At 35.1% G+C, this 144179-nt stretch overlaps 1 pseudogene; it reads left to right on the top strand.

Moving 5' to 3' along the window:
• Positions 1 to 53587: 53587 nt before the first annotated feature.
• Positions 53588 to 54236, top strand: LOC109446487 (dolichyl-diphosphooligosaccharide--protein glycosyltransferase subunit MAGT1 pseudogene; annotated as a pseudogene).
• The last annotated feature ends 89943 nt before the right edge of the window (positions 54237 to 144179 follow it).

Here is a 144179-nt window from a genome sequence, read left to right on the forward strand (position 1 = left end):
ATGGATATTGTGTTTGTTTGATCTCTCATGATTCACAAAATACATAAGTTTCCACCCTCTCATTCCCTGCATTCTCAGCCATCACCTTCATCTGTTACCTAAGAGAGTTATTTTTGTCTCCACACTGTCTAGCCCATAAATATATTGACAACAAACAGTGGCAAATGATAACAGACAGAAACAGCTGTGATTTGCTTGTGGTTACTTCCTGGGATATGCCCCAACCACATCCTAGGGCTCAAAATATATACTCCTTGTATATACTACTATTTTCAAATTTTATGATAAATATTTTAAAACAATTTAGGAATTAGCCACCAAACCCATTCTCTTCAATAAAGCAGAAAAAACATTGGTTGCATTTTAAAAGAATAAATTCTTCCAAAACATCATGCTATTTGTGATGATTTTTGTTTATTCCAAAGACTGATAGCTACTTCAACTGAAAATTGCAGGTTGAAATACTAATTATTCTTCAATCATCTTTGGTATCTAAAACCTAGAAATTGAATTATGTGAGCTTGCATTATGAGATTAAATTTCTTAGGCATGCTTCTGAAAATATGTGATGGATTTTGACTTACCTTTTGGAATCCATGCTCTTGATCCAAAAAGCCACTTGTTTGGTAAGAACACTGTTTAAAAAAATAAACACACAAGTTCATCACCTCTTGGGACTTCAAGTCACTCTGCACATATCCCATAATTCTGCAATGAAGTCATTTATTTCTTCTCAATTGAATAGCTTTAATCAGATCAAAATGTTCCCTTTAAAGAATTGTGTTTTTTTTCAACTCAAGGAAAGAATTCAAATATTCTGTTAAAAACCATTTACAATATACTACATTGTAATTTACTTTGCATCAACAAAGTATAAATAACAGAAATACTCAAATTTTATTTTGACAGTCTGCACACAATTGAACTAATTCAGAATCTATCTAGGAATATAGATAGATAGATAGATAGATAGATAGATAGATAGATAGATAGATAGATAGATAGTTAGTTTTACTATAATAAAGCCAGCAATATGTTTTAAACAGTCCACTATGTGATACGTGTTTCAAGACTATCAGATTACACAACTATCTAATCTTGGAATAAATACTCCTTTTTATTCAGTTGATTTGTGTTTTTCCATGCTTTGAAAGCAAGAACCTTGACTAAGACATGAATTTGTGCATTGGTCATAAAATGTATTCTCCCATTTGTGGCATAATAGATACGAAAGGGGGTGAAAGAAGGCTCCCCATAATTTCTCAGGACTTGAGGCACAAGCCAGGATTTTCCTGACCACACTGGGATCTATGGATGTCCTATTCATAAAGGCATTTTTACAGAAGCATTGATAAATACTCCAAACATTGCACTTTTTCTCCAACTGTTAAAAGCTTGAGCAGTCCCCTCCCCCAACAACTCATTTAATTGTCTCTCTCTTATAAATATTCTTCTTTTAAAAGGTTTAAAATATGTTTTTCTAAAGGCATAATGTTATCTTTTGGTTTATTTGTTAAACTTAGTTTGACCCGCCTGGAATCACTTACATTAAAGCCCATGATAACTAGCAGTAAGATTCAATGTGATTTTCCTTTTCCTTTTGGGCCAATGAAAACTATTTCCAGTTTAAATAGTCTACATATGGGAATTAATGGGAGGAAATATCACTCCCTGACCAGACCATACACATTCAACATGATTATGTTAAATTACTGTTCCAACAAGCTAAACAATTGTTATGTTCCACATTTTGAAAATTGTTAGCGAATACCCAGTGCATAACATTGGAACCTACTTTTTCCAAAGCACCAAAGGAAATAAACTGAAATAAAATATCCAGCCCTAACCTCAATATAATTATAATTTTCTTCAAGTTCAAGGCATGTTTACAACAACAACAACAATAAAAATAGGAGGCAACAAATGACAACATAGATAACACCAGAAAGGGCTTTACTGTGGGTTGTGCTAGTCATGGACCTGATGACCTGAAGTTGGTCTTAAAGAATTACAAGACTTAAAATAGAGAATTTATAAAAACATGGTTTAAGGTCAAAAGCATATATTTTTGTGTTTCAGGAAAACGTGGTCTTAAATGTACCTAGGTAGGTTTTTTGAATCTTTTGGTTTGATCTCCCATAAAGCAGAGAACTTGCCTTGCAGCAAGGCAAATGTACTTGACTGTTGCCCTGGAAAGAGTCCTTCTCCAAGGCTTGAGGAAAAGCTTAGATTCTCTCATCTGCATTCCATCCCTCTCCACTCCCTAAAGATTGACAACCAGGGATTTGTGAAGTGGGCATTCATCCATTGCTAAGAACAGTTCTGGGATGACTTGTTCAATTCAGGCAAAGTATAAAGAAACCATCTGTGGGTGACTACTTTTGCATGAAATTTTGAATAAACTTGAACTTGAAATAATGTCCTAGAGGCAAGATTCTCTTGTCACAAGTAATCCAGAGACAAATGGGCCCCCAGCTGGAACTGACTCACTTGAAATGTACAAACATCTCCAAACCTCTCCGATATCTGTCTCTACATATGCATCACTCCCCTTCAGCTTGTTAAAAAAGAAAACCTGCATTAGGTATTTTCTCCTCTGTCTGCCATATTAGGGACCCCTTTAAGATAATCATCATTAGCTCTCAATGCTGATTCTTAAATTGTATGTGGAACTAAATTTAGATGGGCAATTCTGGATGAAGGTTAACTGGGCAAGTATTACAAACAAAAGGTGTTTTTAAACAAAACTGGGTACCTGTCTTCAAGTTATCTGCCCATCTTCCAAGGATTTTGATTAGTACAAGGGTTTGCAATTAGAGAGTGATTCAACAAAGTGAGTGAGCGTAGTTTGGCAGCAGCACTCCTTGTATTCCTGTTTTACATATAAATTGATATAATCTTAACAGTGAGATTTAGCAATATAGAATTTAGCAACACATTTAGAAACTTAAACATATTTATACTACTTGATTCTATAATTCTCAACTCTAAAGAATGTTATCAATATGAACAGAAATACCTTCAGAAGGAAAATTTTAAAAACAAATAAAAATACTTATCTTTGGATGGTGGAATTCTCAGTGATTTTTCAAAATGTTATCCTCTAAAGCTTGCTAATCAAGGAATCTGGAAAATGGAACTGATGTTTACCATTATTATTTTCACTATTGTGTAAAAATTTTTTCACAGCAAGTGTGTACAGACACACACACACACAGACAAGAACCTTTTAACCATTCTAGAGTATTTCCTTTTCACAAAAAGAAGTGATTTATAAGGAGTGTGATTGAACCTAAGTTTATGGGTCATACCTCACAGCCTGGTTTAACTTAGAACATTTCTTTCTTCCCATTAAAATACAAATATTCAGTGTTTGCTATGAATCAATGAACCAGTGGGTGGTAGGATTACATTTATTATGAGCAAAAGTTCGTAGTCATTTCTATTTATAAGCATGCAAAATTATTTCCTATTTTCATCTGCAACTGCACTTGCTTTGGTATTACTAGATATGAAGGAAAGAACATGTACCTATTAACACAATTGTACCCTACTGATGAAATACAACTATAGAAATAGTTCATTAATATCAAAAGTTACTTTTTTATTTATAATATAATATAGCTCTATAGTATGTTATTGACTAATATACTTAATATTTATTAAATATGATTGTATTATTATTGCAATAAAATATTTTATTTAAGAGTGTTTTAACACATTACAACATAATAATCTTATTGTATAATAACATTTTATTATATTGATAATAAAATATTATTTTATTAAATAGTATATTAATGGTATTTTAGTAAAGTCAGCAAATCAGTTTATAGCACTTCCTCTAGTTTCCAATTTGATCAAACTATAAATATTTAGTTTTTACTCATAGCTTCTGCTAAAAGTTAAAGACCTGTTGCCTGGGATTTCTGATAGGCAGTGATAACAAAATCAGTATGATGGTGACAAACATTGAGGTAAATTAGTTTAATGGCAAATTTTCAGGAAAAGCAAGTTACATAAGAAATAATTTGTATAACATTTTGTCTTCAGTAATTACTAGAATATAAATGCTTTCTAAATTTTTATAAATTAAAGTTTATTGGGGTGACAATTAGTAAAGTTACATAGGTTTCAGGTGTACAATTCTGTAATGTATCTTCTATAGCATATAAAACTGAAAACAACAAAGGAACAAGACAAACAAATGAAGAAACAAAAACTCATGGACACGGATAATAGTTTAGTGGTTACCAGAGGTTATGGGGGGAGGGGTGGTAGATGACAGTAAAAGGGATCAAATACTTTCTAACTTTTTAAACTCCTGATATACAGACTAAAATATATTGAATGAACCCCAAAATATACATAAACTGCATATCCGAATCACATATTCTATACCAGAATGTTAGCTCTATAAATAGCATAAAAAATTCCTGCTCTAGAAATTTCTTTTTATAAATAAGGAAAGATAATCACATACCTAATATTAGGTAAGAGAGTAGAATCCAGGACTGCAGAACTCCAGTCCAGGGAATATTCTAAATGTACAGGACTTAATATGCTAAACTCTGGGTAGTGCTTAAACTAGAAGCGATGCCATGTAATCTCAAAACTAACAAAAAAACGCAGATCCTGTTTTAATTTTGTGCCCAGAATGTGCCATGTACTTGATGCTACAATCTGTTGCAAAATATATGAAAGTCAAAGAGAAATAAATGATGAAAGATATTCTAAGCTCCACGTTCTATAGAAGGTTCTTAAATATGAAGCCCATTTACTTATTACAACAACCTAGAATGATACATTACAATTCCTGTGCTACTAATGAAAATATTGAGATTTGTAGATCTAAGACACAATCTTAATGTAGTAAAATCAGAATTTTAACCAAGTTGTGCCTGATAATAAAAGTCCAAGTTCTCGCTACTGAATCAGAGGTATCCGTAAGACTTGTTAGGTCCTGAGAATGATCCAAGATGGTGGAGTAGATAAACATGTGACTGCATCCTTCCATGAACCATTAAAATTATAACTAAATTATCGAACAATCAACCTGGAGAACCACATGAACTCTAGCTGAATAGAAGTGTTATAAACAGAAGTTTATAACAAAGAATATAAATAAAAATCCATGTTGAGACTGATAGAAGGGATGGAGATGCGAAATGGGCTGGTCCCAAATCGGTGTGTGGTGCATGAAAACTGAGAGGGATATATCAGCCATGGAGGTTCCCCATAGAGGTACAAAGTACCCCAGCCCCACACCAGCCTCCCCAGCCTAGAGTACTGGTGCCAGGAAGTGGAACCCCGACAACATCTGGCTGTGAAAAACAGTGGGGATTCCAAGCATCTGAGTGGGATGGAAGGCAGCAAGAAACCCAGCCAACATTGTAAAGAGCCTGAGCACAGATTCACTCCCTCGCAGATACTCACCCTGGGCTCCAGTGAAGGGACTGTTACTTGGGGAGCATTGGAGACATATGTGGGGCAGACTGAGATGTGTGGCTTCGGGGTGTGAGCTGGAAGATAATCACCATTTTTCCTGTGTGAAATTTTCCTCCCAAGCAGCCAGTAGATGGGCACATCTTTCCTGGTAGGCCTGCCTCCTCCAGCCAAATCTGAATCTGATTGGCTTGATGAGCTGCTCTTCTACCCTGCTGACTCACTGGGACTTCATCACAACTAACTCCAAACCACAGGAGGCTTTATTGGCAGTTGAACCTTATTGGAACTGGCAACTAGCAGCAGGTGGCAGCAGGCCACAGTGTGTCCTATTTTTTTGCAGATCTATTCCAGGCCCAGTACTAGTGGCAGACGTCCTCAGTTCACAATTTGGCCTCTCCCACAAGCCTCCAGGTGCAGCATAGGCATTGGCCAACTGTGGATCATTTTGTAGCTGCTACCAGGCAGTCCCTGGCCGGTCACAAACAGTGGATGACCTGGGCCTCCACCAGAGCACTGCCCAAGAAGCCCCAGAACCAAAATACTTGAAAGTTGGCTTCAGACCACAGCAGAGCACCACCCAATTAGCCCCAAAATTTGCACACCCAAAGGGTGGTCTGAACTGGCACCAGAGCCCTCTGGGGTGAATCCCATTCTGTGTAATAAGCCCTCCAGCACAGCAGCCTTGGACATGGCCAAATCACACAGTAAATCAGCCTGAGGGTCAGTCCTATACATTGACCTGCCATTAACAATCAAGGATTAATTACAAAAGGAGGGTACACACAACCCACACAAGGGACACTCCTGGAACACCTGGATCAGGTGACCAGCGAGACTGTGCCAGGGCCCCACAGGGTACCTACTACATAAGTCCACCCAGCAGAAGATGTAGCAGATCTACCTAATACATAGAAACAAACACTGAGAGGCAGCCAAAATGAGGAAACAAAGAAATACAAGTGGAAGAATAGGGGAAATCTCCAAATAAAGAACTAAACAAAATAAAGCATACAACCTACCAGAAACAGCGTTCAAAACACTGGTTATAAGGATGCTCAAGGAATTTAGTGCAACCTTCAACAAAGACATAGTAAGCATACAAAAGGACCTGTCAGACGTAAAGAATACATTAACTGATATGAAGAATGCACTAGAAGGATACACCAGCAGACTAGATGAAGCAGAGGATCAAATCAGTATTTTGTACAACAAGGTAACAGAAAACACCCAATCAGGACAGCAAAAGGAAAAAAGAATTAAAAAAAAAAAAAAATGAGGATAGTTTAAGAAACCTCTGGTGGGAAAATATGAAGTGTAACGACATTTGCATCATAGAGATACCAGAAGGAGAAGAGAGAAAGCAAGGGATTGAGAACCTATTTGAAAAAATAATGAATGAAAACTTTTCTAACCAGGCAAAGAAATAGACATACAAGCCCAAGAAATGCAGTCACAAACAAGATGAACCCAAACAGTCCCACTCCAAGACCCATTATAATTAGAATGGCAAAGGTTAATGACAAAGAGAGAATCCTGAAAGCAGCAAGAAAAAGGCAACTAGTAACTTATAAGGGAGATCCCATAAGATTGTCAGCTGATTTCTCAACAGAAACTTTGCAGGCCACAAGGGATTGGCAGGAAATATTCAAAGTGATGACAAGCAAGGACCTACAATGAAGACTAGTCTACCCAGCAAGGTCATCACTTAAAGTTGAAGGACAGATAAATAACTTCCCAGGCAAGAAAAACCTAAAGGAGTTTATCACCACCAAACCAGTATTACAAGGAATGTTAGAGGGACTTATTTAAGATATTAAAAGAAAAAAAAAAAGACTAATAAAATGGCAATGGTTACATGTCTATCAACAATTATTTACAATGTAAATGGATTATATGCCTCTATCAAAAACACAGGGTGGCTGAATGGATAAGAAAACAAAACCCTTACATATGCTGCCTGAAAGACACACACAGACTGAAAATAAAGGGATGGAAAAAGATATTTCATGAAAATGGAAATAAAAAAAAGAAAAAGCTGTGATAGCAATACTGATACCAGACAAAATAGACCTTAAAACAAAGACTATAACAAGAGACAAAGAAAGACCCTGTAATCCCACTTCTGGACATTTATCTGAAGAAACCCAAAATTCTACTTCAAGGAAATCTGTGCATCCATATATCAATTGCAGCATTGTTTTCAATGGCCAAGATGTGGAAGTAGTCTTGGTGTCCACTGATGGAAGAATGGGTAAAGAGGAGGTGGTATGTACATACAATGGAATATTTGCAGCCATGAATGGGAATGGGTTCATGCAATCTGCGGTAGCATGGATGGACCTGGAGGGTGTTGTGCTGAGTGGAGTGTCAGACAGAGAAAGACACAGATACAGTATGATTTTACTTATATGTGGACGCTAAACAACAAAATAAACAAACAAAACAGAAACACACTCATAGATACAAAGAACATTACGATGGTTGCCAAATGGGAGGGGGGTTGGGGAATAGAGTGAAAAGGTGAAGGGATTAAGAAGTACAAATAGATAGTTACAGAATAGTCATGGGGATGTAAAGTAAAGCATTAAGAATATAGTCAATAACATGGTAATAACTATCTATAGTGCCAAGTGAGTACAATACCAGTCAGGGGGATCACTTCTTAAATTATACAAATGTCTAACCACTGTCCTATATACCTGTAATTAATACAAAACAATATTGAATGTTAACTCTAATTGAAAAAAAAAAATTAAAAGTGGGGAGAAGGGGAAGGGGAATAAAAGATTCAAATTTCCAAGTATAAAACAAATAAGTCGTGGGCATTTAATGTAGAGCATGGGGAATATAGTCAATAATATTTTGATAGCATAGTATGGTGTCAGACAGTTGCTGGGCTTACGTTGATCACTTCTTTAGGTATATAATTGTTGAATAACTATGGTGTACACCTGAAACTGATATGATATTGTATGTTAGCTATATTTTCTAACAAAATTTTTAAAAAAATACTTTTAGTAACGTATTTAGCTTAAGATTCAATACATTATTTTTTATTTTTATTTTTATTTTATTTTTTATCTTTAGGGGAAAAGATTAATGTCATCCTGAAGAAAGATGTCTATTGGTCAGGTAAAGGACTCATATTTGTTCTTATTCAACATGATTGAGATGGGAAATAAATGACACTCTCAAAACAGGATCACTTTAAGAAATTTTTTTGACAACAATATTAAACAAAAACATTGACTATGTATAGAGAAATCACAAAGGAAGATAAGCTAGCACACTTAACAAGCTTAGACTCAAAGGCAGGGCAGGTTCCCAGAAACTGGAAGAAGGATGACAGAGAACAAGTCACTTTGAGAGGGGTAAAGGACCTATGCCTATAGGCAACCTCATAGGAAGGCAGCCAAGGGGTTTAATACACTAACTCCACTGTCTTCCTCCCCCTGATGGTCATTGAGGACTCCTTAGGCATTTACTTGAACTCAAAATCAATGCAACAAATTAGGTGATGGATTGCCAGTAAAGCAATGCCAACTCAGGCTTTTTAGTAGAATGATAGCATTCAGAGCAATGAGAGTGTTGGTACACACTATTCTGCATTGGTCATGGAGCACATTTTTGCTCATTTCTGGAAAATTCATTTTAAGAAAAAAACATTGAAAAATGCACCACTTTGAAAGAAAGAATGCCCATATGATAAACAGTCCAAAGAAGGTTTGACATTGAATGGAAAAACAATTAAAACAGAGAGGAAAGAAAAGGAAAAGTGTGATATCGACGAAGCATATTAACAAGTCATTCATGGTTAATGAGGGAACAGAAGTACCACTTAGATTATTTTAAGCAAAAAAAGGAGATCTTGGCTCACTTAACTAAAAAGACCAAGGAGAGTCCTTTGTTTATGTGTCAACCCGTAGAATTGTGGTTATACTGGGGTCACAATGTATAGTTGTGGTCACCCCAACCACATGCCACCAAGATAGTCTCACCAAGGCTACAAGGAGGAAAGAAGCAGAGAAAGCTCAAAAGGTGGTGTGGGCAGAGAAGAACAATACATTGACTACAGGTTATGAGTATTGTCCTTAAAAGATTCTAATGAGAAAAGAACATTAGATTGGTCTATATAGGTCCATGGAACTTAATCTGGGAGTCAGATATTGACTAAATTATTTAAATCTGTCTATAAATGAAATTGGTAGTGAGACACTTATCACTACACGTATATCAGTAAAGAGTAAGAAGCTTTTCTTAGTCTTTCTCTGTACTAGAACTCTTTCTAGTTCTATGGATCTCTGCATGGTCTATTACAAAGTAGAGTTTGGAAACATACTATATATATATATATATATATATATATATATATACACACACACACACACATATGTATATATATACATACATATATGTATATGTATGTATATATATATATATATATATATATATATATATATATATATGAGCATTTAAAATTCATTTTCTTTTTTCACCATTATCCCTTAAAGTTCAACATGTGGGAGAAGAGCCTCTCGCTTCGGGCACAATGATATTGCGATGAACAAGAGAGTGATTTATTAGAAAGCACAAAATATGCGTAAAATGACTTAGTGTATAGACTGTATGCTTTCTTTTTATGTCAATAAAAACTCATCACTGTGTCCTTTGCTGAAAAAAATGTAGAGAAAGCAGTTATCAGCACTGTATAATATTATGCAGTTCTGAGGAAGAAAATAGCATTGGTAAAACATTAAAAAAGATTACTTCTCATCTCAGTTCTTCTTCTAATAAGCACTGTAGCTGTCCAAAAGATCTTGTGCTCTGTTCCATTTAAAAACAGGCAGAGACAGTTCAGTATTTTGTAAAAAAAATTAGATAATATTAAATAAGAGTGGGATAGTCTCATGAAAAAATAATTGAGTATTTGTTCATAAAATCATGTTATATCGGAGATTAAAATTAAAGATGCACTTGAAAGTAGTATGAGGACCAGAGATTTGATGTACTTTTCTAAGATAAAGTTTATTAAAAATTGAGAAGAGTTAATGTTAGATAAGTGTGCATAATTATACACTATTGTTTCTCATACAATGGTTCTTTTATTGATTATTTCTGATCTTTAAACGTTAGTTAATCTCCAGCGATAACAGTATAAATGTATTGTTCACTCTTGGGACTTTTTAAAGTTATAAAATTGACTTAAAATTTTATTATATGCATTTATAAATTAATATGAATGTAACAAACAGAAAACACGTTTAGTTTTCTACCAAAGTTCCCTGTGATGATACTTAACTGCTCATGTCCTTTATTTGTGAAGTAGTAATGATAAAACATTTTTCTACTTCATAGGGATCTTAGAGGACTAACTTAGGTTCTACTGATGAAAATTCAATGACCTTCTCAGAATAAATCCTTATAAATAGTTCTAACGTATTCTTATTATTATGAAACCACTATTAACTGGACTTCTCTAGGAATAGGATGTTCTAGTTAATTTAATTTAATTTTCTGTTGAACTAAGTATTAATAGATAGAACCATTTTATTTTGTCTACATTGTTAAAATGATTTATAAAACCACCTGGGGAAGCATTATTTTTCTTGCCTAAACACAGTCCAGTCAACATTAAATAACTCACTATATGATATTATTTACACAGTATCTGTAATGTATAAAAAATTGAACTAAGCTTGTATTGACACCAGTTGAGGAGGTTGCTGATTTACCATTCCTGAAATAAAATTGTCTTTGTCAATGTTCCCTCTCTATGTATTTAAAGATTGTAGTCATTTAGATTTTAACTTGATTGTTGTCTATTACCCTTAAAAGCAAGCTCATTGAAATGTTTTAGAGAGAAACTACTATAAATTTGAAGGAATTCCATGAAATATTAAGAAAAATAGTAAATGTAATCAATCAATATTACAATTAAAAATTTAAAAAGTGTGTGTGAGACATATATCTCATGATGATCAATCTTTATTCTACCAATACTTTCAACAGATAGATAAATGCATTTGGGTTGAACCTCTTCTTTTTCTTCATTTACTGGCTGATATTAAGCAACTATGCTCCTGTACTTGAGTAGGCAGCTAATCATCTACTTTTACTGAATATTCAAACGTGATTGCAAACCTGATTGTTACTAATGTCTGACGTTTCTAATAGTATTTAACTTATTTAAATTGAAGCATTATTAGCAGAAAGCTAGTAAGTGCTAGTTCATTTCCCTAGTTCATTGTAGCTACATATTAATTCATTCATCATTAGATCATGTAGCTGGAGCCAGAACAAAAGAAGACTTCTGCTTCTGCCTAGGATGTAGAAAGCTGGAAGGAACATTGCTCTCATTACAATAAAGAGAGATAAAATCAGATCAACTGTAAACTCATAGTTTTTGTTTCTGTTTTTCTGTTGTTGTTTTTTTTTTGTTGTTGTTGTTGTTTTTAATTCATCTGAAAGAGCTGAGGTTACAATTCAACAAAAGATTTGGAATTCCAAAGAGAAACATGCACCTACAACAAGAGATATGACTCAAGAAGGATCTCACCTGGCTCAAAGCATTGAGAGAAGAAGAGGCTGCATACCAGCTGCTATAAAATTAAATAAGAATAACTCGAGAGAATCTGGAGACAGGGCTAGAGACCAATAAGAACTCCTGTTGATGCAAACTTGCAAAACATGATTTTTAGCTGCTGGAGGGAAAAGTCATGCTATCTGCTTCCCTTAGATATTTCTTTCCTATGAAACAAAAACCTAAAGCTCCAGGAGAAGTAGTAACAGTCTTTTACTGTAAGGATAAAGCAAAGATCCATTGTCACTGGGGAAAGGGCAGAAGAAAAATCCCTCTACTCCTGTGTGAGGGGAAGAAAACCATCATGGACTCAGAATCCTATATCTCTGCCCAGTTAGAAGTGTGCTTCCAATGGGGTGGTAAAGACTGACACAGATCAAAGGCATATTTTGGCTGACATGGGGAAAAATGTTGAGAAAGTCTCCCCATCTTCTTCCCCATGAGGCTCAGCACATCCAAAATGGCTAAGCTGACCTTGGAACTGGACAACAGTAAACCTTCGCCAGCCACCACCACTAATCCAGAATCCAACAACAGCAAAATCAGTTAATCACCAGGGAAGGGTAATAGCGTGGAGTAAGATTCTCTCGGCAGCACAGGTGTGCAGAGATGATGAAAGCTGAGGATGTATTACAAACATTGAGAAAAAGACAAAACACAGAAAATGAAAATTGTCTGGCACTCCAACTAGCACTTCGAGCACAAAGCAGCAGTCCTGCTAAGCGTATGTGAAGATTGCGATAAATTGTAGAAGAAATAGCAACAGCAAAACCAAAACTCTTTTCAACTGTAAAATGTTCAATTAACCCAGAAGAAGGCAGGAAAGGGGAATGAGAAGAATTAAAAGCAAAGGGATGAAAAAGCAAACAAATAGTAAAGTGGTAGGCATAATTCCAAATATCAAGAATTATATTAAACAAATCAATTAAAATTAAAATCAAGAGATTGCTAGAATAGGTAAAAAAAATAATCCAAGTATATTCTGGATATTATATCCAACTAATATATATATATATATATATATATATATATATATATATATATATATATGTTAAAAGTACAAGAATAGGATAAGATATATCATAGAAACACAAGTCAAAAAAACTTGAAGTGTCTAAATGATTAGACAAAGTAAAATTCAAAGCAGAGAAGTTAATCAGGAACAAAGAGATATTATATAACAATAAAACATTCACCATAAGATATAAAAACGCTAATTGTGTATGTACCTAAAAATAGAACTTCAAACTACATAAAGCCAAAACTGATACAATTGAAAAGACAAATACACATATCCAGGATTACAGTTGTAGACATCAAGACTCCTCTGTCAGTAACCGATAGAAATGTTTATTAGCTTATGTTTTTACACTATCATGTGTGTATGGAATTATCAAAATACCAGGGGTGCCAAAAAAATGTATACACATTTTAAGAGATGTTATCTATGCTCAAGCAGTAATCAGAAGTGTCTGGACGCTGATGGTAACCACTTTGAACACCTTTTGTAATTGCAGAAGTCAAACGTGATGTGTATTCATCTTTTGTTATTAGTATGCATTGAGTATTACAATTAATACAGTTTTTTCCTTTCTTAAAATGTGTATACGTTTTTTTGGCACCCTCTGTATATATTGGTTCTATCTTGTTGAATTCGACAATAAAATCAATGACAAGTGCACATGCATACCCCTCCCCAACACATACTCCCCATCCCACTACCTCCTCAACAAATCTTTAGAAGCTAACAATATTTGGTGCTTCTGTATAAGATACACTAGGATACAAAACGATGAGATAGTTCACTGCATTGGTTTTAATGTTTACTCTCTGTTCTAAACATTAATCACTTTACATTTAAAACTAGAGAACAGTATAAGACAAATTCAATGAAATGTAAGAATGAGCTTGGGAAAAGTCTAAAGTTTGATTACCTGACTTTGCCAGGGGTTGTCAGTAAATTTAAATTATAATAACTAAAGCTCTAGGGACAGAATCTGATGGAGGTCTATTGTGTTCCAATCTGACCATTAATTTGGCACTTGTCTAACAAATCTTCTCAAACTATTCATGCAACTCTTATCTGGAGGAGATGCTGAGTGCTGTGTTGCTGAAATCTGAGGAAGAAGAAAATGCCCTGTTGGCTACTCTCAGACTCCTCTACTGAGTTCCTGCTATGAGCTTGTAAGAGGTGTGATAAAAACGTACGGTGAATGCGGCTGCCAGATGCTATCCAATGGAAAGGAAGGATCTTTAATATGGGAAGTGGCTCGTGGAACCTTAGTAACAGTGTGCGATAAGTTTCTACTTGTTGGGTACAGTCAGTCTTGTGTGAGCTACGGTTGAGAGAAGGTGTGTTTCACAGTGTGCCGTAAATCATCCTCCATCATGACAGGGCTCCATGTCACACATCGCTTCTGGTATATGGCAATTTCTGTCAAATAAAAACATTACAGTGTGTCCTCATCCATCTTATTCACCGGATCTGGCACCGTGCAACTTCTGGCTCTTCCCTAAAGTCAAAATGATTCCGACATTGAGGCAGCCACAACAGTGCAACTAAAGACGCTCGCAAAAGAGGACTTCCAGAACTGCTTCAGAAAGTGGCACGAACAATGGGATAAGTGTGTTGGAAGCGAGGGGGAGCATTTTGCGGGGGATTAATGGCAATGTGGCTTTTACTATAACAAAATTTTTTTATATTTAAACATTCATCATATTTTTTGATCATACCTGATATTCCCCTCTAAGCAAAAACAAATCCAGACCTACGTTTCTAAGAAGGTCCTTTGCATAGTTTCTGTCTTTGCCTACTCATGCCTGTCTTGCCAACCAAAAGGAATATCCCTCTTGAGAAAAATTCTGAAAAGTACAGTTGTCTTTACCTCATTAGAGTTCAAATATGTCCCAGCATAACAGGTGAAAATCAGTTGATTTCCTTTTCCAAAATGGGGCAACTTCCTATCCTGTATAATCTAAAGAGTGCATGTGTCTTATTTCTACAGAGGCTTCCCCACTGCTCTCCCACCTCACCCTGCCAGTAGAGGGGTCTTTCAGGAGACAAGTGAGTAGCAGAAAAGAGCCTTTATCTTCTTTTGTAGGGAACGCTGCAAGGATAGGTTTGAAGGATCTTACAGCATGTGGATTCGAATAGCTGAGTGGTGTGTTTGCAACAGTCACCCAAGTATTCAGTTTGCTATTATCTTCCTTCACATCTATGAGTGCCCCTATGAAGATAGCTTTACGGTGGTCCTTAAGGAAAAAAACAAAAACAAAAACAAAAAGAGAGCAACAACAACAACAACAAAAATTACCTGTGTTACCAAGACATACTCTCATAAACTTGATTTTACAAAAGGAAAAAAAGAATCCATGTTTTTCTGTCCTCTCTCAAGATTTTATCCTTGTCCACTTGCTTAACTAAACTAATTCCTCTGTTTGATAGGAAAAGGAAGAGAGCATCATACTTTTTTTGTTAATATAAGGCCATACAAAAACGTAGGAGCATTTTGTACTAATTATGCCACTTTTGCTATTATGCCAGCTGGCTGAGTTTTTGTTGCTGGTGGCAATTTTATAGCAACTTTATAAAAAAGATTCCAATCCAAAGCTAGCTCTGTTGAAGAATGAGAGAAGTGAGAAAATGCTGAGACTAGTAAAAAGAAAACCAGGAGCTTTGACAGCTAAACATTTAGTAAAGGGAAAAAAGATTTCAGTGGCCAGAGAAAAAAATAAATAGTAGAAGCACAACCCCCCCCCCATAACTATATACTAGCATAAAAATGCCTGTTTATTATTTCTGAATTATGAACTGTGTTTTTTTTCTTTAATCGGGTTCCTTGTCCTCTACTAAGTTGTAAATTTGACTCATTTATGTAATATCTTCTTGTTGAATTTCATGGCATGTGTCCAATTGATGAAGGGCTTAAACATGCTGATACCAAGGATAGTGAGATGCAATGACTCGGAAGACAAAATCTTTATTATAAATTTTGAAAATATTGCATCTAAAGGAGAGAAATTCCACCATCTGTTGGTTACATTGAGAATCAGAATTATATAACTATTCTACATTTCCTAAATTATTTCAACATTATTATAACACAGATAAGAAAAAGCTAAGCTCCAGAGTTGTTTACACAAAAGGTTGGGGATGGGGTGGTGACTAGAACCCAGGAGTTCTGATTCCTTGACTAGTAGTTCTGTGCTGACTATAAATTGAAGTAAGGACCTGGATATTTCCTAGAGCAAGAGATACTAGTTGAAATTAATTATTTAAGCATAGTAGAGAGAATGGTGAAAACTCAGTGGAAACATCATGAAACATCTTTTCCTGTTTCATTTTGCACAGTGTATAATAAATGGGTGTGTGAACTTTCCATTCCATTTCTCCTCTACCACTGGCTAATTTTGGGATCTGAATTTTAATACTTTTCAGCCAGGGTTTCTCTTTAGGAAAATAGGATCATTGTGCATGAAAAAGAGACTTGCGTTGACACTTATGTATAATTCATAAGCAAGTGAAGAAGAAACACTAAGAAAAATTTGGAAATGACATGAACAAAAATGTACTTCTACATATTCGTGATAAAACAATGCACACTTGTTCTACAAATACACTAAATTTGGAAATCTGTGTTAACCATTTGAAACCACTAACTAGTTTATGAAATCTCTTATTTTGAATAAATTATTTTCAGTAACATGCTGCTTAATAAAAATCATACTTGCTACCTCTAATTTTTAGTAATTTTAGTGCATATGAATGGTAAGGGAAGTTAAAAGTACTGGATTCATGAAAGATAGCTCAGAAGTTGTATATATCTTGATTCCAACTAAAGAATAAAACATACTGATTTTTACCACACAGCTTTTATGCAGTTTTTGACAAAATCCTAAACTCAGCAAGTTGAATGAAGGATTATAATCAAAATTCTCCTGTGGAAAAATGCCAGGGGCTTACGGTACCACTGGGGAACAGAGTCAGAGTTGGAAGAATTACTGGAGGACAGAAGAACAGCAACAAAAAATTAAGAGGAAAGGGTGTGTTGTAACTTAAACTAGAGTGAAGCAAAACCTTACTCCTTTTCCTAAGTAAATAGGGCCAAACACTATTTCATATTCCTTGCTTTCCACCCTGGGCTCCAACTTCCTCTGCCATGGCAGGACTGCATGTCCTATGCCTGGAGTTCACACAGAACTGTTCTTTTGCTTCTAATTAAAACAGTCAGGGACATTGCTGATTAAAAGTAGGGAAGCAGAGAACTGTTTTCATTTTATTCCAAATTAGATTGAGCTCACCCAAGATCAAAGGAAATCCAGACCTGAGAAAACAGAGGACAAACAAGTAATTTGTTGACTTGATATTATTTCCTGAAAGTAAAATGACTGTGGCCCTTTGAAAGCCTGGGTGTCAGCAATCATGACACCACACCAGCAAGGGATCTTATAGGAAGAGAGTGTCACAGGGTTCCCTTTTTCTGAAAATACATTTTGAAAAGTAGGTTTTAATACCATAAAGTCCATTTAGGACCTTCTTAAATGTCCAAACACAAGCGGATTCATATTGAAACTTACGTGCATGCACATGCCCACACACACACTTTGCTTGTGTGCAACCATTTGCTCGCCTGGTGTGTGTGGGTTGTGTGCATCTCATCAGGACATCACTTTGCTACTAACAGCTCAGCTACTTCATAGGATGTACTCATAAAACGACCTTCTTTCAGGTTTATAATATGTCTGCTTTCTTACTGTATTTAAAACAGCAGGCTGTTTTTTCCAGAACTAATTATTTTTATGATGTTTTCTTTTCTTTCTATTTTTTTTCTCAGAGTGGTGATAAAAATCTACTCATCTAAAATCCTAAAACTGTCAGCTGCTTTTCCTTAAACCCAGATGTTGGCTACAAAGTACAAGACTGAGGACTGAAAAGAGCATAAAAGTGAACATTTGGGTTTGGTGTTATTGTGAAAATCTGGACTAAAGTAAGAATGGCCCAAAGCAAATACATACACTACAATATAAATACATTACTCCCTGATCCTAAATAAAGCCTTATATCTCACAACGTAAGTCCTATTTCTCACGAAGTACACAGTGATTTCCAACTGAATATTTATTGGATAAAATATATGACTTTAAAAAATACAATTGACATTTATACTTTGGTGTTAAATTTAAAGGTGAGTGTGAAGTCAACACATTCACACCAGTTGTTTAATAAGCATAGTGAGCAGAATTGTATTCTTTTATTTCCTCTAATGGGAAAAGCCACGTCCATTCCTTTACAAATATTAAAATGAGTTCAAGTATCAAAGTTCTGGGGCCAGACTTTGGAAAAGTAATAGACCCAACAGATATGATAGAGATTTTTAGGTATTGCATAAAATGTTTAAATTGCTTAGTGATCTCTTGAATCCTCTTTGTTTGATAGTGTTTGGAACATAGTTTGTGTCCCAGAGAATTTTTTTAACTGAAGCTAAAGAGAAGAAATAAATGTGCTTTCAATAAATGTTTCAAGCTATATATTTTGTATCTGCTCCTGTATTCAGGATAAATGAAGAGGGAAAATGAAAGAGAAAGAGGACATTAAAAGAGTTTCTGGATTAAACCCCAATTTAAGAGTGGTTTTAAAGAAACTTATCTTGGTTTAACTGTGACTTTTTAAAAATCTTTCATATATTATACAAGAAAAGGAATATAACATTAAACTTATATCACCTTTAATTTATTTAAAATTGATGCTTCTTTTGTCTATTTTTTTTTTCCTGCTTTTTAAGGAAAGCATAAAAAATAACATATGTATACAAGTTGTTTTTCCTCCTTTTTCCAAATTTCTGAGTTAAATAATGGATATGTAATTGGCCCTTTAGCACTAAGCAATTTAATACTTGGACAAACAGACCCAAATTAAGTGGAACATCAAAGAATTGTCATATTTTCTTAAAAACCTTTACACATTCTTCTCAACAATGTTGTATAAAATTTCTCATTGATACAAATATTAGGAAGCTTAGCAAGTTTGAAATGAACTCAGAAAGAGAAGGTGTCATGGTGTTATATTAATTTTCTATTGCTACCCTAACAAATCACAATAGACTTAATGGCAATACAAATTAATTACACAAATTAATTGTTGTTACTGGACTGAAAGGGGGTTCATTTGCCTGGGCTCATCAAAGCCAAATGAGACACAAACGGATTTGCAGCAAAGAAAGTCAAGGTTTATTATTTAGGGAAATGGTACCCAGTACACAGGTGAGCCAGTGCTCCAAGGCCTGGCTCCCAATGGCCTCTAGGGCATGGGTTAGATAAGAGAATGATCCTTACTCCTGGGAGCAAAGGGAGTTGGGGTCATGGGCTCTATTCATGGGTCAGAGCTACTGTAGGAGGCAGCTGATCACTGAATCCTGAATTGGGTCCTGAGGTCAGTCGTGGCATTGTTCTGTCCAGTTTTGAGGGGATGTGGTGGGTAGGGTCACTCTGCCTCCATGGGTTGGGAGTTCAAACACAACTGAGCTCAACATGTTATCTTTAGTTTGCCCAAAGCTCTGTTTCTGTCATCAACATACCTGAGGCTTTGTTCTGAAGACCTTTGATGCTGACCAGAATCTGAGGTCCTAAGGGCTCAAGGATTAAAGTAGTCATGCAGTATGTGTAAAGGTGGACGATAAGGAAAGAAAAGAAGCAAGTGAATCATGGTGCTGTTAAATTAGACAAGGCCAGTTTGAATCAAGGAGAAAGAAAAGAGAAAAAGTCATATTAAAGAAGTAAAGTTTTGCACAGTTACATTATGACAAGTCTGACACAGTTTTCACCGGGCTGAAGTCACGGCATTGGCCGGTTGTATTCCTCCCTGAAGACTCTAGGAGAGGATCATTTTCTTCATCTGTTTCCTCATTCAAGTTATTGGCAGAATTCAATTCCTTAATAAATGTTGTAGGACAGAGGTTCCCATTTCCTTGTTAGCTTTCAGATGAGGCCATTTCTGGCTTCCAGAGGGAACCCATATTCCTCTGTTTCTGTTTGCCTTCTTCCATCTTCAAACCAGCAACATCAGGTCTTGTCCTTCTCACTCTTAAAATCTTTTCCCCTTCTTATTCTGTCCCCTCTCTCTTTGACCCAGCCAGGAGAGATTCTCTGCTTGTAAGAATATGCCACCCCAAAACATGCCCATTTAGCATAAAGGTTATTTTTAGCTGATTACTTTGAGAAAGAGTAGACACAGGGGAAGATTTGAAAACAGAGTAGAAGTTACCTTTTCATATGGGAAACTTACATTTATAAAATAAATCTTTGTCTGCGAAGGGTGTCTCCTTATCTGTACCAGGAAGAGAAGGATGACTAAATCACAAGAACCTTTAATCAATGAAGAAGGTTTAAACTGTATAACAAGACTCACTTTTCTTTATGGTACTTTTCTTGGTCATATCCCCATAGCTGGCCTCCTTCACTCTTTTTGTCTTTAGCTGAAGATGGTATTTAACCCTCAATTCTAAGCCACCTCTAAGTGTTACTCAATTTCTCTGGGAATCTCCCATGCATACATGAGGTATTCATGCTAATAAACTTTGCTGACAAAAGAACATTCAGCCTAAGAAAAGTCTGACAAGATTATATTTGAGTCAAACCAATGGCAATTGTTGGAAAGCAAAGTCTCAACAGATTGAGAAAATGCTCCGGAGAATGGCAATTTTTAGCAGCTTATTTTATTTATATACATCAGAATCAAAGGAGGAGACATAAGGAAGGTTACATGAAATCCACTGATGGTAGTTTTAGAGGGCAAGAGAAAGCAAAGCAGGGGGATCTCTGGGATTGGATAAAAAGTAAAATGGAGAGACACATTTATTTTACATTGGTGGGTACAGGATAGTTAATAATTAACATTTATAGCACATAGAGATGGTATTTGGAGAACAAGATAACAATGAAGGGTTCTGTGGTCTCGTGTCTGATGCTGGCAGTTATGACTTGAGGGGTCTAGAAAAGAAAATTACTCTGACATTTCAAAGGTATGTTATCCTAGGTGCACAAAGATAACAGATAGGCTCACATACAGTGAAGACTGACCTTTGTCAAGGAAGCCGCAAGCCTGGGACATGACTACCCACCATGACCTGCTTTTAGTTAGGAATTTTTATGTTCTGAGTATTCTGTGTGATTACTTTCAGTCTCTAAGGCCCTTCATGTGGCCTCCCCTGAGCTCCTCCCCATGGCCCTTTTCATTCACAATTTCTATTTGTTTTTCTGTTAATCTGTCTTTTGCTTGCAGGGCTCCTAGCTGTGAACTTAAAAGGATAGAGGAGAAATTATTTTTTTTCTTCCCTATAATGCAATTATATTATTTCCATCCAGGTAATCAAGAATAATCTTCCCACATCAAGGATTTAATTACCTCAGCAAAGTTCTGTTTTCCATGTAAGGTAATACATTTACAGGTTCCAGTGTTTAAGGTATGGATATCTTTAGGGGAACATTATTCTCTCTAACATAGGCTGTCAATGGTGTTAAATTTCTAAGAGAAAATACTTTTGGTTTTAGGCTATCATTATAATAGAATATCACTGATGTATTAGTGTCACACAAGAGGAAACATTAATTTTTCTAGCAATAAATAATCTGTATAAAGGTTATTTGTCAAGAATAATGGGTACCAAGCAGTATTTAGGAAAGAAGTAATTTGTAGCATCCACAATTAAAATATGATGAGAAGATTCTTTCATTGTTTTTCTTTTATCGTCTTACTTTTTTTTATTTTTTGGCTACGTCCACTAATTAGCTACTCTAGACTCTGAGTTTACAGAGAAAAACAATGTCCAACAATAAACAGATGTCATTACAGCTAATAAGTGCATTTACAAGTGAATTACTGACTCTCAGTCCCAAAGGAATTGCTTTTTTTTAAACACATATCTGCATGTACTTATGATGAACTATGTCATTTGATGATTAAATTTACAAGAAGTACTTTTTAACTTACTTCTCCATAGCACAGAGTAGATATGAAAGTAATATTGTTACCAAATAAGGAGGTGGATTACTTCCCATTTACAAAACACATTCTTGAAAATTTTGGGCCACAAAAATATTTTATAAGGAAAAAAATTCCTTTCAAATCTCATTAATTTATTGGTGAGATATATTGTGAACATATACAGTGTGGCATGCACTTTGCTGAATTCTAAGGATATAATTATAAACAAGGTAAAAACAAGCATGTGTTATATATTGATTTATTTTATGCCTTATTCCAAAAGGAAATTTTTAAGATAACTTATGACTTTCAACTTTTTAGACTTTAGTGAAGATTACTAATATAATATAATATAAATGCTGCCAAGATTTCCAACTGGGACACTGTAGATGGTAACATTAAATAATGGATTAACTATTATAGAACATAAATATTATAGTGACATATAATCACATATCTTTGGAAACACAATAAATGGAGCAACTAATCAGCCTGATGGAGTTGTGCAAAGGCTTCCCAAAGGATGTGCACTTCAGCCATTTTTAATGTGGAAATTAAAAAATGCTTTCTTCCCACCTACTAAGTTCTTCTAACTGGGCTACTAATCAAATTGACAGACAGATTAACAGGAAAATATGTACAAGTGTATTAAGGAAGTAAATGCCAGAGGTGTCATAAGATATGAGACTCAAAATGCATTGAATAATTGATATTTATGTGCCATGAAAGACAAAGGAGAAAGGGGATAGGCACCTGAGATTTCAAAGGAAATAAGCAATTTACAGGTAGCTGAGGAAGTGTGGCAGGCAAATTCTGGCTAGGCAACCCAGAAATAGTTGGGACGTAGTGGGGTATCTATATAATTAACAGACCTTTGCTTAGAGACTTTCTATCTACCACACTAAGGTGAATAGTTAAGATTCCCCTCCTGGTGTAAGCCTTGCCACCTGAATCTCTTTGGCAGGAAAAGGGGAGGGTCAAAGGTTTTTTCTGAGTCTTTTTATTTGTTTAATAACCAGCTTAAAATCAATACCCTAAATGGCACAGTTTTGAGATGGCAAAACTTTGGTCCCTTTCATTAATAACTTCAGAGAGAGAGGGGATCATAACAAATCCATGGAACAAGTAGTGGATACTAAAAACATTATAGAACAAAAGAATCTGCATGGTAGAAATAAAACACTCAGTAGAAAGATTGGAGGATAAAGTTGAGGAAATCTCAAATACTGTATAAACTTGAGGGTTTGAGTATCAAAAGGGAAAAATTAGAATGCCAGAGAGCCAATCAATCCATAAGATCCAATATCCAAATAATTGAATTTTCAGAAAAAGTGGAGAAATTAATGAGAGAAAATCATCATCACAAAACTATTAATGCTTTGTATAAAATGCTGACAAATTAAACTCTTCACACTAATGTACAAACTATGCTTCACACTGATGTACAAACCCATAGGAAACTAGGTTGCCGATGAAAGTACAAAGAGAAACAAGCCAGATTGTCTAACTTGGACCACAGCAGATCAACTTCTACATTATCTATAACAGTCATGGGTAACTGGCAATAAATATTTGTGATAAAATGAGAAGATACATTAGCTAACTAATATTAAATTCTACATGAGGGGAAGTAGATTTTTCCACAGCAAAATATGACTTTGGGGATATTGATTATTTTATGCTGGTTATTTTTAAGAAACAAAAGTCTTAGAAAGAAACTTTGACCTTCCTCCTAACTGCCTAAAAGAATTTAGATAGAAACGCTGCCCCAGGAAGGAAGTTATTATCATACATCATTTAGTGTAATTCAAACTAAGTATAACAGACAGGGAGGAAACTCGAAAGACCCATTTGATCAATGTCCTCTCTGTGTCCCATTGTTAAAGATGGCCCAGCCAACATTTTTCTATCTCCATGTGAATTGCCTTCCTGTTTCTTGAAATCCCAAACTACAACTCTCACCCCTGTTCCCTTCTCCTTAGCTCAAGATAACACATAAGCCTTAATGTCGGATCCATCCTGGGTACTCATATCCTGGGGTCTCATATTCTTATGGAAACCCCATATGTACATTGTAATAAATTTGGTCATTTTCTCCTGTTAATCTGCCTCCTGTTAATTTAATTATTAGTCCAGCCAGAAGAATTTGGAAGGGTAGATGGAAAATTATTTTTTCCACCCCCACATATATAAGACTTAATTGTAAGGAACTCTTTCTGGTGCTAATATGCTTTAAAACAAACAAACAAACAAAAACACTAAGTTAGCTACATGATTTGTTTATCAGAAAAATCACCAAGATATCCATTGACAGTAATTAATAAATAAGATATTTGTTATTATTTCTGTAGTGTCCATGTTTACAGTATGCCATTCATTGAACCTGTCACATGTTAATTCATGTAGTTCTCTCAATAATTAATTTATCCCCATTTTAGGAAGGAAGAAAGTAAAGCACTAACAGCTTAAATAATTTGCTCAATACCACACAAATAGTAAGTGGTAGAAAGATTATTCAAACCTAAGTAGTCTGGGTTAAGTTAGTTTTCCACATTCTTAAGAAAAAGTAAAATGAAGTATTAATATAGTCATATAATCATAGTGTTTTGAAATGACTTGAAAATAATTGATTCTATTACTTATCCAAATTTTGAATAACTTTATTAAATTATTTTTTAAGTATTATTCTGCCTCTTTTGAACACTTCCAGTGATGAGAAATTTATTACCAAGACAATCCATATCATGTTTCTCTTCCTTAGGTCCCTCTGGTATTTAAATTTATGTTAATAACTTCAGTCCATTTATCTTAGATTAGCAGGATGGCCTGAGGCTATAGAGTGCACATATAATATCTTTTTATATGATACTTTTTATGTTTGGAGATATTTGGCTTCACCCAAGGCTTTTATCTAATATAAAATCTGAAGTTCTTTGAGCTGCACTTTATCACTTGGCATCAAATTTCCTTTAACCACCCTGTCCTCTCTTCTTAAGATGATTCAGAAAGCCTATACCTCCTTTGAGATGCTGTGCCTGGAAATATTTCTAACGTCATAGGAGGAGAGAGATGAGTGAGCCATCTAATTTCCATTACATTCTAATAGTTTTTTTTTTTCCTAAATGTCACACCACAGTGTTCATATATTCAAATTGCTGTCAAGTATAACTTCTGAATCTTTTTCATCTATCCTATTACTCATTTATATTATCCCTTTCTAGTGCCTTTGAGATTGGTTTTGGAGATCCAGATGCCTCTATGTACTTTCCTCTTGTCAGGATCATTGTGTGGCTCTAGTCTGCCAAGACATTGTTACATCCCAACTTGGTCATCCAATTGATGTGCATTCCCTTATGATTTGAGGTCTTCCATACACTTGATAAACATGTACGGAGAGTGGGGGGTCTTCATCTAAGTCAATGACAAGAAATCCTGAGGAGTATAAGGCTGAATCCTTTGGAATATCCTTCTATATACTTTGACCACTCTTACATATTTATCAAATAATTTTCATGCAATGATTACAAGTTGAGTATAGCATTAGTCACATGGACTATGTCTGAACAACATGGACCTTGTCCTTCCCAACAGGAAGTTACAGCTTAGCTTCCATATCCTGCATGAAATCCTCTTCCAGATTCAAATAAATTCACTAATAAGTAAAGTTTGAATACAATCATTGAACTGGGTACTAATTTATTTATTTGTACTATAATTCATCCTGAATTCTGCATTCTGAAGCTGAAAATGTAACACATTGTAATTTACTTAAGTTCCAAAACAAGATCTATTCCACATTTTTCCTAACCTAAATAACCTATAAAAAGAAAATACATTTAATCTTATTTGGTTCTACTCATTCTGCTTCTGCTTTTTACTAAACCATTTTCACTTCTCAAGCAACATTTGCATTTGTTCTGTTGCCAGGTAATATTTTATCCAAGCAACTCCAGTAACTTATCACCTTTGGGCTGGAACATAATTCAAAAATGTTTTTATTTAATTGTAACACTGTTTTTTAAAATTGTTTATTTGTTTGATAAGCCCTTTGTTGATTTCAGCCTTATAACTTCCTTTACACTTAAAGATTCATGCTGTACCTCACAACATTCATTTGAATTTTGAGGAACATAAAGCCGACTTCTAAAGGCAGAGTAATTTCTTTGGAACACTTCTTAACTTTATATGAAAAAAGAAAGAAACAGAGAAAAATTAACCTGCATATAATGTACCAGGAAATTTTAATTTAGCTTATTCAACATTAGGATATAGCCTATTATGGCTATTCAAGGTAAATAAATCATTCATTAGACACTAGAGAAGAGAAACAAAAGAGAAACAAGGAGGAAAAGTCAGATAAGATCCTTATTGTCCTTAAGCAATATGTTATATTTAAAGACAATGGAGAAATGTCTAAAAGTTCAAAAAGAAAAGGAGTGTAACCCAATAATTTTATAGCCAGCTAAGGTATCCTTCGAGTATAAATAGAGCATGGAGACAATTGCAAACGTGAAAGGACCAAAGAATTTATGGAGTACGAGATTCAAATATAATAAAGAACTCAAGTACAGAAAGACTTATAAATCACCATTGATGAAAATCTATTCCCCTTACAAACAGAACTAAACATCCTTGAAGAACATAATAAAAAAAAAAATAAACATAAATAGTGTAACTGTAATATATATCTTACAAATGTTGGAATATAGAGAGATGAATGATTGAAATATGTGGCATGATATCATTTTTTCTCTTTTATATCAGGAAGTTAATAGATTTATTAAATGAAAACCTATTGTTAAAACTATTGTTAATATCTTTTAATCTTATGAATAAAATATGTCCTTAACACCCCATTTTAAAAAAAATATGTGATAACTTCAGGGTAAAAAAAAAACATTTATTTGAATTCCAATAATGTATGTGTTTTATTTTCAGTGTTTTCTATTAAAAATTAAAATAAACTTTGATTTAAGAATTTTACAAAAATGCTTTAATAGTATGGTCTTATTTTCTTTTTAAAAAGATATCTGTTTTCCATTTTTTCTATATATCTGTATATATGCTTAGAGAAATAAATGGAATGAGGTTCATTCATGGTTAATGATGCTTCAGTGTAAAAAGATTTAGACTGATTGTTGTATCTTATTTTTTAGCAACTGCATTTTTTTTGAAATTTCAATATTAACATGCATTGTATATAATAGAGTGATACTAGTGTAAAAAAAAAACAAAAAACAAAACAAAACTGGAAACTGGAAGCAAATATCACCAGATGTTAATTCTTTGAGGTTAATACTTTATGGCAGAAATATAAATGTGTTGAGTTTCATATTTTCCTATCTAACCCCAATCTATTCTTTGTCTTTTCATGTTTGTCATTCTCCACTGGGAGCCCGGGCCCTTGGACTGTGTTACCACTGTGTGTTCACTGTCTGGCTTCAGATTGCTGCATTCAGTCATTGGGAAGCATGGGCTCAGGAATCACAGTGCAAGAAGGAAGCTTGGGGTATTTGTTCTCCATTCCCTATCATGTTTGGTGGCATTTTCTGTGCCTTCTGTGCCTCCAGCTCTTATTAGGGAATGTCCTATCTCCCCTCAGCTCCAATCATGCTATTATCTGCCTTTTCACTTCAGGCTAAGGGGTGGTAATAGCTTCCCCTTGTTGCTAATTTATGGGTGCTTCAACATCCATTGTCCATGTCTTTACCCTGGTAAAGTTTCTTGAACTATGTGAGTTGGATTCTGTTTACTGTAGCACTGACAGAATAAATAATAAATTATATTTAAAAAAATATTTTATTATTAATTAAAAATGCATATATTTTTACATAATTTATTGTGACAGGCTGTAGGTTTCTACATTGTACATTTTAACATTGGAGTTGTGTAAACATGACTCCATTATAGCACATAAAATGAACATTTTTACAGGAAACAGCAAAAAATATATTATGCCCATATAGAGAGCATTTGATAAAACATTTTATTTAAGTATTTTATTCCCCAAATGGACAGAAAATATTTACGGATTAATTTCATCTTGAAGTGCTACTACTACCTACTATTTTTTTTATCATGTTATAGATGAGATAAAGTAGGATCAAATTTTACTTGACCAATTAGATATTCTCAGGTGTACAATATCTGGTTGCCTAATCATAGTTTCACATGGATGTTTCTCCTAAAAGATTTTCACCCCTAATATTGGTGCCTTTCATGAATGCTAAAGTGAATTTATGTGTGTTGAAATATTTCAGATAAATTGGCCATGAATAACACTGAGTGGAACATATTAGATCTCGCTCCCCACCCTCCCCCTATTACCATCAAGCCTTTCCTCCTCGTTACCTCTTAAAGTCTTTGAATTCAGCTGGGATTTTAGGTAACTGCTGGGAAGTATTAAAACTCATTATTTGGTTGACCAGAATATTTGTCCTCTCTTAGTTTCCAATAATGCTCTCTGAATGGTTTCCTTAATACTTTTAAAAGATGTGTGGCACTGTAGCAGAGTACAACGTATGACAGGAATTATAGTTATCGTTTCAGATGAGGTGTGTTGAAAGAGTTCAGGGTGACGCAGTTGGCAGCAATCAGGACTTGCCTCCTTATTATTACCATCTGTGTCAACTTGGAGCCTCCATTACAGAGAGGACAAAAAAAAAATGAAACTGTGGTTGTGTTTTGAGGAGATTTTTTTTGTGTGTGTCATTATCATTGACCCTGGAATACACATGAAGTAGGTCAACAAAACTGAAAAATTGTACCAAGCTTTTGCGGGATATCACTTGTAACTATCTGCATATGCAATTATTTAAAAACTTTTCCCCTCTATACAATTTTTGTGCATCCATTTCTTTTGAGAAATAGTAATAGTGATGATAAAAAATATAACACTTTCATGGTGGAACCTGGTGAAATGCAATATAACCTTGATAGCAAACATATTATTACTGGGGAAAAAATGTGGTTCATTTTTACAACAAAGCACATTGGCGGTTCAGCTGAGCAAAGAACAAGTATTGTGCAGCCTATATGAAGTGCTTGGAATGCTAAACTATTTTGAAGGAACCTGACTCATTTCAGGGAATTTATGTAGGTCAGAATCAACCACAAAATGAAGAAAGCAAAGAAAACGCTGAGAGTCAACTTTTAGGTTTCTCATGTTGGATTTATAAGCAAATGACATCATTTAAATACTATTGTCAGGCACACTGAAAAACATCAACTGCATATATAAGTCATAGGAATAAAAAAAGTTAAACTGAGCAGTTTGTTCTCAACAGTACACACTAAATCATTTTCATTCAGTAAGATTGGAACAAAATTTTTTTTGGCACCAGATGATAGGAAGTACCTTTTCATATATGAGAAAGGTATGGAATTTAATACCAGAAACACGCTACAGAATCTGGTTTATTCAGATATATTTACACTTAGTTTAAATAGTCAATAAAATGGTACATTTCTTATTACAACATATGGGTCCAGTCATCAATTAACATTTTCATTGCTAATAAATGTTTCTGAATGAAAAAAATGTTAAATATTAACTACGTAAAAAGGTTCACCTAAATAAGAGGTAATGTTAAAATTTATAAACATGCAAATATTGATTGATCTTTCTCATGGCATCATGTAAAATAGTTAACAAAGAGCCCTGTTTCATTGTGGGGACAGAGCCCCAGAAAGTAGTTTCCAGGCTCTCGGCCTCACATAGACAGGTGCTGGCTCAGGTAGTAAATGGCCATCAACTGTGATTGGATGGCCATCAGCTGTGGCTAGTTGGCCGTCAGCTGTAACCAGTGAGCCATTGGCCACTAATATAACTGCTGTGGCTACACTAGCAGAGAGAGAGGGAGAGAAGAGAGAAGAAAATGGGGGCTAGCAAGAAGATGGTGGCTGGGCTGGCAAGGGCGGATTGCAGTTAGGATGGCTGGTTGCGGACAGTGTGGATCCAGCCTCCAGTGAGAGTATAGTGCCGCCGGAGAGAATATACTAGTATGACTCCCCTACCTATGGCTCCGTGGGTGTTCCTTTTTGGCCTCACCATATCCTGCGTTCTTGTATGGGGAGCGGGAGCAGAGACCCCACAGGCCGCCCCGCACGACAAATGGCCCGGCGAGCAGGGTCCCCCGCACAACATTCATATATGAGGAAATTCAGCATTGAGACCAAAAAGACACTTGAAAGATCCTTAAGGTATTGATAAGATATCTCTCCATAGTGAATTCCACTATCGATTTTATAAAGTTTCATGGCTCTCAAGCTAATTAAAATGTCAAGTAGCCATGCCTCAAAATTCATTCACATAAATAATATTAAAAAAAAAATAATTGTCCATTTTTTTCATGAGAATATGAATTCTACAAGCACAGAAATAAATACTGGTGGCAATAGTAGTTTAGTTAAAGCTGAGGTTCAGGTGACCTATCATAGGAAGGATGAAATCAGATAACATATCCTTTCTAAAATATCAGTAGATTTATTCACACCCATGAGAGGTGTGAATTGTATTCAAAACTGAGGTTCCTTCTGCAATGCACTGACTGACTGTTAGATGAAAATAAAGGAATGGGTCCAATGAAAGGCAGCCTGGAGGGGGAAAAGAATAAGCAATTCCCCAAGGGAAAAAAAAAAAAAGGGAATGAATCTGGAAATAAAGAGTTACGAAAAAGCCTTACATGTAGGAAGGAAACAGTAGTTTGGAGCTAGATATAGTGAGAGTCTGTACTTAAGCCCACTTTCAATTATATGCCCCTAGAAACCTATATGATTCCTGTGAAATATAAGCTCCCTATTGGAATACGACTCTATGAAAACAACGGCATGTCTTTAAACTTTACGTTTCTTGGTACTGAAAAATAGTTTATTACATAATATTTATTTATATCATTTGCAAACTTTTGATGATACGAGGAAGAAACAGAGAAAGAGAAAAGGAAAAAATAATATACCCCCATATTCATAGTCCCTGAATGAAATAAAGAAGGCCTTCTCATTAACTAAAAGTAAAGGAATAGTCATAAAGAAATTATCAAAAATATCAATTTATTTACTATTACATTTTAAACATTTCTTTGGAGGTGTTAATGTAACATAATGAAATGATGGAAATAATGAAAACTTTTTTTCTCAATGAAATCGCATTATGAACGTCACATATGAAAAAGATTAAAAAAAAAGGTTAATTAGGACTGACAACGTAGAGGCCTTCTCTCTTAGTTTTCTTCATCCACAATTTTAATCCCAGTGCTCTGATAATATAGAGAATCTACATTATATGCATGGGGAGTAATATGATATAAACTTATTAACAAGTGCAGACTACATTTATGTATGTATATATAGTACAAATCCATTCAACAGTCAATTATGAATGTCAAATTTTGATACACTGAAGTTTGAAGTAGATGAGGATGGCCTCCTTGCATGCTAATAATTCTTCCAAAGTCATCTCAGAGTTATTCTGTCTTTGCTCCATGTGGTTGTGTAGTCAAGTCCTCAGGAATGCAGGAAATACAATGTTAACTGTGGTCATAAGGTACCCTTCTGATGACCTGCACACCTGAACTCACAACTGAAAGAAAGCACAGAGAATCTGCAGGTTTGAAGGTCTGCCAGAAGTAACAACCAAATACTGCTAGGATAAAAACATAATATTTTGCTTTTTTCTTTCCACAATGGACAGAGAGTTAAATTTGCCTCATTGACTTTACTTCTATGGATCACTGCTTAATGAATTCTTAACTTTATATTCAACTAATTATTTCTTTCTGTGTTGGCTGATAACCATCTCTGTGAATTTATTTCTAATTGGTTTCATCTGAATCTTTCTGGGTTTTTACTTCTTAGTCTCTTATACTTACTTTGTTTTTGGTTCAAATCTCCCTTTATTACTTTTTTCTTAGGGCTCTGATATAATCCATTTCTACCATTCTGTTACATTCAATTTGACTTGCTTTTCTTGTATTACCCTTGTTTAAATCTCTTGACCTCTGGTTGAAAGATAAAAAAATATTGGTCAAATTCCCTTTATATGGACTGAAATCTGCTTATTTCATAAGATAATTTGTTCTCTCCTTGCTTCCAAGAAGCCTAAGTAATACCCTTTAATTACTGAAGACTCTGTGGAGAAAAAGATGTATTCACATAAATCAAAAAGATAATACCCTGTCGACACTGCAAACCACAATGGTCATTGCTAAGTAGAGAGAATTCCTAGCAAGACTTTCTGTTTTGCTGAATTTGATGAAAGGTAGATATACAATTGGGAACAGTATATGAGACTTAATCATAGGATGTTGCAATGGGGTCAACTGACCCCCAACAATCAGGATGAGAAAAAGGATCGAGAAGATGGTTGAAAGATTTGGGAGAAAGCGTAGATGTGGCTACTGTCATAAGAAATTAACACTTGGGAAAGAGGAAAATGTTAAGGGGATTTAGAGGAAGTGCTTTAGTGTAAAGTAATCCCTTCTTCAATCTTTTCATAAAACCATGAGAATAGCTAGTATGTCCATTAATGCCTAAAGAGTTGAATGTGTGTATGCCCACATGTGTGCATGTGTGTGTTATGTAACAAGTTTTAAGAGAGCCGGTTAGGTGGGAGCTGAGTGAAAGCAGAGCCACGCTCAATATCTCTCAGGTCTTTTTACTACTGGCACATAGTCTCCCCATGTAACAAGCATAACATCAACATTCATTTAGTTAACACATATTAACTGAGTGTCCACTACAGTCCAGATCCTTGTCTAGGTGTTTGGATTACATCACTGAGCAGAACCAACAAAACACATTGTCCTTGGGCAGTTCCAGCTGGGGAAGAAAGACAATAGAACACAGGAATAATACAATAGGCATTAAGTAAATTAGATAACAGCCCAAGTGGCTATGATTAGCTTAGAAAAAGAAGGAGTGCAGAGGGAGCAGGATAAGGGGTTGTGAGGGGAGGAGATGGAGTTTTCCATAGATCCTCAGGATTGGCCTCACTGAGGCAACAGTGAAAAACACGAAAGCCTCATTATAGTTCAGTGGAATAAAACAGGAGGGTCAGCAAACTTTTTCTTAAAGGGCTAGATGATAAATATTTTAGGCTTTGCAGGCCTAAAGGCGAAGTTGAGGATATGAAAGGAATATTTATAATAGCACCTAAAATGCAATCGCTTAAGCCGTGCAGAAGCAGGTCCTGCAGATATCTCAGAGAAGAGATTTCCACGTGAGGGAATGGTCAGTGCAAAGCGTCTGAGGTAGGACATAACTGGTGTGTGTGAGTGTGAGGGCAGAGCCCCAGAAAGTAGTTTCCAGGCTCTCGGCCTCACATAGACAGGTGCTGGCTCAGGTAGTAAATGGCCATCAATTGTGATTGCATGGCCATCAGCTGTGGGTGGCTAGTTGGCCGTCAGCTGTAACCAGTGAGCCATTGGCCACTAATATAACTGCTGTGGCTAGGCTAGCAGAAAGAGGGAGGAGAAAGAATGACGCTAGCAAGAAGATGGCGGCTGGGCTGGCAAGCGTGGATGGCGGTTTGCGGACAGTGTGGATCCAGCCTCCAGTGAGAGTATAGTGCCGCCAGCGAGAATATAGTGGTATGACTCCCCCATCTATGGCTCTGTGGGTGTTCCTTTTTGGCCTCACCATATCCTGCGTTCTCTTGTGGGGAGCGGGAGCAGAGACCCCGCAGGCCTCCCCGCACGACAAATGGCGCAGCGAGCAGGGTCTCCCGCATGACAGTGAGAAAAGCATGGAGAACAGTGTGGCCAGAGTAGAGTTAGAAAGGGGAGAGTAATATGAGAGGAAGTTAGAGAAATAAAAGGGAGCCAGGAAGCCAGGTTACACAGGGCTCCACAGGGCACTTCAAGGGCTTTGGTTTTTGCCTGAGAGAAACAGTGAGCCATCGCGGGTATTTGAATAGACCGACATGACCCGGATTATGTTTTTGAAGGATCTACATTAACTACATCACTATGAGGTGTTAAAATGATCCATGGGTCCCACAGCACTTTGTTAAATTTTAAAACGGCAATGTGAACATACAAAATCCGATCAAAGCCAATATAACGATGTGCTCCAGTTTATACGTGCTCAGCTTATTATTTCAGTACACTCTAGAAATCCAGGTGACCTGAGTTCTAGTCCTGATGAATAGCTCTTGAATTGGTCCAACCTCTTTACCTTTGCAGGGCTTGGGACTTTAAATTTCAAAGGTGGGATGTGGGGCCAGGTCATCTCCCAGGAATGTCTCATTTTCATACCACACTTAAGGTAGAATATAAACAAGCTCCATGAGGTGTTTGGTTTTGTCATGCTCTTTGTTGCACTTCTAAAAAGGAAACTCATCGCTTACCACATTGCAAGTACCCAATAATCTTCATCAAGTGAATTCTAGGTTTGGTTATTTAATCAACATTTATGCATCAATGATTATGTGTTGTTGAGCATATTTTCCTTAATTATATTTTCATAGTTGTTATGATTAGTATCTACCACAAAGTATAATTTCTTTAATATATAAAGTTAATATGATCTAATTATTAGCACCTTGAAATGAGTTATATGAATCTTTTTTCACCAGTGCCCCAAATTTTGAAGTACACACAATTAATGAACTATATTAGGAGGCATATTTAATCACTGCATTGAACTGTAGAAAATATAGATGGTTTTTATTTTCTTAATTTTATGCTGGTTATTGTCCCAAGCATGTGCACCCATGAAGAAAAGTTGCCCTCGGGTGCAAGTGGTAATAGTGAGTACAGAAAATTCTCAGGGTCCCTTTGAAATCCCAAGTGCATTCCTGCGTTCAAGTTTAACTGCTTGATAACTAAATATTAATATAATTTTAGAAAGCAAAAATCATCCGGTATACAAACCAGATAGCATTCATTTTTATTATTTCAATGAATTAAGCTTAAAGGCATGTGATAAGTTTGTGAGATAAACTCACACAGCCAATAAAGTTTGCATCTGATCTGTGTACTCTTTTCAGATGTGTGTGATATATACAGTAAAACATTGATAGGAAAAACAAAACAAGGCCAAAACACTAACACTTTGATTCTTAGCAAAGGCATGAAACAACAGCGGTTCTGTGGCTCCTGTAAACTGTGAATAAATGTAAAACTGCACTAGTGGAGAGGTGTCATCTACCATGAACCTGATTATTATTTAAATGTCTTTAAGGCATTGATATTAGATATATGCATGGCTTCTATTTTATAGTTAAAAAACCTCTTTCACATCTATTATTGGTTTTGGTCCATAACAATAGCAATGGATAGTTTATTAAACAATACCTGCCTTACTTGCCTCTAGAGACTATAGTAGAATGCCATGATAAGCCTACAAGAATATGTTACGAGGCTCAGAGAGAAGCAGCAGCCATTATGCTAGATAGCTCATAAGTCAAAGAGCAGGGTTTCTTTCCATTATACCACAATTACTAACTTACAGTGAGAAAATGGAGAATCGGGCGATTAGAAATGATTTACGCAAAGACCAAACCTATTAAGGTTGGAGTCATTACGTGAACCATTATTTCCTCATTTCAATTCCAAGGCTTTGCCTACACCTGCAAGACACAATCTGAGGTGCTAGAAAGATATAAAGATGTTTAATATATAGCTTTGAAATGTAATAAGAAAATTTAAATGATCTAGAAACAACGTATTTTGACAATTCAAATAGCAATAATAATAACAGCAGTAAAAATTGGAGAAAGCATTAAATGTTAATTACCATAAAATAAACAAGGTAAAAATGGTGACAAGCATATAGAGTGAAAACATCATTAAATTATAGTTCAATGGAATAAATCAGGGGGGGTCAAAAACTTTTTCTTAAAGGGCCAGATAATAAACATTTTAGGGTTTTCAGTCCAAGAGGCAAAATTGAGGATATATATTTATAACATCTCTTGAAATGTAATCACTTAAAAATATGAAAAGTATTCTTAGTTTTGGGACATACAAATACAGGCAATGAGCCAGATTTTGGCCTATGGGTTTATAGTTTCTGACTCGTGGAAATTGTATGTGAGGCAGTGTTCATCTGAAAGCTGGCAGTATTTCCATTCCTCTAGCTGAGGTTTTGATCCTTGCTTTTGAAGTCAGAAAATCAGAGGTCTGCACGGACCGTATTATTTCAGTGTATGGTATATCTCTGATAGCTCTGCTCTCTGCTTTAATGTATTGGCTTTGGCTTACTTTGATCTCCACTGCGGAAAAGGGGACTGCCTTCTAGAACTGTCTGTTTCTAGAGTATGGTAAATCCTTGGGAGATAAGCTATTTTTATTAGTAGTCACTATATTAGTTAATGTCTATGTATGGAAACCTCTGTGAGAAGTTCTTTTTTTATCCATAAGCATGAGAAAGAGCTTTGCTTTGTAGTGGTAATGATGAGCCGAGGGCCAGCTGGTTTCCTGGGCATGCGATCTGCGCAGTAGCGCAGGGTCCCACACTCACAAGGGCTCTGCTCTTGGTTAGATGTTTTGCTATTGCTGTCTTAAAATTCCAAATAAATTTTGAACAAATGGGTCCCCATTTTTATTTTGCCTTGGGTCTGGCAAATCATGTAGCCACTTCTGGATGGACAATGTACTTCTTATAGATGAACATTTTTTTCCACTTTTGTGTTGATTACCATGAAACTCAGAGTGAAATTTGCACCACAAGATCAATAACAATTTAAGAATCTATGAGCCATACACATAAAAACAAATGTTCCTCCTGGATACCATTTTCTTTTCAATGTATATTTTTCTCAACTCTGATTAATATCATTTTTTAAAAAAAATTTCACTTTTATTGCATGTATTTTGGAATATACTGACAATTACATTTTGGAGTAAGGTAGACTATAAATCTAAATGTATTAATAAATTAAATATAAATTTAACATTGATGAATAAATAATGGAGTTAATACAGCAGCCATTTGGGTGGATCTACTTAAATAGCTGAACTAAGTGGGTGGCTCTTAAGAATTTAATTCTTGTGTTCATTTGCTTGAAAGACAGGACCTCATCATTTTTGACTTGTGTTTAAAGCTGGATGACAGAAGGCTCATGCTGTATATGCCTATGGTATAATGATACTGCCATTTCCACTTTCTTCTATATTGTTTAGTATAATATATTTAAGAAACTATAAAGCTTAAAACTGTATTTCCCAAATCTTCTGATGGTTAGCTACATTGTTTAATTCAAATTAGGCCTGCTAATATATCAACGTACATCACATTTGTACACTAGAGTGAAGTGGAGGCCATTTCCCACTATGGCTGGTGTTTGGAGAGAGACGTAAATTTTTCATGATTGACTCTGTTCCAGTGTCCAGTAATAGTTGCAACGGCAGTGTCAGCAACTACCACTTCTTTTCCTCTGGATCAGTTTTCCTCTGGAGCAGTTATCAGTTCTGACCATGAGATCTATCCTTCATTGGTTGTCTCCTGACTTCCCCTTTAGCTCTTTAAATAAATGTGTAGACAGTGATTTACATTTATTGAATTATTTTCTGCTTAAAATACCCCAAATTGTTTCCCTTTTATTCATTCGACCCACAATGAATCAAGGATATAGGAAAAAATGTAAAAAGCTCTTTCATTAAAAAAATCTTTACAAGACAATGTGATGTAAGTAGACTCTATGGACAACCATAGAACCTTACAAAGTGAAACAGAACAATAGCAATACAGTCCTTCCTCATTTCAGCACAACAGTTGATCTCAATGTTTAGGCACTATGGCTAAGACTGGCCAGGTGGTCAACAATGCCAGTTCTTCATTAGGGACACATAAAAATACTACATCTATCACTTTCCTTTGCAATTAAAATGAAGCCATTCATTGCGTTCTGGTAAGTACAAGGAGAGTAGAAATGATGTATGCTGTGGCATGTTGGTACGCCAGCTTACTAGCAAAGAAAAAAATAAAAGACTTTGTTTGTAATGTTTGCCAGCTTTCCTGGTATAAATTCATTATGGTTGATAGCAAGCTATCAATGTGACATCAGTAAACTTGGACTTGGGAAGAGATATGCAAAATTACTCTTGCAAACCATTTTGACCTGGCTGCAACACACCATTAAATTTATGTGACTCCAGAATTAGTCATTAAACCCCATGCACAACCACCCATGCTCTCTTTCCCTTCCATGGAGTCCATCAAGGATACATCATGACTTGGAAATGAGCCAGAATCTCAAGTCCTGCACCAGAGTGTGATGTGAATGACAAATAGATCTTGTTGTATTTAGCCACTGAAATTTTGAGGATGTTTGTTATTGCAGTGTAGCCTAGCCTTGCCTGATTCTATCCTAAATAATGCTGCTGCTATGAGGCATTGACACATATTGATGATGATATGCAACAGATGGTGGTCTTTAGCAGAATCTGTAACATTTGAAAGGAAATAGAGCAGCAACCAATCCTCAAGGGAGACTCTGCTGTTCTATGGGAGAGCAGCAGAGGCCAGCAGAGCAGCATACATTTGTGGTTAAAATTTTAAAAATTGCCATGACTGATGGAAGAGTAGAAGCCTTCAACTGCAATAAACGTATGTATGAGAACATGTTAAATATCCTCTAAAGGACTCTCAGAATACATCAGTGTTGCGCTCCACAGAAACTTACAGTCTATGCAGGTTGGGTCATGAGTCAGTATTTCCTTTCTATAAATGTAATATGATTATTTATACTTACAAGATGGTAAGAATGAAAATCACATTTGTTATTTTTTTTGTTTGTTTTCATCATAATAAAAGCATGATTTTTAAAATGTTTCTATTAATGACGTCACCATTTCAATCTACAGGCGTTTATATTAGTTCCACAGATGTGTTATGGGGGAACCCTTGTTCTCTTTTGTTTTTCCTTTTAAGTGGAGAGACCACCACAAGCATAGGATCTCTGCCTCTTCACTCACTGTGTCTTTGCAGAGGTGGAATAACTTAACTGCTGGATGAGTGCGGAAGGAGAAATTGAGCATTAAGTTCCCAGCTTATTCCTTCTTCTTTCTTTGAATCTGGCTCCTGAGGAGAAGAGAACCTTTCCTTTTCTTCTTCATGTTATACAACTTAGAAAGCCTGCTTGATACCAATGTTTGTCCAATGCCAAGGTTCACCTTAGAAAGCACTTGCCCAGAGACATAAGCAATATTTACAATATAAGCTTGATCAGTAATGAAGGTAATATCCAGGGCCCCAATGAGCCTAACCCCTTTGTTTATTTCTCAAATATTTCTAATTTTAAGCAAGGAGAAGAGGTGCTGTTATTTGGGTCTCATTCCAAAAACAAAATGTCAAGTTGAGAATTTGGTTTTTAGTTTTTAATGTAATATATTTGCAAGAAAAGTATCCTCCCTTAAGTTGCGTTCTAATGACCTACAAGCTACCAAATAATGACATTGAGGAGAGCAAAACAACTGCAATAAATATCAAGAGACATAGAGGAGTGTGTAAGAAGGAATTCTTCTATAGTAAACAATGGAAGTCTCTCATACACGAATTTTGTTGGGAATGTGTATTTAAAAATCTTTAAAATAAAGCTCTTGCAACCACATGGAAGTGTCATCTTGCTAAAATGCTTAGAGGAAGGAAACAAAAGAGCTTAGAGAGGGATAATAAAGAGCTCTGCTGTGTTGGATTTGAAATTGTGAGCAGGAAATGTGCTAGGAGATAGCTTCTTTGTTGTGGGTCAATGTAACCGATAAGGAGCAAGAGTTGAAGTGGATCTTTTCGTTCAAAAATATGCTGAAAATGTATCTTACTATACTCTACCAACATTGTTATAAAATAAAATAATTTCTATAAATCACATTCTCTAGTATGAATTAGAAGAGTTATCTGATCAAAATATTTCAAAGACAAATATATTTGTAAAGCGTAGAATCTCTATTAAGATGATCACTGAGTTATAGTTAGAATATTGATTATGGGTATTTTGAAAGCTAACCCACATCGCCTTGTCTGCCTATTTTTATTTTTTATGACAGATCAATTAATCTGTAATTTTTGAGAGGAATATGAGTTGAGTTATGGCTTTTTAAAATCTGTTGATTAGTAAATAAGGAAACACTTTTGACTTGCTGTGACATTCCAAGCATTGTACTAGGTGCGGGGGATAACATGATGAACAGTAGTCTCTCAGGAGACTACTAGAGCAGGGTGCTAAAATCAGGAAATATACCTGTAAGTACAGAGTATATAAGTAGAAATCTAGATAGTGTGAGAAGTGCTCTGATAGTGTATGGAAACACAAGGAAAATACCTGTAACATAGATACGGTGATGAAGAAGGAGACTCCCCAAGCACAGAATGATCCTCAGGAGTCTTCCCAGGCCTGCTTTTGGATGTGTTTATGGCCAGCCTTCACAAGCACGTCAGAAGCTTACCCATCCCCATTGGGTGCAAATGAGGTGTCCTCACTCTTCAGAGAACGCACCTTATCCTCATACTCTGAGAGACGAGCACGTTGTATTTTTCCCCATTGTTAATGCTGCATTGGCATCTGCTTGGGATGATTGATTAAGAGAAATCACCCTTGACTTCATATAAACCTCCAGTCCATAGTCTAGCCCTAAAATCCCCAAAAGGCACAATATGATAACATCAGTGAACTTTCCAGTGGATGGCCTTTTCAGTTTTAAATTGTACCGCATGAATCACTTTAAGATCCAGTTTAGACTAAGCTATATCAAGCTTAAAGTAAACCCATTTGGCCTTTTCTTGTTGAGGATTCAACATTTTAGATATAGTCTTTCCCAGTGTCTACATAATACACATTTTAAGAAAGGAAAACACTGTATTAAAATTGTAATACTCAATATATACCAATAACAAAAGATGAATACAAGTTGCATTTACTTCTGCAAATTACATGAGGTACCATCAGGGTAATTTTAATACATTTTTTTTCTTTCTTAAAATGTGTACACTTGGTGACACCCTCTGTATGTATGTGTATACATATTATATGTGTATACACACACACACAGAGGAGTTGTATGTATTCTATTTCTGTTTCTTTTGAAAACTCTAACACAAGGAGTCATTAATAGAATTCATCTGAGATTTGTGTTTATACTAATCAATCCTATTTTTTTGTTTATATAGCATAATGTTTTCAGGATTCATTCATGTTGAAGCATTAGTCAGTACTTTACTCCTATACATTGCCAAATAATATTGGTTTGATTTATTTATTGTTACTATGTCTAAAAATTCTCTTCACCAAAACACTCTCAACGCAGACACCCATTAAGCAATTACTTTTATTTCCCCCTCCTTACAGACTCTAATAAACTCTAATTTACATTCCGTCTCTATGAATTTGTCTATCCTAGGAAATTCATAAGTAAAATCATACAATATTTGCCCATTTGTGTCAGATTCATTTCATTAGCATAATGTTTCAAGGTTCAACCATGTTGTAATGTATATCAGAACTTTATCACCTTTTGTCACTGAATATTATCTCATTGTATGTATATAACATATTTTGTTTATCCATTCATTCGTCACTGGACTTTTGAGTTCCACGTTTTGACTATTGTGAATAATGAACATTGGCATACAAGTTTGAGCCTCTCCTTTCAATTTGGTTATACACTGAAGAGAGAAAGGAACTGCTGGGTCACAGGGTAATTCTACATTTAATTTTTTGAGGAATTGTTAAACTACTCCTACATTAGCTGCACCATTTTACATGCTGTTCAGCAGTATCTGTGGGTTCGGATTCTCCACATCCTTATCAATATTTATTATTTTCTTATTATTCTAATTATAGTCATTCTGGTAGGTGTGAAGGAGTATCTCATTATGGTTTGGACTTGCATTTCCCTAATGACTAATGCAGTAAATGTGTTTCAATGTGCTTATTGGCCATTTGTTTATCTTCTTTGGAAGAATGTCTATTCAAATTTTTTGCCATTTTTGTGTGTGCAGATTTTAAATTGGTTTGTTTGTTTTTGCTTTGCAGATATTCTTCAGATATTCTGAATATTAAACCCCTGATAGATATATGATTTGTGTGTACTTTCTCCTATTTTGTAAGTTGTTCTTACTTCAGTCATGTCAATGGCCTTCGATGCACACAAATAGTAATAATAATAATAATAATAATAATTTTGAAGAAATCCAATGTGTATATTTTCTTCTGTTGCTCATGCTTTTGGCATAATATCAAACAATCTGATGTCAAATCCAAGATCAAGAAAACAATCTATGTTTTATGGTTTTGATCTTATATTTAATATTGATCCATTTTGAATTAATTTTTCATATGATATGAGGAAGGGATCCAACTTCATTCTTTCGTAGGTGAAAATCTAGTTTTCCTTGAGTGATTTGTTGAAGAAACTATTCTTTTCCCATTGAATATATTTGGAATCCTTGTTGAAAATCAGTTGTCCAGATATGTGTGGGCTTGTTTATGGTCTATAATTGTTATTTCTAGATTCTCAGTTATTTACTTTGAGTAGTACTGGAATCCTAACAGTATTAAAACTTCTAATCTTTCCATTTACTTAGTTCTTTTCTAACTTCTTTCAGCAATATTTTGTAGTTTTTTAGTGTACAATTCTTTCAACTCCTTGGTTAAATTTACATAGATATTTTGTTATCTTAGATAATGTAATAAATGGAACTGCAATATTATTCACAAGGAGTATTGTCTTTAATTTTCTTTTCTTATGAGGCCTCTATCTAGCTTTAGTAGTAGTGTAATGCTGTCTAATGCTATCTCATATAATGACTTAGAAAGTGCTTCCTTCTCTTCTATTTTTTTGAAGAATTTGGGGAAGATTAGTGTTAAGTCCTTTTTAAATGTTTGGCGGAATTTACCAGTGAGGCCATCTGATCCTTGTCTTTTCTTTGTTGGGAGGTTTTTGATGATGATTCGTCTCTTTAGTTGTTATAGGTAGGTTGAGATATTCTATTTTTTCTCGAGTCACATTAGGTAATTTATATATTGCTAAGCATTTGCTCACTTTGTCTAGGTAATCTACTTTTTGGTACACAATTGATCAGAGTATATTCTTATAATTCTTTCTGTCGTTAGAGACAAGTTTTAATGAATAAAGAGAATTGTGGGATTTTCCTATTTCCACAACTGACAAGAAAAAAGATCTTTTAGCTTTTTATTTTTATTATGTTCTTTCTCTCAATCTTAACATTATCCTTTCGTGGTGGTTTTGGTGCGTGACTGTCAAATTTTGGAATCTGACTTAGGAAGTATGACAAGATTCTGTATCGTGTAAGGTACAGAGGAACTTATTGACAAAATTCTGTCTTGTGTAAGGAATCTTCATCTTTTACACTAGTGCAATTAGTATTCATAAGGAGATGGTTTGCGATAAATCTCTCTTATAACCTTATCACTTAATTATGCATCACAACCATATACACATTTTTATACACACACACACACACACACACACACACACACACACACACTTTCACCTAACCAAAGAATAGAATCGTAACACAATAAAAGTTGTCCTGCTTTTGAATGTCATTAACAAGTTCCAATGTAGAAAATTTCAACATATGGGAACATTTGCCCTGGATCATCTGGATGAATAATTCTGTGATAAGGGGTGTTAGTATTCAGATGTGTTAATCTTTGAAATTGTTTCTGTGCTGAATGCTGCCACATATAGAGCATCCCTTCATGTACCTAAGTTGTTCAAATCCAAGGTGAGCACTACATTTTCCTCTAGGGGAAAAACACTGAGTGAATGATGACACAGATTTTCTTCCACTCTTAAGTTTCTCTCATTTAAAATAAGTCTGTGGTGTCTAGGGTTATGAGATCAAATTGTGTTTCTTTGTTACTGGAAATCCCCACTTCAAACCCTAAGAACAGGCCATTCAAAAGCTTATACTGAGGCAACTCACTTAATAGAAAAGCATGACTTCATTTTGGCATGATTCGTCTTCAAATCAGGTCAGTGATTTAGATGTGAATGAGCGGATTGTTCATGGGCACCAGATCAAATTAGACTTTCATTTATTTTTAGAAATTCATTAGACCAATTATGACAACCACAAAGGGATGTCTTATGACTGAGAAGTGCCAATTATAAGAACAGTAATATTCATTGTTAAGTGTGAGTTGAGAATTTCTGTGTCGCTTGCTCATTAAAACCTACTTCCTCTTACAAAAATGTCTTTTATATAATGTAGATTACAGGTAAAAGGCACTGTACCAAAACTTAATTGCTGAGTAACATGCTGGTAAATTTGAATTGTTTGAAAAATTAATTCAGGTCAGAATTTATAAAGGAAACTGAAAATACCACATTTCTCTTTTACCATTATGCTTTCAGTTATGGCAATGCACTAATTGTTTTTCTAATATGTGGAAACAGGAACTAAAATTATTATATACTTGGGACCCTTATACCCATATGTAAGCAATTTAGGTTAAAAATACTTAATACATACCCACGTCTAGGAGAAAGAGTATGGGCTTTGTAGTCTGACTCATTTATGTCTGATTCTACTACTTTTTGACTTTAGGCAATGCCCTGAAATTCCTCAACTTTAATTTACTCACAGGTAAAATAGGGACACAAGCCTTTATTTTTTAAGAATAAAACATCAAGTGAAAAAACAGTGTGTGTAATGTACCTGGCATATAATTGATTCTATGTAAACATTAGCTAATTTAATATAACATCATACAGTTATGTGCATAGCTATAGATGAAAAAATATTAACATTCATTTTACACTTTTCTTTATAAACTTTAGAAACATAACAAAGCAAAGGTAACTATTTACAAAATGACATTTTATTTGCTATAGTTAACCATTTCCTAATCACATAACTCTTTCCCTTCACAAATAGTGAAGAATGTATAGGGATTTCTAAAAACAAACAATATTGGCAAAGCTACCAAGTGAGATTGTCTTGGTTTCTCATAAATACAATTCTGGGCCCTAGTTCTGTTCATTGAAAAACTGTTTTAGATTAATATTAATGTTATATATATATATATATATATATACACATACATACATATATGTTTAGATAGATAGATAGATAGATAGATATTATGTCATAGGCTTTAGAGTCAGATCAACATGGTCTCAAATCAGGGGTTCAAAGGATTCAATTACTATCAGCTTTCATTTTCTGAAACTGAATAAACTTATGGTTTTATTGAGAATGATGATGATCATGATAAAATTGTCTAACAGGTCACAGACTAAAACATAAATAGAAATAAAGAGACTATCTGTGCTCTTTTCACAGCTTTTGATGACTGCTCAACTTCCTTTTTCTTAGTGTGTTGTTTCTGAGTGAGTCAATTATAAACATCACTAAGATTTCCAAGACCTTTACAATGAACAAAGAAGCTGTGGTTTCCATTGATCATACCCTTGGGTAATCCTGTAAAAATGGAAATTTATCTTTTTTAAATGTATGAGTAGCCAGGACAGTAACCAGAAAGCACATTTGCATGCAGATTTCTCAATTGAATTAACTTGTCAAGCCTGTACCAAAAACCAAGTTACATTCTAATGAGGTCTTTTTTTTTTATAGGAGTAGAATGATATCTCTAAAGCAAGCTGACTCAGTGTCTGTGTTGTACATTAGTTCCTTGTCTGATTACTGGTAGTAAAACAAAGGAAAGTGTGAAAGACCAGAATATCAAAATCACTCTACACCCTGAAGAACAGAAAGTGCTGTAGGGCCAGACACTGACATTTTGAAAATCAAAGTAGGCAATGCCAAAGTTTAACAACATTTGCATTTCAGAGAAACAGTCAGAAAACTCTAAGATAGAAAGTAGAATACCCTAGGAAGGAGGTGTTGGCTGTGAATCCAAGGCCACCAATAGAAAGCAAGACCCTTCATGAATGTGAATTGTCAATTGAGATGGAAAAGTAAGGACTGCATGTTCAGCACTTTACCAAAACAAGACCTCAGCCATAAGGCATAAGACTGAAAGGTCAAAGGAAAATTTACAAAAGTCATATACTGCCTTTTATGTCTTTGCTGATGAGAGAGGATCTCATAGTTTCTGTAATTTAGACAATGGGTCAGCAAACTATCTCTGTAAAGGCCAAGATAATAAATATTTTAGTCTTTGTGGTCCATACTGTCTTGAACATAACAGATGATTTGTAAACAAGTGGTCTTTCCTGTGTTCCAGTAACACTTTACAAAAACAGGAGGGTAAGCCAGATTTTGACAGTGGGCTATAGTTTGTAGAGCCTGATTTAGATGCTAGAACAAAAACAATACCTGTCTTATGGTGATTTAGGACAGTGCTGGTTAGGATAATATGGTTAGCATAATTCTATGCTGGATTTTGGAACCAGAGAAAGTGAGTGCCTGAGGTAGTGTTATCACACTCTATTTCTTCCCTGTCCTCAGCTCCTACTGTTCAAACCCTTGTTTGCTCCATTCGGCCACACTTATGTTCCTGTTATTCAAACAGTCAGGAGAGCTACAACCTCAGATTCTTTGATCTTGCTGTTACCTTGGTCGAAAACTTTCTTTTCCTAGGTACTTTCTCTTAAATATTTGTTGAAATATACCTATATATTTCAGAGGTGTGTCAGGGAATGGATTTTATCTCATATGTTCTAATGAGGAAGATTTAGTAGATACTCTACTTATATAGCTGTGGGGAAGATTAAAGGAATAGGCAAAGAATGACCCCCAGAATCTAACAAGAGCAGAGAGGATGAATCAAAGGGAGAACCCCAGTACTGTGGGCTGCAAGAGCAACAGAAGAGTCACAGTACTTGAGTGAGAATCAAGAGTGGAGTTGACATGATCTGTATTGAATTGATTTCCCCGAAATTGGGAAAATACCATGTAAATAAATGCATGGTATTGGGTAGAAAGTGTGTGAACTGTTATCTTGCCATTCAGAGGACACCCACTGAACAATAGCCCCTAAACAACTGGATGGATAGGATGACTTGTTCAGCAAATGTCAGCCAGATCTCTCCTTGGCCAACTTCATGCATGCACAATGGGATCATGATGGAGGTAGCCATGGTGAGTGCTGGCAAGCCCGACAGTGTGGGCTTCCTCTCACAAAGGATAATATAGCTACAGCTGCTATACAATATCCCTCCTGTCCATCACCAGAGACTAATGTTGGGGCCTCAATTTCACACTCTCTTTGTGGAGGCTGACCAACCATTTAGTTGCAAGTCGATTATTTTAGATTCTTTCCAAAAACATCTGCAGTTGGTCTTGAGAAGTACTCATGTCAAAGTTTGCTTTTCCTGCTCAGAGTGCCTAGGATAGCACCACTCTCTGTGGGTTCACAGATATGCTGACATAAGATTCTGTATTATATCACCTCAGGCAAAGGAACAGATTTTATGGTGAAAGAGATGTAATAATAGACACAAGCCATTGCATGCTAAATACCACATCACTCAAAAAGGTATGGCCTGAGAAAATATTGTAGCAGCCTTTTAAAAGTAAAGCTATACACAAACTTGAAAATAATATTCATGCGGTTGGGGTACCATCCTTCACTCAATAGTAATTTAACCAATAATAATATACGAGTGTGGGACCAAAGGGTAAAATTAGGAGTGTCGCTATTTCCATTACTTTCTGTGGCCCAGAGCTTAATTTTCAGGAGCTGGTCAAGGGCCAGCTCTTGAATGAAAACAGGCATTTCTTGGGAATGCGAAGGGTTTAAGCAACCCACACCTATTGAGTTAACCCTTTTTTATACAGTTATTTAGCAATATGGAGGTAAATACTATGTGAAAAAACAAACAAACAAAAACCTGGAAAATTAAGTGTTTGCTTTTGTGTTGTAGACATGGGGAAATATGTGAATGAAAACAGTCTACGTAGTAAAACTGATCAATTCACAGGGGCGACATGGAAGGCCTGACAAGCTCAGTGACCAAGAGTAAGCAAACGGGATGGTCTAATCATGAATTCCTAACTGAGCAGGCCATGGTGGGTAGTAGTCAGGCCATAGGCTTATAGTTTCCTCAGCAAAGGTCAGTCTTTACCGTAAGCAAGTCCTGTCTTCTGTTCTTATGCATCTAGGATAACATACCTTTGAAATGTCAGAGTAGTTTTCTTTTCTGTACCCCTCAAAAATGCACCCACAGGCACGAGAACACGAGACCACTGGAGCACTAGACCACAGAACCCCTCATGGGGATCTTATTTCCCACATACCATCTCTACGTATTATAAATGTTAATTATTAACTATCCTGTACCCATCCATGTAAAAAAGTATGTGTTCCTAATTTTGCTTTTTATCTAGTCCTAGAGATTTCCCCGCTTTACTTCCATCTCCTTAATCTACCACCAATGGATTTCATGTAACCTGCCTTATGGCTTCTACTTTGATTCTAATGTATAGAAACAACTGCAAAACTGCCATTCTCCAGAGCATTTCCTCAATCTGTTGAGATCTTGCTTCTGGGAATCTTATCAAAAATTTGTTTCAAACACTTATAAAACTTTTCTGTAGGTTTGGACTTTCTTTCATCAGCAGATATAAAGAGTGAAGCATCATGCTCCTAGTTTGCCTAATAACTCTTAGGAGTGGCAAGGTCAGAAGGCATCATGGTTTTAGCCATAGGTCTATACAGTTATGTATTGCTCTGAGATATACTCTAAATTAGGCTATTATCGCTTGTATATTCATGATTGGAGTTGATATCTTCCTTAAATGCCTTTCTGATCACAAAGTAAGAAATAGTAATTTGCATGTTCAATTATTTCAATATATTTAACACACTGTCGGTTTTCTAGATATTTATAATCTCTTCTTTGCTTCAACTTCTATTGGTGCACAATGTTGTCTGAAAAATATCAACTAAGTGTTTTGTCACCAAAAAGGACTTATTCAGGAGAAAGAAAGGGTTGCAACAAAGTGCATGCAGGCATGGCAAGCCCCGAGTACACTCTCGCCTACATGCCGATGTAGAGAGGTCGTCGTAGAAGAGAAAAGGGAGAAGAGGGAAGGGGCAGTTAGAAACATAGAGCTTTATTATGAACATAGAATTTGTTCCGTAGGGTTCTCGTTATGAATTAGGGTGCGAGAATATCCACAAGCCCCAGCTCCTCTCATAGAACCTCCCAACGGATGATGTTTGCTTTATGTTTCAGTCTTTATCAACAATATGCTATACTTTGGAAGACCCATACTTTGTACTTTAGCATGTGTGTAAACTTTTCTGAATATAGTTAAACAAATAATCAATTTATGGTATCAATCAATCAGTTTTCTATGTCTTTTTAATAAAACTACTTAGATATTTAACATTATCAATGTGTGAAAGAGAAAACCACAGGCCCCAAATGGTGTTGTTTTTGTTAAAGCTCATGATACAAAACTTAGATTTAATACTTGACCTCATCGTTATTTCAACTTCTTCCAGTAACATAATTCATCAACCAGTCTGGGATTTTCTGGTCAACAGCAATGAGGTAATATGTCACATGGGCTCTCTACATGTAACTCCCATAGAAAGAAGAGGCAATCTGCATGATAAAAACCCTTGCTGTTCCTTTATCCCCAAAAGAAGATCTCCTGGTCTGAAATAATTTTGTTGTTGTTGTTGTTAATAGCTCCCTTACCCACTCTTTGTCCTATAAAAACCTTCCATTTTATAGAACCCCTTAGAAAGCCCTTCTAGTTGCCAGATAGTACACTGCCTGAGATTCATGAATTGCTAAATAAGTCAATTAGATCCACAGATTTACTCAGTTGAATGTTGTTCTTTAACAAAAGGTAAAGTGTAAACACCTTTTCAGATAATATGCAAGCCATTGGAAAGAGTGTCAATATAACAATATAACATATTGTTATATAACAATATAACATATATATATATATATATAATTCCAAGTCTTTCTTTGGTCAAATGAAACCCAATTTATAATCTGAGACTATACCATGCTATTTACACCTGAAAAGCTACTGTTTACATATAAAGATAAAACTAATGGAAACAGAGCTATGCAAATCACACTCTCAAGAAAAGAGTCTCTTATGTTGTGGATTTACCAGCATATCCATTTCCTTTGCCAGCAAATCTTCTTTAGTGTTAGATAACAAATTTACATTTGCCACAAAGGAGAGAAATGCTTTTGGTCTGCAATGGAATAGAACTCTAATTAGATTCCAAAAAAGGGCAGTATAAAAGTCTGTTCATAAACGTTTTAAATAAAAAAGAATGAAATCAAAAACTGTTATTGTGGCTTGATGATATGATTTTAAATAGTTTTTTTTTAATTACTAATGATTCTTTCACAGGATTTTATATAATTTACTTGACCTCTCAGGTTAAAAAGACCATGAAACAATATGAGGCCTTATTAGTTTAGTATTTGTGTCTATATGTTAAAAAATAGGCTGAAACTTTTATAATAATGTAGAGTGTTTTATCGTAGTGTTATGTATTACAGCATATGTAAAAAATATATTTCTAGAGTCAAATATTTCTTGGGGAAAATAATTTTATCCTAATTCTAAGGACACAGTATTAATAAGAAAGACACTCTCATCTAATTGCTAGAAAAATTCTAAAATCATATGTACTGAAAGGAACAAGTAGATTTTTTAATGGAACAGGATTCCTAATATGCTGCATAGTTTTGTGTTTTCATGAGTTCTTTTATTTTTATTACTTTTTAAATTAATTTTCTTTTTCTCCTAGGTATTCACCTGGTATTCAAACCGGTGTGTGTAATAAGAATAAATACAAGCCTGAGGCAAACATGGTATCTGGGAAACTGCACAAATGCTGGCATGCCTTCATTTCTTATGAAGCCTAATCGCTTGAAGTGATTAAGTAAACCACCTCGAAGCAGAAAAAAAAACATATTGGAATGTTAAATGTAAAATGTTATTACAGAAACAGAAAATGTAATCCCACTTTAGTATCATTGTACCACAGCTCAGTTCCAGAGGTTTTCTTCTCTGAACAACCAAAGAAACGTAAGCATTTGAGATATGTTGCAGAAATTAAATCTCCAATAACTGGTGACTTTGCAATGTCAAGGTTAAAAAGGAGTAATTTCCTTTGCTCTTTGTATGTTTCAATCACTAAATTATTTTTCCATTTTCATTTGGTGAGGGAGGTGAAAGAAGCATAAAATGTAAATACAGCAAAATAGAGCTAAATGAAACTTGCATAAAACGACAAAAACATTGTTGACTGATGTTTGTGAAATGATTTCATATAAAGTGTTATTCTACTCTGGTTTCATGCCTCTCTAAGGAGATGAGTGATTATTTTTTTTTCTAATAAAAAAGTTCATTTTTATATCAGAACATTGGATTATTTTCTGCTTGTGGGTCCCATAATTTTACTTACTTCAATTTTAATCTGGCAGAGATGAAAATATGACATTTTACAGCAAACTAAGATCTATTAAATCAAATGTTGACTCTAAAAGATGTTTTTGCTTTTGAGTGTTGAAAGCAATATGCATTTGAAAAAGCAAAGCATGTTAACGTGTTAAAAATTGTCCTAACCAATCACCCAAAAGTATTCTTCCCACTTTGTAGCCTGTAAATGTGTCTCTTCATTCCATTTACTGTACTGAATAATAGAGCACTACCACTTCTGGAACCTGAAGACAAGGATTGCTATATGTTAATGAAATCTACTTCCAAAGAACAATAAAACTTTAACTTGTAAATGTTTCTTTGCATGTTTAGTTCACATTTAAATATTGTGCTTATATGTACCAGAAAACAGGATCTCCCCAACAATTTTCTACTGTGTAGTATAGTTCTGTATCTATGTTAGTCAGTAATTTAGGACTGACTTTGAGAGAGATCATTATTTTTTTTAAATTGACACTTATAACTGGCAAAATCACATAAATATCATTATTTTTATTGCCTACTGAATTAATGCATCTCTCTCTTCCTTCCCTGCTTCCCTCCTTTTCTCCTTCTCCTCTTCCCCTTCATCCCTTCCGTCCCTTCCTTCTTTTCTTCTCTCTTCTTCCTTTTTCCCTTTCTTTCTCTCTCTCTCTCTCTCTCTCTCTCTCTCTCTCTCTCTCTCTCCCTTTCTCTCTCTCTCTCTCTCTTTCTCTTATTTTTTCTTATCTTTCTTTTAAAGGCTGTGTCTCAAAAGCAAAATGTAATCAAGAAAACAGATTTTTTGTTATATCCTTGAGTCTGCTTTGGAGTCATGAAAAAATATTATAAATCACTATAAATAGCAAATCATCCATCTCACTATACAGTTGTGTTACAGCAAAATGAATACAGAATTTCTGAATTCTTAGGGATTTTTAACATCTTTGGACATAAAACCACAGTAGGAAATAAGGGAAAAAAAAATCTTAAATAAGATTTACTCACCATTATTTTACAACATCACAAAATTCAACTTCCTCGAATAAAGACTGATAGAAAATGTAGTCTGCATTTCAGTCTGTATGATTTGCCATGAAATAAATTATTTGCATATATGATAAATTCTTGAATAACGTGTAACACAAAAATTACCCCTTTGTAACAATAAATGGCACCTCCATATAATAATTTAAATAATAAATTTTTGGAAGTTAGTCTAAGGAATGTTTCTCATTCTTCCTTTTATAGGAAGGATACTTAACAGTTCATATTCTTAATGGACTTTTTTGCTTTTACTTTTTATTGCTCTTTATAACATCACAAATCACCTCTATATCATGCATTTACATGAAAATATTAAAGAGTGAAATATACACTTCCCTTAGAGTGTGAAAAAGAACTTCTTTCACCCTTAGAGAACATTGTAATATTCAACTTTAATAGCCTTTCCCCAGAGTAAAGGAAAACCTTTTATTTCTCCCTATAAAAGAAAGAATGTGTATATGTCAAGATTTCTTTAATAACTGGGACCTGTTTTCACTGTAGTTACATGAACCAGGGTCAAAGGTTCACGAGGTTTAATAATAGCACACCACATTCTCTCCCAGGGACTGAAACCCTGAAAAGGAATCTGAGAGGAAAATCCACTTTTTATTTTTAAGGTAGTTTTGAAAATATCTTATTTTCCCCATCAATCAGAGCTAATATGGAAATTTATATTGATTTTGATTTACACTATGTGACATAAATTCTATTCCAAGGAAGATTGTCATATTTTATTTTATTTTCCTTTTGAAAACTAATGCATACATCCCAAAGTATACCTGTTATCCACAGCAACCATGGAAAATCTTGGAGAATCAGGGATTAAAATTGAGACAAAAACTAATGGAAAGGGAGAAGAGCAAACATGGCAGAGTTGCTGCAACCGTGGTGGTGGCTCTGCTGCTCATTTCTGGGGTTCCCTCCGCCTCTGCCCAAAGAAAGAGGGAGATGGTGTTATACGAAAAGGTTAGTCAACTAACAGAATTGACCAACAAAAGACTGTAATTAGAATGAATTAATACAAGTTCCATCGCTTTGTTAAACCATCAACCCCCAATCCCCCACCCCCGCGCCTGAAACTTCTCCGTTATTGTCATGTTCCTGGCTCTCCAACTTCATAGACAATGTGTTGTGTGCAAGCAAGCTGACGGATTCCGCATCCTGGCAAACTCCTGGCGATACTCCAGTGCATTTACCTAAAGATGTTTTTTGCTATGGTGGATTTTGATGAAGGCTCTGATGTATTTCAGATGCTGAACATGTTCAGCTGCAACTTTCATTAACTTTCCTGCCAAAGGGAAATCCAAACAGGGGTGATACATATGAGTTACAGGTGAGTAGTTTTTCAGCTGATCACGTTGCCCGGTGGATTGCTGACAGACTGAAGTCAATATTAGAGTAATCAGACCCCCAAATTATGCTGGTCCTTTATGTTGGGATTACTTCCGGCTGTTATTGGTGGACTTGTGTATCTCTCAGAAGAGACGTAGAATTTCCCTTTAAGAAAACTGGATGGGCTTTTGCAGCTTTGTGTTTTGTGCTTGCTATGATATCTGGTCAAATGTGGAATCGTATGAGGGGCCACCATATGCTCATAAGAATCCCCACATAGGACATTTGAATTATATCCATGGAAGCAGCCGAGCCCAGGTTTAGCTGAAAACACACATTTTTCTTCTGCTTAATAGGGTTACCTTAGGGATGGTGCTTTTATGCAAAGCTGCTACATCTGACATGGATATTGGAAAGCGAAAGATAATGCGTGTGGCTGGTATTAGACTCATATTCTTCAGTTGTATGCTCTCTGTTTTCAGATCTATTAATAAATATCATAGATATCCATATAGCTTTCTGATGAGGTAAAAGGAATCCTGGAATATGTAAACACTGGAATCGTAGAAATTGAAAAATGAAAATGCTGTGTGTGAAAAGAAGAATGAAGTTTGTGTATTTCATGTTAACTCTTTTTCTTTCAAATGATTTAAATATTTAATCATTTAACCAAAAAAAAGGTGTGTCGTGCCTTAACAGCAATTTCCAAAATCTTGAAGTATTTGATGCAATTTTCCTCTTTACCTTCCCTCCCTAATAAACTTTATGGAACATTTAATTTAGTAGCAGTAAACATATTATACTACTTCCTTGTAATTAGGAGAAGATTCAAAACTGCTTTCTTTAGTTTATGTAGGGATGGAGTCCCAGAGAGCAGTTTCCGGGCTGTTAACCTCACGCGGAAAGGTGCTGGCTTGGGCAGTAGATGGCCATCAGATGTGATCAGATGGCCACCAGCCGTAACCAGTTGCCATTAGCCACTAATATAACTGCCATGGCTACACTAGCAAGCACAGCTTGTGGCTAGCAAGTGTGGTTAGCAAGCCGATTGTGGATTGCGGATCCTGTTGTCCCTGCTCCCTGTGTCTCCCCGGGCTGCCAGTGAGACTGGGGTGCAGAAAGACCCCTCGTTGGGGTGCTGGTGGATGTTTGCTTTTGCGTCTCGACCAGCCACCATGAGAATATAGTGGTATGACTCCCCTATCTATGGCTTCGTTGTTGTTTCTTTTTGGTCTCACCATATCGTGCATTCTTGTGCAGGGAGCAGGAGCTGAGCCCCTGCATTACAGTTTATTATCTTATCCAAAAGGGTGGGGGGGGGTGCACAATGTCCTGACCAGCTGTTACTGCATTGGCCTGTTACAGATAACTGCCTCAGGAATCCATTCCTAGCTTTTCCCATTTGGCATGGTTGTGTATACTTTTCATATCTTTCCTTTTGGGCAGAGAAATCATATGTGATCTTCTGAAAATGGAACACCATTCTTGGAGTACATGTGTAGCTTCTAGAAAAGAAGACTAGCCAATCCTCCTCTGTCTCCATCTTTCCTACTGAAATACAGTGCTAGCTGTGATTCTTGGTGGCTGTAGATATTAAAAATTATCTCTAAATACAGGATTATGATTTCTGCATGAGTGTGGTGGTAACTATACTGTATTTGGAAATATTTCAGGTTCATTGTGTCTACCTAGTTTTCTTTCATTTAAGGGCCACTCTATAACGAAAATGTAGGTTAGTGCTAAAATCATTGTAACTTCAAAATGGTCTAAAATGTTTCTGCAAATTAGAGATTGTTGCATATTTCATTTGTACCTAAGCGAATAAAAAAAAAAAGGCTCACCTGGTTAAATTGGTTTCTGTATTATAGTTACAGCCTATTTTAGTAACCTTGTGTTTAGGAGAAGGACTCCCCCTACATTGGGAAAAGAAAACCATGACAAATTGAGTTGTTGCCTAGGAATGTTTCTTGAAAGCTGCTCTGTTTTTGCTATTGTTTTAGCCTTCATTCTCTCACTTCAAGTGGAGAAACAAAGTAAACATTTGAATAGGTTTTGAGTCTTGTCTTTTTTTCTGTCAGTGGAAATGACTATATGGGCTAACCAAATTTCTGTGAAGAACGAAAGTTGATGGTTACCATTAGATCTGGTTATAACCTCCCCCGTGGCTATGAAGAGTACCCTGAAATACCACTACTATGGAAATAGGAGAATTGTGATTGCAACAAAAAGTTAAAGAAATCTTAGAAGTATTGAGTTAAAATAATACTGTGACTGACAGCCAATGTTTGCCATCTAATACCTCTTCCATGTGATATGGAAATCTTATATAATAGAGGTTTGCAGAAAGAGATGGATATAATTTCTAAGAAGAAATGTTTCATGTGAGTGTTTTGTTTTTCTTTTTCTTTTGTTAGTAGATTGGTGGGGGGGTATAGTTAACCTTTTACTCTTTAGTGAAACAACTTTTTTGTTAATTACTCCTCTGTAAATTGTATGATTCTGGATTTCTAATTTGCTGTTCTCGTACTTGTCTCAGGCCAAATAAATCCAAGCTGTGGTTCTTATGACACTTGTATGAAGATGCCATGATTTGTACACTGATCAGGGGAATACTATTGCCATGTAGTCTGTATAGCTCCAGATAATTTTCCATGAGCCTTGAAAGAATGAGTTTTTTGCGTTTGTTTTGTCTCCCTTAAGAGCACATTATTCTTCTGTAAGGAGAAAGGTTACAGTCGAGCTATAATCCGTAGAAAGCAGATTTACTGCACTTAGAATAAATGACATTAACTTTGTGGAAATTTTGAAATTAGCTTTCATCTGAAATGCCTTAAATAGACTCTTAATTTACTCTTCTAGTAATAGTTTAAATATTTTTTGTTATACATTTTTAAAATACTATTCAAAATGATACATTGTAGTGGTAAAGATAACCAAATGCCTGGCTCTTTGCTTTTTGACCATATCAATAATCTTTTATAGTAAAAAACAAACAACTAATGCAAGAATTAAAGTAATAAAAATTGAAATAATATTTAAATTATTTGCTAATTGAACTTTAAATTTCTCTCAAACTTATTTATATGAGTTAACTTCAGTTAAATCTTTCCAACTTTTAAGAGTTATCAAAGTTCTAAAAACTAACCTGATGGTCTTGGTCAGCATAAAAAAAGTACGAGAGACAGTTAAAGTAGCTGACCATGGTTAGAGCTAGGGAGAACTAACAGTTGACATATTGACTAAGATGATACTCCATAAATGTAGTTAGCAAAACACAGCCTAAAGTGTTACTCTATGAAAGTAGTTAATTGTCTAATTCATATAGTTGACTAACGTAAGTTTTACAAATTTTTGCTTGGGAATGTCAAATAACTAGCTCCGGATATGCATGCTCCAAAGGTCCCAAGTTCTGTAGGGATGGGATGTCCTTAGTTAAAAATCATGTGAGATTCACTAAATAAGAACTCTACCCTTAACTACTAATATGCTTAGTGTATGGCCCTGGTTATCTCCACACAAGTTTAGGAGTAGAATTAGCAAACATCACAGTGAGAATGCAGATATGGTAGGAGTGAAGCTGTCCGAGGAGGTTCCTGGACAGACTTTCTTCCTGTCTCCTCCAGTTTAGGCTTTATTCTTAAACAAGGCGATGACTGGTTAGGGGGAAACCATTTTTCTCTCTTTGTCTTTAAATAAATTGAGGGTGTCAAAAGCTTTTGAGTTCGAGATTCAGTGAATTTCAAAAGCACATTGAATAGCCATTTGTCACTCCAGCTCATCCACACGATAGATTTTTTCCCACTCATGTGTTTGTCATCAGCTTTCAGCGTTTTGTAACAATTTATATGATAGGACACCATGTTGGGTCTCACTTGGCAATCCCTCAAGTTAAACAAATTCCTAAGATTTTTTGTAAAACCTATTTTTCTGTTATTTCAGACTCTTGGTTTTAAAATGATAACTTTATAATACTATTACTTATATTACTACAATATGTATCTTATCACATATAATTGATGATTATATGTACTATATAATATATAATAAAATAATAATTGCTACAATTTATTGAACACACGTGTATATATGCATATATATGAGGTCCGACAATTAAGTTCACAAACTTATCCTAGAAAAAGTGCTACCTCATTGCTGAATATCACTGCAGTCACCTTCGAAATACTCCCCTTGGGAAGCTATGCATCCACACCAGCGCCTAGTCCACCCTTCAAAGCAATTTTGGAACTCTTTTTCTGGAATGGTCATCAGAGCTGTCATCGTATTACCCTTGATATCCTGAATGTCATCCAAATGTCTTTCAAATTTCCTTTATCTTTGGGTAAAGAAAGAAATCATTGGGGGCCAGATCAGGTGAGTAGGGAGGGTGTTCCAATACAGTGATTTGTTTACTGGCTAAAAAGTCCCTCACAGACAGTGCCATGTAGTGCCATGTGAACTGACGCATTGTTGTGATGCAAGAGTCATGAATTGTTGGCGAAAAGTTCAGGTCGTCTAGCTTGTTCATATAGCCTTTTCAGCACTTCCAAATTGTAAATTTGGTTAAATGTTTGTCCACTTGGTACAAATTCATAATGAGTAATCCCCCTGGTAACAAAAAAGTTTAGTTAGCAACATCGATGCAACAAGTTCACGAACTTAATTGTTAGACCTCATGTATGTGTGGGGGTATATGTATGCATGCAGGTATATATTAAGATATACCATGTACTCTTAAAACAGGTATACTTTCTTTAATCCTCATAGCGATTATATGAAAAAAATGGTGTCTGGAAGCAGTGCTTCTTGCATAAAAGAAGTTTAAAGCTGTGGTGGGTGGTATGACATGATATCCAGTTCTTCTGAAGGACTTACTTCCCCAATTGGGGGGAATGCTGCCAACTGAAAACCTCTCACTATTAACTCTCTCAAGAAATTGCCCTTAAAGAAAGAACGTTATCTGGTCCAAGACCACTTCCCTTTATGGGGCCAGACCCCATGCAATGAATAGGATGACACTGTAGTGTAATGGCTCAGATACCCCCTTCCTCCAACTGTAACAACTCCAAAGGGCCATTCCAGTTTGGAGCTCTCTGTGGGGTAGGCTGAGGCGTTTGTTCTTTTCTCTGTCCAATCTTGCTTCCTTTCCTTCCCACTCCAGTAGAGATCCAGAGAGCATTTCTCAATAAATTTCCTGCAAGCTAATCTCTGATTTCAGGGGCTGCTTCTTGGGAAACCCAACCTGCAACAGTGACCATATCGCTAATCGTCCATGCTAACACATTTTACAAGTGAAAGAGTGTGCTAATCAGATGGGATGCAAGTACAAGCACAGATCTGAATAGTTTCAAGTGAACTGAGATTTATGGTCACTCTAGATTTGAGGTAATATATATATAACCAGAGTTTCAATGCCACTTTACTGGTTGTGGAATATTAGGTTGATTATTAACCTCAGTAAATATCACTCTCTTCATATGTAAAGCCAAGATAATATACCTGCTTCACTGGAGAATGAGAAGATTTAATTAAGATAATATGTATAAAACATTGGTAGAATATTTGGGAGTTAATACATGATAGCTCTTATCACCATTATATTTAATTTACAGATGAAGATGTGAAGCTCAGAGAGATTAGTGAAATCCCAACGTCAGGCATTGTATTAAGTGGAACCGCCAGGATTCGAATACAATTTTCAGACTCCCAAACCCATCCTGATAACCAAGTTGCTAGACTATCTTTTTTATATACCTTTTCCGGTCATTTATTTTAAAAAATCATCCTTTAAAACCTAATATAAAGTCCTCAGTTATCGATGTATTAAATATTCTTTTGATCGCAAGTGACAACATAAAATAAAACAACCGCTAAACCCCACCCCGGAAAACAAACAAACAAACAAAAAAAAACCGCACAAAAATACCCACCTTAAACAAACTTACTCAAAAAAGGAATTTTTCACTCCTATGTAATGGACAGTCTCAGGTGGGGAGTTCTGTGTTCAAGTCTGACTGCTCCCGTGTCCTCAACAGTTTACGTGATAATTTAACATATTTTATTACATATTTGGGCTGCTTTTTTAAATGCTGGCTTTTTTTTCACACTTTTCCCCCTGTTTGGAAAGATGGCTCCCGGCAGCTTCAGGCCAGTGTTGCATGTAATTCCAGAGTAGCACAAAGCAAAAACCTTTCTTTTCCACCATCTATACTAATCCCTTAAAAGATGTTTTGGTCCTACGTGGCACATATATCAGAGTTTTACACTTTCCCTCTCCTTAAACATTCAAAATGTCTTTCTTTTCGTCTCTTAGTGGATGGCTTGATTTTTTATTTCCCTGAGATAATGAAATCAATCAAAAGAGAATTTCCTGATGCTTCTGCCACCACATCTATTGGCATACCTGCCCCTGAAATTACATCCTGTGCTTTGAGAGTGGTTAGTCTGTCAGTGCTCCTACTGAAGGCCAAACCATATACCGTCCTATTACTATAGAATATTTTCCTGAAAATTATGCTCTCACATTCTTCCCCATGCTTCCCCCATCCTGAATCAATCCTGTCAGTATTTGTTTTAAAGGAAGGACTAAGACTCAAATACTCTTTTAGTGTAATGAGTGAAAGAAAATCAATGGTTAAATGTGGCCTTAAGAATTGGTTCAGGATATAAAAGCTCCTTTTATAATAAAATTTATTCTATTGAAATGCAACCTTTAAGATATGACTCTCCATATATGCCTTGCATTGCTCAAATGTTTTGCCTCTGTTTCTCCAAATAAATGTAACTGACACTGTCCTATTTTCTATTCCCTCAGGTCCTCATTTTTCCTAAATTAAGAGTAAACAGTAATGATAATTAAACAAATGGGAGAAATTCAACTCCTACGATTGTATTAGCTGCTTAATAGGTAAAATCTCCTATTCAAGTCGTTTACATTTAACCTACTTTTAAAACTACTAATCCCAAAAGAAGTTGAATGAATAATTTTTGAGATGATTTTAGGTAAATGTGGTGAGTCCATGATGTAGTGTTGTCCAGGCAAAGTTGTAGGCCCTTATTTTTACTAGACTTGAGACATACTTGATACAGAGAAGAGGGGGGTGGCTTTAGAAAGTGAATTGAATATTTAAGCTGTTTCTCGAGTGCATGTAGTCATGGAGTAAAACGATTGTGGAGGTGAAGGATGGGTGCACATGATGCAATCTGACTTAAAACTTATTATCTCTGAGGATGGAGAAATTATCAGGAAGAAAGTGTTGCTTTTCAAAGAAGAGAAGCTAATATCTCATACCAAACTTAAAAAATGCTATAACACTTGAGATTTGTGAAGTTCATTTATATTGGTTATCTCATTCAAAAATGACACAATCTTGTGAGGAGGCAATTGCTCTATTTTCAAATGGTATAGAAAATAAAGCCAAGAAAAACTAAGCAAATTTTCCAAGGTCCTCCAATAAGTAGGTCAAACCTAGGCTATCTGTAAAAAAAAAAAAGTGGTCAACCTGACTGTAGATATATGTGCTCATCATTATAGCATGCTGCCTATGATAACTAATTTCTAAAGAGGGACCCAAATGTATCCTATGATACAGTATTCATGCTTTTGTGCAGTCTTTACCCACAATGAAATGGGGCTGGCACTGTGTAGAACATAGAAGGTGACATGCTTCTTCCTTGCTCTCTTGGAAGGTGTAATCTATGAGAAACTAGATGCCATTTAAGAAATTCAACTAGCCTGAGACACCAAGCCATGAGGAAACAAACTATCCATATGGAGAGGCTACATAAAGAAAGACAGCTCTTCCATTAGCTCCTTCAGAGATCCTGTCTGAGATGTCAGCCATGAAAATGAAGACGCTCCCTTAGATGTCCAGGTCAGTTGAACCTTCAGATGACTCTATTTCCTCCCACCATCTGAGTGCCAATTTAGGAGGTACCTCAAGCAAGGAATTCTCAGCTGAGATCATTTCATGCACACTGAAATAAACAATTTTTTATGTTACCAAATTTTGAAGTGATTTACTAGGAACATTAAATAACCAAAATTCTGTCTGTCTCTAAAGCTGGGAAAGGAACAGAAGTAGAGGCCATCTAAGGTAATTAACAGGAAGATGCGTTGTAAATTTTTAAAAACGCTACTTAAAATTTATGTATATACTGAAATAGGCAAAGACGCAGAAGTTATGATCCCTGAGTTTGAATCTTTTTCATATTTTCTTACCTTGTGACTCTTGGATAAATTCCACTAAAGTTTTCCAAGTCTAATTGTGATCATTAGTAAGATTGTGATGATAAAGCATGGCTCAGTTCAGAGTCTCAGGTGAGAAAATTTAGGGTTGAAATGTTTTTGTAAATTGCACAATCTTACACATATACTGTATTATTATGGGTAAAAATACAGATGCAGGAGAATGTTCTGTGCACAGAGGAAAATTATGTTTGAGTTAACAAAATAGAGACTGAGTAAGGGAATAATTCACCATATGCTATTAGCACCATATGCTATATAGCACTATATTCACCATATGCTATTATGTATGGGGAATTGTGCTTAGAGCTGTGGATCTGATACTGAAAAAAACAGATGTAGTCATTGCCTACATGGGGCTTATAATCTAATGCTTATCAAATCAAAAATGTCCATTTAAGCAGCTACTATTGACAAAAAATGAATGATTTTTCTTTTTCTAATTATTTTAGTCATCGTGGTAATGCTGATGATGGCATAATGGCATAGTGGTTATAGTGGCAGAGGATTTATATTTTAAAACAGTCATAGCATAATGAGTCATTATTTAAATGCTATGAGGAAATTATAAAATTCTATCATACTGTTTGATTAAGAGGGAGAGGGGAATCAACATCACAATTGTTCTTATATAACAGTTCCTCAGGATGACCCCCATTTAAAAATGGTACAATATGAAGTTTGATGTTTATTGAAAAATAATGGAACAGACATTCATCTATAGAGATGACTTCCCTTTTATCCAAAGTACACCAGGAATTAAACGTGGATAAGTTTTCCATGAAAATCTTGCTTTAAACTCTTCACAGTATCTGAAAGGGAAAAAGAAATTACTAAAATAGGCTTATCAAATAAAAAATATATATACAGAATACAGTCTACTTTCTAGGTTTAGAATATGCAATTTCAGAAATCATACCCTTGAAAAGACTTGAAGCCCATATGGTGCGATGTAGCCAAAGCAAACAGCATCACTTAAATGTCTTCCAAAACCTGTAGGTTTGAGAGAAAGGAATCCTATTTCATTCCCCCAGAATAATATATGACCACTATACCTCACATATAAAAGGTTAACATCTAAAGGTTCTTGTAGATAATTTCATGGGAACTAGACTTCAATAATAAGAGAATCACAGGAGTCAGATAACACTAAAGTATCAGAGAGTTTCGAGGAAAGATATGTGTTGAAGGAAAGAAATAAGGATCAGAACTATATGCAATTGTTTACAGCTAAATTGTGTTAGTTAGGAAATACTATGGCCTTATGGATATTGAAGAACATTTCCCAACTTTCCAAGTTTAAGACTGAATCTTAATGATAGATTGGATTTAAATCACATATGTAAAGTTAATCTTATTTTCATGCTGTAATTAGTAATTATTAGCAAGTGCTAATGAAAATATATTCCTCTCTAGTGATATAAAATTCTACTGTAATATGGAAGATAAACTAATGATGCTAGCAAAAATGGTGGAGTAAGGGTATCTGAGCATTTAGTTTTTTTTCCTCCATAAGAGCAATGAAAAAAACTGGCAAAAATATTCAGAAACTTAAAAAAAACAAAAACAAAAACAAAAAACCTCTAGAAATTAACAAAATCCTTTCAGAAATCCAGACAGTGTTTATTTTTTAAAAGGCTCAATTTTGTGGTATTTTAACTTGTTCTACTCTCATTCACCTCTATAGTGCCATGGTAGACTTACAAACAAATAGCCCTCAGTCACTGAACTCTAGCAGCCTGGCAGCCACCGTCTTATTCTCAAAAAACTGTCATTATTTGACCTGGTAGGGGGCTACCTGGAAGCCCCCTGTTAGGTGACCTTATGTGACCTAACTTGGGGCTTGCCCAGTTAAGCCTTTTCTCTAGGAGAGTTGCTGAAAATATTTAGAGGTAATTCTTTAACTCCATGGTAGCCTGAGGTGGTGAACGACTAGAAGAAATAATAGGCTAGCCATAAGCTTAACAGAAAAAGTTGTAGAATGAAATGTCCATAGGGGTTTGGAAAACTTCTGATGTGTTACTGGGAATCTAAGAGTCTACATACAGGCAAATGGTGGTGTAGATTCCAAGCATAGTTGTCGATGTTGAAGAAAGATATGAAAAGGTCTAAGCTCTCACTTCTGGCTGACCTGGAGGCTCTGAGAAAGTAGAAAGTGAACAGTAAGTGTTTTCAATACCTGGCTGGGTGCTGGAAGTGTGCACAAAATGCACTCAAAGCAAAGACTGGCAGAATTTTTGGGTCCAGGCATTTAAGGAAACCTTTGTGCAATCATTCGCTGACCAAGAAGCTAACTGAGTAGAGACTTCAATGTCCAAGCAAGATGAAAAATAAAGACTTTAGAGAATTAGTTCAGAAAAGTAACTAAATAAACAATCTACAGCAACAAGAGACTGCAAACCAACAAACCCTAGAGAGGGGGAAATATTTGATTTCCAGAGCTGCCTAATCACATTATTTAAAGTGTTTTCACATTTTATTATTTGCATGCAACAAACATGTATGAAGCATACAAAGAAATAAAACATTGTCACTTTTAAATAAAAAATAAAGCTATCAATAAAAACTATCCATGAGGAAGCTTGGACTTTTGGCTTACTAGACAAAGATTTTAAATCAGCCTACAGATGTTTAAAGAACTAAAATAAACCACACCTAAAAGGACTAAAGGAAAATATGAGAATAATATCTCATCAAATAGAGATTATTAATGAACAGATAGAAATTATGAAAAAGAACCAAATAAAATTATAGTATTAGAAACGATATTAATTTAATAAAAAAAATCATTAAAAGAGCTTAACAACAGATTTGGGCAGGCAGGAGAAAGAATTAGCCAAATTAAAGATAGGCAAATGAAATTATTCAGTCTAAGAAACAGAAGAAAAAGGAATGAAGAGAAATGAACAGAGATGCTTGGGACACCATCAAGTATTCCAACTTACGCATAATGTGAGTCCCAAAAAGAGAAGAGAGAAGGGGGAAGAAGTAATGGTTGAAAATTCAAAATTGATGAAAACATTATCTATATATCCAAGAAGCTAAGGAAACTCCATGTATGATAAATCCAAAGAGATCTACATGTAGATATATCAAAATTAAGCTCTCAGAATCCAAAGACAAAGAGAGACTCTTGATATCAATGAAAGAGAAATAGTGCATTATGTATAAGAGAGATTGAATATGATTGTTCACTGATTTCTCCTTAGAGAGTGTTGAGGCCAGAAGGCCAGAAGGATAACATATTCAAAATTCTCAAAGAATATTACAAACCTGAATGCTGAAAACAACAGACTATGTTTCAAAATAAAAAAGAAATTAAAATATTCTCAGACAAGCAAAAATGGATAAAATAACTATCCAGCAAACCTATCCCACAATAAATAATAAAGGGAGTATTTCACCCTGAAATATAATTGCATCAAACACTATCTGGAATCCATATGAAGACATAGAGAACAATGGTATAAGTAAGGATGTAGGAAAAGATAAATGCAGTATAAATGTATTTTTTGTTTGTAACTTTTCTCCAAAAGATTAAATAAACAACTGCATAAAGCAACAATTGTAACTATGTATTGATGGACATTCAATGAATAAAGATATAATTTGTGTGGCAATGAAACCCAGAATAGGGAGGAGGGAATAGTGCTATATAAAAGGAAAATTTTTGCATACTATTAAATTCAATTGGTAGCATTCTAACTAAATTGATATAAATTAAGATGCTAATTATAACCTCTAGAAGAAATATTAAGAAAATAACTAAAAAACATAGTAAAAAAATAACAAGTGGATTAGAATGGTACACGAAAATACATGTATTTAACACAAGAAAAGACAGTCATAGAGAAATGAAAAAAAGCATAAAACATAAAAAAAAAAAACTAACAAAATGGCAGACACAAATCCTGCATTATTGGTAATTACAAGTAATGTAAATGGGTTTTTAAAAACTCCAATTAAAAGCAGAGATTTGTAGAATGTATTTAAAAAAAAAAAAAACACCTGATCTAACTATATAATTATACAACAGACATACTTTAGATTCAAAGAAACAACTAGTGTAAATGTAAATGTCTGAAAAAGATATACCATTTAAACAATAACCAAAAGATAGCTAGAGTGGCTATACTAATAATAGACAAAATAAACTTCAACACATAAATTATTATTAGAGACAAATCAGGTTATTTTACAATAAGAAAAGTATTAATCCATCAATAGCTACAACAGTAAATATATCTGGACCTTCTAAAAGAGTCTCAAAACACAGTAAGCAAAAATTTTCAGACTTGAAGGAAGAAATAGATAATTCAGCAATAATAGATACTTGGCTATCTCACTTTAAGTAATGGAGAGAAAACCTAGACCAAAGATCAGTAAGCAAATAGAAAACATGAACAACTTTATAAAGCAACTAGAACTATTACGTATATGTAGAAAATACCCTCTAAAACCTGTAGAATACATATTCTTTTCAGGCGCACCTGGAACATTCTCAAAGATGATCGTATATTAGGTCATCACTCAATAAATGTAAAAAGATTGAAATCATGCAAAGTATGTTCTTCAACCACAATGGAAGGAAATACATTAAAAATAGAAGAAAATTTGGGAAATTTTAAATATGTGTAAATTAAGTAACACACTACTAAAGAAGCAATGGGTCAAACAATAGATCCCAAAGGAAATTAGAAAATATTTTAATTAAATGTAAATAAAAGTATAACATGATAAAATTTGTGGGAGGTAGTGAAAATAGGGTTAGAGGAACATTTATATTTGTAAATATATCAAAAAGAAGAAACTCTCAAATCAGTAACCTGCTTTTGTATCTTAATGTACTAGGAAAATAAGAACAAATTAAACCCAAAGCAAAGGGAAGGAAGAAAATAATAAATATTAGAGTGAAACTAAATAAAATAGAGAATAGAAAAACCATAGCCAAAATTCACCCATCTGAAAGATGGTTCTTTGAGAAGATGAACAAAATTGACAATCCTTTAGCTAATATGGCCAAGATAGAAAGAGAAAAGATCCAAATTACTAAAAATAGAATGAAAAGGGGAACATCACTATTGAAATCACAGAAATAAAAACTAGAAGAGAGTACTGCAAGCATTTTTATGACAACTTAGATAAAATGGAAATTTATTTAGGGAATTTCATACTCCTAAAAAAAGAATGCCAGTGAGAACATACAATGATGAAGCTGCTTTAACAAAATGGCTTGAAAGTTCCAAATAAAATTAAACATAGAGTTACTATATGGCCTAGCAAATCCACTCCTATGTATATACTGAAGAGAATTCACATTTGTTCTATTTGTTCACACAAATGTTTGTACATTAATGTTTACAGTAGTATTCACAATTGCCAACACGTGAAAACTCAATGGTCATCAACTGATGAACATATAAATAAAATATATAAAATAGTATATAAATATCCATACAATGGAACATTGTTTGGTAATAAAAAGGAATAAGTACTAATACATGCTATGACATGAGCCATGAAAATATTATGCCATGTGAAAGAAGCCAGGCACAGCGGCCACATACTGCATCATCCAATTATATGAAATCCAAAAGAGACAAATCTGCAGAAAGTAGATTAGTAGTTTTGAGGGGCTAAGGGAAAGGTGAATGGTAAGTGACTGCTAGTGACTACTGGGTTCCTTTTTGGGGTGATGGAAATTCCCTGGAGTTCAAAAGCAGTGATGACTGTACATCCTTGTGAATATACCAAAGATACTGAATTATACACTTTCAAAGTGTAACCTTCAAGGTATGTGAATTATATCTCAATAAAAATAAAGGTGAAAAGAAAGACAGGTGGTGGACTCAGTGTGTAATAAGGTGCCACTTAAGCAGGCATAAATCAATGAAAGCTCTTTCTTCTGGTTTAGCAAATGTTATCAATTTAGATCCAGGCAGGAGAAAAAAGGGGAAAATAGTTATTGAAAGCTCAATCATAAATAAGGAACAGTAATAACTAGGATTGACCTGGGAGAACCTTTCATATGTCTGCTGACAAGTTGCGTGCATGGCTCACTCAAATTCTGCGAGGCCATGGTCTTGAACATACATGTAATTTTTTTTTCATACAAAGGACAGATAATGTAGATATTGCTAAAGCCACATTGTTCCAGGTTGAGACACAATTTGGGAATGGGCGTTGGTCATCTGACTCCAAGCACAGAGCCATGCAATAATAGGCCATCCTCTGCCAAGTCATCCAGCAAGAAGTTACACATGACTATTTTTTGTAGGTGAGGCTTAAAAAGAGAAAAGTCACAGTAGCAAGGCTTAAATAGAAAGGAAGATGTTCATCTAGATCGTGCTAAAATCTGACACACAAGCTTAATGAAACCATAAATAAATAAATGAATACCCCCACTACCTCGGAAAGAAAAGTCAGAAGTTCTTTGTACTATATGCCTAATAAGAGAATATAATAGTTGATAGGTATTTAGTCTCATAGTATGAGTAAAAATTTTCTTAATGCCTGAATACAAAATTACTTTTAAGGAAGAGGGTGACAGGTTTCCTAGGATGCAAGTGAAGGGCACAGAGGCTGAAAAAGGACCCTGGGCCCTTCCTCAGCCCCTCCACTCCTACTTCTATGCCAGAGCACACAACTGTCTTGACGCCCTGCCCATGGCTACAGATGAAACACTAACAATTGGGTTAACTGATGATCTTATCTCTCTTTTTTTACACATGAAACTGCATAAGAGGACATTCTATGTGTTTTGTGTAGTAAAGTATTTTGAGTTTGCAATTAATTTTCAAAGTGAATGTAGTTACTTTGCTAGATGATAACAAAACAACAACAAAAGTCAGCAAGGTGGATTAACACAGGAAGAGCCATGGCACCAATGTGGAGGTGCAGAATGGTAGGATATAGTCAGCAGACGCACATTCCCATAAAAATTATACCAAAAGGGAACTCTGGGCACCCAGCACAATGAAGGGCTTTTAATAGCTATAACCAATGAAAGAAGATGTTTTAAAAAGCAAACAGAAAGAAAGAAAAGAAAAGGAATTAAATATGTGAACTAGGAGAATTGATGTGACACAACATGTTTCTGATGATAATATCGAGGGAATATTTTCCATTTTCTGAGACAAGCATCTAGAATGTTTAAAGATTTGAAATGATGGGGTAGAGTTATACGACTAAGTAGGCACTAAAACCCTCTTATTAAAATAAAGATCAGCATCTATCCTCAGTCTCCTTCCTGATGATGTTTTTTGGCACTGTGTTTATATGTCAAGGTCAGAAAACTCACTTGGAATTCTCATGACTAAGCTAATGTCAGTGACTTGGTCAAGGAATGCTTTCCAATACTCTTTTACAGCACAGTCTTTGCTACAGAATGGCTCCTAAGGTTTAATATCTTATCCTAATTCAAATCATACAGTCCATAATTTTCTGGTCTCCAAACAAACCTAGTGGGCAGGCATGAACAAAATTTGGCCACAAACACTGGTGATCAAAATTTTCACTCAAGCTTTAATAAGAGGCCTGTGGCTACAATGCCGTTTGCCAATGGACAGAAGCCCTTATATCAACCTCAGCCATGAATCTGATTTATTTAAAAGAGGAAAAAAAAAACCCAAAAAGCAGGAAAAGCCATCTGGGTAAGTCCACTACCTGTGGTATAGAGCTTGACCACTCCAGTAAAGCCACCATCCAGCACCAAAATCCCTGAGTACAGGGGGAAAAAAAAAAGATTAAATAATAAAGGAAATATAGGCAAAGATAGATAAAACAAAATCTTTCAAGTATGCAAGTATCAGAGTTAGTGCTCCTTAGCTATAAAATTTCTTTTTCTTAAGAAGTAGAGTATTAGTCTTTCCAATTTGCTTTGTCACCAAAGAATGTGTGGAGTAATTAATAATGATAATAATAATAATTAAATGATAGCAAACACTAATAATTAGTAAGCCCAGGAACTATAATTGATATTTTATATAGTAACTCTTCTGACACTCACAAGTGAAAGCTCAGAAAGGTAAATAAATGGTCTAACCTGTCAGAGCCAGTAAATAATACAGCCTGATAAACACAGATGGTTTGGCTCCTGAATACTCATTCTTTAACTATTAAGTTCTGCCATGTCTCCCATAATCCACCTATACAATAGATAGAATTTAACTTTGATATGTTAGAACTATCACCTAAGGGGTTTCTCTGTTTTCTAGTACAGGAACATACACAGTAGCCTAATGGTACCAAAACGCTACAGGTTTTAATCCCACATCTTAACCAATCAACAGCAAGGGATCCTGTCAAGCATTCCTGAGTATCTAACAGATGCCAGACAGTGATTTATGTATTTCAACAATTTATCTCATTTTATCAAATAACAAATGTTAAGTATGAAGAATGGTTAAAAGAGTAGGTGAGCAGCCTACGTGTTTGTTGTTGACACTATATATTTTTAGTTATTTGTTTGCCTTTTTTTTTCGGTAATTAAGCAACAATTTAATAAGTTCAGTAACAGCAGCTCAATTTTAAAATCTGTGTTAATTTTTAGAATGTATTCAATCATTACTTTTTACTCATGTTCTAGGTATTGTTGTAATACCATTCCCTCCTGGACTATGTAATTACGTATTTTAAAATATATATACATTCATGTTCCTTAAATTCAGTTAAAAAACAATTAGGTTGAGACTTCTTATTCCTGTTAGGCTTCTCCAATAATAAATTTCCTAATCTATTACCATTAATATTCCTTGTTTAAGGTTAAGCATGCAATAACTATTTGCTATCCCATCATGCAAAGTAAAATACTGTAATATTAGCAATTTGCATTGTGTACTTGTTTTGTGCCAAGCTCTGCTGTAAGTAAATTACATCTATTAGTTGAATTAACCTCCAATTGACAAATCATGTAGGTATTATACTATCATACTTATTTTACATAGTAAACCTCTCAAATTTAAATTACCTTAAAAATTCAGCAATATTCTGAAATTCATTGTCTTCTAACAAAAATAACGATTGCAATCAAATTCAAATTGAATGCTCACTCTTCAAATAATGTCATCATATGACAGTAAAACTTATTCTCTAAAGGTCAGGTTTTAAAAATAAATGAGATCAAGACCAAGCATCACCTAGAAGCCAGTTTCTTATTTTCTCAGTATGGTGGGCAACTTTTATAACAATGAGAAAGTTGGATTTACTGAACATAAAATTTTAATGAAGTGCTATTGAAGTATAGCATTCTATAAAATTCCATGTTTTACAGTTAGATGACAACTAAATAGATTATGATGAGACTAGTGCAATTTTACATTTGACATTTTCCCTTAAATTTTGGTATAGTGATTAATTTTGGTGGTTTCTATAATGTATAAACTGTATTACCCAACCTTTAGGTCTCCATCTTAGCCCAGTGACTTCCGGAAACATTCCTTTACTACAAACCCTTCTTCTTCCTTCACATTTCAAATGAATACCATGCAAATATCTTCTACTCTGTGATAATCTTCCAAATCTTCTGTTGTTTTCTCAACCTGTTTATTAACCTTGGGTCAAGTTTCATGTCTTACATAGCTCCTCTCCTTTTGTACCAACTCTATGTTGCTAAGATAATAATAATTCCTTAACAAGAATTTTAGATTCATTGGTCGACTTATTAACTGTATTATTAACAAGAAGATCAAAGCTCATTCGCTATTAAAAAGAATACGGATTAAGGAAGTGGGAGAGTTGCCTTCCTCACAAAGTTAAGGAAAGTGTGGGTCCTCATTTTCCTGATATGTAGACTCAAGTACACTGCCCATCTCATAAGAAAACTAGCTTCATTTAGGAAACATCTTTTAAATTGCTGAGATCTTAATGTCCACCTTTAAGCATTTACTTAGAATTTATGAAGATTACCCAGGATATTGAATGCAGATTCCTAAAGTGATTGTGCCCTACAATTTAGATTTGTGGTTTTAAAACCACAGGTAGGTAGAAGTCACCTGAATTTTTTTGTTTTATTAAAGTGCAGATTTCCAAGTGTATTAAATCAGAGACTTTGATTCAACAGGTATAGAGCATGAGCTGGAAATCTGATTTTTGAATGAATTCATTATGCACCTTAAATGCACGCAGATGTAGGTTATTTCCCCATGTGAGAAATGTTACTTGAGGTGTTTACAATTTGTGATAAAAAAAATAATAATGTGTTTAGATACCTTAAAGTATATGAATAAGATACATGTTCATATCTGTTTTGCCAATCTCTACTCATTTTTTTTGCACTTCCTTTTACAACTTGATTGTTTTGTGCATTTGCTTATCACTTTCATGAAAGCTTCAGCCATCTTCAAATATCCACATAATATATAACTTTCAAGGAAAAATGTGTTCTTCAAATATTCCTGAACTGGATGACTGGAGCCCCACTCTCTCCTTTGTAGTGCTTAATCTGAAACATTTATGATACTTATTAATACAATAATTAATGGAAGATTACCTGATTTCATTTTTTATCTTCTCTTCCTTAACTATTTTTCTAGAGAAAGAAAATCACACACGCACATAAATGTAAAGGGTTTCCACATAATAACCCTAAAGTAAGTTTTGTTTTAATGCTATACACATAAATAAGAAATGCATAGAGTAGATGTAAGGTAATTTTAAAATTAGGAGGAAATATTACTGAGCAAAATACATGCTTTCTTTGCCAAAGCTTAAACATTTTTTTTCGAACAAATTGAAGACTGCAAAGATTTCAAAATCTTCTTTCTTAACCTAGCAAACATTTTCAGGCCACTTATTTTTAAAACTATAGTCACTGAGTTTAGTTTTATGTAGTTAGGGTAGGAAGCTGAGGTGGACATCACCAAATTACTTACTAACTTACGATTGTTCAGAGCATTTATATTTGGTTGTCATATATTCCAACGAATAGAGAAGTCATACATATTTAAAATAATTATTCAATCTTAAGCTGAGTATCTGAAAACATGAACACTGTAAGACACTGAGAACAAACATTTGACATCTCATTTTTCTATTAAAACTTAACAGGAGCAAATCCAAAACAAGAAAAAATAGAGAAAGAAGATACACATCTTCAGAGAAAGAATTATAGTCCCAAAACATAAACTGTGGAGCAAACTTGCCAAATACTGTGTTATCTTAATTAAACTAAGGTGAGATCTGAGTCCTTTCACAGTCATAGTCAATCTATGCTCAGAATGATAATTTTGCCAAATATCACTGTCACTATCCTAGGGAATGTATCTCAAAAATATTTTTCTTAGTATAAGGTCTTATGAAATGGTTTGAACATGATGAAAAAAACAAATACACTATAGAGTAACTTAGTGTGGTCTAGCTGTAAAATGGAAAGAATTCAAAGTTGACGAGAATCTAGGCTGATGTTCTTTTTTCATTTCACAGTCACTCGGCTCCAAGCAGAAGGAAACTCACAGAGATGAAGAGGAGAAAAAGGAGGAGGAAAAACATTAACCTGCAGGTGATAATGCCCAGATCCTGTAGTCCCAGGAAACTAAATCTGAGTCACACCGCTACCTTTGGAAAGGTGTATGCTAATGGCAGGCTCTGGCCCAGTGTTCATAGGAGGAAAGTTAGTGAGACAGTATTCCTTAGCAGAATCCCAGAGAAAAGGGGATACAAATTGCTACACTACACCACCCTCCCCAGAGTATCCCTTAGCTAATACCCCGATCTATTTATTCTAAGAGAACAATGAGAAATAAGTCAGTACAAGAGCTATGTATGTATTCTATTCCCCAAACAAGAAAATAAATAAATTTTTCGAAGAACCTCCATACCGTTTACCATAACGGCGGTACCAGTTTACATTCCTATCAGTCATGTACAAGGGTTCCCTTTCATCCTCATCCTTGCCACCAGTTGTTATCTTTTGTATTTTTGATTATGCTTGAAATTTGCTAAGAGAGTAGATGTTAAGTATTCTCATCACACACACACAAAGTAACTATGTGTGGTGATGGCTTTATTAATTAGCTTTAATAATCATTTCATAATGTATGTCAAAACATCACATTGTAGACTTTAAACACGTACCATTTGTACTTGTCAATTGTATCTCAATACTGCAAGGGGAAAAAAGAAAATGTACAACAATAATAGGTTGTTCTGCTGTTACGTAGCTTACATTTATCAGGGCAGAATGTCTATTAGCAGAGTAGTAGCACAGCAAACAACTGAATAAAAAAGTGAGTATTTACAGGCATTTTGAAAGAAGAATCTTAGAATAAGAGTGCTATGAGGCATGAGTTGGTTAATGTCCTGAGGGCAAGAATATACCATCTTTAGGAATGTATTGTCTTCTGGGCAGAAATTGCCAAGTGTACATATAATTTCACAGTGTCTGGTCTCTGATTAAATGGTAAACTGCAAATTCTAGAGATATAGTTCTCTAGAAAATTAAATAATTCTTTTAAACAATGCCCCAGTATGACTTTGCAAGGCTATGTTACCCAATCTTTGCCTTATTTTCAAGTGTTAAATACTTTTCTATTGTGTGCATTTGAATTGTCCTTATATTTCAAGTCACACATTTTTGTAATAGTATAATAGATATTCCCCAATGGACACGGGGAGTTCTATTTCTTTATTAATTTATTCCTTGCATTTTATCCCATAGCAGTGAGTTGAAAAAGTGTTTACTACTTACCATAAATTCATAGAATTGTAGGCACTTTCTAATTTCAAGGAAGACAAGCCTGATTAACTTGCTGAAGAAATAATATTAACCTTGGACACCAAGTTTATAAATGTAGTCAGAATGCCCTCCACATTCTAGTTTCCTGTGAAGAAATAAAATTCCATAAATAGTATTAAATAGAAGTTGCCTTTTAATTTCAATCTATAATAGGAAAATATTTACCATTTCCTTAGCATTCTCCCCATTAGTAAATGTATTTAATATACATTCAAATATATTCCAAGTATTATGGTTCTTAATGAATTCAAGAGCAATTATCAGCATCTTTGGAGATAAGACTCAGCATAAGTAGAGAAATTGATATAAAGATGTAAAAATACTCAGGAGTTCTGTAAAGAAAGAGAATTTTCTTGTTGGTATAAATGGTAAAATGAAATTAAGCAGGTATATGGAAATTAAAAAGTGAAAATGAAATGAAATTTAGTCATTTAGTATTTAACGTTTTCCTGTGCTACCATGACTAAGGAAAAATCTCAAAGAATATCCCAAATAAAATTATTGTTTAATAATATATGCTACTGGAAGACGGAGATTTTCCTCCCAAAATTATAGGCAAAGAGTTACTAAAAAGCTACAGTACTTAGTTTCAATGCCTTAATTTTAGTCATTTTTACTCAGTTTTTTTCCCCTCTTGTTTCTTCTTTCTTTCTTTCCTTATGCTTTCAAAGTCAAGACCACTTCTCTGACATATATATTTTTTTAAATGTTGAAACAAACTGGCGTTTATTCCACAAAACAGTTGAATTAAGTTGAAGTTTAGTTAACATGAAAAGGTATGTTAAATTATTAATAAAGAAAAAACAGTGTGTCTGCTTATTATAACACATATCCTGAAGTGGGCAGAGGCTGGTCCCATAAAAGCCAAGATTCTGCCTGCGTTGGCTTAGAAGTTTATTGTAAAACATTTCTGAGCCAAGGACATTTAGAGGAGCAATGCCAAGTTAGTATGAAGGTGCCAGCGTAGAATGATCTTTAAAAGATGGAGACTCCATCATTGAAGTAACTGAAAGTACAATTCATGTCACGTCAATTTAACTGGAGACATCTGTTACCAAGATACAGAAGCATATCTGTCTATTAATTTCTAAGTAGAACTACTCAGGTTGTGCTCACTCACTTGGTTTTAATGGAGGCTCCATAAAAGACTCTTTTTAGTGCTGATTTTTTATTTTTTATTTTGTTAGCCAAGTTTCAATCTCTGCTATTCTTGCTCATTATTTTAGTTTGAAAGTATAGGTAGAAGGCAGAAAAGAAGAATGGGGAACAAGAAGGAACTCTTAACCCCTATTGGAAGGCTGTCACTTGTTAGGGGGTGTTTTCTCTTACCGCAGTGAAACCTGGGGGCTTCCATGTTACGGAAGGGCCTTGTGCATTCCTCACTAGCTATTATGTCCCTTATGAATTTTCTTTAAACTAGACTTGAAATACTGTCAAAGAAAACCTCAGGCTTGTTTATATGCGTAGAAATGATAGTGACTAGGTTAATGGTAAAATTTTTGAAAATCAGAAACTCATGAAAGAAGATAAAAAATTGATGGGAAAAGACCAGGAAACACATTAGCAGCAACAAATAAAGTGTTTGGATGGATAACTCTTAGAGATATATCAATGAGTAGTATCCCAAGATTCAAAATATAAATTGTTCATCCAATTTTTTTTTTCTTCAATAGTTGATTCATCTCACCAAATGACACATATCTCACTTAAAATAACGGTTCTTCTCACCATGTAATTTGTATTCTGATGTGTTTTATAACTTACAGACCAAGCAGTGAGTCTCATTATTCATCATGAGACACAATGATGTGTGTCTAGGCCCCCCCAAAACAAACAAAAGAAAACAAAACAACACAAAGTGCAAAAGGCAGCAATCAGGAACTTCCTACTTTCTCAGATGGTTCTGAGATAACCTGGTTTCACTTGTGGTTTTCTGGCAAGTTCTTAATTGAAGAACGTTGGCATTGGAGACGTAGCTTATAACATACTACTTTGTTCAAATGTCAACACAAACTTCACACATCATGACTGTCTGGGTGATATCCATGTAGGATTGGTTTATTTGAAATAAGTCAACCTTATTTAGTGGAGCCCTGTTGAACTTCCATAGGTCCTTTTTAAATAGATGATCATCTATTCAATTTATTGCAACACTCAGATAAGTCAGAAAACATCTTATGTTTTCCTTTGTTTCTGGGGCAGACTTTTCTAAAGCTAGTGTTTAGTTAAGTAAAATTATTTTAAGATATTAATTAAGCCATTACATTATCAAAATTTGCTCATTAGATTTATTTGAACTTTACATAAGTCTGTCAATCAATACAAAGTTTTTCAGTTAAATATAGAACATAGTGTTAAGGAACTGTCAAAATCCACGTTCTCAAATAAGAATATTACTTCCTATTGATTAAAAGAATTTAAGTAAAAACCTGTTATTATTCTTTTTGGCTTCAACCTGTGATGTTAAGTCCAATTGTTTGAAAAGTTAACATTTAATGTTAGATGACTGAAAACTGCTGTATATTTAGCTATTAACAGTTAAATACAGGTTTGTGCAATAAATTTAGTTAGTTGGGCTGAAAAGTGACCTCAGATTTAGAAAAAAAAAAAAAAAGAGCACACTTCCAACTACTTATGCAAACCATTGCTGCGAGGCCAAGGCTCACTCAACAGAACAAGACATGATTTTTATATTTCCCTAAAATTTACCAGTTTCTAGGCCAACAGTAAGACTATATAGTAAAGTAAAAACCGTATTTTAGTTTAAATTTTTAAATATTTTTTAAACTTAACCAGAAAACAAATTTGAAATAATTGTATTTATTTTTTTAATATCAAGGTTTAATCTTATTTTCCTAGGTAGACTTGGAAATTAGGTTTTAATCACTGAAACTGTGTTTTCACCAATACAAACTAGTCACCCATCTCCATTTTTGAGCAGAAGCCAATCTACATTTTTTTGGGGAAATGCGTAAGTTAATTAATTAAAGGACTTTTAGTATTCTTTAAAAGAAAATACATTAATGAATTATGTGGAAAACATTCATTTCAAATACAGCAACAACAACATCAACCTATAAAAATAATTTTAACTTTAAGCCCACTTTTTTTTATTATGAGGTGACTTATTTTATTGTGACTGTATTTAAAAGAGTAAACTGGCTTGTGTTTTCAACTTGTGACCATTTCTCTCTCTTATGCTATAATTGCCAAACCACTGATGTCAGGAACAACAGCTCAACTGTTCTCCCTTTGGGACTTGGGACACAGAAATAAATTACTAGTTGCTACCCACTGTGTGAAGTTGGAGTCAGAAGTTGCCTTTTTCTGTCTTCAAAAAACGCACTCCACCACCAAGGTGACAGAAAATGCTCCAAACTAACCCTGAGTTCTGATTTAACCTCTAGCACAAATACACAGGTGTTGACATTGTAAATAACCTCTTATTAAATAGAAAAGACATGAAAAAAATAGCTCTTAAATAATGTGTTTCAGGTGAAAAGGACAGGGGAGAGTGAAAAAACAACAACATACACAAAAAAACCATAGAACCTTACATCATTGTGGTGTTAAAAGGGTAGAGAGATCTGCTTTAGGATGAACACAATTTTGTGTTCTCTATCTGCTGCTCACTGATTGAACACCATTCAAACAAAGAGGAGAGGAATTCTAACTTTATAATAATTTGCAGGGATACTAACCCTATATGAAATCACATAAGAAATGCAGGTAGTATAAAAATCAGCTTACTAACATCAGAGATCAATCTATTTTATTTATCTGATAGAGAAGAAAAGTTAGTAGTCATGTGAAGTGAGAGGTAGAGGGATGGATGAATTATATGCCTAGAAAAATGTCTATTGCTCCTAGTTGAACCAAAGGCTGAATTCTGTTGAGTAAAACGGATTTGAAGATATGGTTTGGGTCTGAGCTACGCTACTATAAGATCTTGTCTCCAATGTTTGTCTTTCAAATGAAGATCTAGGTTCTGATCATCAATGACTCAAGTCAACTTTTGCAAACATGGAAATTTAAGAGTAGTTTTTGGTTTTCAACTTCATTCTGAATCTTTCATTTTGATATAATCTTGAGATTCATCAGGCTCTTTTTGCATCTGTAGAAGGTGGATCTAGGTAAAAATTATACTTTATTTGTAGCTCATTTACATTTGAGTGTGATGTTCACCCTTTAAGAACATAAATTTAATGATATAATAATAGATATTTTACCTGCATAAAGAAGTTTCAGATCAATTTGGAAATACTTTGAAGAGGTAGAGTCCACTGAAATTAAGGATTGCTAATAATGGCTGATTTCAGAATAAACTTAATTTTGTTTTAAGGGTGAGATATAGGAAGGTATAGTTCTTCCATTCTAGGAGTCATTTCTCCCCACTCTCTAGATAAGTCAGTACTTTCCAAGTGAGACTGGTGCAAATTAAAAGTAGATGAATTCAAATTTCTGTTTTGAGTTTCTTTAATAATTAACACAGAGAGGACCTACTATCAATCTTTCTCTGGTTTTCCCTCCACTTTCATAATGCAAAGCCCACCTCTTTATATTTTAAAGCAACTTGATATTTCGGAGATGTATTTTTGTGTGTCCAAAATTTTTAACATATTTTTAATGATATATATTTTTAACGTTATACTTGCCTCTTTCCCCTTTATCTCATACTCCATAATGCATTCCAAAAACACTAGATTAGATATGCTTAATTTTTAAGTTTGAGATAATTATTTGTCATTGGAATGTTATTCCTTTATTAAATGAGTTTGTACTTTACCTTATAATGTAAATTACATATGGTAAAAATGAAGCTTGAAATATATAATGTTAAAAAAACAATTTATTATAAAAAATAAGAACTTTTAAAGAGCTTTATTTATTTTATAAAGTAATGCATGCTTTGTGTAACAAATGAAATGACTATTGATGGCCACATAAATGCAACCATTAAACTATATGATAGTAGCAGACCTCTCCTCCTACCTGGGGCCGTACTCCCTTGACTCACCAGTTTCAATGAATCTGTGTTGTTTATTTGCATGCGGTTTTCTAAATTTTCACTTCCAGCCAGTGTCATGGAGACTTTCTAGCCTTCTCTATCTGAAAGCTCTTTTGGAAGCTCAAAAAGGCTGCTTTGTCCACATATAGACACAGCCAGGAAATGCTAGAAAGAGCCACTGGGAGCAAAACTCAATGAATGTGGGGCCAGAAAACAGGAAACAAAGGCCATCGTTTGCATTCTTCAGAGGAGCAATTCTGAGGTGTGTTCTACAGAGTTCCTCAAAGGGTCAGTAACAGGATTGATGCCATCTGCCAATAGTGATAACAAACTCAGTAAGTTACACTTGATTGATTGTTCTCTCTTCCCAGTCTCACTCTCCTTACACCTTTATTTCTGCTTCTAGGACTACCTAAACAAATATTTATGCCATGTTCCTTCTTCAGGTTCTAGGGAATCCAAATTAAGACAATTATGTAGCTTTATACCATCCTATAATGTTTTTCCTAGAGAAATAGAACCACTAGTAATACTTTGCTTGACAAAGGGAAGCTCACTATTATCAAACCATTAATCTTGCAGCTTTAAAATATATTTACTATGAAGACTTCCATCACTAATACATTGTTACAATCATGACGTTACCCCCATGAAGTCCTCTTCGCATGTCTAATAAATGTCTGCAGAGTAAAGATCATGTCTCATCCAGACCTGTTAGCCTAAGTCTTAGCATATTACAGTCATTGATGGAATTTTTTATAAAGGAGAGGATTAATTTAATTGGTTATATTTTATTTTGTGTTTATAAGATTACTTGTCACTTGGTAGATGATGGTAGTAATTAATATTAAATTCAGTAAACTCAGCTATGTACAAACATCAAATAAAAATAGTTGTGTTGTCTGAAATATTGCATGTAATCAGACCACTTATGCTTTTTCTGTAAAAAAATATTTGAAACAACTGGTGTCATTGCTAATTAAAATACTTAAGCACAGTCTGAATTCAAATACCAAAGCAAAATTATATTCCCAGTAATCCATGTTCCACCATTATTAATATGTACTTCTTTAACTTTAGATTAGTAAATTTACTTTAAAATACATTTCATAGGCAGAAGACATCCCACGTTCTTATGTGCAAACCTTCTCTACATTCACAGCCAAACAAAAAAATTTCAACAAAAAGGTTGTAATGACTGTTGAAAAAAGGAATGTGTAGTATACAAGCTTAAAAGAATATTTTTAGAACTTTACCAAAGTTACCTCCTTAGAGCTAGTTCACTTTTGATTCATCTCCAAAGTTCCGTATCAAATGTTATGTTGAAATAGAATTGACCAGGAATATAATGTTGTACTATACTCATTAAAAAAAAAAAAAATTCTGCTTTGAGTTAGGCTTTATATTCACTATTAAAGTATTGCCAATAAATAACCAAACCAATCACTCATGGATAAAATGAATAAGCAACAATGCCTTTCTTCATAAAAATAATATACAATGACCTAAATGGAATAGCTGTGAATTATAAGCATATGCTTATTTCATGTATAATCGGTAAAATTACAGATTTAGTTTGAAGTGCTTTTACATGCAGGGGATAGTTTTGAACATTCTTTTCAGGTAAAATTGCAGTCTTTGAATGAGATTGGATTGTAAGACAAATTCATATAGATTGCAAATCTCTGCAAAACATTGTATGTGTTTCGTGTTAAATAATGTAAAGATATGAAATGATGGAACTGCTTGTGAAAATATGAATCTTGCAGAGTCTCATTTAATTTCTATGGCCAAGTGTATAACATACTCCAGAACACATCATAAGAGCTTAATAAATATTTGCTACTTTTATTGTCTCTTTGATTCATGAGTAGGATATCTTACATATTTATTATTTTGCTGATTTCTAATCATTCTTCAGAACTTTTTTAGTTATTAGTTTCATTTTTTTCTCTCAGTATATTTTGGAAAATATACTGCATGTCTTATAATTCAATTTTATAAAGAAAGTATTTTCTTAGTTTAAAAAAAGAAGAAAATGATATTTGTTAACATTCTAATGTTGTGTACTAGAGTAAATGATGTAGGTCATCCAAGTTAAGCTGAACGTTTTGGTTTTAGCTTCCAGCGGTCAAACTTCACGTCCAATGCAGCTGTTCATTTTATCAGAGCTGCATTCAATTTCAGTTATGTCCTTAAGAGTGTTCCAAGGTTTTTTGTTTTGTTTTGTTTTGTTTTGTTTTTCTTCCATTTGATTGTCAGGTTTTCTCCTTTGTGTTAAATGCTGTAACATATCTAGTAAGCTCTACTAAGGTTTAATTATTAGCTACATTTATTATACATTTTTATAGCTACAAGTGGCAATAGAGTAGTCAGTATCTTTGGCAAATGCATCTGAGAATTTAAGAAAATGACAGAAGAGTGATGGTCAGATGGGCATAGCAAACTAGGGAATATAATCTTGGGGGAAGGATTGTCAATTCTTCATCTTCTGCAGTACAGTGTAGTTTTATATTTCCATAGATGACTGAATACTTTCTATAAACATAGTCAAATAGGATAATAGGTCTAAGAAATATTTAATGAGATACATGATCGATTAATTTACTAAGTTATTAGGGAAATTCAAACTGACTCCACAATGAACTATCATCTCACACCTGTCGAATGGCTATTATTTAAAACAACAACAACAACAAAAAACTCTACAAATAACAAATGATAATGAGGATATGGCGAAAAGAGAGCCCTTGTACTCTCTTGGTGAGATTGTAAATTGGTACAGCCTCTATGGAAGATAGTATGGAGATCCCTCAAAAAATTAAAAGTAGACCTACCATACAACATAGCAATTCTACTTCTGGGTTTTACCCAAAGAAAGCAAAAACACTAATTTGAAAAGATTTATGCACCCCAATATTAATTGCAGCATTACTTGCAATAGCCAAGATATGGAGGCAACCTAGGTGTTCATTGATAGATGAATGGATAAAGAAGATGTGATATAAATATTACTCAGCAATAAAAACAAATGAAATGTTGCCATTTGTAATCACATGGATGGACCTACAGAGTATTTTGCTAAGTGAAATAAGTCAGACAGAGAAAGACAAATACCGTATTTCACTTATATGTGAAATCTAACAAAAACTAAACAAAACAAAATAGACCCATAGATATAAAGAACAAGCTTATGGTTGTCAAAGAGAAGGGGAATGGAGGATGGGAAAAATATGCTATTACATTATACCTCTTATGTTTAAGGCAAGTAAGACTTGACAGGTCTAAAATTCTATGTGAGAAAAAGATTTAACTGTATAGGAGTGTAGAAATATAATGTCCAAAAAAAAGCTTGAAAAAACATTTGAAGTTTGATCTATTTTTACTCACATTTTATCAGTCTTAAATTTGATGTATAAAGGAATCCATTATAAGAAAATAACTACAGAAGATATACACTTTTTCATGCTTAATACACCTAATTCTTAATAAACATAATTCTTATGAAACTTATTCTCTTTCAATTTTTAAACATATAAAATATCTTCAAAGACAATGGAAGCATTTATAAAGTTAAATTTTTCTTCTCCATGCATTTCATTGCTGACATCTTTCTTTTTTTCTCACTGTATTTTCTGAATCTTCACTAGTCTTGAAAATCCTAAAATTTGTTTAGTGGGGAGCAAACAGATGATATTTCTCATCATAACAACATGAAACATTTTTGTCTATCTTCTGCACTAAATTGTGTGCAGATGTGTCTCAAAAAATTTAGTTCTTCTTCCATAACAAAATAAGTCACGTAGATCTTTCAGTGAACTTTAGAATTATTCTTGTCAATTAGAAAATATCTTCACATCCTTTGAGCCTCCTAAAAATCTTATCTGAACTCTCATGGAACAATAACACTTGTTAGATGAGTCAAGTCGGTCTTATTTCTTCTTCACCTTTTTATTATTCTGATCTTCTAAAATTCCCACTGTCTAACATTATCTGAAAAAGTTAAAAGCACTCTTCCTAGTCAAAATGTCTTGTTTTTCCCTGATGGTATAGTGAGTTGTCCAACTTTCTCTTTGGGTTATTTGGATTGTTCCTCTTGATTCTTTCCCTTTATCCAATAGTTGAAGATTAATTTGCACTTTTAATTACTTCTTGCTTTGTCTGTTTTAATTCAGATTCTCACCTCTCACCTAAGTATTCTCAGTAGTTTTCTCATTAGGGTTTTCTAGGTTCTCCATATTCAATGCTGTTTTTATTCTGACACTGGGATAATCTTCCTAAAATATAGAAATGGTCACAAAATTAAGTTATGCTTCCGCAGCATGAAATATAAGGCCCTTCATAATCCCATTTCAACCCAGTGCTGAATCCTCATTTCCCATGGCTCTACATTTGTTCTGTTTCTACTCCCTATAACCACAAGCAAACTGCATAGAAGGGGTGACTAGTACAAGTAAGTATCCTGGGATTCTGCAAGTCCTTACCTCTTTACCTGCGCATATGGTCTTCTCTTTGACTAAATTGAATATGCTCTTTTGAACCTTTCACACACAGCTTACTCCCACATAATTCTTTAAAGCCTAATGTAAAACCCCTTGTTTTATAAAGCCTCTTAATGCCTAAACATAATTAATTGGCTCTTTTCTCTCTATTCCGAGGTTTTAAGTACAACACTGTACAATGCTCATCATAGTAGATCACAGTATTCTATTAAAATTTGCTTCCCTGGTAGATTTCAAGTACCAATAGAATAGAAACTGTGCATTTCTAACTGTTATAGCTTCTCCCCAATTCCTCAAATCAAAGTGATCTTTACATGGTATGACTTTGACCAACATTAAACACTTAAGTCATAGGAGTCTAGAAGAGAAACATCATGATTTAACATTTCTTTACACAAACTTCATCGAACATTTATAAATAGAAAGTTTTACAACCATGTATTCTAGGGATGAAAAATTAAAATAGCATTGGGATTGTCACAGATTAACTCACAGGATATCAGAGAGACTACTATAGACTCAGATAATGAAATAAAATGAAATACAACATGTGTTATAATGTATAAAGAGGTGTAAATGAATAAAATGAATTTGAGTTGATCATCTCTTGGTTGATTTCTTAACAGATTAAGACTAAAAATAGACATAAAAGTATTTAAACTATTTGCACCATAGTATTATACACTTCTGTTCCATTAAATGGTGTTTACGGGGTGTTATTTTGATTTTCAGTATTTCAGATATTAAACTTCACATTGTCCTAAAAAGTATGCATGTACTCCTCTCCAGTTCCCTGTTCAGCAAGCAGTCAAGATGTTCAGCTCTGAAGATCAAATTATTATTTTCATGTACTTTTCACATACATTCAGAATATTTAATAAAACCAGAAACATTGGATAAAAAATGCATACATCAAATTTTCTGATGCATTTGAATAAAAAATAATAAAACATTCAACCTAAATGGCACTTTCAATATCATCCTGAAAGAATTTCAGTCGTGAGATGGATTCCAGTTCTACAGCTTCACGATGATCTAATTCCATGTGAGTGAAGAAAAGAAAATCTGACATTCAAGAAACTGGAAAGTTTGTTTACTACAAAAATTGTTCAGGTAATATGACCTATAACATCATTCTTGGTCCATTCAGCGGTTTTATTTTACCTTTTATCATTACACAGATGACTTAGAATCCATAACACTTCAATTAATGAGATGGTTTATGAAAATTGGTATACTTACCACTATGCTAAAAAGGTTAGTATAAATGGAAATTCAATATCTGTTTATTATAATATTGTTGAATGTGCATAAACAAATACTATGTTTCGTGTATATCTGTCCTAGAAATCAATATGCTCACCCAATTTTTTTTTTTTTTTTAATGTAGGGAAGAATAAGGAAAAATTAGAAAAAAGAAACCCAACTGATAGTTTATCTAATGAATTTTCAGTTTCAGTTTTATTATGCTAAGGCAGACTTTTACCAGTTAAACATTTATAGTCATATTTATAATTGAGGAAAACCCAGGCTCTTCTTACTGTGAATCATGCATGTATAAGACATATAGTATAGTTTATATTGGTATCTTTTCACAATCACCATTATTGGATCATTAACAACAATCTTTAAGTTTCTGCTTAAAGAAACTTAAGTTTCTTTCTAATTTACACTTAATTCTACAATAAGTTTCTGCATAATTGTACCAATGAGGTTGGTTTGAGTCATGCCGCAATAATAGATAACTTGAATTTCTTAAGTGGTTTAAAACACCAATCATCATTTCCTACAAAAGCTAATGTCTGCTGCATGTTGCAAGAAGGGTAGCTCTACCCATTTCAGTCTCTTAGTGTCTTAGATATTTCTCATTGCCAGTTGTCGATTGCTATGCCATATGGAAAGAGAGCCCTGAGTCTCCTCCCAACCTGTAAATGGCATGTATCACTTGTGCTCAAATTTAATTGGCAAGACCTCCTCATATGTCTCTACCTAGCCACAGCAAAGCCATGTGTCAAGAAGCCAGGGAGATGGATGTATTTGGGGTACAGCACAAATGAATAACTGTGTTTAGGAAAAGAAAGGTCTACAGGTAGAGTTACATAGCTTCCTCCTTACCCTCAAGCTATTTATAATTTTATCTGCAATATAATCTTTAGGAGATGAACTGGCTAGAGTTTTGCGGATTAAATAAAATGATAAGATTTCCTAAAGTTTTCTTCTTATTTCATTCACAAAGAAGGATGAGAGAACCCTTCACAAAAGTTTGCAAGTATGGGAAATGATTAGTAAACATTTTCTTTAAATACTTGAGGTCTAGTACTTTCCAGCACGTGTTATTTTCAGAAAAAAAAAGAAAAATCATTATCTTAAGTGTTTCTGGGCCCCAGGTTTCTGGATGGAGATTCAAGCAGTCTGCCCACAAAATCAACTTAACATCACTGAACAGATTGACCTGAATGTTTCTTATAAATACATTTAATGAGTCTCGGAACCCAAATCTCCTTAAGTCTCCTACAAGGCATGTGCATAGTAATTATTGGAGTTTCAGCTTTATACCTGACAGCAATGCCTTTAATTCCTCAAAACAGAGAGACAGATTGAAAACCTATTTGTAAACTCTCACTTCTTCATAACTTGGTCTCTATTGCGTCTACAGAAATTGATCCTATATTGATTCACTGATATAAGAGTCTGTTTTTCCTTTCGATTTGGGTAAATTTGCTGTGCTTCATCTAACTTGGATGCCATCTGACATAAAGCCACTTCTGGTCAGTTTGAGCAACTTAAAGCTTATAGTCCAGTTAAGAATGAAATGTCAGGACACAATTCATAGTACGAGAAGATCTGAAGGAGTCTGTATTCTATAGCCAAAACTTTCACAGGCTTATAAATGATCAGTTGGAATGACAACCAGAAGTATTAGGTGGACTATTTGAGTCTCTTAGAAAATGTGGGCAGAAGTAGAATTCATTTCCAATATTTTGCAATGTTTTAAATGGCAACATTTTACCCGTAGAGACATCCACCTCTTCTCCTGGTCACTCCTTGAGCTTAGTATGCTTCTGACTAATGGCCTTACCATTTGAAAACATGCCCACTTTTCTGAAGTCAAGAGCTTTTCCTTACAGAATAAAATTATAAATCATTAATGAATGATATCCACATGGATCAAATTTTTTTTTTTTTTTTTTTTTTTTGACTAGAATTAGTATTCCTTGGAGACGTGAGCTTCTCTAATACAGAAAAAGGACAGGGTAGGGTCAGTTTGCTCTAATCTGTTCAGTGCAGATGAAACAGTGATCCCGCATCATATTCAGAATTGAGCATTTCTTAAGTATTAGATTGGCTTTAAAATCTTTTTAGTTGTACTATAATTTTCCTTTCACTTATTTAAAAAATAGTACTTGATAGAATCCATCTAAGCTCACAAAGATTTGTGTTTACTTATTTTTTAAATATATTCAATTATAAGCTATCATTTTTGCCTCCTATGAAATGTCTAAATGTATTGTGCAAGAGAAATATCATTTTAAAATCACTTTATAAATTTCACAATTATTATCTAATAATTCAAAACCATTTATTAGTAAGGCATCAGGCTATGGAGGCTTTTGTGGTAGATATAATCCTAAAATCACCTTTAACGGCCCACACCTTTATGTACTCCCCTCTTGTTGAATGCAGCCAGGACCTTTCATTTGCTTCTCACTGTTAGAATATGAAAGAGTATGGGATACAATTCTTGTGATTATGTTACATTATATGGCAAAAGTGAAGAGATTTTGCATATGTAATTAAGGCCTCTAGTCAGTTAACTGTATGTTTATTTAAATGGTGATTATTATGAGTGGGCCAAACATAATCAGTTGAGTCTGCTAAAAGAGGGCACAGCTATTAGAAACAAAGGAGGTCAGAGAGTCTCTGACTCCTGCTATTCTTTAAAGATGCAGTCATTGAAGATAGGGCCACATGTTAGGAAATAACATGATACTTCTGGGAGCTTAGGGCTTTCAGTCCTATAATCACAAGAAATAAATTCTGCCAATGACCATGTAAGTTTCACTGAGTACACAGAGCCTCAGATAAGACCCCCTACCCACCTGACATCTTGACTGAAATTTGTGAGACCCTGAGCAGAGGACCCAAGTAACCCATGCCTGAATTCCTGACCCTGGAAACTGTGAGATAGTGCAAGGGAATTGTTTTAAGCTGCTAAATTTGTGGCAATTTGTTATGCAGCATAGAAAATGAACACTCTACCTAAGAATCTAGTCTAAAGACCCACAACCTTAACAATGAGCTACATTATATACAAAAATTACAATACAAAGTGAAACTATGTAAGGCTTTATGGCAGAGGTTAAAACAGATCAGTGGGAAATCTGAAAAAGGAATGAGAAGTTCTTTCTGAAGGAATCAGGGACTCTTCGTAAAGAAGGAAGTTTTGTGCTCATTTAAAGTAAAGAAGTTCCTCGAGGTGAACATAGATAGGGCATCACGTACAAGTTGATGACTCGTATGAATAAAGGCATATTAACAGCTGCGTGCAGGCTAGAAGCTGTTTACATGGGTTGAATCTAGAGTATGTGAAATGGAATTGGAAGGATTTGTGTTGAAAGGTAGTTTGGAGAGTTTTAGGTACTGTTCACGGTGTGGGTTATTACTGAAGAGGTTTTTGAAGGGGAGGGAATTGAGGTAGTCTTTCACTTACTACTTTTGTGACCTTGAGCAAATTACTTCCCCAAGCCTCCAAGCCTCACTCTTATATGAAATGGGTAAAAAAAAAGACCTACCCTGTAGAGAGGCTCATGCAATGACAAAGGCACTAGTTGCTCAATACAGAGAGAGACTGGAGGTTGCAATCTACAGGATTTCTGGCCATAGCATGGAGGATAAACTGGAGAGAAGGAGATGATAAAGACTTAGATAGTACTGCAAATGATTTTAGACCAGCCTCTGTTAGCAGCAATAGGAATAAAATGTGAAATAGATATGAGAAGGTCGAAAAATACTAAAAAACAAGCATACTTTCATGCCAATAGAAAACATTTCTAAAAGAAAAAGTAACCATCACAAGTTATTGAATGTTCAAAAAACGTTTTTTTTAAATAAAAACATCCTTGTTTTTATCCTGGGTCCAATCTGTTGTTTGATGTCATTATTATATCCAATATTTTTATTCTTACAGCTGCCCCAGGCAGTTTTGTTAATGAAAGTAATTAAAATTTTGAAACTTGGAATGATGTGATCACATCTGTTCTTGCAAAACATAAACATCATGACACATGGAGTTGATAGGAGCCAAGTAAGACAGGATCAAGTACCAATGTGTAATCTAGTGAAGAAACCAGGAGGCTTATGTGAGAGCCATGATAGTAAGAATAGAAAGTGTATAATAACTCTAAACATAATCCAAAGGGAAAATTTATGTAGCTTGGTGAATGATTGAATAGGTGATATAAATATGGAGTGAAAAAGGTGATTCCAGTGGTATCCTGGGTACAGTTCACATTGACTCCTAAGAGTAGGCTTTTTGTACATCGATCCCCAACTTACTAATCAGTGATATCAAACTGGTACTTGAATTAACCATGGTGTGAATAGTCTCATTACAAATGAAGACTTTCTTTTCTATGGGAAACTGGTTGTTAAACACAGACCAGCACACCACTGGATGGTTCTTAGTTTTCATAACCAAGCAACTAGAAAGAGAGCAACTAGTTCTAGGAGCTGAGAAAAGTAAATCAAGAGAAGGACAATTTAGGGGAAAAAAACACAAGGTAAATGAGGGACAAGAAGCATGACTTTCTGGTTGAGACAGTGGAAAATGGTAAGTTTGCCTGAGGGCCTCTTGGATTTGAGGTTCCAGAGGTTAGCACTCTGCTTGGTACTGTTCCTACGTCTCACTAATATTTGTTAAAGGAGTAACTCGTATGCCCTACAGTAAGAAAATCCAGTAGAATGCTGGAAATATAAAATTGGAAGTTAGAATTACATATACAACTGTACACACTCACAATATAGAATCATCTATATGTGTCATGCAGGGTCTCTGCTCCCGCTCCCCACATAAGAATGCAGGATATGGTGAGGCCAAAAAGAAACACCAACAGAGCTATGAATAGGGGGTTCATACCACTATAATCTTGCTGGCGGCTGGGTTGGAGACACAGGAAGCAGGCTCCACACGATGGGCAATCCGCAGTCCGCTTCTCAGCCAACCTTCTAGCATAGCCACAACAGTTATATTAGTGGCTAATGGATAACTGGTTACAGCTGATGGGCAACTAGTCACAGTTGATGGCCATCTACTACCCGAGCAAACACCTTTCCACGTGAGGTCAAAAGCCTGGAAACTGCTCTCCTGGCTCTGTCCCCACAATATGGGATGACATTTGAGGTAATAGCAAGAAAGATCATTAAGAAAATACATTTGGGGTTATAAATAGGGAAATAAAGGGCCTCATTTTGAGCAATTTGTGACCAAAGTCATTTGAAAAGGAGGTAAAATGGCATTGCCAAAAATCTAGTGGGTGGGGGTGGGAACTGGGATGATATGCTGTAGATCAGACGAGGATGAAATCTGAGAATCTGCCACAGGATTTGATGAGTCGTGATCTGTGGGGTGTAGTGTTCGTCAGAGAACTGGAACAAAATCTACATTTAAAGTTTCTCAAAATGGAGTCATCATAAGAATCACCTGGAGCGTTTATTAACACAGATTTTGAGGCTTCACACTCAGCTCTTGTGACCTAGTAGTGCATTCATGCCGGAACATTGCAGCCAAGGTTTCAGAAACACTGTGGAAGGGATTAAGAAATAGCAGGAAGTATGTGGGGACAGAGTCCCAGAGAGCAGTTTCCAGGCTCTCGGCCTCACGTGGAAAGGTGCTGACTCAGCTAGTAGATGGCCATCAGCTGTGGCTAATTGACTGTCAGCTGTAACCAGTTAGCCAATTGGCCACTGATATAACTGCCACGGCTGCGTTGGTTGATCAGTTGGTTGGTTGGCAGGCAGAGAAGCGGACAGCAGGTTGCAGGTCGTGTGGCTCCAGCCTCCAGTGAGACTATAGTGGTATGACTCCCCTATCTATGGCTCTGTGGGTGTTCCTTTATGGCCTCGCCATATCCTGTATTCTTATGTGGGGAGTGGGACCAGAGGGTCTCCCCCATGACAAAGTAGAATACAGAACTGTAAGGTCAAGAGGGTGTCTCTTGCATTTTGGCAGTAAACGGAGGAGAGATAAATATTTGAAATTTGATTGGAAAAGGGTTCATAAAGTTTATTTTCAGGTTGGGAATGAATTGAATATGTTGGTAAAAAGAGTATGCAAATCAGAGAAGAGTAAAATTCTAATGATGTGCAAGAAAAAAGAAAATGGGGCCACAGAGGAGGGAGAAGTAGTTACTCACTTTTAGAGATGGCCAGGGAGAGAAAAGGTGTTGACATTTAAAATAAATAAATAAACTTTGGTTAAAGGAAAGACTTAAATGTCCAACACATTGTACCATATTCAGTTGATAAAAGTAATACTTGTGATTGAATATTTCTATCTTAATACCAAATAAAACATATTTAAAAGGAAAATGAGAAGTTTTCCTCTGAAAACTTAAATTGATTAGTTTTCCATTAGAGTTGAAAACGCTATTCATACACAAAAGGGTTATTCATTTATTTATGTATTTATGTATTTATTTATCTATTTTAAATGGATACAGGTAAAAGCAAAGCTCTTTATTTGTCCCACAGATAGCTGTATAATTCAGAAATCAATCTGTAATTAGATTAACTACTACCATTCTGGAGATTTCAAATAGAAAGCTATTTTGTGTTAGGAAAGCATTATAAAGGCTGAAGGAGCAGAGGGTAAAAGGAGTTTTACTCAGAGATCAGGAAGTTACTTCCTTCCCTGGACAGAGGACGTCAACCTTCCTTGGCCACCGAGCTAAAGGCACTGATACAGAAGCTGCTGGTAGCATAACCCTTGCTGCTGAGCACAAGCCAGCCCTGATGCCCCTGCTGGAACTTCTCAGGATTCTGGCACCCGGAGTTCCAACTGCTGCACCTGCTAGAACTGGAAGCATTGAAATGTCTCTCTTCCTCCCACTTCTAAATTACTGCAAGTGTCTCTCACAGGCCAAACTAGCTGACTTCCATTTTGCAAGGGAATCTTGTAAACACAGTTTTCAGGTGTCTAATGCCTTGTGGTTCTGAGAAGAGCAGAGAAAGATTAGAATTGGACTCAGTACTGACAGACAATATCTGACACACTCATCTACTGCACCCCAAAGGGGAGAGATAGGATGCTTGAGGACATATGAGGATAATTTGAATAATATAAGAACAGCTATGTAGCTATAGTGTTATAAGAGACTGGCTGGGTGCTGCCAGAGTTGTAAGATTTAGATGTGTCTTCCTGCCATTTTTCCATTGTAGTTTTACTGGTGGCCTAATACAGAGCTTTTCTCATGAGCACCAAACACGCACACTCACGTACATACGTTATCTATCTATCTATCTATCTATCTATCTATCTATCTATCTATCTACCTGTCATCTACCTCTTTACCTATTATCTATCTATCATCGATCTATGTCTTTATATTTGTGAGACCATATTTTTACATGTGTAAATCCATATTTTTGAGAAACGTTGTATGAAATAACTTACTTATGCAAAAGTCGTAGCATGGATTTGATTGATCATTGAGTTTTTCAAGAACTATGAATGGGTAGTTTGCTGTGTGCATTGGACGAGGTTTGATGGGGACTAAAATCATTAATAATATCAGCTAACATTTATTGAGAACTGATTTTGTGCTTGGAACTTTCCTAAGCAGTATGTAGTATCCCATGACATCCTTCCAGCTATCCAATTAGGTATTTCCTCTTATTATATCCATGCCCCAGATAATAACGAAGAACATAAACAAGAACAAAAGAGGAATCACAGAGAGTTTATACAGCTTGCCCAACACCACATTTCTTAAGTGATACAGTAGTCAGGGCAATATGAATTTTACAGTTTATAAGGGAAATGAACATGTGTGAAGACATTTTCATATAAAGTAAAAGCTTTCGTGTACCATCAGAATTAAACAGAAGGGTTTACGAAAGTACTTACAAACAAGTTTCTTTTCATGTCAGCATAAATTCCAGTTGTGTAATGAATGTTCAATATGTTAGTCAATATTCAAATATATTTTATAAAATGTTCTTATTAAAGTTACCTAAAAGGTGTGCATGTGTGTGTGCATGTGTGTGTGTGGCAAAATTTTTCAGGACCATTTTTCTGTAGTGTTTACTTCAGACGTGATGGGAAATTTACAACATACTTTTAGTAAAACAGTGACATCATTCTTAGTGCCCAGTCCATTATAAAATTTCTAAATTTAGAAAAAAAACAATATTTTTGTGTAATTAAGGTGTGTTGAAGTATTGACTTGCTTTCTATTCTAGCAAGAAAAACTAAAGAGGACTCTGAAGTGGTGTTTATACATGCCATGTGGAGTTTATATTAATACATCTATGGTGTATATATGTAAATATATACATGCCATGTGGCATAGAGAACAGCCACAAAAGAGCAAATGATACCACTTCACCTCTTTTGAGATTATACTATTCTCTGTAAGTTTCTCCATGCTGACCTTTGGATGCAAACCAGGCTCCCCTATCACTGTCCTAGACAGCAACTAGTTGGTCGATTAAATTCTTTTGGCAGTCTGCAAACACCAGGTTCGGATGTCTCAGACAAATTAACCAAATAATGTTCGACAGTCATAGTTTTAATTAGATTACACTGTTTAGATAATCAACAGATTCCAACTGCTAAAGTGTTTTTTTGTTGTTGTTGGCTTTTTTTTTTTCCTTCAGTTTTACAATAGTGAGCATCTCCATAACTTATCCATCAACTGTGGAGGAAAATTTCTTGGGTCTTTTCTTTTTCATGAAGTGAAAAAGAAAAAAAGAAAAACAAAACAGAAGCAATCATTTAAACAAATGAGCCCTAACACCAAAGAACTTGTGGTTAAGAATTAGGATGAATAGTAGAGCTTGAAGGAACCATGGAAGAGAAAAAAATTAAAGTGGAGGAGAAAATGGTAAGTGCAGGCATTTGGAGAGGAAGAAGCGTGAGTAGGGGTGGAGGGAGATATGCGTATGTGGGTGTGCGGCTAAAAGTACTATAATAAAACATTCAAGTGTATCCATTTGTGCAAAAGTTAAAAACAGTGAGTAAACTTGAAAATGAAAGAGGTAGAGAAAGTGAGAAATTTCCTCTGAAATTTTGATAAAATATAACTGGTGTTTTGGTTTTTCTATTATCTCAGACCTTGGGTTACACCTTACATATAATACCTAAGAATGAATCATTAACTTGGAGGATTTTTAGTCTTCAAAGAAAGGACCTCTTTCTTTTAAGGAAAATAAGATGGGGTTCGAACTTTTGACCCTTATAAAGGCCAAGGAGACTCAGTATTAATATCTGTACTATTTTATATATTTCTCTGGGGAAACTTCACATCTGTTTTTCTGTTTTATACTCACAATAACTCTGTAAAGTGGGAAAGACAAATATTACACTCCTCATTTTATGGATGGGAAGCTGGGGTCCATTAAGGTCAGATGACTTGGCTAAAGTCAAACAACCCAGATTAGAACCCAGGTCTCCTACCGCTGCATCTAAAACTCTTTCTAACACACCCTGATGCCTCCCATTTGAGCCTCTTGAAAGCAGCTTTGTGACATAAGTGTAAGTCAAGTTTTCTTCCTTTGGACAAGTTCTTTTCATTTGCTTCATTTTCCTGCATTAGGAATTTTGAGAGGGCTAACACCTTAGTGTATGTACGATGGATTTTTCCTATTAGGTAACGTTGCCCTTTGCTTCACCCACCACACAGCTGGGCTCAGTAATTCGAAAGGAATGTGGTCATGCCAAAGGCTCAAGGAAAAGTAGGTTGAGTAAAAATCAATTTATTAAAACAAATCCAGGTTTTTTAAGAGTCTCTTGGTTAAATATTAAGGTGTTCTTACCACTGACATGCACAATCATTTTATGTGTTTGGATATATAGCAAAAAAAGTAAAAAAAAAAGATTACATTTTCTGAAAATATGACTATTTACAAAGCCTTAGAGTGTGTTCTTTCAAAAAGCTTAGAAACCAAACTCATGAAAACATAAACAACAGTGCTTTGACACATAGAAGTATTAGACTGTAGAAGAGTTATTTTTACTATTTAATAATCTCATATTTTTTCTCTTAATGATGAACTTACTTGATTTTTTGGGAAGTTCTATCAGACAATTCTCAGAGATAAATTTGTTCCAGGTGTTAAAAAAAGAAGAAAAAAAGATATTCATCAAACAAAGATTAAGGTCTAGTTTTGTTTTCCTCTGGCTTAGAACTTACCCTGTTTGCTCCACATGAGATGAAACTCATGTGATTTTTTTTCTCCCTGCAATCTAATCTGTCAGCAGACAGAGGATTCATAGCAGTCTGTACTAAAAGATCTGTTACTACCAATAGTCTATTCTCTTTAAATAGAATCCACTTGAAATAAAACTGGGGCTTACATTTCACTCATGGCAGATAAACATTGACAATTGAATCAGAGCATTAGATTTTAGATGTTTCAGTAAATTTACAAAGTTGAGTGGATTGAAACCTAAAAAAGTTGAGAATAACACTGCTGCCCTAATAAGAGCTGGGGGGAATAATGTGGGTCCCTTCAATTGTCCACAGACAAGGAGTAATGTGTAACAATAATTTCCAGAAATATAATGTGACTCTATGACCACATTGTGTACTGGAGTGTATTCTAATCTTCGGTATTTGGAGAGCTGTGTCAGTGGAAGGCAGTAGCCAGGATGCCTGAAGAAAGGGCCGAGAGACTATTCGAACAGAATGTAGACAAAACAAGAACACTAGAAATTAAGAAACCTTGTATTGGTCCCTGTATTTTGCTTTGCCTGACAAATATTTTTATGTTCATTAGGTAAAAGAAAGATATAATGAATTGAGGCACCACAATTTGCTTTCTGTTGTTAAAATGGGTAATAACTAAATGGTGGATTTTGTAGTTCTATATTACAAAGTAGGTTGGAAGCACAACAGATGTCCCTTGGGGTGATATATTACTAGAAAACAGTATAGCCAGCTCAAAAGATGCAAAACAAATTTCTATGGAAAAGGTACTAGAAAAATAATTCTTGTCTATTGTTATACTCAGAAGTCATAACTGGGGATGGGTTTCTAAGAAATCTCCATGTTCAAATTGCTCTGTTCCTCAAGACATCCTAACAGCCTTGAGATGTCAGTAACATACTTCTCTGGTGAAATGAATTCCCCATTGATGGCTCATCTTTGGTTTTCTGGTATTTATTTCTACTCTTGAAGACACCTGCATAGTACGCAATGGGTTGGGGATTTTGTGGTGACTGGGGTTATAGGTACTTCTGTTGAATTATTGCATGGAGATCCGGGAAGGATAGCTAACATCAGTATAGCACATCTTACATACCGGATTCTATTCTAGGGGCTTTACATACAATAAATCACTTCATCCCTCACAATGGCCCCATTTACACAAGAGGAAACTGAAACACAGGGAAGTTGGGGAGCTTACTCAAGGTCTTACAATTAGTAACTGGCTGAGCTGGTGCTTCCTTCCAGAAAGTCTGGGTCCAGAGTCTATACTCATCCCCTATAGTCTACAGCCTACCTGGGAAGTGTGGGTCATGTGGAACCCTACCACCTCTGTGCCATCCTAGTCCCATCTCCAAATACACTGGAGCTTTCTATACTGTCTGCATTTTTGTCTACTCCAAATTGCCTAATATTCTCCCATGGAAAGGTTTCTGTTACCCCAGTTTTTGTTCTCCAGAAAGACGAAGCATGAAAGAACCCTACTCCCTGAGAAAGTGCAACCCAGATGCAGGAGGAAAAAGGGTTCTGAGTAAGTGAATTCACTCTGCGTGAGAAAGATGATGGGCATGCTTGTATTTCTACTACTCTGTTTCCCCAAAAATAAGACCTAGCCAGACCATCAGCTCTAATGCGTCTTTTGGAGCAAAAATTAATATAAGAGCTGGTCTTATATAAGACCGGGTCTTATAGTAAAATAAAACTGGATCTTATATTAATTTTTGCTCCAAAAGACACATTAGACCTGATGATCTGGCTAAGTCTTATTTTCAGGGAAACATGGTATCAAAGGTAGCAAAAATTACTAAATTAATTTTTAATTTATCGAATTTCAGGCAAGCTATACAAGGTTTAAATAACATGGTTATATTAGGTTAAACTATATTTAATGCCCATTTGGGGGGCAAACATAATTGAACATTAGCAGTCGCGTTTGGTTCAACTTAATAATGTCGGATCAAGGAGGAACTTCTTGACACGCCATAAAATCCAGAATACCCATTCGCCTGATGATGAGGTTAATGGTAAAATCAGCCCAGGCCCAGGCACGAGCCTATGGTGACGTCTCCTAAATCCGCAGTCTGCGTTTTTGAGAGCCGCCATTATTTTGGACATGTCTGCTTCATTGGCAGAGGGAGAGTGGAGTAGCATGTGCTTTGGAGTAGCTGTCCCACTGGCCGGTGGCTACCTTGAGAAGTGACTTTGTGAGTCTGCTTAAAATGCGGAGCTCTTCTGATCAGAGAGACACTTCCTTGAGAGGCTGCTAACAATGAAAGCTGCTGTTTGCTCAGCTATCGCACTTGACCTACTTTCAGTCACCTTTGGATAAGCCTGTAGTGGAGAGTATACAGAAACATTTGTGAACTTACTAAAAGGGAAAAAAATATATATATCATAATATTTGTGAAAAACTCACCATGTTTTAACTTGGTGATATTTGGATTTTCAAATATAAGTGACCATATGTTTACTTGCATGCTTGTGTGTTTTTGTGTATGTATGTGTATATACATGTAACCCCCCCCCCACTATGTATAGTGTGGGGGGTATATGTATACATAGTGGGGGGGGTTATATGTATATACACATACATATATATATTTTCCCCCTCCCCCCCACAAAACATGTTGTTTTTGAAATGGTTCCAAAACTGAGAGGTAAACATCCATGTATCCAGATGTTCAACATTCAGACTAGATTGTTCTGTAATACTTGCAATGATAATCCAGCTTCATAAGGATAAAAAGATGGTTTTGAAACCCTGTTGAATCATCAAGGCAAAACTAAATTGTATTCCATAAGATTCAAAGGTTAATTATATTTTAAACAACAGTACTCAGGGTTTGAGTGAATTAAGTTTTCATCTACTCATCACACCCCCAGAAATGTCTGTTCCAGAATCATTCTTGATTAAAGAGCTGTTTTTTTTTTGTTGTTTTGTTTTTTTAACCACGAATACTTAGGTTGCAGCTGAATCTGGCATATATGGTCCCCTGAAGTCCTGTTCTGGCCTCAGGAAGACTGCCCTCTCCTATTTGGCTGCAGGCCACGATAAGGAATACATCAAATCCTAAGAATAAACACACAATCTTAGAATGAACTGATATCCACCCAGCTAAGCTTGTAAGAAAAATTCACAGGCACGGAGTCAAGTAAATAATCATAAGTGTTGTATTTTTATATATATATATTTGCTCTAGTCGAGTCACTCCCTCTATTCATTATGGTTTCTTTTAACATCTGTTAGATGATTTCTCATGAAAAACAGTTCCAGTGCTATTCAGTTATCATTATTATCATAACGTTGGGGTCTATACAATTAAAAAAAAATTTTGTTACATAAATATGTCATTTCAAACATGTGATTTCTTAAGTCTTATTCAAAGTGGGGGAAGTATTCTCTTTAGAAGAAAGTCAGGAAAACTCTATGATTCTGGCTTTTTGTTCCCCCTGCCCTGCTTTCTCTACCAAAAGGAGCATGTGGTAAAGTGCTTGCGCCACAGACACTGGCCTTTTCTTCTTGTGGAAAAAAGGCTCTGCTGTTTTACGGTGGCCTGGAGGCCGGGAGAAGCACATTGCCAGGGCTGCAGCTCTAATGTCTTCACCAAGCTCGCAGTACCAGCTGGGCAGCAGAGAGGCTGAGCCTGCTCAACGTTGGTTTGCTCTGTAAACTCGAGCTAACTAAGGCTCTCTGTTCTCCAGAGCCTTCCTCCCTCCTTCCTCTTCCCTTCTCTGTTTCCCTCTCATGCTTTTCTATCAGAGACTTTGCACAAAATTTATCAGAGGTTTCCCACTGCAGTGGGAGAGGGGGGATTTCTTGCATTATTATTAGATTTGACACAAATGGGATGTATGTATAGATAAGACAGGTTATTATGTTTAAATGCACAGATTTTTATCCCACACACAGAACTTTTATTGATCTGCTATTGCTGCATTTTTATTGCTGCTATTAGCCATAAGAATTAGTGAGAAGTGTGTTTACAGCAGTGTCAGGCTCTGAAATAAATCTTGGCTCCACTACCAAAGGGCCTTATAAACTTTTCTGTGCTGCTACTGCTACATCTGCAAAACACAGGGCTGAGATACGTACATAAACGACCGTGCAGGAGAGAGCCCAGCTTCTACCAGGCACTCAACACATCCCTGTCATTTGTCTTACTGTGAAAGTAATTGTATAATATGCTTGATAAAAGTATTTACTCCATCTAAATTACCTTCACTTTATTACTATGGTAAAATGAGGACATATTTTGGCAATACTTGGAAAAGTAAAGTTATTTTCAATCAGATTAAATTTAGAGGTAAACTATTAAATAATTTCCTAAAATTAAAAAAATATATATCAGAATTTATGTAGTTGTTTTTGGCCCTAACTTCAAGTAATTTATAATTGTGTATATTAATGTGCCAAAAAATGTATGTACATGACTTGTATTCATCTTTTGTTATCGGTATATATTGAATATTACAATTTTAATACAGTTTTTTTCCATTTTTTAAATGTATATACATTTTTTGGCACCTTCTGTGTGTGTGAGAGTGTGTGTGTGTGTGTGTGTGTGTGTGTATATATAATTTGCAAGTATATTCTTGAATTTGGAAATTTAAAAATAATTCTCAGAAATGAAGATTGTGCTTCATATTACAAGGTCTTTGATGCTGGGAATATGACCTCTTGATTCAGCAACACTGGTATCATCTGGGAGATTGTTAGAAATGCAGCATTTCAGGTCCAAATCAGGACCTGGGTATCAGCACCTGCATTTCAACAAGTCCCCTTAGCGATTCACAGGCACATTTCATAACTATAGGTACAACATTATATCTTAGATGGACAGTCATTCAGCATGGTTCGTAATTGCCAAGTGATGTCTTGAGGCTGCTTATACCATTAGTCGTCTATCTAATTATTGGAAATATCTTTCATGTTTGTACATGAATATTTCTTAGTCAAAAGGATGAGAAATGTCTACCCTTCTGTAACTTTTACTAATTTAGTTATGTTGTCTTCTTATTTTCTGAGCAAAACAGTCACAGTCCCATTCAGAAAGGTGCCAGTAAAGCATTTTAAAGGGAAAAAAGTCACAACTCCAGTTAGTCCTTTTTGGTTTATACTAGGGATGGGCAAGCTACTGCCTTGGGCCCAGCCTGGCTAGGTGCCTCTTCTCGTAAGTAAAGTTTTATAGAAACACAATTAGGCCCATTCGTTTACACATTGTCTCTGGCTGTTTTTGTGTTACCATGGCAAAATCAAATAGTTGCAATGCAGACAGTTCGGCCGACAAAGTCTAAAAGATTTACTACCTGTCCCTTTACGGAAAAAACAACAACAAAAAACAGTTTCCAAAACCTGGCCTACACCAAGCATTCCTATGTCTTCTACAACAAATATTTATCAAATCTCATATATGCATCAGTCAGTGTGTTACAGGTTGGAGTTTCAGAAATGAAAAAAGATTCTGTCTTCAAGGTCATCCTCCACATAGTCTTCCTTTTATACTATTACTTGTAGCTATCATTTTAAAATATGATGCATAAATTTAAACTTCAAATGCACTTTAATGAGTATAAAATAGCCATGCGATCATGTGTCCTCTAAAGACATTTTGACCAACGACAGGTTGCACATACAACACCGGTCCCATAAGATGATAATGGAGCTGAAAATTTTCTGTCACCTCATGCCTCAGAATCAACATGGATGAAACCTCTCTATTCTGGAAACAGATTCCTTAAAGGACCTTCATACATATGGAGGCAAAGTCAATACTGATACGTAATTTTGCCCTGCCATCATTTTATCTAGCGTTTCCAACAATTCTTCTGCTGCTTTTACATCAGGACTTGCAGACTCACCACTCCCTCTCACATTCTTGAATTGTTTAAAGCACCCAGAATTAGCAGTAAATTTAACATCTTAGTTGGGTTCAGCCTTTTCTTTTAACATCACGAACATCTTTGGCTGTAAATGTTGTACAGGTTTGTAGGAGCAATAGGCTATGCCTTCTAGCTTAAGTGTGTACTAGGTTGTACCAACTAGGTCTGTATCAGTACACTCTATGATGTTCGCACAGTGACAAAAAACATACCGGTCAGTAAGCAAGTTGTGACTGTGTCTTTATTAGTACAGAATATTGTGCAGAAACAAATATCCATTCTGATGCAGATTTACTACTTGGCTTGGTGACATCTTTGTATGCATCATTTTTATATCTTTAGCTTGCACTCCAAGTTTTGATCAGCAAAAATTTCCAATTACTAAATGTTGTGTGTGTACATACACACTTGTGTGTGTTTGTGAACCTCTTTTTAAACCAGCTCTCTTTTATCCTGTCCTTGTTCAATTAGTTAACTTTTAAACAAATGTAAAATAGTTAACTATAAAGAACCTTTGGAATCAGATAGACCTGAACCTGGGATAAGGGTGAATTGTGCCCCTTGGTTTTTTGTTGAGGAAAAAATGCTTTCTAAGAACTCAGTTTTCTAATGTCTATGAAGGTAATACAAATAATAAATTCTTTGCAGGATTTTGGGAATGAGCAATTGAGATGGTGCCCACACGTGAAGAACTACTGCCTGTCCCTTGGAAGGCCTCCATAAATAGAAATTATCTTAACATGTCTAGGCACCTTTTAACTGTCTTGTATAGTAGCAGTGAATCTTGAATGTTAACTGTTAACTTTGCATGCCAAACTGAATGAATTTGTTTGCTAAACATTCAATCTATCTAGTTATATATGTTGACAAAAATAAAGCCCAAGCATAGAACCCTAAAGCATATCAACTATTACTTTCTTTTAGGCAGTGATCTTTTTTGTTTTAACCTTTTATTTCAATGTACTTGTGGATTCACATGCAACTATAAGAAATAATACAGAGAGGTCTCTATATCTGTCACTCTGTTTCATGCAGTGGTAAATTAGTGTAGAATCACAGCCGGGAAATTGGCCCTCCTGGCCTTATTCAAACCTTTCCAGTTTTACACGCATTCACTGAAGTGTGTCTGTGTGTGAGTGTTCAGTCCTATACACTTTGCCATATGTGTAAATTACCGTGACTTCCTTCACATGGGGATATGGGAAATTTCCATCCTGTGCTACATTTACTTGCCTACTACCCCCCTTCCTTTTTAACTCCCGAAAACCACCACTGTAGTCTACATTTCTATAATTTTTGTCATTATGAGAATGTTATAGAAATGGAATCACATAGTGTGTCACTTTTGAGGTTGGCTTTTTGCTCTGTATAATTTTCTTGAGATCATCTAAGATGCTATTTGTATCAAGAGTTCATTCCTTTTTACTGCTGAGTTAGGCCAGTGATTTAAAAACATTTTCTATCATATTTTGGAACTTCAGATATTAGTGGCATTCGTCTGAGTTGTGCTGGGAAGAGGACCCTAAGCTCAGCTTAAGCGTTCCGTCCTGGCCTCTGTTCAACACAGGATATATTTTAGCTTGAAATTAAGAAATACAGTGCCATGGTAGTCTCTGTTTTCTAGCAATTCTCTTAAAAAGGCAGAAAAGATTAGTTTGTCTGATTTTTCTTAGTCAACCCATCCTGGATCTTAGTGCTTTTCTCTTATTACTTTCTGAAAGGAGGGTGCAAGGAACCACCATAGAAGCCCTAGAGTTACTCAATGTTACTCCACAGTTTTCCCGGAGTGATGCTAAAGATTCTGACTCCGATTGTAACGTGTAGGGGAATTCACCCATGCCACCAAGCAGTCTCCTACACCAGTAGGGGGTTGTCTTACAATCCAACTCAATTCCGACATATGTACTTGACCAAATATCAAATTCCACCGGTTCAGGGCTCTCAGTCCCATGAGACTGTCCTTCAGATGCCAATCACAAGACCAGGTTGTTACTTGTGTTTCTAATCTGGTTGTGCATCAGAGGTTCCCATGACCCTCTCCTTGAGTTGGAGTAATTTGCTAGAGCAGCTCACAGAACTCAAGAAACCAGTTCACTTATTATATTGTTGGTTTATTACAAATGATATCAAAGGATACCAGTCAACTTGCAGCTGAAGAGATACCTAGGGTAAGGTCTTGAGCAAAGGATCTTTTGTTCTCCTGGAATTTGCAACTGAATCCTGCAACCCTCTAATCAAGTGGGTGACTCTACTGGCAACCAGCCCTCATCCTTAAGTGCTTTCCAAAGGTTACCTCATTAACATAACAAAAGACACCTTTATCATTGGAAATTTCAAGGGTTTTTGGAACTCTGTGCCAAGAATGGGACTGGGAAGAAAACCAAATGTGTATTTCTTATTATCAATCACAATATCCCAGATATAAAAACCAAACCTATGAATCTAAATAGGCTGTTTAATCCATACAAATTGATAAAAATATTTTCTTCTTTGTGAGATTAGGAGGATCCTAAAATATAATATATAAGAAACTGATCTATTGGCTTAAACTTGTGGTAAAAATATGAACATCAATATACATGCAATATAACATCTCTTTAGAAATTAAATGTGCTTACATCCCAGTTTACCTCTGAGATTCAAGCCAGTTTCCCCACCTCACTGGAGGGGGTTTTCCTTCCACAGGCCTCAGGGACTCAGCCTGCTCTCCTTCGTCTTTTTACTTGCCTCTACCTATTCCTATCTCTGTTTTTGTTTTCCTCCCTGAAAGACTAGCTGTGAAATGACAACCTATGTCTCAAGTTTCCTTTCACTGTCACCCCTAAGAAAATACACAAGAACTCCTGTTGTTTTAATGGTTGTAATTTAAAGTCAATCCCAATTGGGAAACAGGGATTAAACGACCAGCAAAGCTATGTATTGGTTTTCTATGATTTCAAATCCACTTGTTTATGACTCAGTGTAGTGTGAAGTTGTTTTAATCCACTTGTTTTTGAGAAAGACAAAACAAAGTTTGTTTTTAAAAGTAAAGTTGTTTTCAAATAAGAATAAATGAAGTTGGGTTTAGCTATGAGACTTGCTTTTGCCAATGGCATGTGGATGAAAGTATTAGTGTTGAGCCTAGATTTTAAAAGGGCTTGTGTGTTTATGCTTTCTCTATTATATCTCTGTCATCTTGGACCATCCTCTGGTCCAAGAAGGATGAGAGACTCAGCTGACCCATAGACCTACAGAGGGGAGCATGGGTCCCCATTGCCTCAGGCTGCAGCAGAACCTAGCCAAGCAGCAACAAGATCGTCCTGATTCAGGCTAGTCTGCAGATGTGCGAAAAATAAAAACTTACTGTCATATGCCACTGGGATTTTGTGGGCATTTGTTGTAAAGTATTGAGGACAATAACTAACTGATGTAGTAGCGGCTGTGTTAGTCAGGGTTCTCCAGAACCCTGAAGAACCAGAAGAGTATGTTATATATCTCTATATCTCTATCTATATCTCTATATCATCTATATAGTCATCTATATCTATATCTATATCATTTATATCTATATATCTATATCTACTTATCTACCTATCTATGTAGCTATCTATCTATGTATCTATGTATCTATCATCTATCTATCTATCTATCTATCTATCTATCTATCTATCTATCATCTATCATCTATCATCTCTATATACCTATCTAAACTTGATATGACAGTCCTGTTGCTGTTGAGGGGAGAGAGGAAAAGACTGATTATGAGCAGTTGGCACACATAGTTGTGACTTGCAAGTCCAAAATCTGTAGGGCAGGTTTGCATACAGAATTCCTTCTTCTCTGAGAAACGTCAGTGATTCCTCTGAGTGCCTTCGGCAGATTCATCTACAGAAAACCTTCACAGCAATATCTGCACTAGTGTTTCACAAAACAACTAGGCACCATAGCCTAGCTAAGGTGGTACATGAAATTAACTGCCACAGCGATATATACATATACATATACATATACATATACATATACATATACATACATACATACATACATACATATATATATATATATATATATATATATATATATATATGTATTCATTCTAAGCTTTGGAGACAATGGAACTATATTTAAGCAAAAAATGTTTCCATCAAAGGTTTGATTATGGAAACTGAGATAAATTAAAGATAATTTAAATGTATCGAATGCAACAGAAGAGTTGAGGTTAAGAACTTGAGAAAAACCAGCAGATTTGTGAGTTTGCAAAACATTCAGATATAAAGTGAAAGGGGACATCTAACAACAGGAAATAGACAGAAAATTGTCACTCAAATAAGAATCGGGGTGATGTCCTTAGGAGAAATAAATGGGTAATAACTTCAGAATGTATCATACATGAAAAAAGGTTTTCCTTCTCTGTTTTTTTTGAGATTTAGAATGGCAGGGTAGTCATAATGTAGGTTAGACTTAAAAACCCAGAGAAAAGAATGACATGTGTAAAAGTAAAGCAGAAAGGACATGATTACATACACTAGGTCATCATCTGTGACCACAACTGTAATCCTGCTCCCACAAGCTTGGGCATCCTGCCTCCCAGATCCTAGAAACTACTGTGGCCGTGTTACTAATGATGGAATTCAATGACCAGTGACCAGGGCCAGGGCCAAGACCAGGGGCTTGAACCAGTATGATCTACAGTCCCCGGGTTTGGGCGGTGGTAGTCACGATACTCTCCCTGAATTCGCGCCCTGGCACCATTCTGCCTAACCTCTCTAGTCCCTGCCTGTTTCCTCAGTCTGTTCACCACTGGATTTTCCAGCTATTCTTGAACTCTTCGATATCCTTTCAACAAATTCCTCTTCTGCCCAAATTAGTTGTGCTGTTTACAGCTAACAACTTGGCATATTCTCGTTAATGATGGCAGAAAGGAAAGATTCCCCGTGTAACCACTATTATTTGATAGCATTATTGAAGTAGTGGTGTATACATCAAACCAAAGAATAAAAAAAGCAAGTATCATTTCAAAGTTTAAATGCAGGTGGTTGCCAGAAGCTAGAGGGCAGGGGTAATAGGTTGTTCTTTAATGGGTGAGAGTTTCAGTTTTGTAAGATGGAAAGAGCTTTGGAGATTGGTGGCACAACCATGTAACATACTTAACATTACTGAACTGTACACTTAGAGAATAAGTTTTGTGTTATGTGTAATTTGCCACAATTAAAAAACTAAATTAAGAAAAAAATGTTTGAAAGAGTAAAGTATTGTTATTTTCAGAATATATGATTTTTTGGGGAAAACCAATGGGAGTCAACTGAAAATATAAATACTGAATTACTTAGTACAAGAGGTAAAGATCTAATATTAAAATACATCCTTTATGAAAATAACTGGCTAGGTCATATAATAGAAGAAAATGTCTTCTTTATAATAATGCCCAAAGAGTTTAAATATCTATTAAACATGGTGAACTTATAAAGTAAAACTCGAGTAAACCAAGTGAGAAATATTAAGAAAAATAAATATGCAAATTAGGTAAGAACATATTTCATAAAAGAAGAATGAATTGTGAATAGTCAATATACTATATTACAAAGCTATGAAAGAGACTAGAATGAACAGAAATAAAAATGTGGGAATTTACTATGTGATTATGATAGTATTTCAAATAAGTGGAGAGAGAATATATAATTAAATAAAAGATGTCTAGAACACATGACTAACCATTTCAGTAATTTTAAAATGAATCAAATATTTACTGTAAAATATGAGGCCATAAAATTGCTAGGTGAGTATAAGTACTACATGAAAAAAAAGGGGAGAAAACATTGATAAATTTGACTACACAAATAACAATGACAAATTAAGTTGGAATCATTAACATCATAAACAAATACTCCAAGATGAACTGATAACCTATAATCCAGTATCTAGAGCACACATCCATGCAAAGAACTAATTTGCCTCATGTACAAAGATTTCCTACAAATCAATTACCCAGCAGGAAAATAGCACAGATGACCAAGAGTCCATGTAAATATGAATGCTGATAATTATATAAATTGCTCAAACTTATGTATTACTTAATAAAATATACATAAAACACGAGATACTGTATGTTATTTATGAAATCTGACAAATATTAAAACATTTGTTAATCTTCCATATCATAAGTGTAAGAAAATGGTCTCATTTCATACAGAATGCAAACCTTTTCAGAAGGCGAAATTGCATTACCCATCAAACTTTAAAATGTCAACTATTCTTGATGCCACTTTGAAATATTTATACTATAGATGAACCCACAAAAATTCACCAAGTTAAGTGAAAAAGATGTTCATGGCAGCATAATTTGTGTTTGTGAAAAATAGTGAAAACCATCCCAATCTCCATGAGCAGTAACTAATAAAGAAACTAAATAAAGAGACATTCCTATCATGATCCTGTTAAAAAGAGTGAACTGTATCCGAAAGTATCAATTTGCCAATATGCCAATGTCTTTTGTTGCCTGTACTTCAGATGTCATAACCAAAATATAATTGCCAAGACCAATGTCAAGGAGAGTTTCTGTGTGTTTTCCTTAGGAATTTATAGTTTCAGGTCTTACAGTGAAGTCTTTAATCCATTTTGAGTTTAATTTTGTGTATAGTATAAGATAAGGGTACAATTGCATTCTTCTGCATAAAGATATCCAGTTTTTCCAACACATTCATAGACGAGACTATGCTTTCTCTGTCACGTGTTCTTTGCACCATTGTCAAAGATCAGTTGGCTACATATGGCTGGAGTTATTTCTGGCTCTCTATTCTGTTCCTTTGGTCTATATGCCTATTTTTATGACTGCACATAAAAAATATGACTGTTCAGTTTTTGTTACTGAAGCTTTGTAATATACTGTATCTTATTTTTTATCTTCCACATCTAGTTTATAGTTCTCTTTATTCTATTAAACTGCAACATCATTTTTTTAAAGATACTGTAGCTTTGACATTCAATATTATTTTACATGAATTTCAGGTGTATAGCAGTCGTTAGACAGTTATATAATTTAAGAAGTGATACCCTGACTAGTCTAGTATCCAACTGGCACTATACATAGTTCTTACCATATCATTGACTATATTCCCTATGCTTTATTTACATCCCCATGACAATTTTGTAACTACCAATTTGTACTTAATCCCTTCACCTTTTTCATCATATCCACCAACCCTCTCCCATCTATCATCCCAACAAATCTAGTACCCATCTGACACCCTATATAGTTATTACAATTATTGACTATAATTCTTATGCTATACCCTACATCCCCATGACTACTTTTAACAATCAAGTTGTACTTAATCCCTTCCCCTTTTTTCACCCACATCCCCAATCTCCCTCCCATTTGGCAACCATCAAAATGTTCTCTGTATCTATGAGTTTGTTTCTAATTTTTTCATTTATTTTGTTCTTTAGATTCCACATAGAAGCAAAATCACATTGCATCTGTCTTTCTCTGTCTGACACTACACTTAGCACAGTACCTCCCAGGCCCATTCATGCTGCTGCAGATGGGAAGAACCCATTCCCTTCTCTGGCTGTGCAGTATTTCACTGTATTTATGTACCACCTCCTCTTTATCCATTCTTCCATCGACAGACACCCAAGCTGCCTCCACATTTTGGCATTGTAAACAATGCTGCAATAAACATACAGATGCGCAGGTCCGTATGTATTTTGGGTTTCTTCTTAGAAACACACAGAAGTGGGATTAATGGGTCCTTCTTCGTTTCTTGTTACAGCCTTTGTGTTAAAGTTTATTTTGTCTGGTATAAGCATTGCTACCACAGCTATTTTTCATTTGTTTGTTTTTTGTTTCCATTTTCATGAAATAACTTTTTCCATTCCTTTACTTTCCATCTGTGTGTGTCTTTCAATCTGGCATCTCTTATAGGCAGCATATGTAAGGGTTTTGTTTTCTTATCCATTCAGTCCTCCTGTGTCTTTTGAGTGGAGCATTAAATCCATTTAACACCTGTTCTGGGTGTTCCAGGAGTGACCCTTATGTGAGTTGTGTGTGCCGTCTTGTTATAGTTGAGCCTTGATTGCTCTTGGCACATCAGTAGGTGGGATTGACCTTTAGGCTGACTGGCTGTGGGCTTTGGCCACATCCACAGCTTATAGGCTGCTGTGCAGGGAGCTTACCCCACTGAGTGGGATTCATCCCAGAGGGCTTTGATGCCACTTGTGGGGATAACTGGGTGGTGCTCTTCTGTGGTCTGAAGCCAACTTCCAAGTTTGTTGGTTCTGGGGCCTCTTGGGAGGGGCTCTGGTTGCAGGCCCAGGTCACCTGCTGCCTGTAACTGGCTGGAAACTACCTGATGGGAGCTACAGAATGATCTGTGGTTTTTTGCTGCCTGTGCTAAACCTGGAGACACGTGGGAGAGGCTGCACTGCAAACTGAGGACAGCTGCCAATAATACTGGGCCTGGGGTAGCTTCATAGAAAGCCAGGACACCCTGAGTCTACTGCCACCTGCCAGCTCCCTTAAGGTTCAGCCACTGATAAAGCATCGTGTGGTACTTGAGTTGCACGGGGAAGGGTCTCAGGGAGTCAGTAGAGTGGGAAGAGTTGTGGTCATCAAGTTAATGTAGATTCTGGTTTGGTGTTGAGCCTGGAGTTACTCAGCAAAAGTCTCAGAGCACACCAAGGCCAGCTACCGCCTGCCTGGAGTTTGCTGGACTCCGATAGTTTTCCAAGAGTGCAATGTGGGCAGAGCTGGCTGCTCACCAGAAAGTGCCTCTGGCAGTGGGTGAGTTGGGTGGAGCAGCTTCCCAGTGAGTCAGCAGTGTGGAGCTGCGGAGCTCACCAAACCAATCAGATTCAGATTTGGCCTGTGGGAGGCGGGCTCAACAGAGGCAAGATGAAGCCCACCTGGAAGGAGGACCTCTCACTGGGAAAATGCTGAGTGTCCTCCCGTCCTTCCCAGAAGACACACTCCTCAGTCTGCTCCACCCCTCCCCATGTCTCCAAGGAACCTGAGTCACTGTTCCTCCGCTGGAGCCCAAGGTGAGTGCCTGCGTGCGAGTGAGGTTGTGTGCTGGCTGTTTAAGAGGACATCTGGGTGTCCTGCAGTCTTCCGTACTATCCAAACGGTCTAACTCCCTACTGTTTTTCACAACCAGAAGTTGTGGGGGGTCCTTTTCCCGGCACCAGTACTCCCAGCTGGCGGTCCTGGTGTGTGGCTGGGGTGCACCGCTCTGCCAGGGTGAACCTCTGTGGCCGAGACATCCCTCTTGATTCTCAACCTCCGCAGAGAGGTCTGGGGCCAGCTCACTTTGCATCTCCACCCCTCCTACCAGTCGCTACATGGCTTCTTATTTATATCCTTAGTTATAAAACTTTTGTTCAGCTAGACTTCAGATAGTTTTCCAGGTTGATTGTTCTATAATTTAATTGTAATTTTAATGTGTTTTTGGAAGGAAGCAGGCACAGTGTTTTTATCTACTCTGCCATCTTGGATCTTGTCTTTCCCATGATATATTTTAAAATAAGGAATTGTGATGCCTCCAGCTTTGTTCATGTTTAAGATTGCTTTGGGTGTTCAAGGTGTTTTGTGGTTCTATGTGAATTCTAGAATGTTATTTCCATTTCTGTAAAAAAATGCTATCGGGATTTTGATAGTGATTGTATTGAGTTTATATATCATGTTAAGAAGTATTGCCATGATTCCTCAAAGTCCTTTTAGCCTTGTATTGATGTCTACAGATTTGACGAAGCAGTTTCTTCTTCTAATCTTTATGAACTGGCTTTCAGAAGCAAGCACCTTCACCAGACAGTTTAACTGTAAATTCCTGGGGATTCTGTAACCTTTTCTATTGATGCAGCTACTCCACTCCTCTCATTCTTTCTTGTGGGGAATGTTTTGGGATTGTGTACCTTCTGCCACTTGCAAGAGCCATGCTAGGTGCTGAGAACTGCTTATTCTTTTCCTCTAGGGAAGTGTCCTGAAATGCGTGGACACTGGTTACAAGTACCACTTGTCTCCATCCTTCCTAAAAGAGATGTTTTAAGGCTGTGTACTTTCCCTCTACCCTACAGAGTCATACTGAATGCCAGAGTCACCTGCCTCTTTTTTTGTGGGGCAGTGCATTGTTGTGCTGGAATGGTGGGCACATGTTCCACTTCTCTCCCTCCCTCCCTCCTGAAGGAGCAGTGTCAAGTTCTGGCACCTGCTCCCAATCCTGCAGCGTCAATCTGGCCACTGAGATCAGTGTGTCATCTACAGAGGTGCATAAGGTGCTTACTGCGGGGGCACTGAGGGCAATGTCTGCAGGGAGCACTCAGTTTGATGACCAGGGTCCACAGGTGTGCTGGCTGAACCATGTGGTCCATGGTTCAATTGATATTTCTGTGCTTATTGATGGGAGCTCTCACCCCCTCTCTTTGTTCTTAAACTGACCCCATATGATCCAGCCATGCCCATTCTCTCAGTGTTCTGAGCTAAGTGAGACAGAAGTGGGTCTCCTGAGTGGTACCCTGAAAGTCTGGAAAAGCCAAATGTTCAATTTGTTCTCTCTGCTGTGGGAGAAATTGGTGGTGGAGTGTTCTCTCCCTGAGCCATGCCAGCTTACAGGATAGGTGACACAGGTAAAGTGAAATTGTCCTTCTTACCCTTTTCAGTGCCTCTGGTCTCAGATCTTGTGCTCCACCAAGGTGCTGGAATCTCTCAAATGGTCTCTGGAGCTCACATAAAGCTGTTATCACCTGTGGATGGTTGTTAAATTGGTGTTTCTGTGGGGGGACGAGTTCTCAGTCCTCCTATTCCATCATCTTGCTGATGTACCTCTTTTTGTTGTTGTTATTACAATAATGGATGCAGCTTCTTTGTCATAAGTGATTCAAATTTATTCTTTCATCAATGTATATTTTGCAAGATGAAGACTTCTCTTTCATTCTAAAAATGTAAAAATGTTTTCACTTGTGTAATATGTGTTTCACCCACATAGGATGTTGACTGGCACTGTTGCGGAGATAGAAAAGTATGGATATGGGGTCTGTTCCTAGAAATATCAGAATGTTCACTATAATAACCATTAAATGTGGCCTAGTGCAACTATGTCTTAATACCAATTCCTTTGAGTTATTTTATGTTAAGCTGTATGAAAAAATATCACCTAAGAAAACACTATTTTTAAAATATTAATGCCACACAGTATAGGGGGCAGAGGAATCTATATATTTGACAGCAAAATGGTTGCTAAATCAAGCATAAAGGGATGTAATGGTGTAATTAATATTCAATTATACCTCCATGTACAAATCTTAGACATATCTCATTAAGAGAAAGAAATCTGCCTTGGTCTTTTCTGGATTATTTTCATTTTTAATTGTTTAGCTCTACGTGTCCAAGCTAAAAAATAGTACTGTTATACTACTTGCTTATACTACTACTTATGCCTCTGACCGCCCTGCTTCTGTGTGATCCTGTAAATATCACATTCATCTTATGATGGATTGCTGCTGGGTCTACCCAATCTTATGACAAGTCAGCCTGACAGAACACATGTCATGTTGGGCAGTTCTGAGTGCACACTCACTTGCAGTGGCCATTTGGTCTCTACACATCCCAGTGCCACAAAAAAAGCTACTTTGCAAGTGGTACATAGTAGTTTTCTACTGCGTACGGCCTTCCTAAAGGATTCTAGGACTATATTTTTATTCTCTCATTGATACTAGACATGAATTCCACAGTACCTTAATACTATAGAAACTGCCAGGTCATGTGATTGGTGGGCAGGGCTTCTTGCCCACAATCCACTGTGGAGTCTTTTCCTGCTCTGGTCCACTCAAAGCTGTCAGCCTTCCATTGCTATTCATAAAAAGATTTAGAGCATTAGTCTCAAGTGTAGCACATGGCAAGCTTGGTCTTCTTTCTTAGTTCTGGGAAGGGCAAGATGAGGTAATTTGTTCTTTTCTTTGGAGGGTATTTCTTAGAATGCCCAAGATTACTGGACCTTAAAAGTTTACTGACATAATAGGCTGCAGGGATGAATGCCTTCGTCCCAAAGACAAGGAGGCACACTAGAGCATCCACTATAATCTTACTACTTCCAATGTTGTCTAATACATCCATGTGTGTTTTAGGTCCTGTACTAGATTAAAGAGGGATTCCTTTATGATTTACCAGGGCACTTACCAAAATATTTAGATTATACTTTCTTGTACTTGGTAGGTGCTCAATGAAAATTGCTAAATTCATATTAAACATCAGCCCAGCCAAACATTAACTGTATAGCCATGAAGTGCTCTGTAATGAGTATACATAAAATGCGATACTGTGTACTAACTATATTGCCATAGTCAGATAGTATGTTAAATAAATTCATAATAATGTAGTACAAGTTCAGAGAAAGTTAATCTACTTTGTTTTCCATGAATATACTCATTTATTTTTATTAGTTTTTTTTTTAATTTTAGAATTTATATTTACACAAAAGTTGTGAAATAGTAGAGTTCTTTATACCCCATACAGTGTCTTCCTTTATTAACATCCTACATTAGTCTGATACATTTGTCACAATTAATGAGCCACTAACAATATGTTATTGTTAACTATAGTTCATATTTGATGCAGCTTGAGTTTTCACTTTTTACCTAAATCATTTTTTTTTTCTCTTCCAAGAGCCTATCCAGGATATTTAGTCCTGTCTCCTTAGGTTCCTCTTGGCTGTGACAGGTCCTCAGATTTTTCTTGTTTTTGATGACCTTAACAATTTTGGAGAGTACTGGTCAGGTGTTTCCTAGAATGTCACAGGAATAAACTTTTGGTGTGCGGAAGTGTGGAAATGGATGACCCAAGTGCTGGTTTATTGTTCAACTCCTTGTCATCAGTCTTTGTGTTCTCAGAGTGGGGTTTTTCTGTTTTATTTTGCTATGCTAAGAATCTGGAAGTGGTCATGGTGAATAATGAAATAAAAAACAAACCAGCTGTTACACTGACTTTTGCAGTCAAAGAGAAAGTCTAGATTGTAGAGGAGAGAGAAACTTTGACTGTTATGATCTTTATCACAGTAGATGATCAGTAAATATCTGCTGACTTCATTGATTTCATAAATGTGCATCCCTTTCCTGGCTTCTCAACTTTAAAGCCAAAAATTTGTCCAAATTCTTATTTAATGGAGCTTCCCCCTCTTTTTGGTGACAGTTATGAAGTGGAAGCATTTTGCAATCTTTGCACAACTAGCATTACTTATTATATTCATATTTTATAAGAATTTTTCGATATATCTCATTTACCAAAGCACCTTCTTACTATACATTTATCAGCATATTATACTAGCCATTGTTAATATTTTATCTTTAGAGTAATTAGCAACTCCACATGCAATTTTTAAATATTTTAGTTTCAGCCAAATAACTATGTTTTTAGAATGCTAGCTCTGTGTTATTCAATGAAATGTCAAGTGAGTCGGTAGTGGAAGCCTACTTCTCACATACCTTTCTCTCCAGGGTATAGGACAATGACATTTACAGATAAAGGACTGATGCCAAATGGATGTCATGGTGTAAGATTTATTTACAGTATCCATAGCATCTATTATTTGGTCTCTCTGGCAATAAATAGGTGCGAGAATGTGATGAGCTTCATACCTTCCGCCCAGGGTTGAATTTAGTGGCGTACAGCCTTTGGATTTGTCCATCCAATCATAGTAGAGATGTTGGAGGTGGTGGCCCTGCTGAAATGCACCTTATTTATTCTACCTGCTGTGGAGAGGACCCAAAATCCACATCAACTGGATGTACTTGTGAGTGTGCTATGTAGGAATAATGACTTTTATTACCTTAACCTGTCCATTGGGAAATGTGGCCCCATACTAGCATCAATTCACATACTGTAGACCATTGAGGCTGAGTACGACTCAACCTGTAAGGCCTTATGCAGAGCCTTAAACCATATACTAATTACTAAAGAATAACCAGGAAGCCTACTCAGAGTGTATGTAAAGAGATTTAGTTTACAAAAGTTGAATATTCAATAGAATTGTTAATACCAATACATTTATGCCAATAGATTAGACATTTTAGATGAAATAGGCAGATACCTAGAAAACACGATTTACCAAAAGTGACATAAGAATGAACACAAATTTGCAGTCCCAAATCTGTTAAAGAAATTGAGTGTGTAATTTAAAACCTTTCTACCAAGAAATTTCCAGGCCCAGATGGTGATATCAGTGACATCTTTCAAACATTTAAGGAACTATATAACATCAGTCTACAGAAACCAAAATCTTTTAGAGAAGAGAAACAAGAAAATACATCCCAATTTGTTTTATGAGGGTTTGTGCTTCCCCAAACTAGACAAGGATACTATAGGAAATAAAAATTATAGGCCAGCCTTTTTTATGAACATGCGACAAATATCCTAAGCAAAATATAAGCAAATAATATAAAAATCAACAACAACTTTCAGTCTGAAGTAGTGTTTATTCAAATAATACAAGGTTTAATATTTGAAAATCAATTAATAGAAGTCACTGAATTAACAGAATGAGAGAAGAAGCCTAAGATTCTGTTTCAGTGTGACAGAAAAAACATTCGATAAATTTTACCCCCAGGTATTGTAAACTTATGTAATAAAATTGGAATAGAAGAGGACTTCTTTAATCTCGCATAAGTAGTTGAAAATAAACTAGCACAAATACTAAACTTATTTTCAAAACATTGAAACCTTTACCAAATTAGAAATGAGCCAGGGACACCTTCTATCACCATTTGTTTTCAACATTCTGTGGGAACCTCTGTTCAGGGACAAGAAGAAAGAAAAAATAAGTAAGTATTATAAAGATGGGAAAGCAGAATCAACATGGTCATTTTTCATAGTTAATTTCAGTTTTTCCTAGAAAATCTAAAAGGGACCTAGTGATCAATTATTAGAATTAGTGAGTTAAGCCACCTTCTGGATTCAAGATTAATAAAGAACCATCAATTGCATGAATACACTGAAGGACTATCGCAATTGCATTGCACAATCAAACCATTATTACATACAATAAAAAGCATACATTTTACAAACATAATTTGAGCAAAATGTTTTAGACAGAAAATCGTTCAATACTGTATGATTTTATTTGTGTGATGCTAGAAAACACCAAATACCAAAATACGTTATGTGTTACTAGTCAGGACAGTGGTTGCAGCTGGGTAGGAGTGGAGGAATAGTGAGAGAGGTGACAGAGAGAGGCCTTGGCGATGGTGGTAATGCCTTTTTTTGGTTCTGGATGATTGAAACACCCATGAGGTTCTTTGGAAAATCTTCCCAGTTCAGCATTTCTTATTTGGGTAGTTTCCCAAGTTTGCATCAAACTTCAGATAAAATTTTTTCTTAAAGAAATTCACACACACACACACACACACACACACACACACACACACACACACCTCAGCCCTTTTATTCCTATCCGTAACTCTTAATGCTTCTCTCTAGTTAGGCTCATCGCCTTGACTTTCTTGTCTCAGTATATTAGACAAAACCATCCTGTTAAACCACAAGTCAGATCACTTTTCACTGTGTTCAAACCTAGTAATTTCCCACGGCACTTAAAAATAAATTTTTATTGTGAGCCTAAAGAATTTCCATGATTCGCCCCATACCCCGACACTCTCTTCCTTCATCTCTTCCAACACTGGCCTCATAGCTGTTCCTCAAACCCATTTACTATGCCTCCACCTACAGTCTCTTTTTATAGATAACCATGACATCCATCCTTCCTCTCTTTCAGTTCTTACATTTCACCTTTTCAATGAGGCCTCACTGAAGTTCAACACTACAATGTGAATACCACGTATATTCCTAAATTTCCTAATACCGTTTCTGATTCTGTTTTCCTTTTAGCTCTGAACACATGGTATGCAAAACTTACAGTGATTGCTTTCAGTCTATTCCATAAGAATGCACGTTCTGTGAAGATGAATTTTTTTTTCTTGTTGTGTTTTTTGCTGTATCCTCAAAGCCACATAAATAGAAATGCTTAAAAAGCATTAGTTGAAGAATGAATGAATGAATGAATGAATGAGCAGGACAAACAATTAGACTTGGACTAAAGTTAAAAGTGTGTAGATGATTTATTTCAGATGTTGGGATAAAACACCTTAAACACTGCCTCAGGTTAGAGGCATTCTAGAAACAAAGGCAGGAATAAAGCCTTCGCTGAATAATTTGTATCCTTTTTGCAGTTAAAGGAATAAGGGAGTTCAATGATTTGTCCACACCCTGTCGCTGCATTAGCTAGAAGGAGCTTCCTGAAAAGAAATGTGATGGTTTGTTTAATTTCACCTTTTAATAATGAAAGTGGGGATCATACACCAATTCTTGTTAATCTGGAATTCTAATCTGCTGAACTTGTTTTGAACTTTAAATTTAAATACTCACCAAAAAAAACCCACAAAAAACCTAGCAAAATTGCCTTGCCCTAAAAGTCTGTCTATTCTTGGAGCTAAATACTCTTTTCACACATATAACAAAATCCCAAAGTAATTGAGTTACTGGAGGGACTTTTAGTATTAAAATCATATTTTTCCAGATTCCAAAATGCAATTTTGACAAGAACTGATAATATAGCTCAAAAAGTTATTTGCTAAGCAAAATCTTTTGAGAGTGGTAATTTGGATAGAACTGAAGCAGAATTAAGTCGCAACAGGAGTTAGGGAAAATGAGCCAAATAATATGAGATTTACTGGAATTTGGTTAGGGAGTAGCTGAGAAGCTTGTCTGATTCATTTTCAGTTATAAAAAAAGATTTTTGCATTGCTCTTTCATGGATACTGAACTTCAAAGAGCTTATTAGCAGCTGTCACCAGGAAGGTGTAGGAGAGACCCTTGTTCACACCGTAGTTTTCAAGAGCATGAACCCCTCACCATTTCATAACAATTAATTAAATTGTTGGAACAGGAACTTGGCCTCTGTATGAATATTTTAAATGTAAAATATTCTTTAGAGCAGTAGTTCTCAATCCAAGATGCCAAGATGCACACTTGAGGAGCTTAAAAAACAGCTGACGGCCAGTATTCTACTTCTGTATTTTGATTTTGTATTTTCCAGAAGGAGGCCCAGGTATTAGACTTGTTCTAACTTCTTTAAAACTTTAAAATGAAAAAGTTATTTAGTTATTTGTTTTCAGATTTTTTTTTTTTTTTAAGTTCTTCAGAGTTTAAAGAACTACCAGGGATTGAAATCCATTAATTTTAAGAGAGTGATTTCATTTCTGAATAAAATATTTGGTTAAAGCCAATTGTGGTTAATGCACCTGTATGTGTAAAGGGCAAACATGGGATAATAAATCTGTGATATTTTAATGAAAATTCTAAAAAAAATCTAATGTTTTCTCAAAACACGTCAATAGTTTTAATATGTAAATACAGATGGTGTCTGTTTATTGACTTTTTCATGTAATCCTGCCCTGAAGAGTAGATAAGAATTTATTTAAGAGGAAGATGAAGATGATTTGCTTTTGCAGCAATTTAAACATTTCCTTTCCTGTTTTATCATCATTCATTGTTACATAGCAATGGAATAATTTTATTTACTAGAAACATTACTTGCGTCGTTTCCGAGAATTATTATAATTGATTAGGACTAGAATTGAATAAAACACAAATTGAATAAATGGAACAAAAAAGTTACCATTAGTGATCAGCCAACAACCTTGTTTCCATCAGAAACGCAGAGTGTAACTGAAGACATATGTGAGGAAATGCAGTCATTTTGAGTGGTATCAATTACAACTATTTGAGTACCATGACTATGTACTCTTGAATCATTCCTGGTAAAACAGTTTCATCCGTGTTATTAAATTTCTCATCATGAACACATTACTCAGGGCAAATCTTTCCCTTTAGCCCATAGAAAAATCCTTCGAATAAGCGTCTTAACACCTTTCCATAACATAAGACTCTTTTTGGAAACTCCTTATATTTTATATCCCTTTCATGTCATAGCTCCCGAATGCCAGCTCTTCAGCCACATTGTTAATTAAAGCTCTGAACGTGATTTACTCCTCTATTCTTTGACACACATACTTATTCCTCACCTTGTAAACTGCTTGTGGGTTGTGAATCTAAGTTTCCCTCTCGGCCTTGTCTGTAGATGTATAATTGTTTTCTAAAACCCATGACACTGGATTGAAGTCACGTTTTTTTCTCTTCTGTGAAAGAAAAGTAGGTATGTAGAGCAGAATGTCATCATTTAGTTTGGAATTTGGCCAGACCTGTGGGACTTGTAACCTGGTTTGAATAAAGTGTTCAAATATTTTTTTTTTTTTCTAATCACTAATAGTCAAAGATGTCTACCATAACTCATGTTGTACTCTCATAACACACTGGAAATCTAGCTTACTGCTAACTTGAACGGCGAACTTCCAAAAAAAAGGTTTTACATATACCCACTCTAGAGAAGTGAACTTTCCTGTCTGAATTAAGTGTGATTATTTACTATAACTTATGGGATAATTGCTCAAGATCATATAGGGGCCTGGAGGGGATTCTAGAAGAGCCGCTCTTTTTTCCCCTTAAGCATACATTTACTGGTATCTATAGGATTGAAACAATTCAGTTATGATCAAGACTTATGATCATAAAAGTAATACCATTGACCAGAAATTGCATATTTTTGTAGAATTCGAGCTACATTTGTGTATCATATAATATAATATAATATATATATATATATATATATATATATATATATATATCCAAACATATATTCTATCTATCTATCTATCTATCTATCTATCTATCTATCTATCTACTACCTATATGTCTTTCCAACTATAATTAGCTGAAGATTAGAACAATACAATAATCATAATAATAATGGTTATGACCACCATATATTGAACACTAATTTTGTTAGGCACTATAATAAGTGTTTGTTTATGTTATCTCATTTATTCTGTGAAACATCCTTATAAAATAGATACATTTATCTGCATTTAAATGTGAAAAAAATTAAAATTTTCTGCATTAAGATAAAGCAACTTGCCTGATGTTACAGTTTAAAGTGAGTGATCTGGGTAGACGAGTACGACTTCTCTGACTCCAAAGTCCATGCACAGTTCATTGTGGGGTTCTCCCCACTATGTCACCTGACATTCTGTATTTCACATTGTTAAGGAGGACTAAATATTAGTGTAGAGATTTCTCTAATACGAGGAACTTGACATAATTTCGTTAAATCCTATTTATAGAACATATAATCCATAGAGGACTGTCCATTTGCTGACATATGTTATACATGTAATAATTGATTGATCAAGTAATTAATTTGTAGTGAAATGCAGTCAGGAATTTACTTAAGTGGTCACCTTGACAGAAACAGAGCCAGGACTAGAACCCTAGTCAAGACTTTTAGTACAGGACTGTATTAGTTTGGGTATGTTAGGTTGTTACATGAGATTGTAAAACACTGTCTTATAAAAGGTAGCCTTTTGGTTTTCTGCCATGTAAATATCCAAATAGATTTTTTTTCCAGGGCTTTCTGATGTCAGTGACCAAGACCTTCTATCACCTAGGCTATTTCCTTTTTTGGAAAACTCGGTGGTGATGCACACACCATCTGCTGATTCAACATTACAGACTCCAGGGTGCAGAAGAAGGGAAGGGGAGGGCACATGTACTTTCCTTTTAAGAGCATGACTAAGAAATTAAATATCAGCATCATCCATATCCTAAAAGGCTGGAACTCCAACACAAGGAAAATCTAAATGCAGGGAAGACTAAAAATTTCAGGGCACAAGAAAACATCTAACGATCAAACAAACAGAACGAATGGTACGATGGATATGAGGGTAAACAATTGTCTCCTAAAAAGGCACTTATTATATCAAACAATCACTTTGAGGTATTTATTTCCCGATGTCTGTACAATTCATCATCATCGCAATTGCACATCATGGCTAGATAAAAAACGTCATGAGCTTTTGTATTTTTGATCCCTCACAACCAATTAATTCTCTTCATTTCCTAAGTGATTACCAAGAGGATGAGGGGAAGAAAGTGATACTTTTGAGAAAACTGATAAAACTTCATGTCCTGATAAAGGATACATTTACCACCAAACTTACCTTAGCTTGAATTAAATTAGAATATGGGTTTCAAATAAAATTGTAATTATAATGAACAAGGTGTATTAGAATTAACAGTCATAAAACAACCAGTTTCTGGAAATTGTCTATCTTATAAATGTATGATATTTTGAATACATTTCTAAATTTTATTTAATAAGGGATTTTATTCTCTCTCTTTTCTGACATTTTCTTGTTTCTGCCTTGTTTTTGAGTAATAGCTTATGTGTTTATTCATTTATTCAGTGGGTATTTATTGAGCACCTCCTATATTTTAGGCATTGTTTCAGGCCCTGAGAATAAAGCTGTATACAACACAGACAAAAACTCTTATCTTCATGAAGCTTACAATCTATAAAAAAAGTAAGATACATGGAGGGTTCCAAAACAATATAACTTATAATTTATATTTATCTTTTGTTATCGGTATATATTTAGTATCACAATTTTAATACAGTTTTTTCCTTTCTTAAAATGTGTATACTTTTTTTATACCCTCTGTGTGCATATGTGCATATATATATATATATATATATATATACATATATATATATATATATAATTTTCTTTAATTAAATTTATCGGGGTGACAATGGTTAGTAAAATTACATAGGTTTCAGGTGTACAATTCTATAATACATCATCTATATGTCACATTGTGTGTTCACCATCCAGAGTCAGTTCTCCTTCCATCACCATGTATTTGACCCCCTTTACCCTCATCTACCACCCCCTTCCCCCTTACCCTCTGGTAACCACTAAACTCTTTTCTGTGTCTATGAGTTTTTGTTTCTACATTTGTCTGTCTTGTTCTTTTGTTGTTTTCAGTTTTATATCGCAAATGTCAGTGAAATCATATGATTCTCTACTTTTTCTGTCTAACTTATTTCTCTTAGCATAATAATCTCAATATCCATCAATGTTGTCTCAAATGGTAGTATTTCATCTTTTCTTATGGCAGAATAGTATTCCATTGTGTATATATACATCTTCTTTATCTAATCATCTATCGAAGGACATCTATCGAAGGTTGTTTCCCTATCTTGACCACTGTAAATAAAGCTGCAATGAACATCAGAACACATATATCTTTATGGATAAAGGTTTTCCGAGTTTTTGGGTAGATACCCAGAAAAGGGATTGCTGGATCCTATGGTAATTCTATTCTTAGTTTTTTGAGGAACCTCCACACTGCCTTCCATAGCGGCTACACCAGTCTGTATTACCACCAACAGTGTATGAGGGTTCCTTTTTCTCCACAGCCTCTCCAACACTTGTTATTTGTCTTGTTGATGATAGCCATTCTGACTGGTGTGAGGTGATATCTCATTGTGGTTTTGATTTGCATTTCGCTAATAGCTAGTGGAGTTGAACATTTTTCCATATATCTGCTGGCTGTTTGTGTGTCTTCTTGGGAGAAGTTTCTATATCTAAAAGTTTAGTTTGCCTTTTCTTTTGAGAATAGACTCTAGAAAAGCAAGGATTGAAGAAGGAAGAATACTTAAGTTATAGAATTCACCTGAGAATTGATGGTGGTTTGTACCAGGGAAACCAGTAAAAATGGTATAATGTTGTCAAATTCAGGATTGATTTTGAAAATGGATCTGAAGGATTTGATGGTGGCAAAGGACTAGTAACAAAGTTTGGGGAAAAACACCCTCAAAAAATGGACACAGCAGCAAAGGGAAGACAGTGTCTTAAAACACAAATGAACAAAAAAAACACAAAAAGCAAAACAAAAGCCAAGAGTAATCAACAGAGTAGAATGATGTCAAAAAGATCATACTGATCAGTAATATGAGTATATTTCGTTTTCATCCCTGGACAGAGTTCTGATTTGTGGATGAATCAGGTTTTAAAGAGTGTGTGTGTGTGTATGTGTGTGTGTGTGTGTGTGTGTGTGTGTGTGTGTGTGTGTGTGTTGCATGTAAGCGACTGAGAAAGAAAGACTAAATACTAAATGTATAATATTGACAGTGATGAGCAACTCTGAAAACAAGCAGGAAATACAGAAGGATGAGACAAAATTTTAGGGAGGCTGTTCAGCAAAGATCCGTGAAGAGCTAACATGTAGACAGAGTTCTGAAAGAAGAGAGGGAGCTGTGGGACTATTATCCTGGAAGGTCACTTTTCTGGCTGAGGAAATGAGACCTATAGGTGAGCCTCAGCCTGGAGCTCGTAGGGCAAGAAGACCTGTGTGACTGGACTTGGGTGAGGAGGCACTTGAGGTGTAAGATGTGGCCGGGTCCTAAAGTCATGTTGAGTGTGGTAGGGCTGGGTGAGGGCCTCGAGTACCATTTGGAGCCTGAAGGAAAGCCTTCAGCGGATTTTATGGCTGGTAGGTATGTGATCTGAGGTACACTATCAGATAAACATGAAAACAAATACAATGTAAGCATACTGATAAACATCTTAGAAATATGTTATTATCATTTTATTAAGTACAACTTCAAACTTTATGTTTTCATGTAAATTAAATACCTTAATAAATCCCCAAAGAATCAGCCCTCTGAAAGAATTAATTTTAGTTATCCATTATTACCAAAATAAGATGAAAGAGAACTGTAAGAAATTGTCAGTTTAATGTCTTTTGGAATTTAATATGCTTCTAAGGCATATATCTACTTTGACAGATATTCTTATCTAGTTCCAAATTTTTTTCTAAGCCATTGTTTGTTTAAAGTACAAAAACATTAATTATAAATGATAGTACATGAACACACTACCTGCAGGTAATTGAACTGTACGGTAAGATTAATGACAAAAGCAACCTATAATTGAAAACATAATTAATCATTTTTCTCTGAAACATGGCTCTTTTCTTCTGTTCTAATAGCAAACATCCTAGGGTGTCCATCCATAAAAATATGCAAGATATGCACTGTAGTTAAATTATCTAGTTGCTTAATGTACAAACAATATTCCCAGCATAATTCCTCTTTTTTTCCTTAAAGATGACTAAACTATGGCAGTGATATTTGATCAAATATGTGACTCAGTTTATTAAAACTATTATATACATTAATATTCATACTGACAATTTAATTTTTTCTCCAAATCAAGATTTTATATATATATACATACACACACACACATATATATGTGCCATCCTATATATATGTGTGTGTGTGTATATATACACAAATACATGTGTATATATAATTTTTCTAGTATATTTTACAATAACCTCTCTTTAATTTACTGCCTTTAGAATCAACCTTGGTCTGCTTTATAATTAAGTTGAAAATTATCAACTTTCACAATGGAAGACTCAACATTCAAAACAGAATTTAAACTCTGCCACTTGATCCTTTGTTTTCAAAGCATGTCTTTGGTCTCAACCAATGGTATAGAATTTAACAAATAACATAGGATGGTACATTAAACTCTGGTCAGAAAATAAAACTGAGCTGTCCGTTATAAAATGCTAGAAAAGGGAAGAAATATCCTTCACTGATATGACTGCTGCAATTTTTATCTTTGTATTAAGATAACCACAGCTTTTTATCACTTTGCCTGTCTTTCTGTAGTTGCTTTTTCTAAGTTGCATGCAAATGTTACATTCTGTTATATTGTAAGCTGATACTTTTTTCTTCTCTGTTTTTAACCAGGGGAGAATGTAGCCAAAGTTAACTGATGTAGAATTCTGTCAGAAAGAATAAAGCAGTATTTTTAAAGAAGACACTGTTTTACAGGTACATTTTAGAAAAAAAAAAAAAATGCAACAGTTGAAATCATTTTAAAAGAAGAAGAGAGCAAGTGCCTACATGATGTAAACTTTTTGAAAAACACTGAAGTTTCATGAGGAAAGTGGTAAGGTAGCCTGAATATCTGGAGCTGCAGAGGACAGATGAATGATGTGTGGTATGTGGATGGTTTAGTTTGTAGCAAAGGAAAGAGTATGAGTAGTGATGGAAGAATAACGATCTGGCTGTGGAGAGGGAAGACCATAATGACCCCATCCCCATAAGACAGGGATAATAGAAGAGTTTTCTCTTGAGAAGGAAACAACTATATATTGCTTAATATTTCATTGTTTACTGGATTGTTCCGTCTTTGGCCAGCACACTCTCATCTCTGTGTTACAAGTGAATTTCTCATCCCTGTCTGTAAAGAAGTTGAGTTTTCCTCCATTAAAAGATAATAAACGGAAAAACAACAACAATACAACAAAACACACTTTTTAAAAGCAGAGTTATATCGTCTTAGCCACCTTTCATTCTGCTCTCCTATTGTTTGGTAATATATGTCATATTAGTGGTTTATTTCTGCCAACATTATTTTGGCAAAACTTATTCCCTTTTTAACTCCTTAAAATCTGATTTCCACCATTAGTATTCTGTGGAAATCACACTAACAAAATTCAACAGTGGTTCTTGAATCCATGGACCTTAGATCTGCTTCCAACTCAGTAGACAGTTAAAGAACTTATTTGTGAACTTCTTTGGCTCGATGAAATCATACTGTGCTTATTTGATTCCTACTCTTTGTCCAGTTTGTATTCAATTCATTTATGATCTCATAATTCTGCTACTTCCAAAGGCCTGGCTAGTCCCACACTGATTTACTTTCTATCCTTAAAGAAATACATAGTGAAATTCACCACATCTGCTTTCAAGATTTTAAATGTACACCTTTACCTTCTAACTCATTGAAGCTGTCGTTTCAAATTTCCACTGATGTGTGGAATAGTCCACTTAAATATTAATGTCTCTTTACTTATTAATAAATAAATCTCTTCATTACCTTGAACACATTGAATCTAAATGGAATACACTATATGTCTCCTCCAAACCACTGACTATTCCAAATTTTACTGTTTCTGACGATGTCACCACTATTTTTCCAATATCTGTATTTAAAAATCTTGGTATCATTTTGCCCCCTTATCTTTGCTCTCCATCCTCCAATAATATCATATATTTCAGATATGGAGTCCATACCCTCTTTATTCCATAATGAATGTGGAAAATATTGATGGACAAATGCTAAATTACATATTTGGAATTTGTATTCATTTGCTTTGTTTTTATTTCTATGTTTCAGCCTAGTAATGGCCTCCTTGCCACAAAGAAGCCACAATAATTTTCAGCTGCAATTTTGAGGTTCTTGTCTGATCCAACATTCCTTATGTGTCCAGGCCCCAGCTCACTAGACGCTGGAATCAATCCAAAATTCTTGGATCATTGTAGCCTCTCATTATACATAAAATCATGGCATTTTGAGGTGCGTGTGGCAAACAGCCGGAGTTGATGCCAAATGCATATTCCCAGCAATTTCTTAAATGACACAGATTAATTTCTGGATTTGGGAGCTGGAAATTGCCAAATCAACCTATGAGGCACTCCAACTTCAATACCTGATCCAGCTAATTCATAACAGTGTCACGATTTTTAATGTAGCAATGCAGGGGTGAGCAGCTTTTAACTGCTCCTTACAAGTTTTGCAATGTGGCAATATTGAGAACAGAGCAGTTTCTAGATTCCAGGACATTTTTTGCAGGCGAATTTCAATAAGGATTTCTCCTTTCTCCCACTACAGCCTTATCTGTGCTCTGACTGTGGTACAGGTCTCTTCTGAATATTAATAGTAGGGTTTCCAAAAGGAAAACTTTGCTTTGGACTGTTGGGTTTGATACTCTTCCCGGTGAAGCTATTTGAATGTCATTTTCATCCATTTCAGTTTGTATATATTAATTAAAGCATTTCTGACTTCACAATTTACTTTTGCCATCTTCTTTCAAATCTTCCAAATTTTTTCTCTGTTTTAAATGTTAAGCTTTTCCATAGAGGACAGTATGATAAGTCCATTTGGTCTAATTTCCCCCATGGGAAATGACTTGACTACAGCCATTAACTGCTAAAAGAAAGCAAAAGGTGTCATAGGTAACGTAACCTATCTGCAGATTTAATATTAGCTGAATAAAACTATAAATAAAATTTTCATTCTAAATTAGGAAAGGAAATGAATCACACAACTAACAAAGTTGGGTTTGAGAAAATTCAGGAAGTGGGAAACAAATCTATTTTCATTCTTATTGTTATTTGAAACAATGTGTTCCTTCCCACTTTGGGCTTGTATCTTTCTCAAAACACACACACACTCACACACACACACACACACACACACACACACACACACAGCTCTTTTAGATTGGAGAATTTAAGACAAAAGCATGGCCCATTTGAAGATTTTCAAGAACAGACATTCATTTCTGGGCCTGAAATCAATCCTTGAACAAGGAGTAACTGGTAGGAATCTGACCGGTTAGAACGAGAAGAGGCAAGAACTGAATCCCAACTATGTCACAGACATTCTGTGTGGTCTCATTTGCAGAATCCGTCCTAGATTTGCTTACCTACATCAGACACTATTCACTCGTCTCTGCGAAGTGCTTGAGGATGTAAAACCCTAATTACCACAGTTATTATTTTCTAATTAACAAGCCTTTATTTTCTTTTCAATTTTCTTTTCTCAATAGAGCTGAGCAATCATGCTCATAAAATGTGAAGTCTATTTAAAAAAAAAATATTAACCTACAGTGGAGAATTACTTCTCCAAAACCATTTCAGTATATGATGAAATCTCTTCAGAATCGTTTAATTTAATATGACCTCATTCTTCTCTACAGTAATGATTTGTCTTTTAAAATAACAATGGTGCCAGAGAGATTCTTTCATAGGAGGAAACTCAAGAACAATTTCTGTATCTTTCCTAGTTGGCCTTCTTTTTGAACCTTGTGTTGTTCTAAATGGTTCCTGTAGAACATTATAAAAATAACTCCGGTCCTAATGAGAAAACAAGATTCTAAAGCATTATTCAGACATTGTCATCCCCTGGGTTGTATTTATACATGACAGAGTTCCATTGTCTTATGTCATTATTCATGATCGCAAACTGTCTGTTCTAATTTCCAAGAAATGCTAAGCAAAAGGATGATTGCAAAATTCAGGAAGAAGTCATTCCCCTTTCAATGAAAACGGTAACATGGTTGATTAGATAAACGCCATTTGTTTACTTGTGAATATCTATAAATGCTGCAGAGCATCCTTTGGTACAAAAATGAAAAGGTAAAATTTGGGCAAAGTTTCATCATAAGATAGTCTCCTAATATGAGGAAAAATATTAAAAATCTTACGTTTTCTTGTTCCATATTAAACCTGGTATTTTTACAAAGTACATGCATACATCTTGCAAAATAAGTTTTGTGTCATTATTTTTTACATACATGCTTAAGTGAATGTCTGAATAAAGAAAAATAAGAGATGCATTGTATAACTGGAAGTGGGATTATATTTCATATTTTTTTACTATAGCAATTAGAGAGCATTTTAGATTATTTGTAACTGTAGTACTACTTATAATATCAACTATTACAGAAAAAGGTTATTTGTATAATTCCAGGAGATATTAATATCAGACTGAAAAACACTGGGGTAGTGCTGATGTGCATCTTGCTTTTTGAAATATTTTAATAGCTAAAGCTATAATTTTGAAGGAATTTTAATGAGTAAAAACATACTTCAGTGATTCATTCTTTAATTTTACAATGTCTAAAGAATTGTATTATTGGTATTTTTGACATTATGGTCTGGTTTTATGTAGGAATTAATTTCAGTTACCTGCATAGCCAAGAGGGGAAGAAGCATCATATTGTATAGTAATTGGTATGCAAACCATCTAATGGTATATCTTTACCTGCCTTCATCTCTGACTTGTCAAATCATTAGGTGGCCTCCAGCATTCAGTGTGTTGGAAGGAAAGGCAGTGTAGGTAAACACATCACCCTCCGTGTGTACTCTACCCTCATCATGAAATGTACATTCTCCAATGTTGGAGAATTTATTTTAAACAGTATTCCAAGACTAGAGCGTTTAATCTGGCATTAGAACCCAGTCATTTCAGGAAAACTTTAACTCACTAGCAATACTGTCTTAAATATTTCTGGTCACCCCATTCAAAGAAAAGGAAAAAAAAAAGTCACTGCTTTGTATAATGTAAATTTACCATTTTTATCTGAATATGAAAAATAGTCAAATGGAACTTCCTGTGTATTCAATGCAGATTGAGCTTTCCTTCCTGTGAATGAAATTGAAGGTGCTCAGCCTGCCTGAAACATACCTCGCCAGACTTTTCACTCTTAGGGACTTTATCAATTTTTGTACCATAGTGTTGACTCTGTATTTTCCTTCTACTTTTTAATGCACCTTTAGAAGTTTCTTCCAAGGACCAGCTCAAGTGGCACTTCTTCTAGGGAGCCTTTTCTGGCCCCCCGAGGAGAACTTTCCTCTTTTGTTTTCCATCCCCCTTTGCACTATATTTTGTTTAGCTTCTACAATGATGTATTATACTTATCTCTTTACAGGTTTGTTCTGTCCACTATACTGTAGGCTTTTCAAGAGATATGTCCATGACTTATTTTTTCTTGCATCTCCAGAGAGAAAATATCGAGGGTATAAAAAGTAATTCATAAAGATTTGTGGATTAACATATGAATGAAACAGTTTTGAGTATAATCCTCTCACCGCTAACCAAACACATGACCTCTACCTGATGGAGGATGTTTACATTTTCTGTTCTATATTATGGCATTATTATGTAAGAAAAAAGGTTCTTTGTAATTATATTAACAACAATGTTGTATTAGGAATGTGACCTGTAATCAATTGAAATTATTGAAATCTTTTCAAATATTGTGTAAACAGTGCCGACATAGTCACAACCACGGACAACTTCAATAGTAATGTGGTAGCTGCCAGAAGAGAGGTGTACATTCAAACATTTGGAAATTGGGAATTATTGAAAGTGGCGAACATGAAGATTGTTTTCTTTGTTAATCCTAACGTTAAAGCATTTCTATACTGATAATTGGTTTATGAAATGATGGTCTTGAAGTTTATTTAAGACACTGTTCTCCTACTTTCATCTCTACCATTGAGTTGGTGACTCATGATTCATCAGCATATGAAAGGTCAGATAATTAAATTCGTGAACTTTCCACCATTCACTTACACAATGGAAAGTTCGTGAACTTAGTTGTCTGCCTTTTATATATTAACAGTGACCCCAAAATGAGCTTGAATTCCTGACTCTTCCAGTTCCCATGGGCTTAGTTTTATTTATTTCTGTAAAGCCAACTATAAGCACGCTGTCTGGCACATGCCCATTGCTGAAGAAGAAATTCTAAAGCAAATACTTACTCTATATTGTATGACTTTATCTGTGCTCCCTACTTCTTTTGGACCATTTTTATCTCCAAGACCGACCTGATCCCACTCAGACTTCTATTTCCCTCCCCTTCAGTCAAGCCCTGACCTTTCCTCCCTGTACCACACTGTGTTAGTGTCCTCAGCCAGCCATACAAAGGAGCAGCAAAGCTTTGACACTGGCATCTGATTTGTGGAAATGATAGGCATAACTTTAATTTCCTTCATCTCCCTATATTAGCATTTCCTACTCTGTTTATAAAACTAGAATTTGACGTTACCTAAGATTAAAGTGAGTATCTATTCTATCAGACGTGTGTGTGTGTGTGTGTGTGTGTGTGTGTGTGTGTGTGTGTTTATGTGTAAAGGTATATAGAGGGAAGTGTTTAAATCTGCTTAATCCTGCACTGTATATTGAAGGTTGTAATGAGGATTATCTGAATATTTATATTTGTAAATGTATCCAAGTGACTTTAAGCAACAAAAGTACTTTGTAAAAATCGGTCATTCAAAAATATCATGCCAATCTTGTCTTAGAGTTTTAACAAAAGAAAGACACCCATCTCCTTTTAGGTAAATGGTGTACATTGGGTCAATGTCCACCCTCTTGATTTTCACATCATATATTCATTCATCAAACAGCAGGAGATTTAAAGTTTCACTACTGGATGGAGACATTGTCCAGGGACACAAGTGGATCAAGTTAGCAGATGCAGATACCTAAGAGGGTGTATTGGGAGGCATATGTTCCCTTCCTGGATCTCTCCTTTGGCTGGCTGGATAATCACCCATCTTCCGGTGTTGCAGTTCTATCACTCATAAAATGCAGGGCTTGGATTAAATTTTTTAAGTGCACAGTTCGGTAGTATTAAGTATATTTACATTGTTGTGAAACAAATCTCTAGACCTTTTTCATCTTGCAAATCTGAAACTCTATACACATTAAACTACAACTCTTCTTTTCACTCTCTCTACAGCCCTTGGTAACCACCATTCTACTTTCCATCTCTGTGAATTTGATTGGATACCTTATATAAGTAGAATCATTTAGTAGTTGTCTGTTCATGACTGGCTATTTCACTTAACATAGTGAATTTATCATAATGATACTTAAGGTTCATCCATGTAGCATATAATAGGATTTTCTTCCTTTTTGAGGTTGAGTAATGCTCCATTGCATGTACATACCACATTTTGTTTATCCATTCATCTCTCAATGAATATTTGGGTTGCTTCTACCTCTTTGCTATTGTGAATAGAGCTGCCATGAAGACAGGTGTGCAAAATCACTTTGAGACTATGCTTTCAATATTTTGAAATATATACACAGAAGTGAGATGGCTGACTTATATGATAATTCTATTTTCAATTTTTTGAGGAACCTCCTTACTGTTTTCCATAGCAGTCGTATCATTCTACAGTCCCAATGACAGTGTACTAGAGTTCCAATTTCTCCACGGGCTAGAACTTGTTATTTTTTTATAGTAGTCATCAAAATGGGTGTGAGGACACCTTATTGTGATTTTGATTTTCATTTCTCTGATTATTATTGATGCTGAGCAACGTTTCATGTACTTGTTGGCCGTTTGTATATTATCATTGGATAAATGTCTATTTGAATCCTTTCCTCATTTTTTGATAGGGTTATTTAAATATTTGTTGAGTTGTAGGATATATATATATATATATATATATATATATATATATATATATATATATATGGAAATATGTCTATATATCTCTGTATATGTATGCAAATCAGATATATGATTTGAAAATATTTTCTCCCATTCTGTAGGTTGCCTTTTAACTCTGATTGTTTCCTTTGATGCATTTAAAATTTTTTGATGTAGTCCCATTTATCTATTTTTGTTTTTGTTGCCTGTGCTTTTGGTGTTATAACCAGGAAATCATTGTCAAGTCCTGTATCATGAAAAATTTTCCTTATATTTTCTTCTAGGACTTTTAAAGGTGTGATTTAAAAAAATATGTCATTTTTTTATTAAACCAAAGAAGAGTGTGCTTGCTCAGTGTGCACTGTAAAAGTAAAAAGCAATGTAACTTGGCAATGATTAGACTTTTTTTACATTTTTGTCTCAGTGATAGTGGCTGTAGCAAACTAATCAATCAATTTTGCTGTGTATGTCGTAAAACTATTATTGGATGTGTTGATAAAGTATTTAAGAAATGGAAAAACACTTCAGTTGAATTATATATGTCAAGATGTGGTCACATAAGGCTATTGATTATCCTTATAACAATTCTTGTTCATTTCTTCTTCTGTGTTTTTTTAAGTATTTTCCCACCCCTCTCTGCTTATTTTAGTCAAGACTTCTTTTAAGGCCCAGATAAAACCACATATGAAATCTTCTTCTATTTTTTTATTCCATGGGGATCCCTTTTCACTCTGCGTTAGTTCATACACTTTTTTATGCTATAACTCTCTGTATCCTAAGTGCTATAGTTGCAGTTTTGTTTGCAAATAAAGGATTTTCAATAAAGTAGGTCACTCCCGTGTGGTTGAAGGGAATCCACACTACTTGTATTTCTTTTCTGAAATGTCTGTGTCTTAATTATTAAACAAAATAATCAAATAACAAACTACTTCTAGTAGCCTGAGATGATATTATACCTATGGTGGCAGTACCCTTGATAAAACAAGATCATAGTCTCGAGGAAGGAGCAACAGTAGTTTGCCGTATGAGCTGTAACAGCCTCTGGGATACACTAAAACAGAAGCCGTGGACAGATAGGAGCATTTGTTGTGGTAGGAACAGCAACAGGTATTAATCCAGAATCAGTGTAATGACACAAAGATAGCTCAAAATGTTAAACTAGTTAGAGCATAGCTTAAAATATTAAAACAAGTTATCTTGAATTACGAGTTGATACATGACTTTTAATTTCTGTATATGGACATTTATTTTTTAACATTCTATAATACCCTATATTGTTTCAATAGTCCAAAAAAAGTTAATTAAAAAGGAGACAGAAAGTAAAGAATTACAGCAACGAATAGATTTAATAAAAGAGGACTTAGAAAAGCATTGCGTGTCTGCATTGCAGGAAATATGAATAGTTGTATGGAGATTGTGTGTGTGTGTGTGTGTGTGTGTGTGTGTGTGTGTGCACGTGTATATGTGTGTGTTTGTGTGTGAAGTGTTATACTTGAGAAGGATTTGCATTGTGTCAGACATGGCAAGCACACTATTAAGAAACAAGGGGTGATTGATATGTGGAGCCAATCCCTAGGGAGCCATAACCAGAACTAACTTGATTTCTGGTTTAGAGTCCCAATCGTACAGATGTTAAGGAGGTAGGAATTCCCCCGAGTTATAGGTTCTACAGGGAAAATATGGTGGAAGGAGTTTCATGAGCTTTAGTTTCCTACTTTTGGGGTAGAATTGCACACAATAGGAGCTAAAAATCTAATCTAAGATTCTTTATGAAAATTTAGTAATCCAAATTAATTTTGTGGCATTAGGAGTTGTCTTAGATTTGTAAAGCAAACGCAAAGAGTCCTGTACGGTTAACTAACAATCTTGCTCTGCCCATGTTTATAATCATGACACATTTGATAAAATGCTAGCCTTTTTGAGATTACTGGGATAATCTTCAGAGATTAAAGACAGTGTTTCAAAAATCATCTAAGTCTTGGAAACAAGGAAACAATTTTGGGCAGGGATGTTTTCAGTGTCGAAGGCAGGGAAGTTCACATAAGCTTTGTCTAGGGGAATATACTTAGGGACTATAGAGTAAGGAAATAGTTCAGATTAGTATTTATTATTGATCAACAATCCAGATTTAGAGAAGTTATGTAAAGTTGTAAATTTTTATTCAGAAAAGATGGAAATTATTCTTATTGATGTAACCGATAATCCCAAAAGTTAAATGCCCTGTTGGGCATTAACCTGCTTTGTATCTTAATCAGTAAATCTTATCCTAACATTTCCTATTTATATTTATCTTCTTAAATGTTCTTTGAAGCAATCATGCCATCCAATTAATTCCCTTATCATTTAATAAGTTAAGTAAAATCTTGTAAATATTGGCCTGTTATAGTTGCATGCGTCATGTTTTTTAATCACTTGACAATACGCTTTATTTATTTTTTTATTCTTTATAGAGTATATATCCAAAGGGACCTTTGCCATATTTTATGCTTTAATTAGTATTAGTCTAATAAGTATTTATTTTAAAACATGCAAATTTAAAATGTTTCATTTTCTTTGTCATTTTAAGCCAATTTTCTGACTCTGTAAAAATTAATATTTCCAGTCACTTATAAATGTTCAGTTAAATCCTTGTTAACTGATTAAATTCTGTTCAAAATAATCCTATTTTTAAAGTGAATTAATCAATTTTCATAAGCATTTCAAATTACATTTATTTATTTGATATTACTACTTTTCACAAGCACTTCAAATATCTGACATGGTATACTTATAAACCCAACAAATATAATCTTTCTAAGCTCTTATTCACATATTTTAATAAATCAAATTTATGATGACATTATAATAACTTATAATGACATTAATAGTTATTACATCACATAACGCGATCCTCAGGTACAAGGAGTCTCCAGCAATGGCAGGGGAAGATCCAGCTCCATTTCTTTCTGGTTCTCTTGGCTTTTTCCTCCTCCGTATATGTTCTTTACCTTCAGGATGATATCAGTGTGTCTCTCACTGTTCCAAACATCAATTATACACATGCAATATTCAGAGGAAGAAAAAGGAATGCTCTTTGGTATGGATGAGGACACCTTACCTGAAGGGATCCAGCTTACATACATTCATATGTATTGGATATATTTATATTTATTGGTCAGAACTAACAAAGGAGACCCAGCTACACCTGGGTCTATAGTAATATAAACTTAGACAGGCTTAGCCAAATCAGGATTCCATCTACACCTTTCCTCCATACTTTAAAGCAGTCTAATATCTATAAATAAATGGTAGAGAAAGTAGGAAATACATACCCAACTATTACTGAAGAAAGACAACTCATATACTGATACCTCAAGTTGCAAACTTTCTCTTTGTGCAGGTATGTGGCAGAGAGTGAATGTTGTTTCTGCCCAATATTCGTTCCCTTCTTCTACAATAAAAATAGCTGGCCACCAAGACTGCTTGGCTAAAGATTCCCCAGAATCTCAGATAAGCTGGCTTTGGTAGCTGCCTGACTAAATTCTGGTCAATTTGTGATAAAGTGGAAATAGTATGAATAACCTCTGAGAAGTTTCCTTAAAAGGAGTGATTTGCTTGTTTCCTTCTGCTCCTTTCTGAAAGAGGATGGCAATATGATGGATGGAGTTTAACCTGCTTTGTATTAAGGCCTGTTTAAGCAACCGCCTTAGACAGTGAGGTGAAAACTTTGTGCTTAAAACCACAAAGCAAACAATAGACAGTTTTGATTTCTTCACTCTTGTGCAGCCTCTATACAGCCTGTGAACACACTACATTTATGTGAGAGAAAAATGAAATTCTGCATTGCTTAAGCAACATTATTTAGAGTTCGCTCTCTTTGATTTTTTAAATCTAATCCTAATTAATGGGAACATATTAAGGAGAAACCAAGCAGTAAACGATCAGCTTCTGCTTAGAGAAGACAGATCTTTAGACCTCCTTGCAGTTCACAGTGGAAGACTATTCATTCACTATACATATATCGCATTTTTGGTCACTTTAACTTATTGTTAAAGTAAAAAAAAGAAAAATCTTATGGGAAGAAAACATCTTGAATGATAGTCGTTCTAGCAATCAGTGATGCAATGTAAAACATTTCAAATTATTACTTTATAGAATATTTTAAAGTTTGGGAAAATGTTTGCTGTTTCTTAAAAATAAAAATAATTCTAATCTCAATGCAGTTATGTGGTACATTACACAACTAATATTTTTCTTGATCATTTTAATCTTAATGTACCTTTTCCTTTAATAGGCTCAGTGTTCATTTTGGTCCTGGTTGCAACATAGTTTACTTATTAATTAGACTAAGCTATATAGGTATTTGTTTTAAATTAAAGTATATGCTAATACATCCTTCAATAATAGTTTAATGACTATTAATTGTCATCTACAAGCAATAATATAAACTTAGTAATTCTTATTCCTTCAAAATTTTCATACCGACTTATATGTAGATTTCAATTATCACTATATCATCCTTATATAACAGAACTCTGGTTATGTGATAATATATTTTAACTATTTTGGTGAAGAGCAATTTCTTGGTACCTAGTATTATATGTATGGATTTGATAACATGGAAATTATTTCTCCTCTCTAATATGTTTTATAAAATTCTCTGATTTAAATAGGCATGTTTTATAACTGGAAGAGTTTTTAAGAAATAAAAATATTTCACAATGTTCGAATGTCAGCCCAATCATATAAATGTTACTAAATAATCAGGAATTACTTGAAAGAATATGCGAGAGTACAACTAGACAGATTTATCAAATAAAAGTATATTGCATTTTTTGTAGTTTGTCAGTCAACCTCAACTAAAGAACCCTTAATGAATTTACCATTCTTATTAGTCAGTGTGACATAGACATTTCTTTATATTTCAACCTTAACTAAAGAACCCTTAATGAATTTACCATTCTTATTAGTCAGCGTGACCTAGACATTTTTTTATATTTCTAGATTAAAATGCTTTAGTTAAAGGGGAAGAGAAGTGAATTCTCACTTATGAAATTTATGCCAGGCATTGCCGGATGTGGAATTTTTAGAATGTAATATCTCCACTCTGATTATAACCCTATGTGATAGGTACTGGCACCCCATTTTGTATGTATAAGAAAACCTACTCATACATTTACAGTAATTAACCAAAGTCTACAGAGAGAAAGCCGTGAACCTGGCATTTCACCCAACTCTATTGCACTTCAAAATCTCTTTATTTCTCAACAAGGTGTTAGCTATTGTCCGTTGAGTTCTACTTGTTCTCGTTTTCCACCCTTCTATGTGCCTCGGAAAATGGACATTTGCAAAAGTAAGTCAATGGATCGCCTGTTCTTTGGCATCTGATTGCATTCTGGTACTGAGAGTTACCAGCAGGTGATAAGGGAGATCAACCTCAGGTCATAACAATAATGTGTAGGACAGGAAAAGCTGCAGGAATATGACTGTGGAGGGAAGGAAAGAATAAATGTATATTTATCCTTGGGTTGACCCTGGATGAGGATTAGATATTATTATATCAAAAGTTCTCTCAGTGTTGTCATTTAACACATTGATAAATAATTGTATACTCATTTATTCATGATAAAATCATTTTTAAACTCTAATAATTGATTTAAAATATTTTTTAATAATTGATTAAAAAACGAACTAGCTTTCGTGAGGACTTTAGTATAGAAAATGTAGAATAGACTTTTATAAGCACTAATAAATATAATTCAAAATTATGAGAAATAGTTTGAAGAAATGCTATAAATGAAATCAGCAATTAAAACAGGGATTGATTTAGAAGGGGGTATCCAGGATAGTCATTCCTTGGTGTCATTTATCTGAGGCCACTACGATAAGTAATATTGGTCAACAAAGAGTGGGAGGGACAGTATTCAAGAAAGAGTCAATAAACAATACAGATGAAGGGAAATATTGTAGCAAATGCTGGGATTAAAGACATAAATAGAGAAAAGATCATGTAGATATATGTTGTTGGGTGAGTGTAGGAAAAGAAAGAGTTCAGTTTTATACAATAAAGATTTGCTTCACAGGCCTAGAGTTTTAAAAGAAAGGGAGCATGAAGATGCAAATTACAAAGACTAATTATATTAAGCAATAGATGAAAAACCAGTATGTATATTCTAAATTTTAGAGCAAAATTTCTGATGAAAGAACTGTAAAACTTTCAAGAAGCTTAATGTTTATTCTTCTAGCATTCCCAGAATAAAGCCTAAAGCAGAACCAGACTGGGACTGAAAAGTCTGGCCAATCCAATCACAACAAGCAGTAGAAGCAATGCCACTAAATTGCTATTCCATCATTCGAGATAAGCCATAACACATCCAACAAATCAGATACCTTGGTCTCTTTGATCCTGTATTGTTTTCCAAAGCTAAGCCTACATGATGCTATTCAACTATTTAATCTGGATTCATAAGTGTTTGGCACCCCTCTACACAGTAGCAAACTAATGAGTTTGAGGAAACGATTACATGGGTGGCCCCATCTGCATGTTCAAACTGAATTAATACCACCCCCCCTTGTTCTTTGAAGCTCTGGCTTTAATAACATAAACAAACAAGGGATCAGTAGTTGCAACTAATAAAATAACTTAATTTAAAAATTACTAAAGAAAGTTAAGCTGTTTCAAGTGAATACGCAATGAAAATAAACACATGAAGATAAGTGAGCAAAAGCATCCAAATTAATGTCGCCATTAGAATGGTTTATTATCAAATACACTCATAGATAAATCTACATACACACACTCATAGACATACACATTGCCCATGCACATGTGCGCACACAAACAGCATTTTGAGCCAAGACTTGGGACAGTCCTGGGTATGGCCCCATCAAGGAGAGGTGAAGTGGGAAATGTGGAGGATGGAAGGGTTTAGAATTAGATTGGATTATGGATGGAGTCAGGTCCTAAGGAATCAGAGCCTGATGGAGGTTATTAGCTTGAAGTTTAATATAATAAATAGTGCTCAGTGTAGCTGACTTTATGGGGTATGAGGAAAATCCAATTCAGGGAAAGACTATTTGAACAGGCAGTGACCTCTGCGAGTATAAGTTAAATTGAATTTTCACACAGACAGACCAAATTAGAGGTGAGTATCAGAAGGTAGTAGAGTGCCAGCCAGCCCCCAAATTTGAGTATAAGATAAGGACTTTCGTACTATGAGGAAATCAGGAAGTATAAGATATTTTGACTCAGTCTTAAAATATGCAATAGAAAGCCAGGACACAGAAGTGAGTGTGAGGTACATATTTCATCTCTGGAAATAGGCATTACTACAAGTATTAGAATATAGCAAAAGTTAAGGTGACAGTATCACCAAAAATGAGGTGTAAATTTCAGATCTTCACTTAACTTCGGAATGGCCTTAGCTTTCATCAGGATGGGAAAGAACCAAGGCTATAAATGAGAGTCCGGTGTTTCAGATGTGGATAAAGAAGTCTGCAGAAATTGGGTATCGATTGGTTCTAACTGATAGCTTATATTATTAGAGTGACCAGAAAGTAAGATATAAGGTTATGATCACCTTATTTATTAACCAGTCTTCATAGATACATAGAGCTATAGATACACATATAGATGTACAGATATTTTATATCTTAAGCTATTTGATTAAATGTAAAGCATTTATCACAATCTCTCAAATATTGGCTAACATTATTATGTAACTAATATTCAAAATATCTCTAACACTAATTTTCAACAGTCATGAGTCATATTCTCTTGGTTCCACCCCTGATGCCAGAGGTTCCATTAAAACTGATTTATGATTAGAATCCCAGTTAACATCAGTAGGTAGTGAGAGTCTTTAAATGGGATGTGAATGTGAGCATTGTACAGGTAAAAACAAACAAACAAATAAAAAAAATCATAACTCTGGCCTAGACTTATGTTATAGTTTTAAATTTATTTTTTAGATAATGATCAAGTGTTAAGAAAAAATAAATCACTTGTATCAATTTCTATCTTCATTCTCATGGCAGAGAATACATGTTTATCAAACACCTTCCAGATATCTTTACAGTTGGGTGGGTCACGTGACTTAGTAGTGGCCAATGAGTGGCCTAGAGATGGCCAGAAATGAAGTATGATGCTTACAAACCCAAAACTATTTCAGAATAATTCCTCATTTGTATTTATGTCCATTAGTTAAATGGAAGGACTGCAAGGATGTATAGCAAAAGATGAAAGGAAACTAAAACCCTAAACTACCACTTGGAGGGGAGACAAATCCCAAGGATTTGCTCTGTATTGGATTATGATATGACCAAGACACAATCTTTTTTGTTGTTAAGCTATTGAAATACTGAGTTTGCTGTGCCTATTCTTACTTCTGAAAGTCTTTCATTTCATGTTCATCTACACCTAAGTCAGCAAAGGATTTTAAATGTTCTTTTAAAAACTCCTGTAACACTAGGGGATGTAAAAGCAAGAAACTCTCACAATACTTTAGTGGTTCATGTTTAAATGCCTAAAAACTGAGCTTTGCATAAAGAACACCAGGGAAATATTACAAGAGTGATTGAAACTGAAATCTTTATTACATCTAAATCCTCAGTGATTACACTGTCTATAAATTATTTTAATGAGAACAATTTATCACTCTGTATTTGAAGTGGCTTTTGAATAAAAGTATCCTGTTGTAATACAGAAAGGAAGTCAATAGTTGCACCAAATAAACTAGCTATAAATTCTGAGAGACCAAGTAAGCAATATTTTTAAAGTTACAAAAAATATTTTAAAAAGTATAGCATGCAAAAATTTGTCAATACAAATGTAAAAAGTGATAGACTTAAAGACAAAAGATTAGTATCAGCAATCGAGATGTTTTATAAATAAATGGTTAAGAGGCACAAATAATGGATAGAAAAATAGGCAAAGGGTGTTTACTATTACATAGAAAAGAAAAGGCAAAACACCTCAAGTATATGGAAACATGCTTTTAAAAGTAGTCTAAGAATTAAGTGGACTTTGAGATATCGTCCCTAGCCCAAGTTCTGCCTGTTTAAAAACAAAACAAAACAAAACATAAACAATAGTAATAATATGTTTTTCTCAGCATTCTCAGTGCCAGAGTGATTATCTTTAAATACAATGGCACCGGTAATTAATGATTTATGACAATAAAGTTCTATTGGCAAAAATGGAAACATCCCTAATGCTCATCAGTTGGGTAGAGATTGAGTAAAGTGAGGTGCATCTTCATTATGTGATAATGTGTAGTTTCAATAACCACAACAATAAGCTCTCAATGCACAATTTGGAGTGGTCATGATTTATATTAACAAGTAAACAGAAACAAACATACAGAGAAAAGTGCATAATATAATCTTATCTTTGTAAAACCTAACATGAAACAATGGAAAAACTCTCAAGTGTATGTATGCATGCATGTCTGTACATACATCGCTATGTCTTTATTGATTTCACAGTCATGCAGAACCTCATATATTTCAGGAAGTATTGCAATATATAAGTGAAACAAAAAAGAAAAAAACTTGAACGGGAAAATCTTGCATTCTAATAGGTAGAGATAGACAAGAACAATAAAAAAAGTGAAAGTAGAACGTCGAGTATATCAGAAAGTGATATGTGCTGTGTTCTAAAAGAAATAGTGCAGCGTAGGGTTGCAGAGTTGGGGCTGAGGTAAATTGCTATTTTGAAGTCAGTGATGAGGATTAATTTCAGATCACATTCCTTTACAGGGATAGGTGCCGGGCAGATTTTAAGACCGGAGAACTAGGTACTGCAAAGCCTGATCATTGCAGACATGAAAGCCTGCAATAGGCACAGTCACTTTACCTTAAGATTGTGAATCCTTCCTTATTTAAAAAAAAAATAAATAAATTAGTTTCAGGTGCACAAAACAACATAATGATTAGACATTTACACACTTCACAAAGCTATAACCGCCAAGTCTACTACGCCTCTGACATCGTACGTAGCTAGCATTATAATACCATTGACTGTATTCCTTGTGCTGTAGTGAACCCTTCCTTGCTAATGGTGAAGTGAATGTACACTTCAAGAAACTTCTTGTTCTGAAGCCCTTCAAATAATTGAAGACTGTTTGAACAATAACAAATAACTTTAGCAACAATAACAAGAATCTATAAATTATCCTTTTGGAAATACAGATAAAAGGTAAACGAGAACTATAAAAATATTACAAAATAATAAAAAATGTTAGAAAACAATAAGAGGGACGATGCAATTCTATCCCCTTTTCGCAACTTGGCTTGAGTCTGATTGAAGCAAGTCAAATTGAGTGTCCAACCCTGAACCAGTAAAGGGGCTAACATTTTATGGGTTGTTTTGGATCACTCAGGCCCCATCCCTGCAGCTGAGAGAAGAGTAAGTCAAACACACAAACCTCATGGCTCCTACACAGTGGGAGGTTGGTGGAATGAAGGCTGGGAAGTCAACCAGCCATGCACAATAAAAATGCCATCAGATGAAGTAAATAGCAAAAGCAACATTGTGGAAAACACAAATTAAAGAAAAGAAAACTCTGCAGAGCAGAGGGAATTATTTGGAAATGAGAGAGAATTTGGTAGATAGAAAAATGGATTACAAAGAGACAATCTATAGATAACAAAACACAACACCCGAAACAGAAAACAACCAATAGCACAATGGAAAAACTTTCCACACTAGAAAGGGAACGGATTGAAAAGCAAAAACTAGCATAAGATAGAGTATGATGAAATTATTAAATCTCAATGAGAAAGAGATGATCAAATATATCAAGAAGAAAAAGTTGTTCCCAAATGAGTTGAAATTCAGCACTATACTATGTATTTTCATACATGCGCTTACTTGGTTTCACTCCTCACTATTACAAAACTGTGAGCTAAATCCTATCATCTCCACTTGGTGCTTGAGGAAATTGAAACTGTAACGATTTAAACAACACAACTGATGGAGTTGCCAAGCTTCCATTTGAACCTGGGCCCACTCAAAAACAAAATTGGCATGTCTTCAATTGTCCCATTTAAGAAAGTGAAATGAAAGGACAGCTTGCCAGAAGTTTGAATAAAAAGTAGAACTCTGTTACAACACCGTTGCTGTTGATCTGAACTTGCAATGACCATGGAAACCAAATACTCATTACACAGATAAGGGGATAGAAACACTGTCCTCTCCACTCCCCACTGAGTGACTTTCCACTAACATGAGCCAAAACTGGTTTTTAACTAACCCACGCTCAGCAAACGAACAGTGTCCTAAAGTGAAAGAATCTCCTCTCTGTGTTCCCTATAATAGATGCATCTAACAGACAGGTAAATATTCATAGACTGCTCTACAACTAATAAAAGGATATCTTCAGTACTATGAAAACAAGTTAAAACATGGTAGCGGAAAGATATTTTAGCAAACCTAAGTACAACTGTTTTCAACTGCCAAACCACTCACTTCCTTTAATTTGGGCTTTCCCTTGTTAACACACAAGACTCTGAGTGGTTGGAAAATCTTCAAAGAAAAAGCTAGAGAGAAAAAATAAAATAAAAAACATCTTCTTATTTAATGCCAAAGAGCATGGAAAATATAGAATAATTTAAGCAGACAAACAAGTGCATTTTGGAACAAAAGAAATGAGATACTGTATTCTTTTTTTTCCCCTCAAATCCACCACATAGAATCCATTGGCTTGGGGAGGAAAATCTTAGGATGCAAAACAGAGTTTGCTTG

The sequence above is a fragment of the Rhinolophus sinicus genome, chromosome 17 (genome assembly GCF_057876585.1).
Source record: "Rhinolophus sinicus isolate RSI-liver-muscle chromosome 17, RSI-T2T, whole genome shotgun sequence".
Lineage (NCBI taxonomy): Eukaryota > Metazoa > Chordata > Mammalia > Chiroptera > Rhinolophidae > Rhinolophus > Rhinolophus sinicus.